We start from the raw sequence: 140258 nt of genomic DNA on the forward strand, positions 1-140258 counted from the left end.
TGCCAACTTCAGTCCTGCAATGAGTGCTTCATACTCTGCTTCATTGTTTGAGGCCTTGAACCCCAAACGAATTGACTGTTCTAGTACTTGCCCATCTAGGGATATCAATACTACTCCTGCCTCCGCTCTTTGTTGGTTTGAACTCCCATCAACAAACAGTCGAAAGGAGTCACCGATGTAAATGCTGCAGGGTTTGAGTTTGTCCTCTTTCCTTTGTTCTTTTGCCTTTGGCTGTGCTTCTCCTTGCTTGGTTGGGTATCGCTCATCTTGGCTCAACGGAGCCCGATGTTCGATGGATTCTGGTGTGAACTCAGCCACGAAGTCGGCCAGAACCTGGCCTTTGATTGTTGTCCTTGGCCTGTACTCCAGGTCATACTGGCCTAGGGTGACTGCCCACCTGGCTATTCTTCCTGTCAGGTCTCCTTGCTGCAGTAAGGACTTCAAGGGGTACTCTGTTAGCACCACAATTTTATGGGCCTGAAAGTAATGGTTCGACTTCTTTGAAGCCATTACTAAAGCTAGTGCCAATTTCTCTAAGGGAAGATACCTCGTTTCTGCATCAGCTAGGGTTTTGCTTACATAGTAAACAACCCTTTGTTCCTCTTTCTCTTCTCGGATTAGTACTGCACTTATCGCATGTTCTAAAACGGCTAAGTACAAAAACAGCTCCTCCCTAGGTTCTGGATTTGAAAGAACTGGAGCTGTGGTCAAGTACTTCTTCAGGTCGACCAAAGCGGCTTCGCATTCTTCTGTCCACAAGAAGTCTGTGGCTTTCTTCACCAAGTTAAAGAAAGGCCTGCACTTATCTGAGCTTCTACTGATGAATCTGTTTAGGGTTGCGGCCCTTCCAGTTAGCATCTACACCTATTTTGCCGACATCGGGCTCTTCAACTCTAGGATGGCCTTGATTTAATTTGGGCTGGCCTCGATGCCCCTTCTAGTCACCAAGTATCCTAAAACTTACCAGATCCAACTCCAAATGCATACTTCGATGCATTGAGTCGGAGCCGATATGTTTTAAGGATTTCAAAGACTACTTTTAGATCGGCGAGATGACCTTTGGGCTCCTTGGTCTTAACGACCATGTCGTCGATGTAGACTTCCACTGTTCGGCCGATCAGGTGTTTGAACATTTTGGTTACCAACCTTTGGTAAGTTGCTCCCACGTTTTTCAATCCGAAAGGCATTACTCTGTAACAGAGCAGGCTTTTTGGGGTGATGAATGCTGTCTTCTCTTCGTCTGGGGGGTACATAGCTATCTGGTGGTACCCCATGTAGGCATCTAGGAAGCTCATTCTTCCATGCTCTGAAATGGCATCTACTAACTGGTCAATCTTGGGTAGAGGAAAGCTGTCTTTGGGACAGGCTTTGTTGAGGCTGGTGAAGTCCACGCAGACCCTCCATTTACCATTCTTCTTCTTTACCACCACTGTATTGGATAGCCATGTTGGATAGTGTACTTCTCTAATGGCCCTAGCCTCCAAAAGTCTGTCTACTTCTTCCTCTACTGCTTCGACGTGCATCAACGTCGGTCTTCTGGCTCGTTGAATTACAGGTTTGGCCAACCTGTCAATATTCAGCTTGTGGCAAGTGACCTCGGGTTCAATGCCAGGCATTTCGTAAGGTGTCCAAGCGAACACCTCAATGTTTGCTCTCAAAAAAGTTTCCAACTCTTTTTCCTCTTCTTCGGCTAAGCCCAAGCTGAGAAGAAAGAAGCGTTCTTCATCCCCATCCTGGACAAGGATTTTCTTCAGTGCCTCTTCGCTCTTCCCGGCTGGCTCCTTGCCGATGTCTTCTAGGACTTCCACGTCCTCATCTTCAATTTCTGCCTTTTCTGGCTCTCATACGCTACAGGTAGATTTCATTGCTGCCATGGAGCAATTCTTCGCCTGTAGCTGATCGCCTCTGACTTCTTCTATCCCATGCTCTGTTGGGAATCGCAATAGTTGATGCAATGTTGAGGGAACTGCCCCCATTACATGCAACCATGGCCTTCCCAAGATGATGTTGTAAGAGGAGGGTGTGTCGATGATAGTGAATTTTGTCTTAATCTTCCTGGTGCCAGCCTGCACCTCCAAGCTTACTGTTCCCAGTGGCCATGTCGACATTCCATTGAACCCAACCATTGGGCCATTAGATTGTTCCATATCATCTGGGTGAAGGTCGAGCTCCTTGTAACATCGGACGTACATGATGTCGCAAGAGCTGCCTTGATCAATCAGGATGCGTTTCACTTGGCACTCCTCAACCTTGAGGGATACTACCAAGGCATCATTATGCAGATGTTGGACTATCTCTAGGTCGGCTTCGGTAAAGGTTATCATTGGTCCCTGGCACTCTTCTTCCCGATGTCTTTTCTCCTTGACTTGGTAAACATGTTGTAGGTGTTTTATCTTCTGGGTCTCTCCTTGGATTTCGTTTTCATTGACCTTTGAGTGGATTACGTTGATTACCCGAGGTCCTCCTGCCTGCGGCTGCTGTGCTGGGGAAGGTGGAGCTACTGGTGCCTGAGGAAACCTTGCCCGTTCTTCCCTTGTCATGGTCTCATCGACAAAGTCTCTCAGATGTCCTTGTCTCACCAGGTCTTCCAAATATGTTTTCAGGGCTCTACAACCCTAAGTCGTATGCCCATCTTTATTGTGGTAGGTGCAATGTCTGCCAATGTTTCTTTCCATGAACTCTCCTGGAGTCCTTTCTGGCATTCTGAAATAGGGTTGGTTCCGAATTTGATCCAGGACTTTGGGAATTGGGATTCGGAACACAATTGTTACTGCTTGTGTGGCTCTCAGTTCTGCCTCTTGCCTGCTCGTTCCATTATTACCTCGGCTTCGCTTCGGCGAGCCATTTCCTTTCTCTTGTTTTATCTCCTTGGTTCCCGACGTGTCTTCTTCGGCTCTAGCGTACTTCTCGATTCTCGCCATGAGCTCCTCCATACTTTTTGGCAATGTCTTTGCCAAAGACTTTCGTAATGGACAGTTGTTTTTCAAGCCGTTCTTGAAAGATACGACTGCCACCTCTTGATTACATTCGGGTATTCGATTGAACACCTCATAGTATCTTTTTGCATAGGCCCTAAGGCCTTCATCCTTGCTGATTTTTAGAGCCATCAATGCGTCCACCCTTAATGGCTGCAGCTTGTTTGTCACAAACCTGGCCACAAACATCTCAGCCAGGCCTTCCCAAGTCTTCACGCTTCCCTTCGGTAGTTTGTAGAACCAATCTGATGCAATCTCCTCGAAGGATGAGGGAAACACTTTGCAGAGCAACGGCTCGTTCCCACTATACAATGCCATTGAATTCAAATATAGTCCAACGTGGAAGTTGGGGTCTGACTTACCATCGTATATTTGAAACCTCGGCATACTGAATCGCTTTGGTGCCTCAAATCTGTCTAATTCCACCGAGAATGGTGTCTTCGGCTTATCTGGAGAGGTTACCTCGGCTTCGGCATTCTGTTGCTTCCTCTTGAGGTAATCTCTTAAGTCTTCTTTGCTCCACCCAACAGCTCGGTTATCTATCGACTTCAGTCTTTTCGGTATGCTACTCTCAGCCTCGTGGTGAGCCCTTTTTCAATCCTTCTCCATGAGTTGTGTCGAAGCACAGTGCCTACCCCTGAACATGTCGATGTCCTTTGGGGTCTGCCTCCTTTATGCGATGCGTCCTCCGTGATCCTTCTCTTCTTGATTCTCTTCGTCCGTCCTCCCTAGAAGGTCGGTGAGAGTATCTCTTGTTTCTGTTGTGCTAAGGGGCTACGGGGATTGTTTTCTGTCCTCCCTTCTGGGTATTGGCCGCTGGAATCGGCGTGTCCTACAGCGGGAATGGTGGCTGCATAACGTTATTTTGCATCATGAGATTGACGACCGACTGCAGGTCTGTCAATTTGTTTGCCATCTCGGCGTGTCCTACAGCGGGAATGGTGGCTGCATAACGTTATTTTGCATCATGAAATTGACGACCGACTGCAGGTCTGTCAATTTGTTTACCATCTCTTTTACCTCTTCATCCCTCCGTAGGCACCTATCCTTCCAAATTTGAAGGTCGTGTTCGTTGTAATACCTGTTTTGATCAGGTTTCTTTGGCGCGTCGCTGGTCTGGCCGACGTCTTTCGCTCCGTGATTCTGGTCACGAGTTTCTACATTGCATTCGTCTCCTGTGATATCAAGGTCAATAGGTCTCTCACTCTCAGCAGGAGTGTGGTTCCCAATCTTTTTCTTTCTGTCCATTATTGGCCATCTATTCTCCTTTCTTTCCCACAGACGGCGCCAAATTGTGTGAGTGATTTTCCGATCACACTGCCCAACTCAGTATTCAGCTAGAGAACACTGGCAGAATAGATGATACCTGGCTAATCTGTAACAGAAAGAGAAGATTCCGGCAGTGGTTTGACCACCCGGGGGCACTCCGACGATCAAGTCAGTATATCTCTCAAAGATAATCAATAATTCTAAACTCAATGCTCAAAGCATAAAATTGCGTACCTTAGACCCATGGGGGTGCTTCTCTTTTATAGTTACCTCAATCCTAATCTCAATAGAAGCCTGACTTCTATGGATTCCTGTTCAGTACGTACTTTGGACTCCTTCAGAGATAAAGATAAACTCCCTAAGAGCTTTATCCTTATCTTGGCTAAGTCTCCTCTTTATTCTAGGACTCTTGTCCCTTATCCGCTTTTCTCGAACTCCAATATCTTCGGAGATAGCCTCGGCTTAACTGAGATCACCTCGGCGTCATGACCCTGACACGTGGCACCTCGACTGACACGTTGGCGTCACATTGCCACGTGTCGGTACTCAAAAATATATCCCTACAATACGTAATAGGGTCGTTACAATATGTTTTGGCCCAAAATCTGATATAGGTAATGTAGGTGGGCTAAAACTAATGTATCAATCAAAAAAATATTATAGTACATTTTTTCAAATGTGACAGACCCGTAACCTACACAATCTTCATAAATCAACATTAATGTCATACCTTATGGGCAAAGATATAAATCACCACAAATTGAGACTTCTAAGATTATTAAAATGCATTTGGGACTGCAAAGATCACAAGTCATGGGATTTATAAGTCAATTCCCCAATTAATACAGGGTGTTGATTGCAATATTGATGAAAGAAAAGAATATCATATGCCCACGGAGTAGACTGCTAGCGAAAAGCTTCGAGGCCTGAACAACAATGGCGGCCCCGGCGATTCCGAGGTCCCCAATTCCTTCCTCTTCGCCTCTCCAACGCCTCTCAACCTTCAAAGACAGAACCACCACCACCGCCACCCCAACTTCAGCCGCCGGAACCATCACATCACCACCGTCCTCCATTCCATTTTCATCATCACCACTCGATTCTCTCTCCTCCGATCCAATTTTCTCCGTCTTCTTCTCCTCCGACTTCGACTCCGCCCGCTTCTCCTCCGCCGCCCTCTCCTCCGGCTCCGCCGCCTCCCGCGCCGAGAAGCTCCAAGACGGCATCCGCCTCCTCGAGAAGCAACTCCGGTCCGAAGTCCTCTCCCGCCACGACGATCTCCTCTCCCAACTCTCCTCCCTCCGCGACGCCGAATCCGCGGTCTCCGCCCTCCGATCCGCGGTCACCACTCTCCAATCCTCTGTTCGCCGCGTTCGCTCCGAGATCGCGGATCCAAACCGCCAGATCCGATCCAAAACCCTACAGCTCTCCAACCTCCACCGCACCACCGAGCTCCTCCAGTTCACTATCCGCGTCCTCCGCCAATCGAAGAAGTTTCGTGATGTTATGGCCGCTGGGGAATCCGAACCTGAGAAGCTCGATCTCGCCAAGGCCGCTCAATTGCATTGCGAGATCTTGAGCTTATGCAATGAGAATGAGCTTGCAGGGATTGCTGTGATTGATGAGGAATTGAATTGGGTATTCGAAGCTGGACAGAAATTGAGGTCCGAGGGGATGAGGGTTTTGGAGAGGGGATTGGAAGGGTTGAATCAAGCTGAGGTTGGGGCTGGTTTGCAAGTTTTTTACAATCTTGGTGATTTGAGAGCTACAGTGGATGGTTTGATAAGCAAGTATAAGAGTCAGGGTGTAAAGAGTGTGAGCGTTGCATTGGATATGAAGGCTATTTCGGCATGGTCCGGTGGAGGGTATGGACCGGGAGGGATACAGAGGAGTGGTACACCACAGATTGGAAGCGGGGGAAAGGCGAAGGAGGCGCTGTGGCAGAGAATGAGTGCCTGTATGGATCAATTGCATTCGATTGTGGTTGCGGTTTGGCATTTGCAGAGGGTTCTTTCAAAGAAGAGAGACCCGTTTACACATATGTTGCTGCTTGACGAGATCATGCAGGTGAGTGAATAGAATTGTGTCATGCATCATGTATTTGTTGCAGTCAGTGGGTTTCAATTCAATACATAACATTTCATTGTTGGTAAATAACAATTTCGTAATTCTGCTATCCATTACAACACAATAGATTACAACTACTTCAGAATGATGACTTACCTTTTCTGGTTGGTTGATAATGAACCAGAGGTTTCGTTCAGTGATTTTTTTCTTGAGGTTTTTGAATGTTTTCTATTCGTCTAGTGAAATTGAAGGTCATGTGGAGGCCTCAAGGGAAATCATTGAATGAGAGGAGTTCTCATATTCTGGTAATGTTAGGATTGATAGAGTATGTGTAGAATAAGTTGGACCAAAGCATGGGTACATAAGATTGACCTTAATATATTGCATCACATACTACTACTTTAGTATGCTCAAAACCATTTGGTGATTTTTGAAGCTTTTAAACCCATAGGTAAATGAACTGATACAATGCTTTACGTTGATTACATATTGGTGGAATTGAGGATGTTAATGTTTTGAAATAGAGCTGACTGCCGAAGTATGGATTTGACTTCAGGGTTGTATGTGATGGCACGGCCTGCCGAAACTTTAAGGAATTTTCTTTTAGGTCCTTGTATATGGCATAATGTTACACATGCCTAGTTGTCCCTGCCTTGAGGCCATATCTGCCATGACTTCCAATCCACCCCCAACTAGGAGATTGTGATTGGTCAATAGTCATTGACTACCAAACACCTGACTGTAAAAAACACAATATGTGACTTTGTACAAATAATGTGAATGGTCAAGCCTGCTTGTGCGCAATCCATCCTTCATGCCACCCTTATTAATAGGGAGTAAGACTGTTAATGTTCTTTAAATTTGAGAAGACACGAGGCATTTTAACCAAGGAAGAAGCATACTTTTAATTTTTCCATATCATGGAGCTTGTGACAATTGAAATATGACGACATTGTCTCACAATTATCTAAAATAAATAAATAAAGAGATGGATTGCGTTATGTGGAATTATTAAAAATATATTTCAATGCCTACGTGATGGAGTCAGCTGAATTCTGTTGATGTCTTATCTTCATTGTGTGCAAGTCCATTTGCTTTTAGAAATTTGTTATGAAAGGTTGAAATAATATAGTTGATCACTAGTTTAACCTCGTCAATTTGGCAGCAGCAGCATTAAAGTAAAATTAAAAGTTTACCTTGGTCACCAATATAGAGCAAGAGAATCAATTTTCAGGTTCTTTCACCTGGAGGTGAGCTCCTTTTATTGGTTAAATTTAGTGTGAGAATATCCTTTCTAAAAGTTAGGTTATTGTAGATGGTTGTAGAACCATGGTGGCTATTTTTCTCCTCATTTTGGGAGGGTATATTGGTGCCTGAAGTGGCTTCAATATAACTAATGACTGAACTTGAAAGAGTTACATGAAACCATCGGGGACTTATTTAGCTTTGAAGTTATTATTGATTCTTACTTTTCTGGAAGAACTTTCTCATTATTCTTGGCTTTGTAAAGCATCACAAGTTCATAATTGGTTGGCTATAGTTTTTTTTTTTTTTTTTTTTTTCAACTGGTTTTTCTGCTTGGAGTATCTTACATAAGACTAGATTGAGTCACTTTGTTCACAGTTGTCATTATGCATCATGCACCCCTATTTTTTTAAAATATTATACACTGTGAAGCTGTTTTTTTATTAAAAAATGAGTCTTGGGCATAGAAAGATAGAAATAGAAAGAGTGGGGATGCTTGAGATGCTATGCCCTTTTGAATTGGAGATGCTTATCCTATGATTTTTGTTAATGCCATGGATGTTGGTAGTCATCATTTCTAATTTATACTAATCTGTGTACATTGCCTTTTGGGGATAATTTCCTGCTTTTGTTTGGTTATGTGAGCTCTTGTTTTCTTAGGAAGGTGATCCAATGTTAACAGATCGTGTTTGGGAGGCTCTTGTGAAATCCTTTGCAAGCCAAATGAAGTCTGCTTTCACTGCATCAAGCTTTGTGAAAGAGATATTTACTGTTGGGTATCCAAAGCTATACTCCATGATAGAGAATCTTCTAGAAAGAATTTCACGTGACACAGATGTTAAAGGAGTTTTACCTGCTATAACCTTGGAAGGAAAAGATCAAATGGTTTCTGCCATTGAAATATTTCAGATAGCTTTCTTGGCCCTCTGCTTAAGCCGCCTGTCAGATCTTGTTAATACTGTGTTTCCAGTGTCAAGTCGTGGAAATGTACCCTCCAAAGAACATATATCTAGAATTATATCACGCATTCAGGAGGAAATTGAAGCAGTTCAGCCAAATGGGCGCTTGACTGTTCTTGTCTTGCGTGAAATCAGCAAAGTTCTGCTTTTGCTTGCTGAGAGAGCTGAATACCAGGTACTTTCCTTTTATAGTTTTATCAAACAAGATTACTACTATTTGTAGCAATTAATGTTTTAGCCTCCTTATCCTTTGCAAAGCACCAAGTTCTTGCCCCTTTAACTCAATTCTCTTAGGAAGGGTTGAACCCATGACCCCCCTTGGGACTAAGCTCTTAGGAAATTCACGTTGGCCAACTAGGCTACACCTAGTTGGTTATTTTTACCCTGGGACTTGCCTGATAAATATAGTAGGACAGTGGGATGAATCCTCTTCTTTTTTTTCTTGGCAAGAAGTTATTGTTCTCTCACTATTAGTTCTCCTTTTTCTTTTTTCTTTTTTTGAAAGAGTGTCTTTTTGGGTTGTATTTTAAATTTATCAATCCCATTTGATTATATTTCAGTGCTTGACCCAATTGGAGGAGCTCATTGTTTTTTTGGTTCTCATCCTTTGAGCCATAGCTCCTTTGAGCCATAGATGGCTTAATGGACTAGAATGCCTTCTATGACATCAAGTAAACAATCAATTAACTAATTTGATAAGTTGAGAAAATAGGGCGCTATGCATGCTTGGTTGAGCACTATTTGTCTGGAGATATTTCAGTGAGATGTTTGCATGTGTTTATAATAAATTTGTAGTTATCCATCTTCTAGTGTTTCTGTCTAATAGTCTCACCTTCAAGAATATACATCTTCCTTGGATTGGTGTGGTGTTGTTTTAGGACTCTTACACTTTTCCCAAGTTACTTTGATGTGGGAGTGGATGCACAATGTTTGTGGCGTATAGTGAAGTTCAGAAATTGTAGAGCAAGTATCAAGGTTAAACTATCAAAGGAAGGAATTCAAATGTGAAAAGGCATTTTTGGGCCTTGTTATGTAGGGAAATTGATAATACTTAGGGTTGTCGCCTATTGTAGTGGTGGAGTGTCCCACACCCCCCTTTCTCAAAAGAAAGAGAAGAATAAAACATAAAATTTTATTTAGACCCTATGCTATACCCATTATGTTTAATCTTGTTTAATCTCATGAATGAGATACTTTGGCCCCCACAAAATTCAAGTTATTCTACCTTGTCCCCCACTTCCTCCATGCCCTTTAACTCGTTCAAGATATTTCCAGCTGGCCATAAACTCCTTATAAACTTATTACTATGAGCTCACCCTAGAGGGTGCTTTTTTCTTTCCCTTCACTCTCTACATATTTCTACATTTCATTCAGTAATCAATAAGTAATGAGTCTTTATAGTGTAACAAAAGTTAAACATATTCAATTGATAGGGGTTGCCTAAAATAAACCCTCCTGCCAACAGCCACTATTGCCCTGGGGCTTGCCTAAACTAAACATCCAAAAGAATTCCCTGTAACACTCTTTTCCCTTTTGCAAGTGCAGAAGTGTACCCATCACACGTGAGAAGTGGGCTTTTGCTTCACTTTTGTGAATAGTGATAAGGACACCTTGGGTCATGAGTATTCTTATATTGTGTCCTCCTCAGAAGTTATAATGAATTGGTAAGAAAAGATTTGAAAGTTGAGAATGGTAAAGGTTCTGTTCGTAGATCATGCTTTTGTTCTTTCTTGATCAATAAAGAAAGCTTGTATGAACTCATGTAGCTTGCCATATTCTGATTAGAGAGTGTGAGTGAACTACATCAAGGCACTACTGTCCTTTTGAACTTTCTTCTTGTGATCCTTATTTCTAATTTTTTTTTTTTTTTTTTTTTTGGCATGAATTGACATAAAACATTGTGGTAGCAGATATCTACTGGGCCCGAAGCACGACAGATAACAGGTCCTGCAACTCCGGCACAACTCAAGAACTTTGCATTATGTCAACATCTTCAAGAAATTCATATGCGCATCTCATCTATGATGACCGGACTTCCCATTATCATTTCCGACATATTGTCTCCATCACTAGGTGCCATGTATGGGGTTGCTTGCGACTCAGTGACATCCTTATTCCAAGCCATGCTTGACCGTCTTGAGTCTTGCATCCTGCAGATTCATGAACAGAATTTTAGCGGGCTTGGGATGGATGCTGCAATGGACAACAATTCATCGCCTTACATGGAAGAATTACAGAAATGCATTCTTCACTTTCGTAGCGAATTCCTATCTCGGCTTTTGCCTTCTTCAACAAATACTCTCTCTGCCGGGACAGAAAACATATGCACTCGGCTTGTCACAAGCATGGCTTCACGGGTTTTGATATTCTTTATCAGGCATGCTTCGCTTGTTCGGCCCCTTTCAGAATCGGGCAAATTGAGAATGGCTAGGGACATGGCTGAGCTGGAATTGGCTGTGGGCCAGAACTTGTTCCCTGTTGAACAGCTTGGTCCACCGTACCGAGCCCTCCGAGCTTTCCGACCCATCATTTTCTTGGAAACATCTCAACTGGGTTCATCTTCTCTTTTGCAAGATTTGCCACTAAGTGTCATACTTCACCATCTTTATTCCCGTGGCCCGGAAGAATTACAGTCGCCAATGCAAAGGAACAAACTCACACCACTACAGTATTCTCTATGGCTCGATTCTCAAGGAGAGGATCAGATCTGGAAAGGCATCAAAGCAACTCTGGATGATTATGCTGCAAAGGTGAGAGTAAGAGGAGACAAGGAGTTTAGCCCTGTATATCCTCTTATGCTTCGACTTGGTTCAGCATTATCAGAAAAGACCGTGTTGCAAAAATCTTGATGAATGTTGTATCTCTAGCGAAGCTCGATAAACTAGTGTCCACCGTATCAACGCGGTAACTCGGCTGAATTATATTAAGTAGGAGTTATACTGATTTCTTTTGAGGTATATGATGGATTATTCAGTTATTGTCAATTCTTTAGGGCTTTGCTGACCCTATCTCAATCCTTATTCCTTATGTAGGCTTGATTACCATCTCTTTTTGATTATTTTTTATTTTTTGGTTCCCCTATTTTAGTAATGATATGTGTACACTTCTTTATAGTAAAGCATTCTTCATTTCCTTTAGTATCAATTTATCAATTGAATGCTTTACCACTCTATAGTGAAATAATAATTGTGAAGTTGTGAAGTTGATCCCTATCTGTGCAATATGGTAATATTCTGAAGATTTGTATGGCAGACCCAAAAAAATTGATTGATGAGAGCTGTGGTTAGTTCTTATAGTTTTTTCTCTTATGTTTATGAGCAGTTTTATTGTTTTTATTTTAATTTCTCAATTTTAAATAAATCGTACATTTAAGTCATTTAATTATAACAAATCTTACAAATTTCTCCTTCTAAAGGATTCAAATTGATGCCTATAAAAAATTGTATAAAACTTTCCCCAGGTGAAAAGGTCCAAAATGTACAGTTTTGAAGGGATCTTATAATCAATCTAACAGATGCTTACGCAATGACATTTATTTATCACGTTCAAATTGAGAGATTATATGATATTATTTTAAACAGTAGTGTTATATGTATTAATTGATATATTAATTAATGTATCAATATATGTTAATTTTAACATTATGATTTCACTCGTTATACAAACTATAAATATTTAAAAATTTTAAAATTATATCACATTATCCGATAATATATTAATTAATGCATATAATATTATTCTATTTTAAAATTATCAAATAATATTAAGTTTTATTACATAAACAAATCACGTTCAAATCGAGATGCTATATGATAATGTTTTAAGATTATTAAATAATTTTTCTACAAGGTGTATGTTATAGATGTAGCCTTGGTGGGCACTAAATTTTTTTTCATCGACTTCTGATGTAATAATTACACAGGTCTTTGATAAATTAGATTTGCTATAGATGTAGCCTTGGTGGGCACTAAATTTTTTTTCATCGACTTCTGATGTAATAATTACACAGGTCTTTGATAAATTAGATTATAATGAAAGAGGCATTTTTTTTATGAACTCGAATTTTGAATATATGATTTTTTTTTCTTATTATTTTAAGAGATAATTGTATAAATCACTAGATTAAGTGTCATGCTTTTTTACAAAATTTATTAGTAAAATTTACTTTTAAAAAACAATAATATTATTTTATAGATTTTGTTAATATGTATTTTAAAAATATTAAAGTATAGTACATCACTATAAAATGAGTACAACAAAAAAATATATATATATAAAATATTTTTAAAACCTTTTTAACATAGGCTCTAAGTACACGAAACACACCTATTCTATAGATTTTGGGTCAAATTCAATGAAGTTTATGTGTTTGTAGGGTTTGTCCTTTCCAATAATCTTTTTTTTATTTTGGCATTGTCAAAAGCACTGCCCACCAAAAAGCATAGAAATGATCAGTATTTTTGTCGTGAGTAATGCTTGGGATCTTCTTTTGGGGTCACTCTCTTATCCCTTTGTTATTTGACGGATGGTGATTGGAGGAGTAAAAAAAAAACGAAAGAGAAAAAGAAAATGTAACCAATGAGAGAGAGAGGGGGTCAAAGGAGTTAGGAGAAAAGGGGATGAATCATTGTTGTTTTGTGCTTGTGTTTGCCACCGAATCTAAAGCATAATCTCCCAATTGGCTGACCTATTAGTTAGTACCAAAAAAAACTCCTTCTCTCTCATCACACACACACACACACACCTGTACACACACAACAGTCTCTCTCTCTCTCTCTCTATATATATATACTAGCGTATGTCCGTACCTGAAGGCACGATGTAAATAAATAAATCCTAAATAAATGGAACTCACCACAACTTACCAATTACCAATATTGCTTAACTAAACAAATTAAAATCACAATTCTAACAGAGAAGCAGCAATAAATTGTAAATAACATAAAATTAACTTTTATTAATACAATAGTAAAAAATAAACAATTTCTCTAAAATTAATATTACTATATAACATTCTAATAATTTAATATAAAACTTGTTCCACACTATATAAACAACGTAAAACAACAAAACATACTCAAAAATCACTTTCCGCAGTTTCATATGCATAAATCTAAAAACAAAAACAACAAAACAAAACAAAATTTGTCCAAAATCGATTACCAAGTGTAAAGTTATGACATGTTAAAGATGTAATCCCACAAATGTTTTTTTTTTAAGTTTCAGGTATCTCTATCTGTCCAAATTGATGTACGCATTTTTCAATTTTGAAAACAAATAAGTTAAAATAATTTAAACATATAAGTAAAAATTTATTAATTAAAATAAGTGGACAGATAGGTTAAAAATATGAGAAGATATGTTAAAATAATTTGGACAAATAGGTTCAAAAAAAATGGAGTTAAACCCACATAAGGATAGAACTAATAAGAGGCTGATTAAAATCATAAAACAACCCGAATTGAATTAGTCAAGGTCTGAAGATTACATTAACAACATTTTCTACACTCACCTTAACATTGCTATCATGAACTGGGTGTTATCATCAAATAATGCTTGCAAAAATCAAATCAAGATAATAAAAAAAATACTGGATCAATTATGTTCCAAATGCATCATGTGATCTTAAATGGATTAGGCATGTTACCATTTTTGAGAACAACAATTGATGTTCCACACATAATTGTCTGGAAATTTCTTGAATAATAGATACGAATGAATGAGAGAAAAGAAAATAAGAACAAATAGAAACTTTTCCAGAATAAAAAAGCAATCCTACAACACTTTTATTTGAATTTCATAGAGAAGAGTCTGAGAAATATTGCAGAAGCAGATAAGCAATATCACAAATGTGCATACTAAAGTAAGCAGCATTGGCTTGTGCCCAAAAACTAAAACACAAACTTCCAAGGGGTACTGTACATTGCTATCTGGCAAGATGTCATTCATGTTGTAACTCTTATGCATTAGCTTCACATAGTCCATTGTCTTCCTTTCCCTCAAGAGTTTAAGGTTACAACCAAGTCTTATGTGATTCACAAAATCATTTCACAGAGTGCTGCCATTTGAATTCATTGTTCCTTTCTAGTAATTAATTGATGCAATAGATCCAATAATTGCAAAGTGCAACCGTAGGGAAAGATTTAATGAAGTAAAAGGTCTGTGCCATTTTGATTGATTTGAATGGTGAATTATTGCTACTATCTGTTAAAACATGTCAAATGTAACAAAGAGGATTGATGATAGTAAAAATAGAGTTAAACCCATATAAGGATAGAACTAATAAGAGGCAAGACCACAGAAATTAGAGAGGCTTTAGTTCAAATAGGAACTAATGCAATAAAAAAGGAAAGAACAAAGAGAACAATGGTAATACTATCTTGATCACTGAAAACAACTTCGTTGGAGGCACAGAACAGAATGAAATGGACAGCTCAAGAAAACCCAACTGTCGATTAGTCAAGGTCAGAAGACTACATTAACAACATTTTCTACACTCACCTTAACATTGCTATCATGAACTGGGTGTTATCATCAAATGATGCCTGCGAAAATCAAGTCAAGATAATAAAAAAAATACTGGATCAATTATGTTCCAAATGCATCATGTGATCTTAAATGGATTAGGCATGTTACCATTTTTTAGAACAACAATTGATGTTCCACACATAATTGTCTAGCAATTTCCTGAATAATAGGTAAGAATGAATGAGAGAAAAGAAAATAAGAACAAATAGAAACTTTTCCAGAATAAAAAAGCAATCCTACAATCCTAAAGGCATTGATAATTCTAAAGCTAATAAATTTAAGAATGTTAATCCTATCTAATTCAGCCTGCCTAAACAAAGAATAACTTAGGATTCAACTCTTTCGTCCCCTACAATATATTGAGAAAGGGTAAAATTATTGAATGGACATCCTATAACTTTTAAATGCACAATAAACTTGTAAGAGAACTGTAGTAACCTGTTTGGCTGTATTTTCATTTTCTTTGTTTTCAAAAACAAAAACAATGAAAAGTTCAAAAACATCCATCATTTTCAGATCCTGCAAAAACCAATTCCAAAAATTTGAAAACATTTATGGTTGCCTACCCATCAATATGATAACAAAGTATGGGTTTCATTCTGGCACATATTCTCTAAACCCTAAATTGATAATGAGCACAATCCCCGTATGCACACTAAAAAAAATGGAATGCGGTCCAGCAGGTTAGTGAGAGGAAGAATGGCATCCCTAGTGTTGTCCTGAACTTCCCAATTCCCATTTTGCAGCCTCCACAATCAATCATTTAATGGGAGGATTGGGAAAGGGGGCAGTCCCATTCAAAAATCATGCCTATGCATCATGTTACAACAGCTTTGAGAATTTATTCCTAAGTCTCAAAAATTATTGGCCTATTAAAAGATATAGAAAATTTAAGTCAAGAAAAATAAAAAACCAAAATTAATGTACAATATACAGACAGCGAAAGCGCCGGGGGGGGCGCGGCGGTGTTGGGGGGTGAAGTCCTTTCGGATAAGTAAGTTTACTAACTCTCTGTTTCTGCTTCAGGACATAGCATCCCTCCGTCGATGTCACCATCTTTCTTATCAGAAGCTACCTCAGTCTTCTCCTCTTCCACTATGCTCCTCTGCTGCAACTCCTGCTTCAACCTTAAGATCTCATCATCCTTCTCTTCTACACTATCTTGCAAGATAAGCATCTGCAATAGAATAGAACCCATGTTCAAATTGCACATCTCAATCAAGCAATCTCAGCTGCACACAATGTCATCAGTTCTAGTGTATTTGTAAATTAAGCTCGTCTCATTGCGTGTTCAGTGTTAGATAAAAAGACACATAATTTCTTGCCAATTTGGACCATCTAAACCATACCAGAGATTCTTTAACAAAAAGCTGTAACATTTGAAACATTTAAGACTATAGCCATAATTAAATTAAACCATCAATGGCCAATTGAAAGTTGAACATGCAGCTTTTTCATAAAACCAGCAGCAGCATAATCAAACAGAACAGAGCAAAAAAAAAAACAAAAACCAGAGCAAAAGCCCCAGCAAAACAGCACACAACATCAGCAAAAATTGAAAACAACTCCATTAAACAACTCCCAAAACAACTCTTATTACATAGACATGTATATATATTGAATTAATGGTAGTTTTTATGAATTTTGATGTTTGGTAACATAAAATTAATCTCAATCGTAAATAAATATATATATATATATATAAATATAAAAAAAAATTGCCATGTCCTTTGCCATGTCTATGTCCCCATTTTTTTAAAATCATCGTGTTCCATGCCAGTGTCTGTATCCGTGTCCGTGCTTAATAGGCTAGGGTCACTTACCTTAATTGAGAGGTCAAGGTCAATTCTTGTAAAAGTAAAGACTGATTATTTCTTTCATATTAGCTTTTTCTTTAATTGTTATTCTTCCCTTTATGGACTCTTTTCATATATTAAGAGAGGTTAGTGTCAATTTATAGTCAAAGTAGAGACTAATTATTTATTTCATATTAGGTTTTTCTTTAGATGTTATTTTTTCCCTTTAAACTCTTTCATATATTAATATAGTGGCTGTGATGTTGAGTTTGCGGGTAGGGAGTTGTGGTGCAAATTCTAAAAATGGCATACTGTATTCCCACAACAAACTTAACCACAATTTCATATATTAATATAGTGGCTGTGATGTTGAGTTTGCGGGTAGGGAGTTGTGGTGCATATTCTAAAAATGGCATACTGTATTACCACAACAAACTTAACATAACCACAATATTCCGTAACAAATACCTTAACATGTAACTTTTCTCACCAAAATGATTTGTCACTACAAATGGTTCGTAACATTTTCACCACATCGTTCATAACTAATCAACATAATCACAATGGTTTAGAACTTTCACTTTAGGTGCACACCATAAATTCCCCATTCATAACTTTTACCCAAAAAAATTCATAAATTTCTTATGATAGGAGTGTGCATATTAGCATTTTCGTTGCAGGTATATATAATTGGACTTTCTTACATAATTACTTATTCTATTTAATGTAATTTTCTAATATATTTTGTAAATATTCTCCTCCCAATTGACTAAAATAAAAATTAAAAACTTTAAAAGGAAGCAAGCTAGTAAACATGAGTGATCTCACCTGGATAGTTCTTTTCCTTAGCATAGGAAGGTCTGAGAGTATGAAAAGCTCACAAAGTCTCAAAATTGAAGTCTGAATTCTTCAAATGTATGTATCAACAAATAAATCTTTGCCAAAACCCAGAAATGCTGACCCCCAGAACTCCACAAATCAGCCAAATCACCAGATTGGTTATTGACTTCCTCTGCATTTGCTCACAAAACCCAATAAACCCTCAATTGGGTATTTCAAACAAATCACCAAATTACCATATTTATAGGTGTTGAATCAAGAAAACCTTACCAACATGGAAATAAGGGTTAATGTGTACTATTCTTGTGTAGTACTAATCTGGGTTTGTAGTACAAATCGATTGGAGCATTAATGAAGTCTAAATTTAGCACCTCTGTCTCACATCATTTTTATCGAACAGTTGGTGGGCAAGATTGCTCCTCCTTTAGATTGACTCCACTATTTTATATAATATGATAGAGAAAGAGAGAGAGAAGAGAGGTGTTTTACTTTCAGGTATGGCAAGGGTTTTGGAGAGAGAGAGCTTCTCGTCTGGGATTGGGACCAGACTTTTCTCAGATGGTGTGGCCATCGGATTAGCTTCCGATTCAACTTTCATCGGCCACTTGGGCCTCTGCTGCTGCTGCTCTCTTTTTCGCCTTTCGTTGAGGAGAAAGAGGGTGGGTGAGATCGTTCTGTTAAAGCAGAAGAACAGAGAGTGGGAGAGAGATAGAGAGGGACGGTGGGACAGTCGCGGAGTTGGATCAATGGCGACGATGATGATGAGCAACGGCGGTGGTGGTGAGCGGCGGCAGCGGATCAGTGGTGGTGTTTGGTGAAGGATGAAGAAGGGTAAAGATAATAACAGGAGATCAGGTTTTTTATTTTATTTTGAAGAGAGAAACGTATAGAGAGGGAGTTGAAGAGATATGTTTAGGCAAACGTGGGGGAGAAAGAGAAGAGAGCATTTCGGCGGGAATCAAACACATCTCCACCATTGATATTTATTAGAATGGATCTAAACCCATGATTCAAAATGTATCTCTCATACATTTTAACACATTTTCAAAAAACCTCTTGCCTTATTATATAGATACTATTTGAAATAGTTAATAGTAAATAAAATATTCATAAAACATGTACGGTCAAAGCAGATGAGATGTGCCATCAAATTTTTTCTTTGTTTTTTTCTTAAATAATTACAGAATTTATACAAAAATTTAAAAAAAAAATTAAAATAAACAATCTGAGATGTATTTTGATACTTAAAAATAAATAATAAATAAATACCATTAACAGCCTAAACGATTTGTCGGTGGAAAGAAGTGGCCACTCAGTCCTTTACGGGCTCTGTCTTCCACATATTTCGTTGCATTCCTACTGAAAAAAATAATAATATATCAAAACAATTTGAATATATAGATTTGGCCTTTGTTAGTCTGTTACTCTTTAGTTTGGTACCTCTCCCAAATAACTACACAAAATATATAATCAAAGCCACAAAATATATGATAAAACCAAATCATCAAGCCCAGCTGAGTAATTATCAAAGCCCAAACAAAAATAACACCAAATCCACTTGAGTGATGTTGCAACCTGAGCTGCTGAGCTGCCGAAATGGTTGGAGTGATGTTGCAACAGAGCTGCTGTCGGATTGAATGACAGTCGGAGTGAGCTCTAATGAAAGCAGAGAAAGAAATGGGGATAGAGAGAAATGAGAGGCAAAAGGTGAGAGAGAAATGGGTACAGAGAGGGAGTTTAAAATTTGAAATCAGTTGGGCGGGAACCATCATTTAATCTCAGCAGTTAGATGTTGGTTAGGTATCTCAGCCATCTCAAGAAGTCAAAAAATTTGAACAGATAGTCAAAAAAGTCAATAAAAAAAAGTCGAGTTTTCTCTAAATGGGCATATGCGGTCGGTCAAGGGGGCTATAGACGATGTTTGGATCCATAAAAGCAAACCTAGCGTAGGTCCGTACCTAAAGACACGGTGTAAATAATTTTAAGATTAAAATGCAGTTATAATTTATACGTATTATGTTGAAATTTATAAAATTTGTGTCATTTTTTTTTATAAAGATACTGAAAAAATATATTGAAATATTTTTATTCTTAAAGAACTTATAACAATTTTGCTTGTATTACACGCTCTACAAAACTCAAATAAAATAACTCCTCCTAATCTTAATGCAAATTAAAAAACAAACATATAAGATTTAAAGTTATATTGCATATCAAAAATATAAAAGGCAGTAAAAAAAAATTTGCATATCTAAAAGTAAATTGAACAACTTAATTCCCAATGGAAGGCATATCAAATATATAAAAGGCATATCAAAAATTTTGATCCAGATGATAAATTACATTAAACTGGATAAATTACATTTTAAGATGAAGTATTATATATCTATCTATTATTGTAGATTAATCTATTATTGCAAAACATTTACAAATGATAATATTAAATTAAAAAAAAATCATAAACTAAAAGCAAATTGAACAATTTAATTCCCAATGGAAGCCAAGCAACATATTAAAGAAGTAGGATACCTTTAATGGTTTAGCCAATTTTCTATGAACAACAGCTGATTAAAAATAAATAAATCAAATAGAGAGAGGAGCACTAAAGATTTAGCCAATTTTCTTATTTGTATAATCAATTTTACTCCCCAATATTACTATATGTGAGAGAGATTTCATATTAAAAAAATTTAAAATAAGACCTATCAAATACCATGAGCTTCTTAAGACTCAACACACAGATTGCAAAGATCTATGTGTAAAATCAAATAGAGAGGAGCACTAAAGATCTTTGCAATTTTCTTATTTGTATAATCAATTTTACTCTCCAAAATTACTATATGTGAGAGAAAGATTTCATATTTGAAAAATATAAAATAAGACCTACCAAGTACCAATGAGCTTCTTCAGACTTAGCACACAGATTGCAAAGATTTATGTGTAAATTGTCACAAATTTTAGTCAACACTATTACAATGAGCACACAACAGGTTCTAATTGCTTATTTGGAGTCTTTTGTTGTTCCAATTCTATGTGCACTAAACATATAAAGCTGATCAAGAAGGCTTATTCTTTCCAATTTTGGCTACTTGTATTTCAAGCATCTCCTTGAATATAGCTAGCTATGAGACCTAGGATGGTTTTGAGTGGATGTTTTTTTTTTCCCCTCCATTTTAGCATTGGATACTATCATGAGCTAAATTTATATTAAAGAACTGGTAGTTTTGGGTCCAAAATATAAAAATATCATCTGGAGGTAGAGTGTGATCATAGAAAGGGGAAACATTATGGAGTCATCAGCCAATTGCTTTTGTCTCTTGATTATGACTTAGCTTATGCCTAATGGGATTGGTATTTACTAATGAAATTGATCGGTTAAAGAGTTTCATTCCCTAAAGATATGTCATTTATTAGAATGTTACTTTGAACCACACACACATAATTTGTTTAACATGCATCTATTGATACAAATAGGTATTATTTTGTACATATATTAAGACTTTCATAATATGAAAAAAGGAACTTATAATTTTAATAATTTTGTAGGAAAAATGGAATCATTCACAGTATTAATCTGTCAAAGTCCAACTGCACATTTAATAATGGCGTCAGTTCTATTTTCTACGTGGGGATAACTATCACATGGAATCTCTGGTATATTTGTGGCATTTTTGAAGTGTTCATGCACATGTCCATGTGTGATGGAAATTGATCTATATATCTTGCCAGGTGATGTCTGAAATTCAGAATCCAATCCATGTGGAACTTGGTGGTGTGCTATCTAGAAAGAGAGGCATGATTTGTGAAAGTGTAGTGAATTAAATGTGAAATCGAATGCTTATCCATTGAGGCCTCGTTTGGGAAGTTACTATTTTAGTAGGCTATTTTAGTTTTTGGCTATTTTAAGTAGGCTAAAATTTTTGTGTTTGGGAAGATGATTGGATTTTTTTTGTGGTTGGATGTGATGTTTGTGAGAGAAAAAGTGAAATGATTATGGGTTTGATGTGATATTTTGTCTTATTAGCTATTTTAACCTATTTTGTCTTTTTGTGATTTTTAGCCTAAATTTGGCTATTTTTTTTTCTTCCCAAACACCCCCTGAGATTTCATTACATGACCAACGGGTGAGGCCTCAACCTTGAGGCAGAACCTTAATACAAATCTAGCAAGCTAAAATTATGGAAAAAAAAGCCTCCTAACCTAGCAACCCACCACCAAGCTAAGATATGCATATACATATATATGATCAATTACATGCCCAAGATGACTACTAAAATGAAGCATATTCAGTTGACAGAGGACTTGAAAAAGTGAAACAGGAAAAATTCCAAACTATTTAAGTCTAAGTCAGTCTAAAAACAATTGAAGTTGATAAGACAAAAAAATCCAAGACACTCATTTTATATTATTTTTTTAAGAGCACTGAATTTCATTTTAAATAACAAACATAGAAAAATCAAAATTTTAAATACTGAATTTCTACACAAACAAACAAACAAAAGCTTATTAAGTCTAAAAAGTTGCGAACATTTGTGATAGTGCAAACAAACAAACAAACCAAAATACGAACACATAATAAATTATACGAAAACATAATAAATTATAAACACACAAACACAAAAAAGGGAGTTGTTAACATAATAAATAGGAACATTGGTGATAAAAAAATTCTGATTTAGATGAGAGGAAATTTAGATGTTATTAACCTAATAAATAGGAATTTCTATATATTTATATGTGTACACTTAAAAAGCTTACAAATTTATTAGAATCTATTACTTAAGATGTTGGATTTGGAGTTTGAAATTAATTAAAAAAAAATTGTCCATATCATCATCTGGACCCCTTAAAAGAATAATCAATTATAGAGGTAAAGAACTATATAATGTTTGTGAGTTTTTGGAGCTAAAATGGAGAAAACAATTTTATTTTTCTTACTATAGCAACTCACTAACAACACTGCATGGACATAGACTTCACACCCACTTAAAAATTATTAACATGACTCTGAAAAAAGGGAGTTGCTATGACTCTGAAAAAACCAAATTAATGGCTGAATATTGGAAGTAAATAACCATAAGCACAGAGCCAACACACTGAAAATGCAGTTAATATCCGATAGCAGGAACTCAAAAAATCTATAGCATGGGCCCAACACACTGAGAGAAAGGAGGAGAGACAAAAATTGGTAAAAAACATAGCAAAGCAATAACTGATTTTGGTGATAAAAAATAGAGCAGTCGAAGTGACTATATCATGGGGGTTGCTGCCACAAAGAGAAGGCAAAAGAGGGACTATAATTGACCCTGGTAGGCGAAGATGGCAGGTTTCCTCACGCAAAAGAGGGACTATAATTGACCCTGGTAGGCGAAGATGGCAGGTTTCCTCACGCAACATTTGAGATAGTGAGAGATTCATCTAGTTCAGGAGTGGCTAGTGTGATGTTGAGTTTGAGCCAAATAAAGATTATATATTGTTTTGGTGTATGTCAGACACCAAATAAATTATATACCTAGACAAATATCTTGACAGTAAACACATTGAGCAGAATTTTTGTCTCTTATAATATATATATGCATGCTCACATATCATCATCTGGACCAACTATTCAATTAATGATAAAAATTCATGAAATGATAAAAATTGAATGTGAGCATGAAATGATAAAAATTCACTTAATTGAATATTCATCTAATGATAAAAATTGTCTTTCATAACATCTAAATTCATGCTCACATCCATATATATTATTGGAAAAACATATTGCGTAGAATTTTTGGAAAAACATAAAAATTGTCTCTCATAACAGTAAACACATTGAGCAGAATTTTTGTCTCTCATCACTAATTTAAACAGTTGACAGTAATAAAAAACAAAATTTTTAATTACAGAATAAAAAACATTGTGCAGAATTTTTGAGTAGAATTTTTGGTGATTTTGGTGATAAAAAATAGAATAAAAAACAGTAATAAAAACATTGAGCAGAATTTTTGGTGATTTTAGTGATAAAAAATTGAGCCAACTGATTTTGGTGATAAAAAATTGAGCCAACTGATTTTGGTGATAAAAAACATAGCCTTTGCAACTACTCTTTAACAAAAGAAAAAAACAGTTTTTTTCTTTTGTTATTTCTTTAACAGAGCAACAAAAGAGATAAAAAACAAAGCAGTTGGCTCAATATCAATTATTTTTTCTTTAACAAAGCAATTATTTTCTTTAACAAAGCAGCCATGATATAGTCTAAACCATAGCAACCATGGTATAGTCACTTTGTTAGCAAAGCAACTATTTTCTTTAACAAAGCAACTGTTTTCTTTAACAAAACAGAGCAGTTGGCTCAATAACAAAAGAACAAAATTCACCCGTATATATCAGTTGGCTCAATATCAAAGCAAAGCAATAACAAAAGAAATAACAAAAGCTGAGAGAGGAAAAAGAGTGATGTCGAGTAGCCAAATGTTACCAAAGCATTGAGCAGCCGAGCAGAAAAAAAAATTAAGCAAAAAAAAAATAAGAACCAAAGTAATAAACTAACCGAGCAGCCGAGCAAGATGTCGAGTAGCCGAAGTGAATAGCCGAGCAGCCGAAGTGATGTCACAGCCGGAGTGAACAACGGTGAAAGTGGTCAGAGTGATCCACAGAAGCTCTGATGAAGGCAAAAGCTGAGAGAGGAAAAAAAAAATTCAAGAAGAAGAACAATTACCCGAATCAATGAGAGAATACTAAAGCCATGTTTTCAATTAAGATAAAAATGAGAGAATACTGAAGTCATGTTTTCAACACTAAATAATAATACTGAATTGGTTAAAGTCATGTTTTCAATAACTCTATTGAACTAAGCAGTTAAAAATACTTTTCCATATATTGGTCTGTGCAAAATTTGTCTGATATAAATACTATAGATTTGTCTGATATAATCCCTATAACTAAATATATATATCATTTGAAGGTCTAAGAACAGTGATGCGCTTAGTCTCGGGAGGTGGGGAAACATGCTGCAAATCATACAGATGCTAAGAGAACAGGGAATTTGGTTCTTGCAGAAACTTAACGAATAAATCTTTGTTAGAACTTAAAACTTCCAACACATCTTGGAATTGTTTGGATTGGCGAAGTTTTTCATCTGTGGCTAGGCGTTTTTCTTCGATGAACTTCTGACGAACTAAGGCCATCTTTTTCTCATTTGTATTCTCATTATACCTTCTTTTCTGTGGTGATTTATCTCTTACATAACTTCCTTTCTGTGATTGCTGTCATATTTCATAAACATCCTTATACTCATTATGCTCTGGACACTGATGGATCTCACATTGCATTTGCATGTCCAATCCATGTTCTTGCTGCCAATAAGCCAAAGGAATACCTGAATGACTTCGTGCATAGTCTCTTGAATGACTTCTTTGCGCAGCAGAATCAGACTGTTGCCATGGAAGGGTATCAAGCCCCATCAACTTGGCGACCATACTGGGAGGATTATGCTTGGACTCAACTTCTTTCGACATTTCATGGTCTATGGGTGTTCCATTTGATCTTCTATTTGAAGCATTTCTCAGCTCAGACACTATCTGCATGCCATCCACAGACATAAAATAGATCAAAGTAATGTAATAATATTGTAGTACAGATCTCAGTACTGAACAGACATCCTGCATAGATTTTAGTCAGCTGTCGACCATCATTACAACGACTTAGTAATAAACTTAATTTATACCACTTTGTCCTCTATTGGATCACCAATAGGACTCGTCCTTGCTGAATCTGATTGGCTCCTTGAGAGTGGCAAACCTGTAAATCAATTACTACCAGGTCAATAAGGGCTATAATGGTTTACAAATGCAGAAGTCCAGCAAAGAGAAGAAGTATCATCAGGTTTAAACAAAGGAAATACATTAAATACAAAAAGGGAATAAGTGTTTTCCCAGAAGGTACTCAACATCAACTTCAATGAATTTAAACTCAAAATGGGCAGAGCAGACAAATCACCAATGCTGACCTGTAGAATTGGTTAAAGTCTGAGCAGAATTTCTTTTCCATATATCTATAACTCACCCGTATATACCAGTTGGCTCAATATCACCCGTATAACTCAAAATCCAAACCCAATACAATAAGATAAACCCAAAAACAGAGCAAGAAAGGGAGATAGAGAGGGAAGGTAGATACTGAGGGGAGAGTCAGTGCAGAGTAGGAATAGGGAGACAGACGGTAGACAGAGAGGGAGACAGAGAGGGAGATAGAGAGGGAAGGTAGAGGGTATGGGAAGACAGATGGTAGATAGAGGGTATGGGGGAGATAGAGGATAGGTATAGGCAAATCAAATGAAATGTGTTGGGCGGGAACCACCCATTGATCTAAACCATTGATCTAAACATTTTAGACATCTCAGCCGTCCAAATTAAATGTATCTCTCAGACATTTGTATAGATTTTCAAAAACCATCTTCCCTTATTATATAGATGTGCTTATTACATTCAACATGACTTAAGGCAAAAAATCAATGGCCAGTCGTCATAAGACTTTACTCAATTAAATTATGGGTTTTCATACACAACTGTCTCAAACTCTCAAAAGAAAGACAAAATCTCAAACTCATGAAAGTCACAAAAACTTGAGTTTGCAAAAAGACCCACAACAACACCAAATCGTCTCCAAACTCATTTGCTTTATTTCTCGATGCATATACGATCTTTATCTCCGATGGTGAGTCATAAATCGCCAAAATCTGAATTGGGTTTTGCTTATAAATTATTTTTTTCAAATGGGTCGTTTGATTTTTTCTGAATTTAGGCGTGTAGATGGAAGAAGAGGACCCATGATCTTCATATATGTGTATATATCTGTATCTATGTGTCTAGATTAGAGCTTTTCAATTAGGATGGTGAAAGAGAATAGAGATATCAGGCATGTGTTGTTCAAATTTGGTGTGGCTTTGGCTCTCTCTCATCAAGAACTAATAATCCGCCACTGTTGCCATCTTCTTTCAAGCAGTGGGAGAAAACCTTGGGAGTAATCCCTCAGGATGACAACTGTGATATGACAGACAGAACCTGTCGACCAAACCCAAAAATCCCATCAATTGCTTTATCTGGCATAATTAAGTCCCCAGAGTGATTGGTGCTACACCTGTTCACAAATTCCAAAACAGCCAATCAAATGTTCAAAACCCACCCAACAAAACTAAAGATGAACATTGATATGGGGACAAAACAATGACAATAGAAAAAAGAGGACAGAAGTTTTGAAATGTACACTCAACTCCTCAATCCTGATATGTTGCCAAGCCATTGCAGATATAACATATAATATAAGATACATTCTGCTAAGATCATTACTTCTCTAATCCTCCTTCAGTTGACCTTCATTCTTCTTTTTACAGTTACCATTAGAAATTTTGGTCCTCATCCCATTTATAATCCTCTTCCTCTTCCTCTTCCTCTTCTCCATTTACCAATGTAGAATCTACTAAGAGAATGAACACCACTGATTTTTTGTCGTAGAACATAAGGCCACGAAGTTTTAGACAAAAAGCCACTAAAAAAGCCAATTCCCAAATGAACCCTAAGTTAACTGATTTTTTTTCAATTAGAAGATTGGTGAAATCATGTTGAAATAACCAATGTCACATTTGATTATGGTTGTTCTGTAAACTAAAATAATAAAAAAAAAAGGCTGCTAATTATGGAAACCACATATTAGTCTATCACGAAGGCTTTTTATTTCACTCTTTTGACCATCTACTCTCTCCATCTAATAGTTATTTTATGTCCCACATTGACACAGACAACCTTCAGAAGTCATAACAGCTTACCCGAAAACAATTGGGGCGGAAGAGTTAGTGACCAAAGACGGCCCCATAATTGTGTCAAAATACAGAAAATTAGATACATAAAAACCAGACGTCATAACAGCACTGATTACTCTGAGCAGAGCATTCAGCAGGCAGGATCAAAGAAATTGAGCTTAATCTGCACACACTTGACATTTTATTAAGAGAATTGTCTCAGCCAACCCACCAACAAAACTACTCCTATTAAGTCTTAAAACTCAAAACCCAATAAAAATTATCTTTTTTCTGGCAATAACAAACACAATTGGGTACAAACAAATCAACATAATTTGAAACACATCAACTATACATAAACACAATTACAAACTAATCGAAACCCAAAATGGAATTGAACCCAAAATCGAAATGGTATTTTTCGGAGAATGATTTCTGGTGGCTGAGCGTAAATCTAGGGTTTGAGAGAGAGGGAGAGAGGAGAGGAGCAAACAGAGGAGCGAACTTGGTGAGCCAATCGAAGCACAATCGGATCAAAAACTCAAAAGTGGAAAAAAAAAAAAGGGAAACAAACACATATTACTAAACCAAATCTTACAAACTTGATTTAGAGCAATCCAAATACCTAAAATACCCTAATTAACAAATCAATTTAAGGTTTAGAAAAAACAAAAATCAAAATCAAAATGAGTACTCTGTTATATGATCAAAGCCCCAACTCTTCTGGATATATGATTAAAGCCACAAAACTATACTGAAATTGTTTTGGGTTGTAAGAGAATCTTACCTTGCGATGAAGAGGAGCGTGACGAATGAGGAAGAGGAGGAGGAGCGTCGGTAGCGAAGAGGGTGGGGGTCGATGAAGAGAATTGAAATCAAACGGTTGATGAAGAGGAGTGTGACGAAGGAGGAGCGTCGGTAGCGAAGAGGGCGGGGTTTTTTGCTTCTGTCGAAGAAGAACAGAGAGTGAAAGAGAGAGAGATAGAGAGAGGGAAGGTGGGGAGGATGTGGTTAGACGTGCGTGGGTCAGACATGCATGCGTGAATGAATCAATCATCATTCACTTGAACCAATCTGAACCATCGATATAAGCTTAAGAATCATCTCAGCCGTTAAATTGAAATTTATCTCTGATACATTTTCACACAAATTCAAAAACTCTTCTCCCTTATTATATAGATATATTGGCTTGGCGGCAAACGTTTGTCAAGCAGTAGTATCATCACTGGTAAAGTTGTGAAGGCTAGGAATCGAAGGTTTAGGGTTTTCAACTTGAGAGCACAGACCACATGGAGAAGAAGTCCAATAAGAAAGAGGTGCTTTTGTTCCACTGCGTCGAGTCCCAAGACCTCGCTCTCAAAATCGCCTCTCAATCCGACCTAATTCACCTTCAATCCATCAACTGGAGGTTCTCTCTCTCTCTCTCTCTCTCTCTCTGCCTCTCTAAATATATATATATATATATACTTTCCGATTATTTTGATTATTTGCTTGTGATCCCTGTAGATGTTGTTCTCTGGTGAAATTCGATTTCGTAGTCTGTGTATATGAACCTAATAATATTGCCCAAATTTGTATGTTCTTTGGTAAAGTTTGTAAACCAGAATGCTTGAGTTTTAAGAAATTTATTAGGTAAATGTTTCATTTTCAGATGAAAATGAAGTATGACACTGTTGTTATACCAAAAGGCACAGGAAAGAAGTTACATAGACCTTAGCATTGGATGGTTGGATAATAATTATACTTTTGTGAGGATATTTGGAGAGGAAACTCTTGTACATCTTTTGAAGTGATGTGTAATATGAGATAACTTTTGTACTAAGAAAAATCAACACTTGAAAAGATTACGAGTAATACAATAGGAAATCATAGATAAAGGTATGCATCATATGCTAATAGACATTGAATTTGGCTAGATAGATTTTTTTTCTCTCTTTCTAGGTTCTCTATGCCCAGGGCTTCACATTACATGGCCTTTTGGATTTAGCTGGAGGGTGTCATTTTAAATTCCACATAGCCTAGTCTTTCCCAAACACACATTAATGTGTAATACTTAGGCCTTTATATATATGTGTGTGTGTGTGTGTGTTTGTGTTTGTGGATTATATTTTTTGTATAAAGTAAGTTTTCACCATTGTCATGCTGATAGCAAAAATAGAATCTCAGCCATACTGAGATGCAAGCACACCTACATAGAGAAAAATCAAGATGTGTATTTCAGATTGGCTAGAAAATTTGGTCTAGAGTAGGAATAACAAAGTTTGGGAGATTCCTTCTCCCCAAGGTGTTTACCTTGTAGGCATTGGATTCAGCTTGCTGGGTTTTTGTAAGTTCTGCAAAGCCTAGGCTTTACCGTTTCCATGAAAAGGAATTTTCTCAAAACTTCAATATAATGTCACACTGTTAACCTAGAATGAGGTGAAGACAAACTTGGCAAAGAAACTTGAAAAACTTTTATATAGTGTCACATTTATACAAGAAATGGGTAACAAACAGAATTGAGAGAGAGAAAGAAATCCCATTTACCACAAAAAGTTTAATGCACCTGGGGTGGGGGTGGGGTGTTTGAATATTCTACATTGAGTTAACTCTCAGATGCGATAGAGATAAATTTATGAGGTAAGGTGCATGTGGCTGCCTCCTAGACTTACTTGAAGAATTTACCCTTCTTTCCCTTTCCTCCCCTCGATCTGTTTTTTGATGGAAAATTATACATATGCTCCAAAACTTGATTTTTTTTCTTTTTCTTTTTCTTTTTTCTCATAACATAAAATGTTCTCAGATAGACCCACCACAATGTGCGATCAATATATGATTGATGAAATGAAGACCTAGAATTGTAGTACTAACTAACAACTGTTTGCCACCAGCTGATAAAGCAATTGTTTTCTGTTTCTACAAAAAAATTAATTCCTATATTTCTATCTTTTATCTGGACTCTTTTTTATTTTTACTTCGTTTCAATGGTTATGTTTATGTCATTTTCTCTTTGTGCATATGACAGGAGTTTTGATGATGGATTTCCAAACCTTTTCATAAACAATGCGCAAGACATACGAGGGCAGCATGTTGCCTTTCTAGCTTCTTTCAGCTCCCCAGCAGTCATCTTTGAACAACTTTCTGTCATCTTTGCACTTCCACGGCTGTTTGTTGCTTCTTTCACATTGGTATTACCTTTCTTTCCAACTGGTTCATTTGAACGTATGGAAGAGGAAGGGGATGTGGCAACTGCATTTACCATGGCAAGAATTTTATCAAATATTCCCATTTCAAGGGGCGGTCCAACAAGTCTAGTCATCTATGACATACACGCATTGCAGGTTGGCTTCCATTATGTTGGTGCAATATTGCATTATATGCTTTGATATTTTATTATCGATGTAGAATAGAGATGGCGAAAAAGGGAGAGACACAAGGCCACAACTTTAAACAATCAATCTTATTAATCCAATCTGAATAACATAACTAAGAATATTATACAATATGTTTAAATGTTTGGGATGGGGCCATCTACCCTGGCCCAACTTTTGTATTCTAATGTTTTATGTAACAAAATGTTGGGAAACTAATAAACAACATATCCATATAATGAGTGCGGCCAAGACGAGAATGCTTAGATGCATGTGTGATAAGACTAGGAAAACTAGAATTAGAAATGCATATTTTCGTGAAATGGTATGAGCAGCACTAATTGAAGATAAATTAAAAGAGAATAGACAAAGATGGTATGGTCATGTACAACGCTGTCCTGTAGTAAAAACACATGGGATGTGGTAGTAAAAAAAAAAAAAAAAGAATTTATTTAATTTAACTAAGCATATAACCTTTGATAGAAGGAATGAAGAAAATTAATTTATGTAGCTGAGCCTACTTGAATGGGACACAAAGCTTAGTTTGGTTTGGTTTGTTTTAATGAGTTATTAATATGATTTTAAATCTGATGATATGTTTTTCATTGTGTTTCCTCCCTTGTCTTCTCATTTTAACTTTTTCATATTTATGAAAAAACCAGAACATTTGAAATTGTTTTCTGCCTTTGAGAAGCTATGTTACGTGGACTCGGTATGAGTGTTGGGTGTGAATGCTTATCTAGAGGTTGAAGGATACACAAACTTGGCAAATAAAGATAATATTTTTAAAAATATATATATTTTAATCTATTTTATAGGATATAATTGTATTTAGGTAAAGAAAAGGCAATTTACTTATTTTGTTGCAATTATGCCACATAAAATGACATTGTTAAATACAACTAAATATAAAAAATTGAATTGATGGGTATATTTGATAAGTACATATCTAATGGAAGTGTCAGACACATCTCATACCCTTATCTACGTGTCTAGTGTCTAACATGGATGATTTATTTTAAAGAGTCCATGTAGCATAGTTGAGATGTATGCCCCCCCTGGCTGTAGTATGTGCTAGCTCAAAGCATCTACTAGAAGTTTACATTCTCTCTAATTTTCTGTCTCTTTTTTTGGGGCAACCTAGTCTCTTATCTTTCCTTCTTTTCTTTTTTTTTGGCAGGAAAGATTTTACTTTGGGGACCATGTTTTACCTTGCTTTGAAACCGGCATTCCTCTATTGAAACAACGTCTTCACCAGCTTTCTGATTCTGACAAAGTATGTATGCCTGCATTTGCTCACAATGTTGTTATTTCTTCAAGGGTTGTCAATGATTTATGTTGTGTCCGGGAATAAATTTTCCTGCAAGGATTGTCATTTTTTTTCTTGCAAGTGTTTTTTTTTTTTTTTTAAACTTTCTATCACATCCGTTATCTCAAATCTAATAGATGTTTCCTTTCAGATAGTTGTTGCGTTTCCAGATGATGGAGCTTGGAAGCGATTCCACAAGCAATTGGATCATTTTCCCATGGTGAATATATATATATATATATATTATTGCTCACCACATTGAATGTTTTCTACTATCCTCTTTTATTGTCTTGGGTGATTAGCATCATCTGATGGCAGGTGGTTTGTGCAAAAGTTCGTGAAGGCGATAAACGAATAGTTCGGCTGAAAGAGGGTAGCCCTACTGGTTGTCATGTTGTTATTGTTGACGATTTGGTTCAATCTGGTGGTACCCTAATTGAGTGCCAGGTATTTCATTACAAGATGGAGTTAACACTAAAGTTTATCACGTACTGGTTGTAGAACTTACGATTGCTTCTCTCTCTCTCTCTCTCTCTCTCTCTCTCTTTTTTAAATCTTTCTTTCTTCTTTTGGTTTTTCATTTTCCCCTTTCTTTCACCACATTTTTGGTTCAACCAGAAAGTTTTGGCAGCTCATGGTGCAGCGAAGGTGAGTGCTTATGTAACCCACGGTGTATTTCCTAAGCGTTCATGGGAGCGGTTTGTTCACAAGAATGAAGGTAATTACCTGCATATTTAGATTTCTTTTCTTTTCTTCTTCAATTCTTTGGTTCTAATGAACATTGGTGTTTTATATTCAGCAGATTCGGAAAAAGCCTTTGCCTACTTTTGGATCACAGACTCGTGCCCTCTTACTGTGAAAGCCATTGCAAATAAGGCACCCTTTGAAGTCCTGAGCCTTGCAGGATCCATCGCTGATGCTCTCCAAATCTGAAATATTTTGAATGGGTTTCAGTCCTGTGAAAAATGAATGTGTGCAGCCTTTACTGAGGTCAACATTCCCTTTGCTGCGTTTTTTTAAATCAATTTATCATTCTAATGAAGAACTGGCATATGCACTTGCTATAAAATGTATTGTTGTTTTTGAACTTTTTGGAGTCTCCCTAAAAAGGATGTTTTGATGAGATTCACCCTCTAAGCTTGACTTAATTCTATAAAAGTATCCAAATGACATGACTTGTCACATTTCCTAATATTATGCGTAGACAGGTTCCCCACCCCCCCACACACGCACTACCGAACTTGCTGAGAGATATGTAACCAGGTAGCCAACCCTGAGTTTGGTTTAACTGATGCCTAGCTGCACTCCTCAAGGCTTCCACTCAGGTATTTCCACTATTCTTCGAATAGTATTACAACTAGCAAGATTTCTGGGTATTTGCTAGACCTTTACACCTAGTGATCTTAAAAATATTCGAAAAAGCAACCCAGCAAACAACCTTTGTTTTTAACTGCCAAAAAACGTAGCACCAAATGTGCAGTCTTTTTCTCCCAAGTAGGTAGGGATCGACTCATTTCACTTGGAAGTGAAAATTAGGAGCCCATAGGAGCTTGGGGTCGACTCATTCCTTAACGGAGTACACTTGGAAGTCTTCCAACTTTGAGTTTTCAATCTGTTAAGCATACAAAATCCATCCAATGACAATATCAATAGGTTTTCTTACTCATTGGGGATTTTTTTTGGATCATTTAGTTAGCCCTAGTATATTCACCTCTATCGAACTTGTCTAAATTAAGCTGATATTGCTTGCTGTCTCTCTGGTTTGACACTGTACTCCACCAGACGACTTCGACCTTGTTCAAGCAAATCCCTCACTGCCGATGATCATTCTGATTCCTTGAAAAAGTAACCATTCCCGAAAAAACATAGGACCATTCCTTGGCAATGATATCAATATTCTTGAACTAGCTGATTCACTTATGTCAGTCGTGTTTCCAAGCAGAGCAAGTCATAGCTGCGTGGGCTACATGTCCCGTATGGGTAGAGCCCGTGGATCGATTGAATGCAGAAAACTTTCCACTTGTAGGTGATTGTGTTTTTCCAAATATGGTATAAATTATTTTCTATGGTTGAAATGGTTAATTTGTGGTTTATCAATCAACTTTTGGCAATCCCATATATGATAGAGAAGGATAAATTGATAATTAACATTAAATTTTTTTATCCTAGTACAAAAAAAATTCATTAACGACGTGATGGAACGGTGTTGGTTATTGTTTTGATATTAAAATTTTGAAATTATGAGTAATTTACAAAGTATATATAATGTAATAGAAGTGTCACATTGAACCAAGTTAAAAGGTTATAGGATTTAATTGAAGGAAATTTTAATTTATGGGGACTAGTGGCATAATTTTATACCTATTCATTCCACAAATTTTCAATGGTAGCAAAAGTGGGATCCACACATATTTTATTTATTTTTTCTCTTTTAATTTTTCAATTATAGTGAAAAAATTTAAATGCATAAAATTCAATTACAAATTAGGAGCAAATATCTAATTGTTCAATGAAAACTCTAATGTCTTCTACCAAATTTGAAATCAGTCAGCCTCGATACCACTGTCTTTTGAATCATCCTCTTTGATTTTTAAAATTTATTTTTACAAGGCAAGTCTTTTCCAACTTTTTTGTTTTTCCTTGGGAAAGTGTTAAATAACTACACTTTCAAAATTTGTTGTTTTGAGATTTAATTTAGGGTAAAAGTTTGTTAATGGTTGAAGTATATAAATAAATTGTGGCAGATAAAAATGCATTTTATTAAAATATTTTTGGCAAAACAACAAACAAAACCTCGTTTTTCAAATTAAATTTTAAAACTAATGTGTTGATGGTAACAAACCAAGCATTCATGAAAGAATCGGACCAGTTCAGATGGCCTCTGAAATAAACACAAAAGGATATTTTTGAATTCCAAAAAAATAAAAATAAAAATAAAAATAAATAAAATAAAATAAAATCACTCCAAAAAAGAGAACCATAGAAAAATAATCAGCTTATTTGATTCCAGTTTTTAGAAAACAGTTTTCAGAAATATCCTTTTGAGTTTTATTTCTTTCATTTTTCTCACTGAATTAGTTTTTGATTTTTTTTTAGAAAACAGTCTGAAATATCAGCCCATGGGCCTCGAACCTTTGCACATGGCTGTAATGCAAACAACAAAGCTTGCAGCAACTCCGTGCCTTTACCTCTGGTTGTAGTTCAATAAACTTCAAAACTGTATTTAGAATTTGAATTTGCGAAGAAACTTATCGGAAAAAAATATAATTAATTCTTTGCACGAGCCAAGCCCCATATCTTTCTACTTTCCCACGAAAGGCATTAAAGAAAAGTGTGCTGAACTTTGGGCATTGAATGTTTGCAAAGTAGAGTTTGTTTCGGGTGGTTGAAGATCAATGTCATTTATGATATTGATTGATTATAAATGACTATAAACAAAAAAAGGTGCGTCCAAAATCTCAAATCTCACTTTATTCGGACTCACCTTCTCAGGAAAGTAGAAATGTGTGATCTTAGGTTCCATTTTTGCTGATTTAGCCAACCATAAACCAAACCAAACCAAACAAACCTTTAGCTAGACGCACCTGGGCTCTTGACAAGGCATGTAAGAAAGCCTTATAATACATAAATCAATTAATGGAATGACTGTAGCAAACACTAGTTATCACCTACAAATATCAGCACACACACAAATTAAGAGCAGACTACCAGGCTTAGCAAACATGTTCCATACTGTATTTAGCCGAATGCAAAAACTCAAATTTGAAATCCAAATCATAATTTGAAGGCTCAACAAGAGAGCAAGATGTGTGACTTTGGGGGTGAAGAAATACTTTAAAAGAAAAAAACTGATGAACCTTGAGCTAGTTTCACTAAGATTCAAGTCTACATATCATTGGTCTCAGAAAAGAGAGCCATCATCTTCAAGATTCAGAGAGAGAGAGAGAGAGAGAGAGAGAGAGATAACAAAGGATGGCTACAAGCATCCTATAGTCATAGAAATGCCAGTTGAGCCAGAAGAACATACAGGATGGTCAATACCAGAACCAGAAACCAGTATTAAAATTTTAATCAGAAGATATCTTCTACTCTGATTGGTTTCAATTAGGAAGATCTCAAACCCATGAGATGACCTCAACAATGTAGGAAAGCAAGCAAGACGTAGAGCCCTTACATTAAGAACCTATAAATGAATTTTAGTTCAGTGTGTGATATTTGATCTGAACAGTAGGCCAAAGATCTGTTAGACAAGCTCTACTCACCCAAAAAAAAAAATGTTAGGGCAACAAGTATGACAACAAACCAGGATTCTCTTTACTAATATATTCTAGGATAAATTACAAATATATCCTTTGAGGTTTAATTAAAAGACGAATCATTCCTCTGGTTTTGGAAATTACATTCCACTCCTTTAATTTTCTAATTACATAACAAATTGCCTCTTTTATCAATAAACCATGAAGTCAATTAACAGTTTTTAATGATGTTAAAAATATATTTCAATTAATAATTTAGGTAATTTTATTATTGTATCAAAAAGTGATTATGAATTTTATTTTTTTAAGTTAATTCTGTTAAATAAAAAATTCTAACAATGGAGGTATTTGTAATTTTCGAAGTCACAGGGAGCAATCTATACTTTAAGCAAACGTCAAGGAGTGTATTTGTAATTTACCCCATATTCTAAAATAATTTCCAAGTTGTTTCTGTTTTGTGGGAAATAAATCTTAGATGCACAGTGCTTTCACAAACATGATGCTTTAATTTTCTTCTAAAGAATGCCAACAATCTGTCATCCACATCTGTTTACCAAATTCATAGGCTCAAATGCGTGCAATCATAAGCAACTTCAGGAAAAAGGTAATCACCAAAAACCATTTTCATTTGCCACAACCCCAGATTTTTTTTTTTTTTTTAAAATAATCATTTCCCCCAAGATTCATATATGTGAAAAACATAGGTGCATGATGCAAGTAATTCTTGGACTATGTTGGGAAAGGCCTCAGGCTTCTCTGGCACAAGAAATTGAACAAAGAACAAAACTGTAAAACATAACATAGCCAAAAAAACACCAAAATATTTTCTTTTTAGTGGTTCCCATGCATGATCCGAAAGCTACAATGCATGTGCATTCTATGACATACCATTTTTAAGGATTTATTTACTTTTCAGTTAGCCAAACGACAATGGGACTTTAGCCCTTGAACATCAAGGTTGAGAAAGCAACCGGTAATCACTTGGCTAATGAGGAGGCCAGCCATTGTTCTACAACATTTGGTATCTAAATTCAACCAATCCAAAGGTTACACAAATTCATAAGATAATTTCCACGATTACCATCCTGAACTTGAAAACAACAAAGAGTGGACTTGGTACTTTTTTTTCCCCTCAAAAGTCACCAAGTACCCTTGCAATAGCATGAAAGGGGGAAAAGCCTCACCGTACAGATCAAATGACCTCACAAAACAAGTTCTCATAGAAAATGAAATAATATGCAATGAAGCCACGCAACAACAGCGCACGAACCGAGTGCTTACAGAAGAAACACCGAAGAATTAACAAAGAATCATATATATAAGGTGTCAGCAATTCAAAAAAGAATTGTTGGGCCATAAGCACATATAACTACAGAACATCATATCCATACAACAATCACAAATATATATTCTACCAAGCAACAGTGAGCCGAATCAAAGAACAATTAGATTGCCAGCATAAGGTTCACCTCAATACTACTAGCTAGCCCATTAGCCAACAACACAAAAACTCCCAAATCTTTAGTAATTATCGATTTAAAGGCTTAACAACATAGCCTAGCAAAATTTAAACATAAACATGCTTGGAAAACCAAAACTTTTCTAACCTGTAACTCTCTTCAGGTTCACTGATCACCTTCGCATGGCGCAACGTAGATAGTATATGACTGCTATGGCTGCAATTGTTCCTGTCGACCCTGCAACCACTGGCCAGAGCTGCTTCAAACCATTCGATCCCATCTCATCGTCTCCGATGATTGCCTTGCCATTAAGATCATTGAGAGTCTTCTCTTTCAACCCAATAATCATCTGCTCAGATGCTTCCAATTCCTTGTGAAGTTGAGCCATCTTATTTTCCATCTCCTTACCCTTCCTCTCTGATTTCTTCAGAAGACCTTCCAATTCATTCTTCACAATTTCAATCTCTTCTCTTTCTTTCTTCATCTTTTCCATCTCCAACCCATTCTTCACCACCACAGAATCCAAATCCTCAACCCATTTCTTCAATTGCCTTATTTCTCCTTCCTTCTCATCAATCTTCGCTCTCGCCTCTTGCTCCACTTTAATTCTCTCCCCCTTTTCGCTACTTTCTCTCCCCTCCAACGCCTCGATTTTCTTCTCCAGCTCGCGAACTCTGCTCTCCGTCACCGCCTTCGCTTCCTGCACTCCCTCAGCATCTTTATCCATCTTTTCCAATAGCAAATTCCTCTCTTTCTCAAGCACTTCCACTTTCAAACCCTTCTCAGAAATGCTTCGTTTCAACTCTTCAACCACTCTCTTCAACTCAGATACCTCTTTGTTCGCTTCTTCTCCTTCAGACATCGACGAGATTAGATCGTGTTGCATTCTCGAGACCTCGATTTCGAGTTGGGAAGCCCTAGCAGCGACCGATTCCAAACCCTTATTGTCTGTCTTCAACTCGGCCACAACACCTTCTAACCCTTCGATCTCTTTCTTCAGATTCTTCACCCTCTCTCTCTCCTCTTCGTTCTCTCTCACCAATTTTCGCTTCTCCACTTCGAGTGCTTCGATCCTCTGCATCAAACCCGAAGCTTTAGATTCGCTCTCGTCAAAATCCACGAAATCCTCTTCGCTCCCGACGATCTCCTCCCTCCGATCATCGCCTCCGTTGATCACAATCTCATCGGCCATTGTCAATCCTACAAAAAAACAGAAGAAGAAATTCAGTTCACGTACTGTTTGGTTGCCGAGAAATTGGATCTCAAAAAATTACGAGTTCCAGTTTTCTTCTGGTAGTCACCTTTTTCTCGAGAACCAAACAGGGTTTCGGAAACTAGTGAGTGATTTGATCGTATTGTGGCAGAGAACCGAATGCGATTTTCTTGGAAACGAAGAGGAGACAGTTTCTGGAACAGTAGGGATGAATAAAAACCAATCACAGAGATAGATAAAAGAAGAAACAACCACTTTTTATATGAATGTCCATTAGGGTTAGTTTGGATTGGGTGTGTTTGGAGAGAGGAAAAGGAAAATGTTGGGTGGTTTGGCAAATATTTAGTAAAAGTTTGATTTTATTTCCTAAAATGAAAAAAAAAATTATTCACTCAGTTTGGTTTCTATTTTCAGAATTCATTTTTTAAAAAATTTTAGTCTTAAAATGATTTATTTTTGATAAACAAATTTTGGATAAAATTTTTCAAAATTTTATTTGGTTTAGTGATTTTGAAAAGATATTTTCAAAATCACTTTCTCTTTTCTATGTATTAATTAATTATTTTTTTTCTCTCCTCTCTCTTTCTCAATCACTTTTTCTCTTATACATATCACTTAATTACATCAAATCATCTTAAACTCCCATACTCCAAAACTATTTTTAAAATATGCAATCTAACAAACCAAAAAAAAAATTTAAACTCTCTCCCCAAAATCATTTTTGAAAATTTATCTCTTAAAACCAAACCAAACACACCCTTCATTTTTTCGTTTTTCATTTTTTTTTTGTTTTCACTATTTTTTTAATATTTTAAGTAATTTTTTTAATTTTTAGACACACTTAACATAAATACACTTAAAAAATATAATGGATTTGGTTTGGCTTTGGAAAAAAGATTTTGGAGAAAATTTTGTTTGGTTTGTAATTTTTCTTAAAAAACTTCCAAAATCACTTTTTCTCTTCTACACATTAATCAATCATTTTTTCTCTCTCTCCTCTCCTTTTCAATCACTTTTTCTCTCACATACATCTACTCAATTACAACAAAATATCAAATCATCCTAAACTCTCAAACTCTAAAACTATTTTCAAAATATACAACCAAACAAATTACAAAAATTTTTAAATTCTCTTCCCAAAATATTTTTTGAAAACTTATCTCCCAAAGTCAAACCAAACAAAGCCATAATTTTTGAGAAATTGGTTCAAATTTTTTTGAAAAGTTTTTCAAAATCACTTTTTCTCTCATACATATCAATCAATCACTTTTTTTTCTCTCATCTCTCATTCTCAATTACTTTTTCTCTCACATACATTTACTCAATTATAACAAAATATCAAATCATCTAAACTCCAAAACTATTTTCAAAATATACAACCAAACAAACCAAAAAAATTTCTAAACTCTCTTCCCAATTTTTTTTTTTCAAAATTTATCTCAAAACACAAACTAAACACACTCAATATTTTTAAAAAAATTTTTAAAAAAATTAACTAAATACCAAAAATATTAAAAAAATTATGAAAATTAAATACATTTTTCGTATTCTTGAGTATTTATTAATTTTTCAAAATATTTTACTATTTAGATACATCTAAATAATATGCATCTAAAAAAGTAAAAAAAATGTTTGAAACTTTAAAAATATTCACTAAAAATAAAAATAAAAACATGAAAAATTTAAATTTAAATTTCAAAAAATTAAAACCAAATACACTGATTGATTTTATTGATTGTTTTGTTTTATAATTTTTTTAATGAAATTTGTTCGTTTTAACATTTTTTTTTAAATTTATAAAAAATGCAAAATAACGGGAGAAACAAAAATAATTGCATGGAATATGATTTTTTTAGAAAAAAAAAAAGTTACTAAAACATGGAATCTCTTTTTATGAACAATTTTTTTTAGACCAAAAAGCTCTTTTTTACTTTCCTCGTCCTCTCCCTTTACAACTCCTCCGCCCCACCACCCCAAATCACTTTCCCACTCCATCTTCTTGATTGTCCTCATTACCATTGTCATCACCGTTACTACTCTTATGCATCACCCTATACCCTTTTCCAACCATGACTACTATCACCACCACCCTCCCCAACTACTTTTGTCGCTCTTCAATCTCTTAGCCTCCCCACCCAACAAAAACCCCTTCACCCGAAAACTAGCCACCAAACACCTCTCCAAATTCACCATGTTGCGACCCAAAGCCCTCAATGCTCACTGCTATGAAACACAATTTGGTGCAAGTACAATTTGTAACATATAGGTTGCACTTGTACCCAGTACACATTGCACTTGGATTTATATATTTGCGCCAAACAAAAGTGATATTTGCACCGAATTGGGTGGTTGCTTGGGGATTGCAGCCAAAATGGGATATACATATTCTTTTAATTGATTTTATTCCAACATATATACAACCTTTAAGCAACGCAACCTTGTGGTAAACCATGTGGAACTCATTCCTCTTGCAAGAAAGCTCCGTCCAATCCAATCCAATCCAAGGCAGGCTCATCAATGTAGACCATGGTGGTCGCACATACTTTTAAAACTACCAAGTTTAAAATTATTTAGATTTAAAAAAATACATCTAAAATAACACGACATGAGTTTTATTATTATTATTTATTTAAAAAAAAAAAAAAAAAAAAAAAAACTGATTGTATAGTTTATATATATGACAATATCATTTGCTACAAATCTCCTCTACTGATAGAAACAAGAGGCAGAGAGGAGACAAATTGTCTGAGTTATATTTTGAGATGTCTAGTGTTATTGTTATTGGTGTGGCTTTTCCAATAGGGAATGCTTTGCTGTTGAAGTTGGGGGCCAAAAATGGGAATAAAAGAACGGTCAAATTGCATTGTAGGTCGAGTTTGGCAAATGGGTTGAGATCATCACCGTCATCATCAGCAGTAGCAGCAGCTGCACAAGAGGAAGTCAAGCAAAAAGTGCAGAAGCAAGCAGCTCTGGTGAAACGACGCGTTAGAGAGAGAGGTTATTATAATGGAATGATGATGAGCAGTTGGGATCTAAATGAAGCTTATGATCGCTGTGTTGAGATGGCCACCAAGGACGCTTCTTCTTTTTTACTAACCACCTCCCTGGATTCTCCCTCCACCTCTGCTCTCTCTTTCCTCATTCAAATTGGTAAGCTTAATATCTAAACGCTTCAGATCATCAAAACAGACTCACTCAAGTTTGATAGAAGTAAATCCCTTTTAAAATAAGAACTGTTTCTCTCTCTTTCTCTCATTGCAGTATCATCAATCCTATGGAAACCAGACCGGAATAAAGCTTTTGCGGCATTAGCTGGTACATTTGCTTTTATCTTTATTTGTTTTTTTATTTTTATTAAATATCATTACATGTTCTCAGTTTAAAATCATAACCATGATAATAATGCAATACATTTGTTGATTTGTGGATGAGTACTATTGAATTACATGAACAATAAATCTAGCACAGTGTGGTGTAGAAGGACAGACGAGCTTGTTGACGGAATTAATGGTTGGAGCACCACACCGGAGGTTCTTGACAAATGGGAGCAAAGGTTATTTGATCTTTTCCATGGTCGCCCTTCTGATCTCTATGATGCTGCTCTTTTTCACACCATCACTAATTACCCTATTGACATTCAGGTACACCAATTAATAGATGAATTGGGAGGAGAAATGGTAAATGAATTATTTTTCACTTAATTTCTAAATCAGTTCTTCATGACTATTATGAATTGGATCAAATTGTACCTCATGTGAAAAATTGAAGTACTGGAATGAACTAGATACAATGAGCAGCTAAAAGGGTCTAGTGTAACTTTGCCTAAATTTTCTATCTCGAGGTGTGAGAATTTTGAAACTTAATTTAATGACTAAATGTTTTTGGAAATAAAAAAAAATTGGAAACAGAGAATCCTTGACCTTCTATGTATATTTTTGTGATTGAATTATATGGTTTTGAAATAAATTATTGTGTTTTGGGGGCAGCTATTCAAGGACTTCATAGAAGGAATGAGGATGGACTTGAAGAAATCAAGATATGAGAACTTTGATGAACTATATCTCTACTCCTATCATGTTGCTGGTACTGTGGCACTAATGGGTGTTCAACTCATGGGAACTTCACCAGATTCGAAGGCCTCACCTGAGAGTGTTTATCATTCTGCTTTATCCTTTGCCATTGCTACCCAACTCACTGACATACTCCGAGACATTGGAGAAGAGTAAGTTTCTTTCATATGTTTGAACAGTTCTTTCTCACGTGTACAGAATCCGATCACAGAATCAGACACGCTTCCCTCACATAAAATGAGATTCACTTTATACGAGAATATATAATATTTTTTAAAGAGTTATAATATTTTTTAAAAATTGGTCAAATATGTTGGGATCTGGGATCCCGCCCAAGACCTTATAGAAATCATTGCAAGCAGAAAAACACACCCACACACAAGGAGACACAATATTTTACGTGGTTCGGCCCAATGCCTACGTCCACGGGAGAGTAACCGGTTATCACTATACCAATGAGGAGATTACAGAAAGATTACAATAGAGGAGGAGCTCACACTCTCCTCACTCAGCCACTCACCCGTCTCCCTCGCTCACACTCAGGGAGACGGTCTCTCCACCTCACATCTCTCGCACTCTTTGGTTCACGGTTTTCTTCCTCTCTTACTCCACATTTTGCTCTCTCCTCTCAACCTCCATTTATAGGTGAGGGAGTAGGTGGGAGAGCCTTTGGGCAGCCTCCATCCTTGACTCTTCAAGATGGTTGGTGGCCTTCCATTGTTGACCAACCAAGGTGTGTTCACAAGACAATTTCCCCTTCACATGGGGTGAATTCAACAAATCACCCCCTCAACCCATGTGACGTGATCCACTGCACACACTGCTGCTAATCTTGTCACGCCCAAATTCAACATAGTCTGCATCTCTTCACTGAGACACTGCATCCCCTGAAGCTAGAGATAAAACACCAGAGATACAAGAGGAGGAGGGAATCCGACATCCTCAACTCAACTCACACCACTCTCTGATTTGGAGAGAGCCACTGCTCCTATCTCCCACAGATCTCTTCCATGCATCCTGTCTCGGATGTCTATACCTGCTATGCTTGAACTTGCGCAACCAAGATATCCGACACCCCCTGATTGGATGTCCTGCACCCCCTGCTGGGATGCCCTTGACTATCATGCATTACCTCGCAGGACCAGTCATTGGAGCAATAGAAAACTCGTTGTTTATCTCATCAACGTCCTCTGTCTTCTTTGCTCGGAGCTTTTCCTCTGAACTCTCAGCCTTTGCCCTCTGCACTTCTGAACAACCTCCTGGCGTTTCCACATACGCTTGTTGTCTGTGCCTTTGCAATCCCTGATTTGCTGTCCAGTAGATTGATGGTTGACAGTAGCTCCATCTGTCAAAGCATCGTCAGCTATGCAATTCCTTGCATAGTGCCCGTACCCATGGCTTCTGGTCTCCTTGCGTCGAGCTCGCCTGAGAGATCCGCATCAACTCTATCCTCCGCTGCCATGGAACTAAAGAAACCACCATAGAGAAATAAGACTTGCCACTCCTTGGCACGCACTCTTGCGTTTTACCTGTCTCAATTTCTCTGTCTGGAAATTCCTGTGAACTGTCAACAACCCGCTGCTGCACACTCTTCTCGCGCCTCTGTACGACACTCTAGCGTACCCTTGCACTGTTGCACGTCTGCAATTGTACTTCTGCGCTTAGTATGCTCCTCTGCAACTATTGTTCTACATGTCCACATACCATTAGTACCTTCTCGTATACAGTAGCTCCAACAGCCACAGTATTTCCCTGAGCCTGTACTGGTTGCCAAATCATCTATCCGTCGATGAATGGTCTTCTCTTTTGATTGAACCAGATCCTCCGAATACCTCAACAACCAAGAAAGTTCCCAGGAAAGACTGGTGGGGTCACAATCGGTCCCACTTAAGAACCAGTCTCCTTAGACAGTGTCTTTTTGACAGAACTTTCCTAGACCTTTGAGATAATCATGTCTGCAATCCTCTGATCGCCCCTGACCAATCCTGATCTCCCTCGATCTGCCATTTGATCAAGCCTGATCTCCTCTGGTCTTCAATGATCTATCTCAATCTGTATCTGGTTGTCCAATCGGGTCAGAATCTGCCCATTCTAACCTCTTCAGTGAATCCGCAGCGTTCCACAATATCCGGCAACCTTCCTTCGAGTATTGAAGATGGCAAACACCCATGTTTTGACAATCTTTCCAAACCGTTCAGAATTTCACTATTCTGACCTCGCGGTTGCGTCCGGAGCGGTCCGTTTAGCTAGGACCAACCTTCGCTGCATTTCCGGGGACCTCACTGAAAAACTATCCCCGAAAACTGGGCCACACCACAATTTTCTGAAACTTCTGGGCCAAATTGCAATTTTCAGAAGTTCAGGGAATATTCCGTGTACCAACGAAATATTCTGTCCACTGTCCCTAACGCCGTCTGCCACTCTAATCTGCCTTCTTTTTACAGAAACTCCATCTCCAAAATCTGACCGTACGGATGTGTCCGGAATACTCCAAATAGTCGGAAACCACTATTGGATCACCAAAAACGGACTCCAAATGGCTTCGATCTAGCCAAAACATTTTGTACGCCTCAGATCTGCGGCTGTACCTTCGCCGCGAAACACAGGATTCTTCCTCCTGCGGATGACGTGGCAGCTGACGTGGCTGCTGACGTGGCACGCGCGTGCCACACACGCGCCTCCCCCACTCGTCTTCTTCCTTCTTCCGCGCGTGGGGCGCGTGCCTGCGACTGGGCCGACGCGCCGGCTTCCTTCACGGCGCGTGGAGGCGCGTGCCGCGACTGGTTCTCACGCGCCTTCTTCAGGCGGCGCGTGGGGGCGCGTGCCAACTCCTCTGGGTGTCTGCTTTATATGGTTGGACTCCTCTTTTCGAGTCCTTGCTCCTGGTATGCTCAAAACCTGATTTCGAGCAACTTGATTTCTGGGCAGTTTCGGACAACACGCTGTTTTTGTTCCGAAACGCCACCGACGAGGCTCTGATACCACTTGTTGGGATCTGGGATCCCGCCCAAGACCTTATAGAAATCATTGCAAGCAGAAAAACACACCCACACACAAGGAGACACAATATTTTACGTGGTTCGGCCCAATGCCTACGTCCACGGGAGAGTAACCGGTTATCACTATACCAATGAGGAGATTACAGAAAGATTACAATAGAGGAGGAGCTCACACTCTCCTCACTCAGCCACTCACCCGTCTCCCTCGCTCACACTCAGGGAGACGGTCTCTCCACCTCACATCTCTCGCACTCTTTGGTTCACGGTTTTCTTCCTCTCTTACTCCACATTTTGCTCTCTCCTCTCAACCTCCATTTATAGGTGAGGGAGTAGGTGGGAGAGCCTTTGGGCAGCCTCCATCCTTGACTCTTCAAGATGGTTGGTGGCCTTCCATTGTTGACCAACCAAGGTGTGTTCACAATAATGAATAAGAATAGTCAATTTTTGAAGAGCCAATTCATTTCTTCGAAAGGCAGTCAAAACCCATTCATTGTTTTTGAAAGGTCAATTGTAAATAATCAAAATCTATTCATTTGCTTGAAAAGCCAATTGTAAATAGTCAAAACTCATTCATTGTTTTTGAAAAGTCAATTGTGAATAGTCAAAACCCATTCATTTGTTTGAAAAACCAATTGTGAATAGTCAAAACTCATATAATATTTTTTAAAGCTACTAACAAATTCTGTAAAATCTTATTCATTCATGTTTATTATGTATTTGATTATATGTTCGATTGCTTTGAACAAGTGCAAGGATGGGAAGAATATATCTACCACAAGATGAGCTGGCACATGCCGGCCTATCAGACGACAACATATACAGGGGAGAAGTGACCGACCAGTGGCGGAATTTCATGAGGGGACAAATAAAGAGAGCAAGGATGTACTCAGATGAGGGTGAGAAACTCATTGCTGAGTTGAACTCAGATGATAGGTGGTTAATTTGGTTAGTCACATTACTAAATAGGCAAATCTTAGACAACATTGAAGCTGATGATTTTAGCTTCACAAAGAAAGCATCTGTGGGGATTGCAAAGCAACTTGTAACTGTTGTTGCAGCTCATGGGATTTCACTTGGTGGTGGTGGTTCCTCTAATTTTGTTGAGTTGGTTAAACTACTTTGTATTCTTTTTCCCTTTTAATTAATTAATGACTTGTCATTACAAAAACTCTAAAATTTGTAGAAGAAAAAAGAGAAGTATCACTCAATATTATTAAAAAATGTCAATTTTTTTCACTTTGAATTGAACTATCAATTTGTATCAATATAAAATTTTCATTATGTAAATGGATGAAAATTTGTTATATGACCTCGACATATATTGTAGAATACTTAAAATGATTGTGTTTTTTTTAATAAATTGTTTAATTTTTAGGACCATCTAGTTTGCACAAACTTAAAAGGCCAAAAAAAAAAATTTTAATAATATTTTTTAAAAAGTTGACTAAAAAAAAATAAAATGCTTGTACTAGTCTTGGGAGGAACAGGGAAGAAGATTCAAAGGCCAAGCCAAAGTACACTTTTCCAATTCTTCCACTATTCCTTGTTTGAGTCATCTCATTTTCTCATCTTTCTTGTAGTTGGAGAAAAGAAGACTTTGGGTTCTCAAAAATATATGCTTTACTTCATTTTGAGATCATCATCAACCTCTCTATTAAAACCTAGCTAACATTTCTCATACAATTCCCCATCATCATCTCACAATAATTTCTATTCATTTATCCACCAGAGAGGGAAAAAAAGGTAGACATGGGTGTCATTGGAGCAATTGCAAGGCATTTGGATGCAATCATCGGGTACCATTTAATTTTCATAAAAAAATGTATATCTATTTGCATCGATGCAATTCTTATACTTGCACATAAATTGATCAAGGAATTGAACATAACCTTGTTACATTGGTGTCGGATTCATAAAAGAGTGAGATACATTTCATGTGAAAAGATTGTGTTTAGCTCTGTGATCGGTTTTGTATTCCAAAACATTTTTGCATTCAAGCTCATGAGTTTCATATTTGACATACTTTTGGTTATAGCTCATATTTGTTGCCTCAACGTTTCAGTTCCAGAACTTTTCACATCTTGAAGCCATTTTACTAAGGTTTAATTACAATTATTTGTCCTTAAATTATCTATTTTGTATTGTTTTGGTTCTCAATATTATTTTAATTATATTAATTTCATTTTTGAAGTATTAAATCAGTCCCCATAATTGATGGCGTCAATATTTATAGAAAGCATGAAGGGTAGTTTTGAAAGAAATTTATTACACCCTAACAAAAAAATTATTAATAATTATAATTTTGATCTTTAAAATACGCAATTCATGTTATTTTGACCTAAAATTTTCAATTTTGTAACTAGTCCTTTCTTTAATCATGTAACATGTTGTAAACATTTCAATTCTAACTGCTATGATTTTTGGTTGTAAGCCAGGCCAGGAGTGATGCTTCTTTTTCCCTTGTAAGTCGAAAATCTTCCATTATTTTTACTATGAAGAAAAAGGATTATTAGGGAAAAAAGAAAATGAAAAAAAAAAAAAATTATTAAGTAAATTAATTATGGTTATATATCTAAATGAATGAATATCTAACAGATATGCATCAATGCGAGCCATAGAGAGCCCATCAACCCTAGATGATCAACAATGGCTGACCTATTGGGTCTTGTATTCCCTCATCACTCTCTTCGAGCTCTCTTTTGGGAAAGTCCTCCAATGGTAATATTTCTCTCTTCTTTTTCTTTTTGTAATCATTTTTTGAAAATAAAACAATGAAAAACTTGAAACACTATCGATTTCAAGTCATTTTATTTTTGTGTAAAATTAATGATTCAAATTGTTCATTTATTTGATCTTTTGAGTTGATCAATTGTACACACAAAAAAACAAATGTCATATTAATAGCACAATTAAATTCATAAGATCGGATCAAATTTCTCTTAAAAAATGAATAGCAAATATAATTTTGAGATTAAACTATTCATTTTTTTAAGACAATCTGATTTTTTGTATGAACGATCCACTCTAAATACTCTATAAGTGCACCTCCACCCGATACTTCAAATATGATGTGGCGCTCCAACCGCCATATTTTGGTATCAATTATCGACTCTACCCGGTGTGTCAAAAGCTGATATGGTATTTGACGTCACCCCTTCATGCCAATTTTGACATGTTCCTACTTCATATCCTTTTTTGAAATAAAAGAGATTCCATGTGAAATAAAAGAGTTCAAATTTAAAAAATAATTGAATGATAAATTTGACATATCGAGTGGATAACTTCCATATCAAATTTACATATGCTAATTTGCCACCTTAAGCCTTCAAAAAAAATTACCATATAAATTTTTGAAAGTCTAGGTGGAGATGCTCTAAGATGAATAGTTTAGATTATCAAAATGAGTCTTATGGTAGGCCCAACATCACTCTTCTATTGGAAAACTCAATTGAAGAGAAGCTCAATCCTTCTTAAAAAGTGTTAGTTATTTTGGAAAGGTTTTCCAAAAATAAAAACAAAAAAGGAAAACACCACCAAACAGTCATGAATTTCTCCATATTGTAGGTTTCCATTTTGGCCATACATGAAGCTGGTGTTCTGCATGTGGTTGGTACTTCCAATCTTCAATGGGGCAGCTTACATCTATGCCAACTTTGTGAGAAAGTACATAAAAGTTGGAGACCATGTGAGCTCTTCTATTCCAGAAGGTCAAAGGAAGGCTCTTCAGATGCTCAGCCTTGATGCTAGGAAACCTGTTGAGAGATTCATTGAAAATTATGGACCTGATGCTTTTGATCGAGTCATCAAAGCTGTAAGTATTAGTACTACTAAAATTCATTAAATAATATCTCAATTTAAGAATGCATAAATCAATTACGGAACTGGGCTTCCAATATATATAAATAGGCAATTTTTTTTTTCAGAAGTAGATTCTATCAACAAATTTTATAAAATATTGTTCGTGCAAGTGTATTTTTATGTTTCTTTTTGTATTTGATTTGTTTGCTCGTGGTAAAACTGATACGTGTGTAAACATAATGATTATCATTTGATCTGAAGACCCTTGGTCCAACCTAGACCTGCCCTCTAGGCTTTTACTTGGCCCAAGCACATACCCTTACAGGCTTGGCCTGGCCTAAATGAAGGCACGCCTTGGGACTATGGTTTGAATTCGGCTCATGAAAGGCAGCTCATCTTGCAAGCTTTACGTAAAATATGAAAAAATAAATAAAAATTGAAAGAAAAAAAATCCAAAAATTATAGGCCTAAATTTTGAACGATTGGGCTCGGCTCTCGAGTTAGCCCGTGAGAAGAGGTCTGTCGATCTAGTTTACGAGGCATCTAGGCCAAGTCTGTTGGATAAGGCTTGGGCCTGAGAGTTTGATCAACAACCAAACCTAAGCCATCAAAAAGGAGAAGCCCTCTTCATTTAAAAAGCCATGTCGAGTTCATAAAAAAAAATAATAATTAATAAAAATAATGTTACTATGGTACGCCTTTATAGTATACGTTAAGAAATTTAAAAATGTTATACACTCGACATGAAAATGTGTACAATAAATGATGTATAATTTTCTTATGATTTCGTTTTTGTTGTTGTTTGCAGGCAGAAAAGGAAGCAAAGAAAAGTAAGGAGATTAAGTAATATGTCCTCTAGACTACTTCATGTTTTTTCACTTTAACTAATTTGTATGGGCTTATATTTATACCCAAATTTAAAAATGATGTGGAGGGATTTGACACCAAATGTGTTTTCATTGTGCATAGTTTGTGCTATTGTGATGATGTAAATAAAATTAACTTTGATTTGTGAAACTGATTTATGTAAACATTTGGGACACAAGACATTTTATTTTATCTTTATTTTTTAAAATTTTCTTTTGACATCTATGCAGCTCTGTCTTACACTATGAGTTCCAAATGGTGGTATTGTGTCATATTGGTCGCATTTATGGGGTATCATTTTGGATTTGTGCATGAATCAATCTAATTTATTTGTTCATATTATTTATGATTTGTGTTTGGTTTGTATTGTATTAATGTGTATTGTCAATTATTTTTTCCTTCGCTTAAAAATGCCAAACGTATGATAATATTAAAATTTTCCTTCACAAGTTAAATTTTATAAAACTAACCTATCTCTATCTCTATCTCTATCTCTATCTCTATTATAGATGAATTCATTTATAAAAAAAATGTTTGATTTCAATTCATTTTTCCAATTTAAAATTTTACATAATGTATCAGTATATATTTTTTTATTAGATTGATTTCAAAATAGGTTACAATTTTTATAGAATAAAAAACAAAACAATAAAATTAGCCTTAAAATTATTTTTTACATATATATATATATATATATATCAACAATGATTTAGACCACTAAAAAATACATCACTAATAGCACTAATGCATTGGGAATGACAAAAAAAAAAAACAGGGCATAGAAAGTAGGCGGGGTCCACTACCACATCATTAGTGCTCCTCCTAGTATTCCAAAGCATTTTTCTATATATATATATTAAATATCAACGTAGAGTTATATACAAAAATAAAAGAAAATCCTTAATGAAAATAACATTATAATTTACATCCAAGTTTTATGTGAATGAGTTTGTAGAAGAAAAAAAAAAGGTTAATTGGTGAAAAATCTAAATTTATAGTCATATATTATTTGGTCTAATGTTTAATATTTTTTAAGTAATAAAGACACATGTTGAAAGTCGTTGGAAAAAAGTTTTAGTACTAGAAAAGTTATTGGGCGGACAAATAAGTGATATTAAACAAATAGGTGAATAAAAATATGACATGTATACAAATAAGTAACTTTGGACAAATAGCTGATATTTTGACAAATATAATATATTTGAACAAATAGACAAATAGATATACTTTCAACAAAAAAAGATTTAATCTTAGGCCTATTAGTCCAAAAAAAAAAACAAAAAAACAAAACGCATACACGTTCACTTAAAAATTAGGAAAATATTCAAATAAGTTAGAGAGTAAAAGGTGTAAGTCATATAATGTCTAGGAGTTTTTTTATAAAAAAAAATTTATTTATAATGTAACATGTTATTTCTCTATTCACCCAAAAAACATGTTATTTTCTTCTAAAATTGTATTTGGTTAGAAGATTTGAAAATAGATTTAGAAAAAAAAAATGTGTAAAACTAGGTAAAATATACATATACTTTATTCACATTTTATTATCTATCTTTTTTCTTTCTCTTTTTAAATTTCTTTCTAAATTTTCTAATCAAACACGATATAAAATTATCAATAAAGTCAAAAATATTTTGTGTCTTCCATTTTTCATAAAAAAATATAAAAAAAACCAAAAAAAATAAAAATCACATATTTATTTCATTTATAATGTAACATGTTATTTCCCTATTCACCCAAAAAAACATGTTATTTTCTTCTAACGCGGTATTTAGTTAGAAGATTTAAAAAGAAATTTAGAAAAAAAAGAAGATAAAATATGTGTAAAATTAAGTAAAATATAGATATATTTTATTAACATTTTACACAGAATAAAATTATAAATAAAGTCAAAAATGTTTTGTGTCTTCTATTGTTCATAAAAAAAAAAAAAAAAAAACTAAAAATCACATATTATTTCTCTCTTGACTCTTCTTAAGTTTTTGTTCACGAAAACCACAAAGAGCAACATACACGCACATAAACTAGAGACGTACGTACATATATAGAAGCACATACTCTCTCTGAACTAGGGTTGCCCTCCATCTCTCTCTCTCTCTCTCTCTCTCTCTCTCTCTCTCTCTCTCAGTTCTGCAAAAAGCGACGAATCACATCAAATGCAATAGTCGAATCACTAGGTACTTTCTATCTTTTACTCTCCACTTTTCTCATATCCCTGCCAAACCCACAATTCATCTGATTGTTCAGCTTTGTGGGTTGTTTGTTTTGACTTCGTTTTGGATAGGATTTACTTGTATTTTCCTCAGTTCTTCGCGTTTGAATCGCTTGGTGATCATTGTGGTTTGTTTATTTGACCGATTGCTGCTTCCTTCTTCGTTTATATGTTAGTTGTTTAATACAATTTAGTCAAATAAAGAGCCTTTCTTTTAAGATTTTTGGAATTTTGAGCAATCAATTCGGAAGAATTTAAGCTAAAAACTAGGTTTTTGTAGTTCTATGAAGTGTTTCTAGAATTGGGTTTGAGGCTGGTTGCTTTATTTTGAAGGTTTTTGTATTGTGTTCAATTCTTTAAGTTGTTTAATGTATTCTTTGAGTTGTTTAATGTATTGCTTTATTCTCATTGCTGTTATCCATGTTAGACTATCCTTCTCAAATGCAATGACTACCGATGTAGAAATGTACCTTGTAATCCTGGTTTGCTAGACCATGTACAAGCACACAAACTTGGATGGTTCGTTTGTGTTCTTATGCATTTTGAGAGTTTGAAGGTATTATTACTACATGGTTATATAAATCTTGGTTTAATTTTGGTTTAAAAGATTATAACATTGATCATGAATATAAGTTTTTTACATGAAAATATATTCCCAAAAACAATTGGGAATTTTTCCAGAAAACAATCTCACCGGTTTAGCTAAGCATGGTAAAGTGAGGGAAAACATTAACTCGTTGATGTAAATAAATTTTCATGGAATATATTTTTCAATATAAAAATTTTACGTTGAAACAAATTGAGTTTAAATGTCAATAATTCTTGTTTCAGGCATGTCTTAGTTGGACCATGTAATTTTGTTTGGCAAAGTTTTTACCTTCTATAATTAGTGCTATATTAGGTGCTTTTTGTTGTCATTATGGAATTTCTTAACTTGCTTTATGTATTAATAGAGCAACATTTGATCTTAAGTACTTGTAACATTGTGCCTAAACAGAGGCTATGTAGAATACAGGTATCTGTGATTTTTTATTTTCATTTTGGTATTGTGTACTTCTCATTTGGATCTGAATGGAGCATGTTTTGATGCTAATAAATTGATCATTTGTAGTAGAAGGCATCAATGGTTGAAATTCATGTATTTATATGTGTATTTATATTGAACTAAATGTAAATACATATTGGAAAAGAAGTGTGCGACTTACCCAAAAAAAAAAGAAGTGTGCTAAAAAATGTTCTAATATCTTTTTTAGAAAGCTCTACTTATAAAGAAATTAGAGGTTTTGGGGTTTTACAATTCTTAAAATTATAAAGTCTAAAGGAGGGAGGCACGTGTCTCTACATGATGAACACATGTTTGTCAGAAGTGTGTATCCATCTAGTTAAAAATAAAATAAAATAACAGGACACATCTGGACATATGTCCAACATAGGTTTAGCACCTTTTTAGATGTTTTTGTGCTTCTTGGGATTAATGGTCCCTATCCAAAAGAAAATACTCTTTATGGTGCAATTGTTACAGTAGAAAAGACACGTAACGTTTAAATTATATGTTCTTTTTATTTTTAAAATGATCATATTGTAAGTTGGCATCCATAGCACTGGTTTGTGTATTTGATGCAAGAGTCAATTTTGGTGGATGAATTTATATGAAATGGTCTGTAATAGACAATGGAGTTATTGGGTTTACATTGGTTGCACAAACATTCCTTTGGATAATTTCAGGATTAATTCACGTAACAACAATTGATGTTCCGATTAAATGGGGAATATGGGTAAGGGGCGATAGTCGGGCCTCACCTAAAAAAAAGTCCAGTGTTTGGTTTTTGCGGTATTAAGGAGGGGAATAAGGGATCGGGGACAGCTGGGCCCCACATTTTTTAGTATGGTGTTTGGTGCATCGGACTATTTCCCTCCGGATAACTTTAATAATGGTATAGGGGATTAAATGGGAAAAAATGATGGATTTTGTAATACCATAGGAAGTGTGTTATTTGGGGATGAGACTTCTTCGGAATATTTCTCTCCTTCATTCGACAGTTAAAAATAATTATGCTTTCTTATTTCATCCTAACCAAACAGGCTACAAGTAATCCTCACTTTCTCTATCCAATCCTTTATTTAATTCCTTTATCTAATGGTGTAACTTATCCTTCATAATTGAATTCATAATCCCATCACATATCTAATCTTTTAGCTCATCCTTTCGCTTGATAATCCTATCGATATTCCCATTCGCATCCAATTCTATAAAAAAAAAAAATCCAACAATCAAACGAGTGATAGATCTTAATTTTATGAGTCAAGTTCAACAAATTATCCTTCAACTATTAACCTTTAGTTTTTTGTGGGAGCTGTTCACTCTTATTATTTATTTGTTTTTTCCCCTCATTCCGGTCCCACTCTAAAATCTTGTCTTCTGTGCACATGTTAGGTTATGTCCATGGATAGATAGGCAGTTGATGCTAATTCACTTTTGGAGGCACTAGCTTCCATAGTGAGCCATGGGAAGTCTTCATAATCAGGGTGTGTCTTATTTAATTATTTATGTGTCCTTTTGCAATAAATGCTGAAGCTACACATGAGAAACTTATCATCTTTTGGCTTTCAAAATATAAGACTGTAGTTTCTTTGAATTTGAGACCATGTCACTAACTTCTTATCTGATCTCCCTTCATAACCTTTGATCAACCCGAGTTTGTCTATGGTTTTCTGCCTTTGAAGTTGAAAGAGGGAGTCTGTACATCTGTATCTATTTAATGTACAAGTGGAAATTGTATAGTTACTATGGAAGTGGAGTTTCATGGTAGTGATTTGGTTTGTCTCCATAAATTGGTTTCCTTGAACAGCATCACAAAATGGGAAGGTGTTGATTGTTGTGTTTGTCTCATGCCTATCATTTTTATTGATCATTTTAATTCCGTTAAAACATTCCCAAAGATAAATAAACTCAATGCATTTTTAGGTTTCTGCCACATTGGTGTCTTGCTTTCCAACCAAACAAAAAAAGAAGGAAAGATGAAAAGTAAAAATCTCCATAAATTGGTTTCCTTGTACACATTATCAAAGTGTGAGTGGGAAGGTGTTGACTTTTGCATTTGTCTCATGCCTTTCAACTTTATTGATCATTTTAATTGCATTAAAACATTCTCAGAAGGTAAATACCCTGAATGCATTTGCTAGTTTTCTGCCACATTGGTCTCTTACTTTCCTACCAAACAAAAAAAGAAGGAAAGTGGAAAAGTAAAAACCTTCTGTGGTATACTCTAGAATATTTATTGATGTCTGAATTTTCGAAAACCAATCTCTTTGTTTGCATATGCTTGCAATGTTCTTGGTACTTTTGAGTTTTATTCTTTCAATGGAGAAGGTAGAGCATTTTTTTTACAGTGGCGTGGAAGAGCAGTAATTATCTTCTGACTTATTCAGCCTGATTTCGTGTAGAAAACAACTACTATGCCCAGTATGGAAACTGAAAATTCAAATGTTTTGCGAGCTGAAGAAATCAAACTTCTTGCTAATGAAGCGTTCAAAGGTAACGATGATTAGGCTTGTCTAGTTTAATTAATTAAGTCACTTAGTATCCTTCAATCAAGCTGTTCTGCCAAAAAATGAGTCAAAGTTGTACCAAGCACTGCAGAGCAATATTCTTGATGCTGCTTTTCACTTCTTCAGCTGTCCTGACCATGTTGATTTTTCCCCTTGCAGCACATAAATATTCTCAAGCTATTGATCTGTATACTCAAGCAATTGAACTACACAGTGAAAATGCAGTGTACTGGGCAAATCGTGCAATTGCTCACACTAGACTTGAGGAGTATGGCAGTGCAATACAGGATGCATCAAGGGCTATTGAAGTTGATCCCAAATATTCGAAGGCATGCTTTGCAATCTAAAGCTTTTGTGGATCTTGTGCTTTTAAAATTCTGAGATCTACTTTTTAATTGTCATTATTAATTACAGGGTTATTATAGGCGAGGTGCAGCACATCTTGCAATGGGCAAGTTCAAAGAAGCCCTAAAGGATTTTCAGCAGGTATTCATTACCAATAAGATCTTTGATTAGGTTAAATTACAGACACCCCCTAGATTCGTTTGAAATCACATTGTCATCCTTATTTTCTGAAATACCACTGACCTCCCCTATCAATAACAGGGTTAACTGAAATAATGAAATTACTGTAATATCCTTTTTTGTTAAAAAAAAAAAACAAAAATCTTCAGTTTTGTTTACTAATTTTTCTTTTTCTTTACCCTCACTCTCTCATATCTTTCAAAGGAATCCAAGGGGTGTCAGTGTAATTTACCCCTTTGATTGTTTTGTGAAAAAATATTTGTTTAATTTATCTTGTACAAACATAGGTCATAGTAATTAAATGCCAAAAAAATTATCTAATTTTTTGGTCTGAATGTGAATTGTACTTGTCACATTTGTCAAAAAGCTCAATTAGTTGAGTCTCTTGTCTGTCTTGCAAGATAATTGTAAATCGTAGCCTCATGGTATTATTTGTAAAACTTGTTTCCAAATGAATCAAACCGCTTGCTTGTGTTGTCAGAATAGAATTTCCACTTATAATGTCTATGTTTAGGAGTATAGTGTCCTTTTATCTTAATATTTTGCCAATATCTGACTATTTTTTGTTCTCATGTTTGGACTTGTCAAAAATGATTTTGCCTTGTACATGATTCTGTGGCAATGTGAAATCATACATCTGAATGGGACCTTAGATAGGACATGTAGATTTTTTGTTCATCTTCTTCACCATCATGAATTATCGAAATTATTAAAACAACTAGGAGTAATAAGTAATAATGCAAGGAATGCAATGTTTGCAGGTGATTGTTGCATCTGATGGGATTACTTTGGACTCAAAATAGGCCGGAAACACTTGGTGTAACGGAAAAAGAAAAGGAAACATTAAATATCTTCTTATTATAGCAAGAGACCTTTTCTATGGTGATTGTGATGTTTTCAAGAATAATTGTCCTTATTCGAAACCCTTAATTCTGTCTGCATGCTGCCACAGTTCATGAAAAACCTTTCATTTAATCCAACCATTAGCCACCCTGCAATTTGAAACTAAAACAAACCTTAGTATCCTCCCTATCTTTTTCTCACTTGTTTTTTCTGCTCTTTGACAAATGGACACTTTATGTATTTGCTGATGTCCATCTTTTGTCTTTTTGGAATAAATATACGCAAGTACTCATAAATTCCTTTTGCAGTGTACTAATGGATATTTCACTCATTAACCTAGGTCAAGAAAATCTGTCCAAATGATCTTGATGCTACTAGGAAATTGAAGGAATGCGAGAAAGCTGTAATGAAGCTCAAATTTGAAGAAGCAATTGCTGTACCTGAGTCTGAAAGGCGTTCAATAGTTGATTCTATTGATTTCCATTCTATAGGTATTAATTGTCTTGTGATTTTTCCTTTACTTTTAAAAAAAAAAAAAAATTAACCCTTGTATTTTGCTTACTTTCTTTGTACATTTTGTGTACAACATGGACATTGAGTTTTTCCTTTTTCCCCCTTCAAAATCAGCAAAGCTAGAACTCCGGTAAACCAGGTAAAACAGATTTGTGTTGTTGGGCTAAACTTGTCATTGGAAAAAGTTTACATAATGTCAAAAAAAGGGAAACACCAATTGGTGTTCTCCCTTTATAGATTAGTATGGATAAACTTTTGTTGCTGATTAAAAAAGCTGCCTGTATTTTAGGAAAAAGGAAAAGGAAAAGGAAAGGAGAATATAAAACGCGATAATATAAGTAGTTACTTCTATTGCCTATAAATTAATTATGTTCCTTTTAACTATAGAGGTGGAGCCACAGTATGATGGTGCAAGAATAGAGGGAGATTTTGTAACTTTAAATTTTGTGAAGAAAATGATGGATGACTTTAGGAATCAGAAGTTTTTACACAAACGGTATGTATAAAATTCAACAGTAATGGTGTTATTGTTCTGATTATTGACTTGTTACTGTTTTGTTGTTTCTCTCTAAATATTTGTGTTCATGTTATAGATATGCCTTCCAGATTGTCTTACAAACAAGAGAAATGCTGTGCGCATTGCCGTCTCTTGTTGATATAAATATTCCCGATGGAAAGCATTTCACTGTTTGTGGTGATGTACATGGTCAGGTAATTATTTTACTCTGAAGTCCTTATTGTGTTAGATCAAGTGCAAAATATAGCTTTTCAATGTAACTTTTGTTAGCTCTTGAGCCATATGATAACTATTTTAGGTCCTCATTTATGGTTTCATTATAATTTTTCTTTGTTGTGGCTGTGTAATATCGGCTTGCCCATTTAGTTTGGGGCGTTGAAGATATGTGCTTATGATAGCAAGTTAAACATGTACATTGACAATCAAAATTGTTTTAGGCGGATGAAACCAAAGGTACATGTCTTTCATGGACATGTGAGGGCAGATTGGCTTGTTGACGCAAAACATGCACCGGGTGGGAAAGTGTGAGTTTTTGGAATTTCATATAGGGCTTACTTGAGTCCTTGGGTAATAAAGTGTTAGGTTGATTCAAGTACTGTTTTGATGTCATTTTAGGTTGACTCTGGTAATGTTTTATATCTTAGTTGTCAAAGGTATAATGGTAATTTCTGGATTCACCGGACATGGGTGGTAGCAGTGGTATATGGTTCTTATTTTAGGTATATTCATGTTATTAGGTCGTTGTATGTGTTTCTAAGTGTGAAATGGTTGAATTCTCAATGATTCTTATTTTGGAAATCTATTTCTCGTAGAAATGGGAAAAGACCAATGAATATTTATTTACTCATTTAACTCAAGAGCGCTGGCCTTCAGGAAATTTTAGATTCTGTCTTAGCCTAGGGTGAAGCATGGGAAATCTACGTAACATTTTCTTTTTTTATTTTCTTCTTCAGTTTTTTATGCATATGTAAACTGCAATAGAGTATTGAAACCTAGCAACACATACCTCAATAATAATGATAAAAGAATATGCAACTTTACTTTTCACAAGTTACTAGTTGCAGCCCCTTGACAACCTTTTTTAATTCTCAAAACATGCCATATTAAGCTTAGTCAACCCAAATGCTTTTCCTGACATTTGCCCTTCAATATAAGATCCCAAAGCCTGTAATTATTTGCTGTCAAGAATTTCAAATACAAATAACCAGTGAAATTCCACCTAATTTAAATTCCCAAAGCCTGCAACCTGCATTCACTCTTTTAAATCCTAATCCGGCCTGCGAGGTAAGTTACTTTAGGAAACAATGTTTATTGTATGATCATTGTTGCTGTTTGAATATTTCAAATGAATATCCATTCTGGTCTCCATCTGCCGTGTGGTTAGGTTGCTGATTCTTGGTCATTTCTTTTGTAATTCTTCTACTATTGTATTTATTTTTTCTCTGATTTGGTTGCAGTATTATGATCTTTTAAACATTTTTGAGCTCAATGGGCTTCCCTCAGAAGACAATCCATACCTGTTTAATGGCGACTTTGTGGATAGGGGATCTTTTTCATTAGAGGTCATACTCACACTGTTTGCATTTAAGTGCATGTCCCCGTCAGGTAAGCCTGCTTATGTTCACGCTGTTTTGATCTTCCCTGCTTTAGTTTTCTTGATGAGTTTTTAACTCCTACGACCAATAATGATGGGTGTTTTATGTGAGAACATGTTGTTCTTTATGTAATTTTGTACTTTTCCTTCTTCTTCGTCTTTTGTGTATTATGTAATTTTAATTGCTGAGCACGATTGGTTGCTTTTCCTTAATAACTGTGTATCAGTCATGGCTTTAACGAGTGTTGTTTTTTGCATTATATGTTGTCATTTGATTGTTTGTTGTGAGACTACTCAAATTTGAGGGAAAATAAAGATTTTATGAATAATATCTGTTTTGCAAGTATTCTGCTTATATGCAATTTGCTATGAATTAAGAATAACTAGCTACGATTGTCAAGAATGTGCTGATTATGTGCACTCCTATGCTGGCAACCTACAATTCAAATTTTGATTGTGCCTTGTGAACTTATTTCTAAAATTTTCAGCTATATATCTCTCCCGAGGAAACCACGAGAGTAAGAGCATGAATAAGATATATGGTTTTGAGGGTGAGGTCAGGTCCAAGTTGAGTGACACATTTGTGGAAGCCTTTGCCGAAGTGTTCTGTTGTTTACCTTTGGCTCACGTAATAAATGAGAAGGTTTTCATAGTTCATGGTGGTCTTTTCAGTGTTGATGGGGTTAAGCTCTCTGATATTAGAGCAATTGATCGGTTTTGTGAGCCGCCAGAGGAAGGTAAGCTTCACATGCTGAACTCATATATAATATATATTTTTTGAAGCTTAAATTGCTCTTGGGATAGAATCCTATATATTCCTGCCATTAATGATTCAACGAGATCTTATTGAATTCATTTTGATATAGTTCTCCTTGCCAAAATATTTGACAGTTCGCTTGAACATGGGCTAGTCAAGCTTGTTTCTGGCCAATCTTGTTCAATAGCCTATTTAATCTTATTTTTGTTGTGTGTAGTAGTTATATGCCTTCTCTATAGATATCATAGCTAGCTACATCTTTTAATACAAACCTAATTAGAAAATGAAAGAAACTTTTTATAGCACTTTGCATAACTGTTTCTACAGATTTTTGAATTCTGTTATCAGAATCTTACGATTCGCGATTCGATTCACGATTCGATTCGTAATTTTTGCAAAATCGATACGAATCTAAGAGTGAATCTATTTTAAAAGTGAATCTCTAGTGAATCGCACGATTTACAATCGATTCACGATTCGATTCACTTTTTACGATTCATGCAATTTTTAAAATTATTGTGTCCGACATATTTTTGACTCTATTTTTCCTCCATATTTTTAATAAAAATGACATAACACAACTTCTAATAGCATTTAATACTAAAATAACCAACATATATACATGATTTGTTGTTGTTTTAGTGATCATGAAGTTTTTAATAAGATCCAATTAGATTTACTCAGACCCAACATATTTTTAACCTTTCTTCTCTTTTTTTTTTCCCTTTAAAAAATCGTAATATATCTTCTAAAGATGTTTAAGATTAAAATTACACTATGAATTATCTATTGCTATTTTATTAAATTAAATATTACATGTATGAGGTCAGTTATACTTTTAAAATATTTTAGGTTTTAAAAAAAAAGATTCTAAATAATTATTTCTTATTATTTGTTCACTGTTACTTAGAAAAGTATGTATACTTATTGTCCAAATATCAATATTATTATTAATTATTGTTACTTTAGAAATTGATAGTTTGTCTATTTGGTTATTATTTTTATTAAGAATGGTTGATAAGAAATATCTTAAAAAAAAAAAAAAAAAAGATAAGATGGTGATCTTCCATAAGAACGTTTGTTAACTTCTTACTTATTAAACTAAGTAATTATCATTCAAAATAACATTTTTATTTATTTAAGTCTAAATATTTTATATTCATAAAATATATTTAACATCTAAATGTGTAAATATATGTTTTTAAATAATTTAGAAGAAGTGACCGAATCTTTACGATTCACGATTCGATTCGATTCGCGATTCGGTACGAGACCATTTCGATTCACGATACGAATCCCGATTTGACAACTATATGGAACTAATTATGTGCGTAGTGCTGTTATCCTTTAGTTAACTGACTCAAAATTTCAGTTTTTAGTGAATGGGGAATCTCAGCTGCTGTTACATTTTGATTATTTTTATATTTTGCTGTCATGCCCCTTCTAATTGACTAATAATGCTAGACTGTGGAAAATATGGGCCTTGTTTGGTTTGACTTTGGGAGACAAGTTTTCAAAAAATATTTTGTGAATGGAGTTAGAAAATTTTGTAGTTTGTTTGGTTTTATATTTCAAAAATAATTTTGGAGTTTGGGAGTTTAGGACGATTTGATATTTTGTTGTAATTGAGTAGATATGTATGTGAAAGAAAAAGTGATTGATTGATGTGTAAGTGAGAAAGTGATTTTGAAAATTTTTTGAGAAAAATTACAAACCAAACAAAATTTCCAAAAATTTTCTCCAAAATCTTTTTCCCAGAGGCAAACCAAACAAGGCCATAGTTTCTAAAATGTAGAATCTGTATAATGATGATTCATTACAGTAACTTGGATTATTGTTTTCTTTTGGTTTAATTCTGAGACGTATGGTTATAAAGTTGTGTAAAATATTTTGTATTTAGGTAGGCTCATGTATTCTTTTTCTTTTTCTTTTTCTTTTTTTTTTTTTTATAATTAGGTTTGATGTGTGAATTGTTGTGGAGTGATCCACAACCTCAGCCTGGAAGAGGTCCTAGCAAGCGGGGTGTAGGTCTTTCTTTTGGTGGAGATGTAACAAAAAGATTTTTGCAGGAAAACAAACTAGGTACTTCTCTGACAGTTATGATGCTTTTCATTTTTCATTTCTTTTGAGTCTGTTTAATTACACATTTAATTCATTTGGCAGATTTAGTTGTGCGGTCTCATGAAGTGAAGGACGAAGGTTATGAGATTGAGCATGATGGTAAACTTATTACTGTGTTTTCTGCTCCAAACTATTGTGATCAGGTAATTTAATCATGGCCTTTTCCTGAACTTGTACATGTTTCTATTCTAGGATATGTTCATATAGAACTTGTGGTGGGTTCCAAATGTTGCTCTAGGTCATATACTTGTCCTCCACAATTTTGTGACAAAACATAAATATTTGCCAAAAATGTGTACTTTTTTTTAAAAGATAAAGGTAAAAAGATATTTGCAAAATTTGAACATACATGGGAGGGAGCTAAAATGGCTTTGTTGTGTACACATGAAATATCAAGTTTATGGCTATTGAAAAATTAAATGACACAGACAAAGAAAGACATCGAGATTGACAATGAGGAGATACTTGGGCAAAAAGATGGTGCATATTATCTGTATATGTATATGGTTGACACAGACATGGGACACAATAATTTTGAAAAAAATTAAGATACAATCATGGCAGGAATATGGCAAAAATATATATTTTTATTTGTTACGTCCATGAATATAAATTTAGGGCACAGAAATATAAGAGATATCAATGTATATAAGGGTGTATTTTTATTTTGAGTTCTGTTTTCCCCTTTTTGGCCTACATATATTTGCTTTGATCCCCAATCAACTTCCTAAAATGATAAAAACAAATCCACAAAGGTGTTCTGAGGTGTGTGTAAACACAGGACACGCATACGTGAAGTGTTTCGCAAAAAATAACAATTAAAAAAATTGACACACAGCGTGTCATTATTCGATACATGTCAAACATGGACACGACAACCATTTTGAAGTGGCTGAGCCTCTAGGTTTGAGGTATTATTATTATTATTTTTTTTTTTGAATATTTTGGAATAGATGATGGCTTTTATCTTCAAAGTGGACCCTTGTTATTTGATAATTATTAGGACATGCTTCTTAGTATTTTTTCATTAAAAACCCGAGATAGCAAAAAGCTTCCACATTGTTCGTTTAATGTTATTTCAAATACTTGTGAGATATATGTTAATATCTCAGAACTTTTTCATGGAGAAAACTCTCTCCACAATCTCGTTTTTGCAGCCTCTGGGTCACATAGCCCTCAAGGCCTTTTTTTTGGCTTTTTGAGATGGGGAGGGCTTGCCTACCTTCATTGTGAGTGTTATGTCACGGGTTTGAAACATGAAAACAAAATCCCCATTCACAGGGGTATGAATGGATAAGGCTGTGTACACCTGGCCTCCCCAAACCCCATAGTGACAAGAGCCTTGTGTATGAGGCTGCCTTTGTTTTCTCCCCCTCTTTGTTGGGACAAGGGAACTGGAGCTGAAGCTGCTTAAATCTTTGGTATCAACTCTGTGTTTTGGGCTCTGGATTGGTTTGACTATTGCTTTGATATAGAGTTGATCATCTGGGAAGATTGGATTTGGTGCAAACTTTACACATTACATTTGCTTTTTATTTTGCATGCTGCAGATGGGTAATAAGGGTGCTTTTATTCGCTTCGAAGCCCCCAACCTGAAGCCAAACATTGTTACATTTTCAGCAGTGGTCAGTAGCTTCTTTGTCCCAAACATGATGTTTTCTTCCCTTATTTATTTATCTTTGGTTTCAATCATATAAATCATGTGCACACCTGTTTCCTATATCAATTTATCTATTGGTCTGATTCTATTCCTTACTCAAATCTTGCGTGGGTGAAATTGCAGCCGCATCCCGATGTCAAGCCAATGGCATATGCCAACAACTTCCTCCGAATGTTCTCTTAATTCAAATACTTAATCAGAGGATTGAACACATGTTCCCATGTACCTTGGTGTTACTGCCCCAGTGCAAAGTTATTCCAGAAGGTTGAGAAGAGGTGGTTCGTTTGACACGTGTGAATTTCCCTGTGAGATTTTTAGACTTTTTTTTCTTTCCTCCTCTCCCCGGCTTTACTACTGCCCGCTTTAAAAGTGAAAATACTAGGGCCCCCAAGTTCATGTTTTTGCTGAGTGAAAAAGAAGCATGAATGGCGGTGCATGTAAAATGTTTGCCTTATTTTTTTGTCTCCTCGTTTGGATTTATTATTTCCTGTTTCTCGGTTTGCTTTTATTAATTTATCTAATCCTCCATCAATGAGCATGCATCATGTGATTTTGCAAACCAGATTTTATTTATCTATTTTCTAGTTGGATTTATCTTCTGGAATCAAGGCATGCTCTGTTAGGAACAAAGGTTTTTGTAGGAAGAAAGGATGGTGTGTTATTTTCTACAAAGCTATTTGGCAAAATACAGAAGTTATTGAAATCGCATGCGTAAGTCATGTTTGCATCTTGACAATGAGAAATCGATTTAGAAGTTTTCAAGGAACCATAACCCAACCTCCAAACAGATTCTATTGTCAAATAAGTGGATGAAATTTTCTGCTCAAACTCCTTCATACATGAGATTCAATTTTCTTTTTCAATCATCTAGGTCAGGGATTCTCATTTGATGTCATTTCTCACTCGAAATGGCTTGTTAAGCTCTATGAAATGCAAATTTGGTGCTCGTTGCTGACAAAGGTATTCACCTTTGGATGAATATGGACAATTATAAATTAAGCAGTTATAAAGCAAGTTATTTGATGACTTATTTCTCTAATCTAAAAGAAAATTTGAGGATCATAAACAAGTCAAAATTTTCAAATAATATTTTTCACTCACTTTTTGGTTCTTTAAATTCTTTTGCCATTAGAAAATAAAGGCATTTACTAAAAAGGCGTACTAATTAGATTTATTTATTTACAGATCTAGATTGATAAATTTATTCATAAAAATAAAAGAAATTGATAAATTTATCAATAAAACTTAATAGATAATAAGTTTCAAAAGTAGAATTAACTTGTAATAAAGTCTTAGAAAATAAGAATAAACTTTTCAAAGCAATGAGGGTGTGAGGGTGTTTGGGTTTTTTTGAGCTAATTTATAATTTCTGGTTTTTAAAAAGTTATTTTGGACTGTTTGGTTAAATTTATTTCAAAAAGTTTTTTATTTTAACAACTTATTTTAAGTCAAAAAAATTGATTCTGAGAAGCTGCTTTTGATTATCACTTTTTGCTGTGGACATGTTAATTTACTGTTATACTCTTAAATTTTTTTGTTTTTAATTTTTTTTTAAAAATAGAAAAAGACTCAAATGGGTTATAGAATATGATTATTATTTTTTATAAGAAATGTAGATAAGTAGTGAATAATAAAAAAATAAAAATTAATTAAAAAAGCTACTTAACAACTTAAATTTATAATCTAACGGTTACACCAAACAGATCAATAACTTCAGATTAAAGTCATAATTTATAATTTATTAAGTTATAATTTATAATCTGTTTTTAATAGGTACACCAAACGGCACCAATGTTGAGTGATTTCCCATATTACCTACAATATTTGGAAGAAGAAATTTATGATCAATTTCAATGTAATATTTGGATGATACCAATTCCCAAAGATGCCATAGCTTCAAATGTTTGACATAAGCCAATCAAATTAATTGGTAGGAAAATTCAAGCTGGTGTTAAAAATTGATAATCAAAAAATAAAAGTATTTGCGTTTGGTAGAGCATTAGAATTATGATTTGATAATAGAGTTGTGTTTTGAGTTTGTAAGTTTTGGAATTATGATTTGAGTGTGAAAAATTTGTTTGGTTATGAGTTTTAAAAATAGTTTGAATTGAGTAATGTGACATATAATATTAAAAAATGAGTGTTTTGAAAAGTAGGTGTGAAATTAATTTTTTAAAGCTGTAACCAAACAACACATTGAAACTAAGGGGTAGAATTAAATTTCAAAAGTTCTACCAGCCTTTATTTTTTTTAATTTATTTAAATTATTTTTACATCATAAATCACAAATAAAAATTATTATCCAATACTTTGACTCAAATTTTAAAATAAAAAATAAAAAATTAATAATGTATACCAAACAACCCATAGATGAGAATTAGGTTAAACCCGGTTCGCTTATAGATGAGAGTCGGCTTAAACCGGTGCGACCCAGAGAACATTGCATTGATGTTCGATTACTCTTGATTGCTCGGAATTCTTCTCAATCCCCAGGTCTCTCTCTCTCTCTCTCTCTCTCTCTCTCTAATCATATATATATATATATATATATATATATATGTATGTATGTATGTATGTATAGGTCGTGTATTTATTTATCGGTAATTCAAATGTTGTGTAAGATAGATTTGTTTTACCGATTTGCCCTAGTTTTTCTATTATATTGGATTTGAGGGATAGTAATTTTAGGTTTTCTAGTTGGACAACATTGAAGGAGAAAGTAGTAGTTGTGGCTTAATGTGTTGATTGTTAAATGTTGAGTTGTTGTGTTTAGGTCATTTTGTGTACTGGGTTTTATGAATTCCAAACATTTTTTTTTTTATTTTTTTTCCCCATTCTGTGGACAATGATTTTTGTTTATGTGGGCTTTAAGAACAAATCTTTTGAACAATTAGATTGAACTCAAGTTTTATATAGAACATTGATAGGTATGCCAAAGGAAAATTTTATATCCACTGTTCCTTTTTATTCCATTTTCCTTAATCATCTTTTTCTGGGGGTGTTTGGTGAGGAAAAAAATAGCCTAGTTTAGGCTAAAATAGTTAATAAGACAAAATATCACATCAAACCCATAATCATTTCACTTTTTCTCTCACAAACATCACATCCAACCACAAAAAAATCCAATCATCTTCCCAAACACAAAAATTTTAGCCTACTAAAATAGCCAAAAACTAAAATAGCCTACTAAAATAGCAACTTCCCAAACGAAGCGTTTGTGAGTTTGGCGGCACAATCCAATCCATGTCTTGAATTGTAATTTGAGACCCCCTTAGTTCAAAATTTGAACTAAGATGACCAAGCATGGATTTGATCATGCGAAACACGGCTTTAGTGTACTCGAGGTTATGATGATATGATTCTGATGTCTTTCTTTTGTTTCTCGTAAAGATATGATTGCGATGGCACTGTTCAATTGCAGTTGATCCATTATCCAACATTGACCTGTAAATTTTTTGTCCATTGAACCCTCCTTAACTTTTTGTTTATGGGCTTCTTTCTAAGATTGATAGACCTCGGCATATTCAATTATTTAGTTATTGAGAATGTATTAAAATTTATGTAGGTTGTAGTTTTTGTTTCCAAATAATTTCATACGTTTCCCAATTCATTTTTTCATTTCCTTCATGTTTCTAAGCTAATCAAAACAACATACTTAAATGAAAATTTGATTCTTGACTGGAAACCGTATTTGTCTTACACTCTATTGCTTGCTTTTAATCTGTTTTGTACATTTTTTTGTCAATAATCTGTCAATTAAATGGATTATTCATCTTGTGTTCTCTATCATTGACAATTCTGGTTCTATTTTCAAGAGACCTTGTACAGATTCCCCTAGTTGATTCCACCTTAACCTGTTTAGATCCATCAGAATCTACACCCCCCTCCCCTTCCTTTTCCGGATCCCTGCCATCTTCATTCTTATTGTAAATTTTTCAGCTTATCGTTTAAACCCCACCTCGTTATTATTCAACGTAAGGTTTAGAACTTTAAACCAAGTATTTGGAAATACCATCTCTGCTGCATCAGTAGTAATTTCATGTTGTTCTCCTTAAAATTTATGTATTCTTTTGTTTATTTCCTTGTGTTTTGGGCAGTTTATTTCAGTTGGAAATGGATATTTATGCAACCAATCCTGGACCAATTGATGAGTCTGTATTGTATGATCAAGATAAACATGTTTCATCTGCAGTTTGGGAGGGGCAGGTGCAGTTTTCTTTTAGACAAGTTCTCTACTGTATTTTTTCATTGAAGTATTTTAACATGATAAATAACTCACAATAGTTTTAAATAATGTATTGACAGGAGCGTGGTGCACTTAGATGTCATGAACACACTTCAAAGCTTGATCAGTGGACACTCACATCAAAACAGGTTGAATTGGTAAAGAAGGCTGGATTTGACTACTTAAGATTGATACCAGCAATTAGTTTAGATAACCCACTCATATCTGCATTGGTTGAGAGGTGGAGGAGGGAAACTAATACTTTCCATTTCACTGTTGGGGAAATGACAATAACTCTTGAAGATGTTGCATACTTGCTTGGACTAACGATTGATGGTGAACCTGTTATAGGTGTAACATATACCACCTGTGACGCAATCTGTGTGAAGTATTTAGGGAAAGCACCGGACACTAGGCACACAAGTGGGGGGATGGTGAAGCTTAGTTGGTTGAAAGAGACCTTCTCTCAGTGTCCTGAGGATGCACCAACTGAAAATATTGAGCGCCATACACGTGCATATCTTCTTTACCTCGTTGGTAGCACAATATTTTCTACTACCACGGGTAACAAAGTCCCTGTCATGTACCTCCCGTTGTTTGAGAATTTCGACCAAGCTGGGAAGTATGCCTGGGGTGCAGCTACATTGTCATTCTTGTACAGAGCTCTTGGCAATGCTTCCCTTAGATCTCAGAGCACCATTAGTGGCTGTTTAACAATGCTACAGGTTTTTGAAAACTTCCTTTTCTTCTTCCTTCTGGAAAACTTGTTAGTCAAATGCTAGCTATGATTGTTATTGGTTATTTCTATTTTGTAGTGTTGGAGTTACTGTCACCTGAATGTTGGTCGACCAAAGTTTAATCATGACCCAATCCATGATCAATTTCCATTTGTACTTAGATGGAAAGGAAAACAGAGTGGTCCAACAACAAACCGTGATGTAGCCTTTTATCGTAAAGCATTGGATGCCTTAAAGCCATCTGATGTAAGCTTTCTGTGCAGTTAAATTACATGCACTTTCTCAACATTGATAGTAGCATTAATATTGTGTTAATGTACAGGTTGAGTGGTGTCCTTACACAAATATTAATCGTAATCTTATACCTGAAGAAATCAAACACAATCTAATTCTTGGAAGGTCAAAGACAATGTTGATTTGTTATGACAAAGCAGAGAGACACCTCCCTGATCGTTGCCTCAGACAATGTGGCATGCAACAACCAATCCCAGAAAATGTGCCACAGTGGGAGAGGAAGAGCCGTGGGGTCGATGGGGGGGTGGATTTGGCAGGAAAGATGGAATCAGAGCTTAATGAATGGTCAGATCGTCGTCTTCATATTGTGGAGGGTGATGAAGATGTTGGGGGTGATGAAGATGTGGATGACAGTGACTACATGCAGTGGTACTTGAGAATTACAAGGAAGTGGGTGGGAAGGCCATTACCTATCTCATCTGAGTTTCAGAGAATGGTAAATCTTTGCTTTAATGTGTACTATCCATTACAAAATATTTTTCACTGTTGATTACCTTTTCTTATAGTATTTTATTTTAATTTTTGCTACACATTACTGATTACTTCATTGACAGAATGCTGCGTTGAGGGACATTGCACATTTAGCAGATACACTTTCTACACACGGGATGGATGAGCAGCAGATATACTCTGTTACAAGAATCAGGGATATTGTGCATGAATGTTTGAGGGACGAGATTGAAAATTCAATAGTAGTGGCAGCCAACCCACAAAATGAACTTGGAAAAAGAGTAAGGGGAAAAGAGAGGGTAAGAAGGAAGTGTACGGAGAAGCGTAAGCAGAGGGATGATTCAGAGGAATGTGTTGTCGCATCTGTTGAACTCATTGCTATCGGGGTTGATAACTCGAGGCTATGTCATGTAGATTGCGAGTTTGATCATTCCCAGATATATCGTCCTTTTAGCATTATTGATGACTCTCAGTTTCGCCATACAGGTGATGAAGTTGATCACAACCAACTTTCCCACACAGCGAGGGGGTGTGAGGTTGTTCCACAGTCATTTGTTGAAACTGGCATGGATAGTCAGTAGAATGATTGTAGTTTCTAGTTTAGATTATGAAGACAACCGCTAGATTTTGTAGAGTTTTTTCTTTCAGGTTTATTGCAAGAGGTGTGTGCTTATATGATGTGTGTAGTCAAATTATTGATCTTGCTTCTTCTTGTTGTCTTATTTGCATTGCTTTAACTTAATATAAATTTTCTGTTGTCATGAATACAGGTTGTTGAAGATTAACGTCGTCAATGCTTGTGAAATGTGGCTGAGATTTGCAGGAGTGGCTAGAGAACCAAAGCTCTTCCACTGTGACCTTGATTGTAATTTATCTGCCAACTGACATTGAGCAAGTCGGGTTAGCTATTGTCCTTGCATATTTGATGTTGTATTGCTAGTTTTTCTTCATATAGAGACGACTTTATATAATGGGAACATTTTAAAAATCTGGATATGTATTCTGCATTATTAAATCATTCTGTAAAGTTATTTAAAGAATTTTTGTGGATGCTATGCTCTTCAACAACTCAGCTTCTCAAGCATTATTGACGTTAAAGCATTTTCTGAAGATTCTGATTGCATAGACCTTGTAGACTTATAGTATTGATTGCTGGATTTCTTGAGCATTTGAAGTAGATGTGACATCCCCATTTCCTTATTCCAAGCATTTAGTTTATGAGTAATGATGTCGCTCAATATAAATTTTTCACTTAAAATCAAGACACTCACAAAGATGACAATTATTTACCAAATTGAAATTGCCACATCATTCTTGTGATACTTTTTGTATGAATTTTATGTATGGATAGCATTTTCCTTAGTTTATTGGTGCACATGAGTCATGACCTATTGTACCTTTCCGTTTTTTATGAACCCTTCCTTTTTTTATGGTTGTTTCTTTTCTTCTTTTTATTTTTTATTTTATATATATATATATATATATATTTAATGTTATTCTCCAATGTAAACCTAAGAATGATTTCTAGGTCATTTGAAAAAGGCGATCATCTTTTTGTTTCTCAATAATTCTATAGACCTAAAAACAATCACGGAAGTGAGCACATAAAATGAAAGTGGGCTCTATGCGTAATACGTCAGGCTCCACTTATGCTATATTTTTCATGGTTGATTCTATGACTATAGGATTATTGTTTGTTTCTGCAAAGACCAAACCCCTCCTTCCCCATTCTGTCTCTTGTTAGAAGGATCCAACACTAGAGTAATGTGGTCTGCAGCAATTGAACTATATGTATGATTTCAAAGCAGCATCTAAGAGTGTTGGTTTTGCATGTCTGCTTTTCATATTTCCATTTCAACTTTTCTGCTTACTTTCTTCTCCCTTGTTTATCTATAGATTTTGGCTGCTTTTGCATCGCTGGCTTGAATGTGCATTTTCGATTTCAATTCTAGGTACATGCAGTCCTGTGTCTCACAGATACCCAGTTATTGCCCCAAGGTCACGTCTATTGATTAGTAGTATTTCCCTATAATATCATAGGAAGAGAGATTGATATAATGATGGCTCAGATTCATTTGAAGAGAATAGTTTTAACCAACTCCACTTTCCATTGATATGAATCATCGGCAAATACTTGGAAAGAGCAATCTTTGGAGGGCTGACAGTTTAAATTCTGGAAATTTCCAATGTTGAGGATCCAGGGATTAACCCATATTTTGACATCTTCACTAAGGAGACATTTTTACGTGTAACAAGTACATCAATATGGATATGTTGTTCCTATTGTCTCATGAAACTTTTACCATTCGTTTTTTTATCTTTACAAATTTCTCTTCAAATCTTTAATCTAAATACAACCAATAGAAAATGATACAATATTTTTAATATTGTAAGCTCACTTATCATTTATTACCTTTAAATAATGTATTATGAGATTTATGTAGGGAGTAAACTTTCAGAAAATTGTTCCAATTCGATTAAGAAATTACGAGGCACTTTTCTTTTTCAATTTGTTTCAAATGTTAAAGTTCTGGGATTACATGGATAGAATAAAATTTTTACCTAGTTTTAGATAAATTATGCTGATCATTTTGAAATTTAAAAAAATATAACTATAGGAGTTTAGTATAATTATACCAATTTTTTTTAGCAAGGACAATTGAAACTAATGCAAATAATGTGTAGATAAGAGAATAAATAAAAGTGAAATATAAATTTTAGTACAAAGGAGGTAATATTATTTTTTTCCATTCAATCGCTGACGAGTTATTGATAAAAAGGTTATTACGTGTTATGATAATTAAAATTTTAAAAAATTCAATATATTTATGCCAAATAGTGTTTTTTTTTTCTTCCAAATTTTAGGAAAGATTAATGTGATGTATTTATGGGTTAAATTACACCAAGACCATTCAATTATTAAAGAATATGATTGTACCCATCTCATTGATGAATCCATACATATTGACTTCCTCAATTATTTGAAATCATATGAAAAATTCTATTCATACAAAAAAATTATATAAAAATCTTTGACAAGAATAATGTAACAATGTCATTATTTTGAATAAACTCATCTCAATAATGTTTTGTTTTGAAGCGAAAGGTCCACGATGAACCACATTATTATGTACAAAAATTATAGGATAAATTACAAATGCATGCCCTGAGATTTGTTTAAAGTACAGATTACCCCATGTAGTTTGAAAAAGTACAAATACCCCCTTATTAAAAAAAATTATTTAACAGAATTAACTAAAAAAAAGAAATTCATAATTATTCTCCTATACAATAATAAAATTATTTAAATTATTAATTGAAACATATTTATAACATTATTAAAAACTGTTAATTAACTTGATGATTTATTAATAAAATGAGCGATTTGTTATGAAATTAGAAACCTCAGGAGGTGGAATGTAATTTCCAGAACCACAGGGTACGATTTGTATTTTAATCAAACCTCAGGAAGTATATTTGTCTCAGGAAATATATTTGTAATTTATCCAAAATTATATGTGAATTTGTTGTTTGTATAACATTACTCACCCTTTCGAAGGTAGTCAAGAAAGGGTCAGTGTAATAAAATTTTAAAATTAAAAGAGTTAAAATGAACGTGTTTATGAATGATGGGGATAGAATGGTATTAAGGTCTCATTTGGGATCATATTATTTTAGTAATTTTTTAATTTTTTGACTAAAATATGAGGTAAAAAAAATAGTATGTTTTGTTTAGAATACTTTTTAATTTTTTACGAAAAGATATGTAAAAAAAAAAAAGAGAAAAAAAAGAATATTTGACTTTTTAGTATAAGTTATAGACTTTTTAATTTTTTTAATAATTTTTTAACTTTTAAGCTAAAACAAACATATGTCAACCGAGGCCTAACTAATAATTAAAGGGTTTGATCTAATTAATCCTTCATCTTCATTTTGAGCATGATAGGGCCCTTTATAGTAGGGTCCATGCTGTTACCATGCACACTAGCACTTGAGATCATTATTAGTAGAGAGAGATCTAAATTTACATCTCCAAAACCATTATTAACGGTTGGCAATGGAGATCCTACCTATAGATAACCATGAAGATCTAATTCAAATATATGAATTTTTTTCACTTTTTTTACCCATTGGGTTAAATAAATGGTTTTTTTAAAATATCCATAGGATATGGGTCGGGAATGGACACCCGCCCATTTGCCCATGTCTGTGTTTAGGGTTCTCATTCTCAATCTCAATCTTCTCATTCTCATTCTCACATATACCATTCGATTCTCTGTCTACCAAGTCCTTTTCGCTCTCTACGATCTCGATCTCTTTGTAAGAATCATTGCCTATGCCTTCATGATTCTTCTTTCGTCACCAATTTTCTTGGAGAACAAATCCAGGAATTGAATTTGTTCAAGGGTTCATTCTTGTCAGCGAGGGCAACGATCTCCTTCGGATTTGCGAAAGCAACGATCTAGCGACGGCGATCTCTATCGGTGTTACCACGGTGGTTCTCTGGTGTGGTGAGTTTCTCTATCTCGTTCTCTCGTTCTCTCTTTCTCTCTCGTTCTCTCGTTGTCTGTTGTATCAGAAGTGCTCACCAGTTCAAAATGTTCTATAGTATACATATAACATTTTGTATACAACTCAATTATGTACTGCAATTATAACAGTATGATAGAGAAATCAACCTAAGATTAAACAGCAGAACACAATACAACTCAATTATGTACTGCAATTATAACAGTATGATAGAGAAATCAACCTAAGATTAAACAGCAGAACACAACAAAATTTGAAAATGAATTTGGTTACGCTACTATATATGTAATTGTAGACATCTATATAGTATATATTTATATGAAATATAATTTTTTTTTTTCTAATTAATGATTGTTTTTCTTATATGGATTTGATTTGAAGACGATGATGATTAGCTTCTTTTTAAAATTTTTGCTTCTCTGTTAAAGGAACTGTATAATTGAGTTGTTTGATGATGGGCAGGCTTGCTTGTTTGGTTGTGATGAATATGATGATGGCCTCTAATTCAAGTTGTTTGCTTCTCCCGAGATATTACTTTAATTGTAAATGATATGGAGTATTTACCTATCTGATGTGTATTTGATTTTGTTGTTAAGCCAAAAAAATTAAATTAAATGTATATTTAAGAAAAAAAAAAAAGAAGATCAAGTTGGGTTGGGGAAAATCTAAACTCATTAGGGGATGGGGAGGGTAGTCATGGAGGATGGGGAATGGGGAAAAATAATTATGGGGGAATGGGGATGGGGAATTAATAACCACCCCATTGCCTTCCATTGCCATCCACTATCGTTAAAATTGTTAAAATCACATGGAATCACATCGAATCGTGCATTTTTTCGACTCTGATGGGTGGATTGGGCTGGTGGGAGTTCTAGGAGTGACGGATCGGCACGAGTGACGGTTTGAAAATGTCAAACCGCCTAATAAATCGACCGGATCCGTTTAATTGGTCAGATTTTCCAAATGTACACAAAAAAAAAGTAATTTCTCAAATTAAACTTAATTGAATCCAAACATCTCCGCCTTGTTTGGTTTGCTTTTAAGAAATAAATTTTGAAAAAAAAATTTATAAATTTTATTTGGTTTAATGATTTTGAAAAAAAAATAAATTAAATCACTTTCTATCTCTTACACATCAATTAATTACTTTTTCCCTCTCATTCCGTATTCTCAATTATTCTTTCTCTCACACACATCTACTCAACTACAACAAAAAAAAAAAATCATCTCAAACTCTCATACTCTAAAATTATTTTCAAAATATATAACCAAACAAACAAATTTTTTTTTTTTCTAAATCTCAAGTTTTTTTTTTTTGAAAATTTATCTCCTCAAACCAAAACAAACACACCCCCCATCTCATTCGTCATCGCCATTCGCCGCTGCTCTCTATTATTGTTCCTCTTCGTAACCTTGCTGTCACCGCCATTCAAGATTGTGAATCGAGAAAGTTTCTGTGATAGCAATGCGTCGGAGCCTATCTGAGCCATCATCGTAAGGTTTTAGTCTTACTGTTACTATTTGGGGTTTCTGTGATTAGGCTTTTAGAATCAATCTGCTATGCAATTGGCTTAGATTGTTTGATTTCATGTTTAATATCTATTCATTCAAGGTCTTTTCTGTAGACAGCTTCCGGATTTTAACATTTTATTATATTTTCGTTTCTCTCTCTCTCTCTCTCTCTCTATATATATATATATATATATATATATAACTACTCATTGTATCATACAAATTCAGTTTCATTCCTATAATTAAATCAATTGAATGAAAAACCATAGCCTTGTTAATTGTTAGAGTCTAACAGTAACTGAGAATGAATGAATCAAATTATTTGTAAAACCATAGCCTTGTTAATTATTCATTCATTCATTCTCTCTCTCTATATATATAAGTATATAACTACTTGCTGTATCATACAAATTCATTTTTATTCCTATAATTAAATCAATTATTTGTTCATTTTTGTCCATTATCTATTTTAATTTTGACTATTTTAGTTAATTTATAAATTAGATCTTTTCTCATTGATTGAAGTTCTATAATTTGAATTATTTTTTTTATAAACCGCAATCCTCCCAAACCAGCAAGTTAAAACCGCCATTATTTGTCAACCGAACTGTCGGTTTTTGATAAGAAAAATGGCAATTTCTAATGACACTTTTATCAATCCGCCACCCGCCGTTTGTTTTCTATTTTTCTTCTAATCCGCACCGACCCGCACCGCGCACACCCCTAATTGATGGTGTCTTTTGAACTGTGATCTCCTTCTTCTTCTTCTTCTTCTTCTTCTTCTTCTTCTTCTTCTCTTACAAAGCTCCTCCTCCTCCTCCGGCGGCGACACCTCCGTTCCAGCAACCACTGACTAGGTTTGAATCCTTCTCAATCTGGAACTTGTCTTCGATTCGCCATGCTCTTTATTTTTCTTCAATCGTCAATTTTGTGTTTAGAAGAAAGATCGGTACAGAGACAAAGTCCGTTTGTATTGAAAGGAATGTTGAGGGAAGAAAAGAAATCAAGAGAAAGAGATCTCTCAGTATTTGGGCTCTATTTTTCAATACGATGTAGATCACTGGGTTGTGTGCGTTTTGATTAGTTTTGTTTCAATAAGAAAGCAGGTAACATTATGTGTTGATGATTAGTTTGCAACCTTAAAAAAAAAAAAAAAAAAAAAAAAAAAAAGGTCTGTAGACATCAATGGAGCAAATTAGCAAAGTTAAACAAGGAAAATAGTGGATGTGGATGTGGATGAGGCATAAGCTTTGCAATTTTCTAGTTTATGTTTGGGTGATAGATTTCAAATTAAGAGTTTTGAGGTTGAAATTTTATTAAATTATAGGAGATTAAGCTATTTTAATAAGCGGATTGAAAACTAAGAGAAAGATAAATTAAAGAGAGAAAGAGAATTTTTTTTATTTGGATTGTTGTAGAACTACAACCCTTAGTGTGAAGGATTTCAAATAACCCTTTGTACCTTGTTATTTCAAATCTATTGTGACAAAGCTAGCAAATTCAATCTTGAAATCCATATCTAAAACTATGAAATCAAAATAGGATCTATTTAATTGTGTTAGGGGCTACATTGTCTAGAGGTGAGTCTTGAAGCAAAATGCTAAAATTATGTAGTTTCTCTTTTGAGACGTGTAAAGTATTCATTCCTTTTTTCTAGTTTAATGTGGGCCTGAGGATTATCTTGAATGGAAAAGTCAACATGGTGGTTCTCTGAGAAAACCAGGGAAATTGATGAAAAAAGAAAGTGACATTGATGAGACAAACTATGACGAGGGGTCATTGTGTTAGATTGGTTCTTATGGAAAATATACACATGTTGCTTTGAAGCCCATTTAGTGGCTTTGACGTGGTTGCTAGAGATATTTTAGAATCCATTTAGTTATCTTGATTGGTTTTGTTGTTAATGCTAGTTGGCAAAATGTTACTGTAATACACTCTCGCTCTTAGTTGCACGAAGTGGAAGCGGGGGCGAGAGCGGGGAATCGTGAGCCGATAGAAGTTTCTTAGATTGGGAGCGTCTCGGGAAGCGATAATATATATATATATATATATTTTAATGCACATTAGAAGTTTTTTTATAAATATTTTTATTTTAATATACATTAATTATTTTATTTATTTATTATATTTTTTAAATAATGTATTATTGTTAATTTATTTTTTTATTTTTAATTGATATATATTATAAATAAAAAATTATAATAAATAAGGAATAATAAATTATGTTAAAATAAATAAAAAGAAAAATTAGATATTTTATTTTATAATTTTTTTTATTATATATGGTTTAATTAGATTTCTTTTAAATAATTGGATGATTTATTTTATTTATTATATGTTAAAAAGTTAAGAAATAATAATTTACAAAAATTATTATTATATATGATATTTTAAGAAATAATAATTAAATATTTTTTTATTACATATATAATATATGATAAATTATATATATATTATAATCAGAAGAGGCCCTTAAATTATATATATTATCTATTATACATGATATGATCCAGATGAAGAGAGAGAGTGAGGAGAAGAACGAACAGAGATGAAGAGGGAGAGAAGCGGAGACGAAGAGAGAGAGAGAGAGAGAGAGAGAGAGAAGCACAGAGAGTGATGAAGACGAAGACGATCGAGAAAGTTACGAAGACGATCGCGAGAGTGACGAAGATGATCGAAGCCCTTTCTACTCTCATGTCGACGTCGAAGGTTAGGGTTTCTCTCTCTCTCTCTCTCTCTCTCTCTCTGCCCTTTACGATCCGATCTTGGATTGAATCGCGTTTCTCTCTCCACAAAAACGCGATTCTTACACGTTTCTTTCTAGGAATCGCGGAATCGCGATTCTTACTGAGAATCGCCACCTAGTTGCACGATTCCTGCAACTAAGCTCTCGCTAGTTGGTTTTATTGTTGGAAAATTATACACTTTGACTTTCTTTCTTTTTTTAGATTAGAATGTGTTACGTTGCTTTAGACCATTGAATGTGAAAGGATAATTCATTCTCAAACAAAATTGGGAGGCTTTTTACTGTATTGGAATGTCTGGCAAGAGTAATTGAAGTAACCAAGAAGAAACAAAGAGGTTATGGAAAATTTAATATTAATATTAATGTTATCGCTGCCCAGACTACACATGGGGAATTATTAACAAAGTGATAAAAAAGAGACCTGTTGAGCCAGTGGAAGAGGGAAGATTGTAATTTGATGTGGCTTTTGGATTCTGCTTCTAGATTTTTTTTTCCATTCCTTTGATTTGTATTGCACTACTGCAAAATTGGTTAAGCATCCTTGCCAAAAAAAAAAAAAAAAAAAAAAGAAGAAGAAGAAGAAGAAGAAGAAGAAGAAGAAGAAGAAAGAAAAGTGGTAAACACAGGTTAGCAATCACTTTTAACTGTATTACGAGAACCACTCTCTTAGAACACCCATCATTTTCTGGTTAGATTAAAGTATATAGATTGTGAAATCTTGTGGAAGATCCAAGGGTTTTGATTGTCTGTAGATTTTTCCCCAATCTTGTGCAATTGTTGCTACCATAGTTGTTAAATCGGGATTTATATCGTGAATCGAAATGACCTTGTACCGAATCGCGAATCGAATCGTGAATCGTAAAAATTCAATCACTTTTTCTAAATTACTTTAAAACATATATCTACACATTTAGATGTTAAATATATCTTATGAATATAAAATATTTAGACTTAAATCTATGAAAATGTTATTTTGAATGATGATCACGTAGTTTAATAGGTAAGAAGTTATCAAAGGTTCCTATGTAAAATCACCATCTTACATTCTTTCTTTTTTTTTCAAATATTTCTTATCAACCATTCTTAATAAAGATAATAACCAAATAGACAAATTATCAATTTTCAAAGTAATAATAATTAACAATGATATTGATATTTAGACAATAAGCCTACATACTTTTCTAAGTAACAGTGAGCAAATAATAAGAAAGAATTATTTAGAATGTTTTATTTTAAAGCATAAAACATTTTAAAAGGTATAACTGATTAAACATCTTTAAAAGATATCTTATTATTTTTTCAAGGGAAAAAAAAATGAGAAAAAAAGGTTAAAAATATGTTTGGTCTGACTGAATCTAATTGGATCCTATTAAAAGCTCCATGATCACTAAATTAACAACAAATCAGGTATACATGTTGGTTATTTTGGTATTAAACGCTACTACTAGTTGTATTATGTCATTTTCACTAAAAAGATGGAGAAAAAAAGAGTCGAAAATATGTCGGACATAATAATTTTAAAAATTGCATGAATCGTAAAAAGTGAATTAAATCGTGAATCGTGCGATTCACTAAAAATTTACTTCCAAAATAGATTCATCCATAGATTTGTATTGATTTTGTAAAAATTACGAATTGAATCGCAAATCGTAAGATTCTGATAATAGAGGGTGTTACTATCCTTAAAGAATATTGGAGAAGATAAATGATTAGAGAATTGGTTTTCTTCATGTTGTGGTGGTTGATAACGAACTGGGGCTAGCTCAATTCGCCAGAATCCTTGCACCTGATTAAGAGGTCAAGGGTTTGAGTCTTGTCACATGCAAGACTCCCCCCTATCCCAGCCCTCCGATGTTAAAAAAGAAAAGAAAAAAAAAAGGAGATGATTGTGTATAATTTTCCTTCGTAATTAAAATTTTGTTGATATTGTAAATAATCTTTTTGTCTATAGATCTTGATGCATTACTTATATCTTTTCAGCTTTTCGATCTTTGACAAGATGTCCGGCCAAAGCCAGCGATTGAATGTCGTCCCAACGGTCACAATGCTGGGCGTTGTGAAAGCTCGCCTTGTCGGTGCCACAAGAGGCCATGCTCTTCTCAAAAAGAAGAGTGATGCTTTGACTGTGCAGTTCCGTCAGATTCTCAAGAAGATAGTCTCAACAAAAGAATCGATGGGAGAGGTCATGAAAACGTCCTCGTTTGCCCTAACAGAAGCCAAATATGTTGCTGGCGAGAACATCAAGCACATTGTCCTTGAGAATGTCCAAAACGCATCCATCAAAGTTCGATCTCGCCAAGAGAATATTGCGGGTGTGAAGCTCCCAAAGTTTGAGTATTTCACTGAAGGCGAGACAAAGAATGACCTAACTGGATTGGCAAGAGGTGGCCAACAAGTGCAAGCTTGTCGTGCTGCGTATGTGAAATCCATTGAGGTTCTTGTCGAGCTTGCATCTCTTCAGACATCGTTCTTGACACTTGATGTGGCAATCAAGACCACAAATCGTAGGGTCAATGCTTTGGAAAATGTTGTGAAACCGAGGCTAGAGAACACGATAACTTACATTAAGGGTGAGCTTGATGAGCTTGAAAGAGAGGATTTCTTCAGGCTGAAGAAGATACAAGGTTACAAGAAGAGAGAGATTGAGAGACAGCTCGCTTCTGCTAAGCAGTTTTCAGAGGACCAGTTTGCGGAGAAAGTTTCTTTGCAGAGGGGGATTTCAGTTAATTCAGCACACAACTTCTTGTCTGGTGGTATGCAGAAAGATGAGGACATAATTTTTTGATGTGGAGGTTAGTTTTGTTTATTTATTTTTATGTTAGTGTGTGTGGCTTTGTCTATGGTGCTTGTTTAATGTTTGAAGAATTCCTATGATTTGTTAGATGGAGAAGATATTGTTCCTGGAATAAAAGTTTTATGTATTTTACTATTTATTGAATTAATTAATGACTGAACTTATCTTCGTGCGGCTCTTAGATTTTTTATTTTATTTTGGGTCTGTTTTTTGTTAACTATATTACAAGTTATTTTGTTTATGATATCTGATATTGTAATGCATAATTAATATGCATTGGTGGAAATTGGTGAACTTAAGCAGATAGAAACGTATTCATGGACTTGGCCATTTTTCATGGCAATGGAGTTTCCGCTTTATTATTACCTAATCTCTTGTATGGATGACACTTGTCATCCTGCAATGCACTAGGTGTCGCATTACCTGCAACTAGTCTCTAGGACTTGACATGTGGCAAGAAGGCACGAGGTGTTGCATTACTTGCAATTAAGTCTCTAGGACTTGACACGCAAGCACGAGATAGCGAGTCGTACTAGGTATCAAGCACGAGATGACAAGCAAAGGCATGAGGTGTTGCATTGCCAGCAACTAGTCTCCGGGACTATGTGTTGAGAAGGTACACGGTGTTGCATTACCTATAACTAGTCTCTAGGACTTGACACTTGTCAAGAAAGCACGAGATGACAAGCAGAAACGAGATGTCAAGCACAAAATGAGTGTAATTGAGCTAATCATCACAAATTAGAAGAAACTGAATGAAAATGGCAAATACTTTCAAACCCATGAGAGATTTTATTTATCTCCTCTCTCATTCATCCAAATCTGTACATTTCTAAGAGTATTATCTTTAAACAACACATAATTATGCAGTTTAGGGAGTTTTCGTGACTATGATCTACATGCTGAGAAAAAAAAAATCATACAAGTTTCACAACCGAACAAGCCTCACAAAACCAAAAAATGAGATGAACAAAACTAAATCAATCTCCCCCCCCCCCCCCCCCCCCCCCCCTCTCTCTATATATATAGTAATGAGGGTATCCTATCTAACTAGTCCCCAGGTACATGCAGTCTCTGTCTTTCTCTTTCACAAGTGATGTAATTTTTTTTTTAATGCTCCGATCATCATATACTTGCACAAGACGAGGTTCCAAATGACAAGGTTGAATTCTCCACATTGTCCGAGCTATACAAGGCACAATTGTCAGATGTGTTGTTTGTATCAACCTTAGTTTTCAGGTTGCTTTTAATTTTGAGGTCCATAAAATCGGAGATTAGGGCTGGCTTTGTCATCTCATTCTCATTAATGTCAACCTTGCCAATCAACATGTTGACTACGGTTGACATGGAGGGCCGGAGCTTTGGAGCGTCTTGGGTGCATAGAAGACCAATCTTTAAGTATCTGCAAGCTTCTTCAGCATCAAAATAACCATTTAGTGACGTGTCAACCAACCCCACCAGTTCCCTTCTCTCATGAAGCTCCCAGGTCTGCAACAACAAAATCCTCATTTCATCATCAACCTTGTCTGAAAATTAAGTTGCATTTGGATTAATTGATTTGAAATGAAAGGATTTGGGAACATTTCATTGGGGGAGAGAGATTATACATATATATATTTAAAATAAAGGACTTTTGTAAACCATTGAAGTGAAATTCATAAGTCCCATAAACTATGTTCCTCAAGGGAGCACTTGGACATTAGTCTGTATGTTTCACATCATGTGCACAGTAAAAGCACTTTGATGTTTTCAAAAATGACACTTTCCACTATCATAGGCATTGAAGACTCCAATGTCTTATAGGAACCCTATTTTCTATTTTAGTTGTGCCTTCGAATGTGATGGAAAACAATAAAGTATGATTTTCACCAAGAAAAAGAAAAAGAAGGCATGGTTTAAAACATGATAAATAAAAGAAACTTGGCCATTGCTTGATTTTTCATCAAAACTTACACTTTGTCTCATTTACTTACAAATGAGAATTATCTCAAGTTTTTGAACTGATGGGTCATGGATTACTGTTTGTCAATTTATTAATATCACTGACACATGTAATCATGGCTTAATGCAAAAGCAATGACTATGTTTGCGGAAACAATTAAAAACGTCATACCCTTTCAAGAAGATACTGTTCTCCAATGGGTAATCGTGTATTTCTGTTGCATCTCCCGCTAACTATCTCGACGAGGAGAACGCCAAAACTGTATACATCTGCTTTACGCGTCAACTGTCCTCTTGTTGCGTACTCTGGTGCCAAATAACCCCTGAAACAACAAATGTGAATGTAAATTGAAGACGAAATATAAAAGAAGAATTGAATCTAAATTCCACAATGAGTGTTCTGAAGAGCTTTTTGTGTTTTCTGATCATGGATTCCCATGATCATCTGCTTTTCATGTGGTCTCCAGCCATACCCCTTTGGCAACTAACTTGGGAGAGAGATTTTGAAGTGTTGGATAAACATTAATTGCAAAAATGTTTTGCAACAAAAAAAAAAAAAAAAATTGTGTGGTTTGATTGATGGGAAACATTTCACTATAATCCAAAGCCTAGGACCAAATGAATATCTTCATGTTCATTCCCTTGTTCCATAGAGGGATGGAATCAGCAAAGTTCAAGCATATTTAAGAACTAAGAGGTTCCACAACTTTTTTTGAAATCATATCAACATAAGAAACGCAAGAATCCCACTAATGATAGTAGCCACATATAAAGGGAGGCAAATAAACAGAAAGTAACTATATGAAATTTTAGGCATTCGAAGAATGACAAATCATTAGTGATCTAGAAAAGGGCAAAACTAGCATGATTCAGATGACCGATTAAGTTTCGTTGCTTTCTAGACACCATATACAGTGTTGGGGATCGGTTAATACCAAAAGCCATCTCACGTAAGTCACTATCCCAAGTACTAATGCAATGGTAACGTCTCTAAGAACATAATCAAGATGAATTCTTATGGTTAGATTAAATAGAAAATTGATGCATCACCTAAAACAAACCTAACAAGATTGTTAGAACTTACATTGTTCCTGCCACGCGGGTACTGACATGAGTCAAGTTGGCAGGGATAAGTTTCGCAAGACCAAAATCTGAAATTTTGGGATTCAAGTCTTTGTCGAGGAGAATATTGCTATCTTTGATATCTCGATGGATGATATGTGGTCGTACTTCCTCATGAAGAAAAGCAAGTCCTTGTGCAATCCCAATGCAAATTTTAGTTCGTATTCTCCAACTAAACTGGATGCTACTGTGACCTCCCCCTGAAGGCCAAAGAGTTTAAAGCATTAGGGTCCATTTCACCAAACTTCAACAGCTTTAAAATCACAAGAATATTTGTGTCAGCGGATGAGAACACTGTTAATGCTTTAATACTCAAGTTTGGCTCCTTAAAACCTCATTAGAGATTGGGCTGTTATGCAAACAAGCCAAGCTTGAACACATTTTAAAGCTCATTAAATTTTCAAGCCATACTTGAATAACCTACTACTCGACTTGATGAGCCAATATGCACTATAAAAAAACGAAATTACTTGAGCTTGACTCATGTTCAGTTCGTTAAAAACTTGTTCAAGATTGGCACGTTGTGTAAACAAGCCAAGCTTGAATTTACAGCCCTATTCAAAGCTGAAGTTCGAAAAAGCAAATGCCAGAATTGTGCTTTATGACAATTCAGTGATCTAAGATCAAGTCCACAAATTATAAATAAAGAAAAAGTCAATTTAGTAATCCTATAAACAAAGAACAAGTCCACATATTATAAATAAACTTCCCACCATTATTTGAATCAATTTCAAACTTCATATGCCTCTTAAGCACCAGTTCTATAATATAACCATTACTGCATGGTACCGAACTCACGGCTTCCATAATATTCTAATATTGATTGCATGGACTTGAAACCAAAAAAAAATAAAAATTGATTGACTTACCAAGTAGTGTTTGCGCGAGGCAGTTATTCTCAAGGTAGTTGTAAACCAGAATTCGATGTTCTCCTTCCACACAACAGCCATAGAGTTCAACTAAGTTTTTGTGCTTTATATCAGAAATCACTTTAATCTCTGTCAAGAACTCTCTTGCTCCTTGTTTTGATTTGGCTGAAAGAACCTTTATAGCAGCAATCTTCCCATTTTTAAGCCTTCCCTAAACATCGACAAGTTATTTTCATTTGAAAACAAGAAGTTAGATTACCAATTTATTATCTGATGTAAAGTAAGAACATTTATGGAAATACGTAAAAAGAGTACAAGTTTAATTACCTTATAGACAGAACCAAAACCGCCCTCCCCAATTTTATTGGAGGGCCTAAAATCATCGGTGGCAATTCTTAGCTCTTTATACGTGTAGATATTAACATTGTGGACACCTGAAAGCTCTGTTCATGATACAATGTCAGAACCTTTTAGATATTCATTGGAATTAGACTAAAAGCTGAATATTATCTAGATAGATCATTTAACAAGAAAATTATCTGATAAAGAGACACAAATCCTTTCTGTTATAGTTCAAATAATATGTTCAAAAAGTTGTGTCCGTCTGTAACAGCTCGGAGTTTACCTTCATCAAATTCAGGAGACCATTTTGGTGGTGAGCCCACCCTCTTACCGAATGGAAAAGAGAAACAAATCATAACTGTGCGATACACCAATTACCCGCTTTTTCTAAAGAACTTTATGACAAATGCTTTAGATTAAACCAAAACCTGCCAAACTGAAACATACAGAGCCATATGTTAATCCCAAATACAAAATCCTATATAATAGAAGTTAGGAAGGTTAATAGCGTACCTGGGTTTTTATTTATCCAAAAAAAAAAAAACCGTATCTGGGTTTTGAACATATTGGGTTGTCCAAAAGCATGACTAATTTCCATAAATTAATGGAAGTTGAAAAAAAACAAAGCACGACTACCACTAACAAGAAGAAAGATTCCTTGGGAGAATGAAACATTTACAGAATTGAAGGTATTTACTATTTGGGGTCAATCTGTTGCTACATTTCTGAGTTAGAGCATTAGCATGTGTACTTTATTTGGTTAGGGAATTTGAAATGAGTAAAAAAAAAATAAGTAAAATGTGAATAAAATATATTTATATTTCACTTAATTTTACACATTTTTCTCTTTTCTTTTTCAAATCGCTTCAAAATTCTCCCAACCAATCGCAGCGATATTGTTTTATAACAAATTAATTTAATTAAGCATTAAAACCCAACAAGAACAAAGCAAAGATAGAAAGCTGGACAGCTCAGATTACATTTTCTACTGAAAATGAAGAAGAGATTATTGAAAGATAAGCAAAGGAGGAGGAAATTAAAAGATACCCAGGTGTGAAAAATAAAATTACCTCTAGAAATCCAGAGAAAGAAGCAGCAGGAAGAGGCGTTTGATCGAGCAGATGGTGGGCAGAGCACAGTATGAGAGAGACACAGAGAGAGAGAGAGAGAGAGAGAGTATGGCTATTGAATCTTGGAAAATATTCTCTTAAGTATGCGCACACCAATGTTGATTCAGACCCCCACGATCTTCTCACCCCACCGCCCCCACACACACACGTGGGATATTGAAGGAAAAAAGAAAAAAAGAAAAATGGGCCAATCAGCTCCCCCGTGTCTGGAGGTTCCCCAGTGGAGTACAAACCATTTTCCATATATCTGTACTGCCCGGTTTGGAAAGGGTCATTCGGGTTAAAATAGTTGATAAAGGTAAAATAAATTAAAATAATAAATAAGATAAAATATAATATTTAATCCTTTTTTTTTTACTATCATTAAATTAATTATAAAAAAATTAATTATCTTCTCAAATATAATTTTTTTTACAATCATTAGGTTAATTACAAAAAAAAAAAAAGTCAATTATTTTTTAAAATATAATTTTTTTAATCAAATTAAAAAATAAAAAATTACAAGAGAGATTTATTAGAAAATCTTTTCTCAAGTGTTTCTATCTCAATTAGTTCATAAAATATTTTTATTTGAACATTTGATCTATCAAATTCTAATTCTCATATTTAAGGTATTTTATGAATATTTCTATCCTTACAAATATTTTTTGAACGGTTAATAATTTGGTGATGTGAACATTCATATTTTACAATGTGAATATTCATATTGACGTGTGAATGCTCACGTTGTCAATATGAATAGTCACGTATTAACATTCATATTGATGGTGTGAACATTCACATTGACGATGCAAACATTCAAATTACAAAATATTCACACTGTAAATATGAATATTATTAAGAATATTTTGATAACTATGTCATTAATAAGACTTATTGAAATATAAAAAAAATAATATAAATTAAATGAAATATAATAATTAAGTAAAAAGAATTTACGAAAAAATGCCGCAAAATAAAGGAACAGAGGTCCCTGTTATGCTCAAAGCACAGCAGTGACTGTGGTGTCTCCGTTTGAGGTGTATTATGATCTTATTTTTATGATCTAAATCATTTATATTGTAGGATTTGTTGAGTACTTCATGCCTACCAAAAATCATATTAATCGGATATCAATAACTATATGATCGAATCATATATTGTTTATGTAATTTTTCAAAAGGAAAACTTATTATTTATTTTTTTGGTTATCAATCATATAGTTGTTGATATTCGATTAATATGATTTTTGATAGGCATGAAGTACTCAACAAACTCTACAAAATAAACGGTTTAGATCATAAAAATAAGAGGATAATATACTTAAACGGAGACACCACAATTACTATTATACTTTAAGCAAAGCAGTGACTCCATTTCCCAAAATAAAAAGCCAATCATAGTCAGCTTTCCAAAGCGAGCTCCTATGAGAGAGAGAGGCTATTGACTTGAATATAGGCTGGTAGACGTTGAAGGGATGCGCGCGCTCATTCCATTTTCTCTCTCCTCCTAATGTATATATATAAGATTGACCCATTCTTAGCATTTTAGAAAAATACAATAAATTTTATAAATGTAATATAATTATACTGATTTTATTTTTGATAAAGTTAAAATGATTATAATTAATTAATACAAATAATGTGAAGATATGTGAATAAATTAAATAAAAATATATATTTTAGTAAATAAAAATATATATTTACTAAAAAAAATTATAAAAATTATTATTTTTTATCAGTAAGACTAATAAAATTATTGATAAAAATGAATTAATTGTAATGTGAATTAAAATTTGAAGGAATCCAATTTATGCTGTGTTTGGTTGGGGGATTTGGGGAGGGATTTGGAAAGGAAAAGAGAAAAGGTGTGTGAAACTATGTGAAATGTAGGTATATTTTTTTCACATTTCACCTACCTTTTCCATTTCCCTTTCCAAATCCCTGCTCAATTCCCTCAACAAAACACAGCATTAAAGTATGTTAAATTTAGGGATATTTAGTCAAATATCTCTTTCTAACTTTTAGTAATGGGGGAGATTCACAATATTTTTTTAGTGGTATCAGCACCCTATGAATTATTTTAGACTCTCATTTCTTTATGCTCCCACTTATAAATTTTGAAACCCTCAAAATTTCTTTCCCCCTCCCAAATAATACTAAAATTATCTTGGTAAAAATATTTTACCCATTGAATGTGCACCACCACACCCCAAAAAAGGCCTCTTCCAAAAAATCCTAACAAAACCCACCAAGAAGAAGAAGAGCCAATGTGATTACTATTTCTGCTGCCTCATCCACCATTGTCATAGTTGATATGCTCTCTCTCTCTCTTTCTCTCTTTCTCTCTCTCTAAATATATATATACATATACATATACATATACATATACATATACATAATTTCTTAATTTTCTCGTAATAATTTCTTCTCTCGCAAGAAAAAAAATTATAATAATTGGTTTGGTTGATTTTGTTGGTAGATATTATAAAATTGTGAGTTCAGTAGAGAACTACGCAACAATATTATTAAAGCTATGCGGTGAAGGAATAACTTTTGAACTTGATAATGGATTTAGGTTACTTCCAATAACTTCTGTGCAAGTGTTAAAAATTTTGATCATTCAATGTGTTAATAAATGTCCATGTTCGAGCCTCTATTCCTGAACTTAAAAAAATAAAAATTTCTGCAAGCGTTAACAATTTTGACCGTTTAATGTGTTAAGAAATTTCCATATTCGGAGCTGCGTTCCTGAACATTACTTATTTGTTCAAGAATGCCTTCCTGAACAAATAAGTAATGTTTGGGTCTGTATTCCCGAACTTAAAAAAATGAAAACTTCTGCAAGCGTTAACAATTTTGACTGTTCAATGTGTTAAGAAATTTTAATGTTCGGACCTGCATTCCCGAACATTACTTATTTATTTGGGAATGCCTTTGAGAACAAATAACAATGTTCGGGCCCGTGTCCTCAAATTTTGGTCATATGCTCAGGAGTTCAGTCCCAAAAAAATAATGAACAGATTTTATTATTTTTGCCATTTTTTTCAATAAACTTATCCTTACAAGAGCAATCTCATTTGAATTAAGAATAACATCAAAGTTATGAACCTCCTCTAAACTTTTGTTATTGTACTCATCTCGTCTTATAGAGTTGTGGTTACTAGAAAAACTTCCACTCATTGTCATTGCCAAAGAAGTGTATGTAGTCAAATGGTTGTCATTGTTACTGCCGGAATATTGTCGTCAAAGGGTTTTCAAGATTTTGAGGGTGGGTAGGTTTTGAAGGTGGGATTTGGAGAAGATGGATATGTGATAATGGAGGTGAGTGCTCTCATAAATCGTAATTCATGATGTAGTGGGTGTGTAGGTTTAATTGTGAGATGGAGTGTCCCAAAATTAATGATATCATTTATAGTAATTTTATTTGAGGTTATTATTGTAATAAAAAAAATTAAAAATTAGGGGGGTCCAAAATAATTCATGAGGTGCACTCTATTTTTTTTAGTAGCATTTTATTTGTTTAGTAGCCTAAAGTCCTTTACTTGTTTATGAGTTTGTATCCCACCTATACCCATATATAACACCTACTCTCTCTCTCTCTCTCTCTCTCTCTCTCTCTCTCTCTCTTTCTTCCATCATAGCTTCCTCCCACGCCAACGCCTTCTCCACCACCATGATTGCCACAATCATCACTGCCGTCGCCACTATCTCTATTATTTATCCGAGTTTTGATCTCAGATATTCAAGGCTGGTTTGGCATAGTCTAATAAAGTCAAAAAGCCAAAAAGTTATTAAAAAAGTCAAAAAGTTATCACTATTCACAAAAAAAAATTTAAAAAATAAATTTATATAGAAAAAGTACAAGTCAACTTTTGTAATGAAGTGATGGTGTTGTTTGCAGTGATGGTACAAACAATCAAGCGAATGCACTTATCATGATACACAAGACAATGTTGTTGGGTCCATGGGGCCCAGTACAGGTTCTGTTTTGATAATTAATTTGAACCGTTCAATATGTAGAACGCGCCAAATAGTATATCCTTGTAAAAAATTCACGTTGATCGGATATCGATAACTATATGATCATATCAGTTTTGTATATAAAAAAAAATGAACGGCGAACAAATTAACGATTGACAAAAAATTAATCCGATCAGGTAGCTATCGATATTCGATCAACGTGATTTTTTCCAAGCATATAGTACTAGATGAGTTCTACACATTAAAATGGTTCATATTATCAAAACGGGACCCATAGTGTGCCTCCATAAGCCCAACAGTACTCGTGAAGCCTCATCTTATATACATATATGTTTTGAAGTTATCACCATTTTGAAAGCAATCCATACTGTCCTTCAATTAGCACTGTCAGCGCGCATAGGACAAATGGGTAATAATGTAATTTTGCTATTTTATACAATATTTTAATACACATTTTTTCGTAAAAAGTCAAAAAGTTATCCAAACAACCATATTTTATTCCTTTATTTTTTTATTCAAAAAGTCAAAAAATACACTTATTTAGAACACCCCAAACAACCCCTCAATCTCATAACCATAGTAACCACTAATGCTCCGATCAGTGTGAAAGAGACCCTAATCATCCAACATAACTCCAGAATTCCAAACCCAACCTTCGATCGAAGCTGAACCAGACCAAGAACAGATCGAAGAATACCAACAACAGCTACAACAACTTCAAGGATAGATCATCTTCCTTGTCACCAACCTCACCCGCCGCTGCGACCCCCGCCTCCTTGCTTTTGCTGCCCAACCGATGAAGATTTTCACGTCGCGAGTTCAAACTAGTACGATGGCGACCATTATCGGAGTTTATCAGATCCATAGGAGGCAAGTTGTCTATATACTCCATTTTCTATCAACCAAAGAGTGTTGTGGTTTCTTCTAATAGGGTATTCATTTGTTGTTGGTTATGTTCATATATATATATATATATATATATATCAACTTGGTTGTTTTTTAGATTTGTATATGTCAACTTGTGAAGGTAATTGACAATGAGATTATGCAATGAAGGTGTTTGTTATTATACTTGTGAGAAACGGTCAGTAAAATTTCTCTAATCATATTTGAAGAAAAATTTTATAAACACATAGAAAATTGATCAAAACACAGAGAAAATTACAAGCAAATCAAAAAAATTTGTTAGCAAATCAAAAAAATTTCAAAACACAGAAAAAATTCCAAAACACGAAGAAAATCAGAAAAATTGAGCAAACTAGAGAAATTTCAAAATACAGAAAATTTTGTTTGAAATTTCTCTAGAACAAAATTTTTCTGAATCAAAATTTTTCTGAATCGAAATTTCTCTGAAAAAATATTAAGGGATCCCAACTATTATAAAAATATTACATGTCTTTCATCCTATAAAATCTTAATACATCCTTAAAAAAAAAATTAAATTTATTAAAAAAATTATAAAAATATTTAATATACTTTACCTATATAAATAAATAAATACATATTATATAATTGTTTTTGGCTTTTCGTAGTCTTGGACCTCGGCAACATAACAATTCAGAAACAATCCAATCAACATAAAAAAAAATTGCATTCAGACTTTGTTTTTAGATTATAAATAACCTTTATAATTTTGTGTTCACTCCTACCAAACCCAACAACAACAAAGCTCGTCAAGCATGGTTGAATCATACATATATAAATAATGATATATTATTGTTATTAATTGATTGAAATAATATAATATTTGCTTTGATCAGTCATTAATCAATGATGGAAAGATTATTCTTTATCCCCGCCAGTCGAGCTGGTTCTATTTGTTTAACTTCAAAACACAACTAATATTTGGAGTGGGTTTAATTTAGAAATATCAGGCTTGTTTGGTTTGTTTTTCGAAAAAAATTTTAAAAATTATTTTGAAAAATAGGAACAAATTTGATAAAAATAAATATTAAAAAATATTTTTTAATTTTTAAAATTTATTTCTAGGCTCCCAAAAGATAAAATTATATAAAAATAATAAATTTTTTAAATTTTTTTGTTTCTTTCACCAAATTAATTTTTAATTTTTTTTAAAAAAATTCTAAAAATTAAACCAAACATGACAGTCTTCTTTATTCCCATTCCAATCTCTTAAATTTTTAATTGATCAAAGCTTGAGTAATTTTAAATTTTTATAATATATATATATATATATATTTAAAAATAAGACATTCTTTTTTTTTTCTTTTTTTCTTTTTTATAGAAGGAAACAGCCACATAATATTATTATGAAGCTATTTGGAGATAGTTACATAATTTGTCAATTCATGTGCTAGTTGAACTATATTTCTTCGCACTTTAGGTTTTTTTTTTTTTTTTTTTTTGAGGACGTTCCCACTTTGGTAATACAAACATAATTCAAGCTCTTAGCATAATTTGCAATATCATTTAAAATAGTTGCAATCTTCCAATCGGCTTCCTGCCCTTTCTTTTGGAGCATTCTCACCACGACCCGACAATCTGTTTGCACTGTTATACACATCATTCTCTGTTGCACCGCCCATCTAATCACATCTAGGCATGCATTCGCTTCTACCATCAACGGATTGTGTAATGATGTTTTCACAATAGCTTATTGTTTGATCTGTTGCATGTTGTGATCCAAACAAATCCATGCTATTCCCACATTTCCTTTAGCTGATTTCCATGATCTGTCAATGATGAACGTCCACGACTCTGTGTCGTCACTATGGCTCCTTTTATTCTACAAAATGCACACATTAGATATATTATTCGATGTAGGACTTATATAATCGGAACATGTACCAGATCCCCATATAGAGTTACTGGAAACCATATCAGATAGCTTCCTTGCTTCCATAATTATGCTTTCAATAGTTGAAAAACTGTGATTGAAAACCATTTTGTTCATATGCAACCATAAAGTCTATAGAATTGCTCCTGATTGAACTATAATGTGTTTATTTTTTACTTGCTCTATCCATCCTATAAACCATTGAAAGAAGGATAGTGGCACTCCTATACTGAAATTCAAACCCAATGTTGATCCTCGCTGCACACTTTGCGTCCATTCACATTCAAAGAACACATGTTTTAAGGTTTCATCACTATTATTTCAACACTAACAGACACACTACATCTTTTCAATTCCCATTGGACTGGAAGAATTCAATGAAGGCATTTTCAAATGAACATAGCCCATTTAGAAGGTAAACCTAAGGTCCATAACTTTTTCCATACCCCTTGTGTAGAGGTAGTTCTGTGAAACATCGGAATAGTTTAAATCAAGGCTTGTTTATAACCAGATTTTACTGAATATACTCCATTTTTAACAGGACTCCAGACTAGTTTATCTTCACACGAATGATTTGGAATGTGAACCCCTATAATAGCTCTCATGCATTATGTGCCTGTTTGGTGCAGCTTAAAAGCTGCTTATTTCAGCTTTCAGCTTAATTTAAGCTATTTTGATGTGCTTGGTTTAGCTTAACAATACAGCTTATAGCTTTTTGTAAGTCAGAAATCAGCTTATTCTTTGAGTGGGGTAGGAGATGCTTAATTTATAAGTCAGAAATCAACTTATGTTCATAGTTATAAGCTATAAGCTGTTAAGGCATAAGCTATAAGCACTTTCCCATAGCTTTACCAAACAGGGCCTATGTCAGGAAAACAATCTAATCAGATCCTCTCGCCAGCAATCCTACTCTCTATTAATGAAATATTCTACCCACATACTTGGAAGAAGACTAATAATGTCCCTTCCTTGTAATGGGCTAGGCATAGACGGTATCCATTGATCCTCAAAAAGCATGATTTACTCACCATTCCTCCACTATCCAATGAAAACCTGACTTCAATAGTTCCCTACCCTAAGAAGCATTAGAACCCCTTTTAACACGTTAGGAACGGTTGCTTATTACAATACTTGCTCATTAGAACCCTTGTCAACAAATCATCAGGATTAGTGATCAACCTCCATGCTTGTTTTGCTCATCTGAACAGTTCTTAATTTTTTTCTTTCCTTTTAGCAATAAGGCAGGCCCCACCCGTTATTTTTCTATGATTTTTTTGTGTAAATTTCTAGATACAGATAATTATTTATTTAAAAAAATTATAATAAAGAATCAATCACTGCATAAACTTACTTGTGGGGCCCCACTTTTTCTGTTGGTGTAGAGTTCACATTTTTTTGTAAATCAACGAAACAAAAAACCAATTCACTATTGTTGTTATTATTTTTTCCGTCTGATTCAATTTATCTGTAGTAGTCTTCTTCTTTCTTTTTTTTTCCCCTTTATTTATTTATTTAATAAGGATCCATTTATAACAAACAGCATTCATGTCAACTAAGAGAAATTTTAAAAATGTAGTATACTTGATGTTAAAAGTCAAAATTTAATAATGGCAAACTGTCGGGCCAAAAGTTTTTCTCTCTCATTATGAGACTCAAAATGACACTTCGAAAAAAATATATATATAACCATTTGCATTATTAATAATGTCAAATTATGATATTTTGAAAGTATAGCATGTCAAAACTCAAATTTGACAATGCCGTTTCCCCTACAACAATATTATTTTGGCCGAGGGATTGAATTCTCTATAGTTGGGCTTCTAATCTGAGAGATTATATTGGGCCTCAATGGGTCTATCTTGAGGGTGCCTCTATTTACACACCGTAATTTATCTCAAGGCAAACCACTTCTAAGAACACACCTTTAATAATTTGGTAAATATATATTTTGCTCATTACATACCACAAATTTACATATTTATCCTTACTCACACACCCATCCACAACAATATACACACAAACTTCCATATTTACCCTCACTCACTCACACACCCTCACAAACCTGCCTTCTTCCATCTCCCCACCTTCCATCCTCAGTTTCAACCGGTGAACACTGTCTTGGTGCTCAACACAGAGTTAAGCAGTGGTGAAGACGTCGTGCTCAAGTAAAGCAGTAGATGAGTTCTCATTCCACGGATGCATAGTTCTGAAAAAAGGAAAAAAAAAATTATAACTGTTCAGCAGTACAGAGTCGAACAAATGTAAGTTGTTCGATTGTAGTTTGTTGAACAGATGTAAGTTGTTCGATTGTAGTTTGTCGAACAGATGCAAGTTGTTCGATTGTAGATTGTCGATCAATGACATATTTTTCACCTCTGGTTAACCGAACAACGATTTACCACTCATAAACGAAAACGAAGACAGAAACAACAAAAAATAACCTTTTCATTGCTCCATTGTTCTGAATGAGAATTGTCAGATGCATCCTTCATAGAATCCAATCAAAATCTTCAATAATACTATATTTTTTATTATTTGTTGAAGGGTTTTTTTTTCTTTGGTTTTAGGATTTTTGGATTCTTGACAGAGAATATACGTAAGAAATAAGTTTGAAATTGATGATTTATAATATATTCATTCTTGTCCTTTATGGTAAATACACAAATGGTGTGTATCATAACTTGTCCTCTATAGTCATTTCAATTATGGTTAAAATTGTAATAAAAAATAAATTAATTAATGGTTTGCCTTGAGAGAGAATGTGGTGTGTAAATAGAGGCTCACTTCGATGATTTAAATCATTTAACTTGTAAGATCAATGAAGCAAAGTATTATACAAAAAATTAACATATTCAAAAATTATTAGTGATTTAATCAAATCAAATTTACTATTTTTTATTTTAATTTTTATAACAAATGTAATTCGACCATATGTACCGATCAAATTTATTTTTTGTATGTATGACCTGGTCAGTGAACAATTTAGCTCAGCAAAATGGATCCACAAAACCCACCAATACCTTTTGATAACGTTGGAATATCAAATTCAGAATGCAGCCACAGAGGAAGCGCCACGTGTAACTTGGGCAATCACCAATGGTTGGTTAGTTTTATTAGCATTATCAAGGAATTTGGGTGGCCAGAGACATTACACACAGGGAGCTTTGAAGGCAGGCCAAGAAATTAAGAGAGAGTTTTCATACAAAAGGCACACAAAGATCCGAAGAAGATAGAGCATTGAAAAAAAAAGGAAAAATAAAAAAGGAAGAGAAGAAAGGTAGGGGTAATGGCAGCCTCAGTAGTGATGAGTTCATTGAGCCTAAAACCTTCTCCATTCACTGTTGAGAAGACAGCTGTGAGAGGCCTCCCCTCACTAGCAAGAACTTCCTCTTTGAGGATTCAGGCCAGTGGCAAGAAGATCAAGACTAACAAGCCTTTTGGTAATTCATATCTCTCTCTCTCTCTCTCTCTCTCTCTATATATATATATATATATATATGAATTAATAATGCTACGCTTATTACATTTCTATATCATATTATACTTGTCATCTTATCTGTCAACACAATATTGGGTCTTATCATTAATGCACATCTCCAATGCAGTGCTAACAACTGACTAATACATCAATGATAAGATAAGATGGTAGAAATAAATAGTTATTGTAACATTACTCTATATCAATATTCAATACATGCACCTATATGATGAACATGGTGTTGAAATTAATTTTCAAAGGTTGAGTTTAATAGAGTTTTGAAGTTTGAAGAGTCACATGATTATATTCAAAGTGTCTTGATGTGTGCATGTGTGAAAGTACATATAAACTATTTGAAAGTTCAGATGTATTCAAAGACCATTATATAAAGTGACGTGGTCATTTGAGAATATACAAGAACAAGAAATTTAGAAGTAAAAACCATAGAGCTAAGAGAAATTTGTGTTTCTCAGGAGCTCTGTACGACTTTCGAGTTGTACAACGCCACAAAGTTTTTAATTTTTCTTATTCACACACACGTCACATTGAGTTTTTCTATTGTTGACCTTCGAGATAAACCTTTAATTTATCTTATTTTCACACAACATATTGAGTTTTCTTACTGTTTGTTAGTACCCATCATGCTCTGTTAGCATCCTAAACAGAATAAATTATTATTTTTCAACATGGTATTAGATTCCAACACATGGATATATAATCATGAATATATATATATATATATATATATTGTATTTGTGTGTATATTCTTCTCATTTGTTTTTGTTCTCTATAATAAACCAGCCTGGATTTCAATAGATTACCCATAATTCTATTATGCACCTGTTTTGGTTCAAAGCCGAATATTGTTTTTCAATTTAAAGATTGACATAAGAAGAACAAGAAGAATCAAAACCCAATAATTTTTACCTCGAAAAGTATCCCAAAAGTGAAGGAGTATAATGTAAATTTAAATTTGCGTAACATGAACTACATCTAAAATGATGTACTCCGCACATTTTCTAAGTAATTTTCCGAATAATTTTTCTAGGTACGTATTGTTGTTGTTGAATTTGAAATGTGTTGGATCTATCTCTCAGGAATTAATGGAGGCATGGACTTGACGGATGGACTCGATGCATCTGGCAGGAAGGGCAAGGTTGGTGTCTTTCTCATATTCTCTTAAAATTTTTGTTCTGCTACCCTAATGCACTTCTAATCATATATACTTTTTTACGTATGTAACATTGTTGCTCTTTAAATTTCATTGCTTGCTCTTATTACAGCTGTTTTCTTAATTGTTAATGATATTTTGCTGTGTTAATCTTCCCATAAAAATGTATTCACCTTCCATTGTGGATTCAGGGAAAGGGTGTTTACCAATTTGTAGACAAATACGGTGCTAATGTCGATGGATACAGGTATATATATATACACACCCATGTACAAATAATATTAAAAGTTCAAAATTTTAGCACATCAATCAATATACCTTACATTCTTATAATACGTTTTTCTGTTATATAGCGATGATATTAATACAATGTAGCTAAATATCTAATTAATTATTGCTTCCTGTATTTACAGTCCCATCTATAACACTGATGATTGGTCTCCAAGTGGTGATGTCTATGTTGGAGGTAAGATAAATTTTATAATATTAAAATATCATATGGTGCTTGACACGAGACTGATTAGATGATTTCATGACAATCAAACTCTACTAACACATACATTTTTTACTCATAATTGTAGTAAACAAGACATAAAGAGGCAAGTAAACTAGTTAGTAAAAGTGTTCTAAACTTTTCATGGTTACTCTAACTAAACAAATATTGAGTACAAACATCATCTTACGAGATGTCACTCGACCAAATGGGCAGGGTTGGGATCAATTTTCTCTCCCACTTTTTAAAAGGCTTTCTTGAGGCTCGCTTTGATGCTCGCCTCACCTTGAGGCTAAGGCAAAACGCATCAAGACTCTGATTTTTAGGCATTATTCTCCAAAGGCTTGCGCATCATAGTTTGAAACATGCGCCTTAAGTGCGCTTTTTACGCTTTTTGCGCATAAGCATGTGAGGAGTATGCACATGCAGAAGTTGCCCTGGGCATTTGTTAAAGTCTATTAGATTGTTTAAACATAAAAAATTAAAAAAATCCATTTTTACAACTATATTCTACAGGAAAAATTAAGTAAATGATCAATCAAGAAAAACACAGTTAATGATCAAGTGAGAAACTCAATCACTGAAGTTAAGAATATCGATTTCTCTTTCAATGAAGGAAAACTTCCTTCTATGCAGTAAAATGTTCAACGCATTAAAGCGAAAAGTATTTACACATTATATTTAATTTTGTTTTTATTTTTTTAACTATTTAAAAATATTTAATTTATTCAGTTAATATTAAAATTTAAAATTTGAAATTTGAAATGCTTGCGCCTCAACGTCCTGAGGCTTACGCCCCGCCTCATGAGGGGTAAAACGCCTCAAGGTACGCATTCGCCTTTAAAAACTTTGCACTTAAGTGGTTCTCACAGGGCCCGAGTTCATTTAAAGTTAATCATTAGTCGATGATAGAGCATATAGCACATGACAATGCTAGTGGTAAGGTATCATCTTTGATTACTATTGATATGTTTAGCCCAACTTTTTACAAACTGAAAGTCAATAATCTAAAAGCAAAAGTTAGAGGCACCCTTCAACAGTTTCTAGATTATCAGCTAATTTAAATTATTTCTACCTCATAAGCACTGCACAAAACACTTCGTATGTTTGGATGAACTGATAAGAGTGAGTATTGGAAATGCAGGTACCACAGGATTGTTGATATGGGCAGTAACCCTGGCTGGCATTCTTGCAGGGGGTGCCCTCCTTGTTTACAGTACAAGTGCTTTGGCACAGTAGAAGACTCATGACTCAAGACCTCCCCTTTTGATAATTCAAGTCTTGTATTAATTGAAGTCTTTTCAAAAAGTACTGTGCAAAACAATACCATTATGCATGCATGAACAATATACTTCTTATGCTTTTGAAACTTGATCTGTAATCTCTGTAATATTGTTTTGGTATGGAATTGTTTTCATGCTCGTAATATGTTTGATGTGAATTAATCTTATATCTGCCTTTTTTTCCCATGTAAACTGCAGGACATAGTTTATTAAAACAAACCTACCATACTTACAAAAATAAATAAAATAAAATAAAATAAAAACAAGCACCTAAATCCATCTAGAACTTGGATCAGTCTTTGCAATGATTTTGTTGTCTTTTTACCACAATTTGGCACATCACTGAGAACCCAAATCCAACAACTCAGATTTACTTTTAGAGTACAAACCCCAAAACTACAACGTTTGGGGTGAAAATTAAAACAAAAACAAAAATCTGAAACATATCAGCTATGGGGTCAAGATTCAGGAACCCTCCAATGGCTGTGTGTTCTAAGATCAGCAGCTGTGGTGTTATATCCTATGAATTTCACTTCGCACTGCAACCTATTCTGGGAGAAGTTCAAATCCGTTCCATTTGGATATTGATAGGTCTTGGTTTGACATAGTTACGCGTTATTGGTTCGACATGGTTTACGCGTTATTGGTTCTGGAAGAGTTAATATCTCCATTAGGTAAACCATTTCTTACCCTACTTTGGACTCGTATTTTGTTTGTATACAATCAATGAAGGCCTCCCCAACAGATGTTGCAACGTCTTCAATTGCATGCTCTTACTTCGTCTTTCCCTTAGTAAGTCATCAAATTTGGTGTTTTTTCATCCCCAGTTGCTATGGGGAACAAAGGAATACTTTCCCAAATTTCATCATCCTATCCTCAGCTCCCTCTAGAAGCAATTTTCCACAGCCACCTCCCACCTACTTCCTTCTCTTTTCGCCCTCACTACACTACACCATATCTCTAATCAATGGTTGGCCAGAAGCCTGGCTCCCAAACCATTGTAAAGTACCAGGCTGGGTTTTTTGTAATTGAGCAAATCCAAGAAAGTCCCTTGATATATAGAGTGTTTTTTCACCTCACTTGGCCTTATTTTCATCATCTTTGAAGAGACAAACAGATCTTATGATCCATAACTTCCTGCCCATGTCATTCTTGTAACACTAAGCATAATCCAGCTGCAACTTGTAAAAACTGTTTACTGTAACTCCATAGCTTTTTCTGTTTGGCCACTACAACCATCTATAGAAATGTCTCCAGTCATTTTGGGTCTTGAACCCGTATGGGGTGATGGGCGTCTTCAGATCTGAAATGAGGTGAACACAAGACCAAACCCTAGCTCTTTGGAATCACCATAGAGAGACTTTACCAAGTCGACTATGTAGCTCCTTCGATGTTTAGAATAATATAGTGCCATATTCCTCGTGAGATTGTAAAACAAAACATGTATTTTGTCAAAAATAATTGTATGTGTTACCCACTAATTACAATCCACAAGAACCAGACTAGGACAGATCACATCCATATCCTTTTTTTCACTTTAGGATAACCTACTCAAAGGTTAGTTCAGAAATCACTGCTTTCGCCACCAAAATATAAACTAAACAAAACTGTATAGCTTATCATACAAACAAATGCCTCAGATCACTGGTTATGCCTGAAATTAGTTCCCTTCCAACTTATTGGCACAAAAAATCTGTTAGCTTTATATTTGGTTCTCTGTACCCTTGAAGGCTTAAGTGTTCGCTTTAAGAAACATTGATAAGACCCTGCAAGATGAACATTGGCTTAAAAGTCAAATAAGCATCTATAGCTTTGGGCCTGTCCTCTTGTATACCAATTTCGTTTGCCAATAACTTAGATTCCGTTTGATGCTATTGCACCTAAATAAAGAGCTTGAAGGATTTCCTTCCATGTAGCATCAATGCACCAACCAATAATTAGATACTTTGGACAACCGAGCATTTCATGACCTTTTTTTCTTTTTTTTCCCATGCCATGGTGGTCATCTTGTTGACCTATTGATGACCCTTTTTCATACCAAACAAAACCATTCTAAAATCTTAAAACAGATAGAAAAATTCAAATATTTGTTTCAATTAACAAACAAAAAGTTATTGGTACATAAAAAAAATTGAGCATCACTTGCGTTAACAAGGGGATGTAAATATTCAAGAAAAGAAGTACCTCTAATACATGGCTCATGCTAATGTTGTCTGGCACTTTCTGTGTCTGCTTTTTCTGCAAGGCACATTTAAGTCGGTAAGTTACCACCACCAAAGAAGAAACAAGTTAAGCATGCAACGAATTAAAGTATGAATCATCTATGTGGAGAGAGAGAGAGAGACTTTAGCAATTAACACTGCAAAACATGAAGCATTTGCGATAGCTGCCTGCTAGGTTTACATAATGAAGTTCTAGTTTCTTATTCTTTGAACTAGGCTGCAGTAACTTGGGAACAGGCAATTATTCTTCCCTCCACCCCCAATTCACTTCTTTCTTTATCTTTTAGAAAGCAGTATCAGCAATACATATATTGGTACAATCACGATTAACACCACAATGAAAACTTAGATCCCCAACAATTGTAATTAACTACAGTGGTTAAGTACATACAGCACCAACACACATTATAATAACTAATCATATCAAAGAAAAGACTGGAAAATAAAACATGTAGGCGGTAGAGAGATAAATACCATGTAGCAAGCCCACAGACAGCATTTGATCAACATTATCAAGACGCCGTTGTATAGATTTCAAAAGTGTATTTAACGATGTAACTCTTTTTCTAACTCCAGAAATCTTGACAGCATGCTGCATAATGAATGGCACCGGTGCATCTTCTAACAGTTGGTCAAGCTCTGCCAAAGTTGAAAACGACGGTAGAAATCAGTAAATTAACTGAATTTTGGAAAGAATGAAAACAAGGCTAATAAGGCAAACAAAATAATAAGTCTGTATAAACTTGACTAAATGGAACGTGATATGATATAAGCTAGCCCTTCTCAATTTTACAAATTGAGGTTAACTGGTGCAGTAACATATCATTGCATTGTTCATTGGTAGCAGCACTTATTGGCATAATGGTCCAATGTGAACCAAATCACAAAGTAATAGTTTCTCTCTCTCTTTCTCTCTCACTCTCTCTCTCTCTCTCTATACACACACATACTTGTACATGTATATGTATATATTAAATCATTTTGAGAGGGGGGGGGGGGGAGGGGGCTGATTAACATTGTAGCAAATCAATTCTCATCCAGAAAGCTTATGCTGCAGTTCTTCAAAATCATTTTGGGTTTCTATCCCAGATTAACCCATCAAACAAACCTTATTGAATGATACCATTATTATGCGGTTGACCTAAAAATTCAGTTGTAAATCTTAATTTTGCACATTGGGGGAAAAAATATTCCATCGTAAAAGCTGCAGCAGGAATGACATTGTTGAGTTGTATTCTGGATTGTCAAAATAATTATGATATGCCAATAAAAATATATATATATAAAAACCAAACAAATTGGTTGGTTAGCACAAATGGTATCTCTCTCTGGTTTCCCCTTCTTTCTTTCCCTTTCTTTCATAGTTCGTTTTTGGGGAGGGAGGTTGAAATGGAATTGAGTTCTAATTTGAGTAGATTAGGCTGACAAGCATTCTAATATTAGGGCATCTCCAGCAGCCGCTTACCCACTATGCATATCAAATTCAAATTTGAGTATAACAATAAAAAATATAAAAAAAAAACTCTCAATACCCTCTCCAATCTTTTACTTAATCTTGTATCAAAATGAGTTTTACTCAAAATTTTGAAAGCTATTTTGTGGTGTGAAGCTTTTACTCAAAATTTAAACTTCAATGTGAATTTGTCCATTGGAGTGCTTCTTCATATCAAATAAAACTTTTACTCAATTGAATAAAAATTTGAGTAAAGGAACATCTGCAGCATTTTCAGTCCTCTCCTACCTAATCCAACCATTCTTTTCTCATCTCTCCTAGTTTCCCAATCAGATTCTGTTCATACCCAAATGAATTAAAACTGCAATATACACAAGCTTCTATGTAGCTCCACATTAAGCTCAATAAGGCAAACAAAGTTGAAAAATAAACTATTTGACAGTATTAACAAAAAAAAAAAAGAAAAGAAAAAGAAAGGAAGATGAAAGAACCTCGGGTAAGACGATCGATGGCGAAAGAGAGCTGGTCCTGGCTACGAACGGTGTCCTCAGCTCTGGAATCGAAATCCGTAATTACAGAAGAGAGCACAGAAGAGAGGCCCTTGGCCACCGAAGAAGAAGATGAAGAATAATTGTGACCATTGATGGCAGCGTCGGTTGTGTTGGGCTGAGGCACGTTATCTTCCGCCGCAAAGTTTGAATCGTCGGCGCCGGAGAGATCGAAAACACAGGCCTCCACGCCGGAATCGTCGTGGTGGTTGTCTGGGGTTCCGGCAGACATCAGTGATCGAGAATTTGGAGTGAAAGTATAATCTTTTGCTTGAAATTATTCCATTGGAGAAATTTTAGAGATGTGAGACTCAAATTTGGAGGATGATTTTTGTTGGTAGAAGATGATGAAGTGGACGAGATGCAAGCAACTCAAAGTGGTACAAGTATTTTGGGAAAATTACAAATGTGTGGAAAGTTCTTAGTTATTTACAAACAAACAAAAATTACAACACATGTAATTTACAAATACATGCAATTTTTAAATTTTGAAAAAGTAAAATACCGGACTTGTTTGGTTTGACTTTAGAAGATAAATTTTTTTAAAAAAAAATTACAAAGAGAGTTTAAAATTTTTTGTAATTTGTTTAGTTGTATATTTTGAAAATAATTTTAGAGTTTGGGAATTTGTGATGATTTAATATTTTGTTATAATTGAGTAGATATAAGTGAGAGAAAAAGTTATTGAAAATGAGAGAGAAGAGAGAAAAAATGATTGATTGATGTACAGGAAAGAGAAAGTGATTTTGAATTTTTTTAAAAAAAAATTACAAACCAAACAAAATTTCCAAAAATTTTCTCCAAAATCTTTTTTCCAAAGCCAAACCAAACAAGGCCACCGTGTCTCTCCTAGCTCTTTTTAGAGAAATGTTTGAGGGCCCAAAATCAGTTGGCTCGAATTGGCTCGAAACCCAAAACGACGCCGTTTTGGGTTTCATTTTTTTTTTCTTCTTCTTTTTCTTGCATTCGAATGTAGAGAGAGAGAGAGAGAGAAGGAGATCTGTGTAGGAAGATTAATGAAGAAAAGAAGAGGGAGGAGGAGGAGGAAGATATGGAAGATCTGTGTGTGTATACACAGATCTGTGTATACACACACAGCAGACGGTGGGTCTCTCCCTTCTACTCTCTCTATTTTTTTTTTTCTTTCTTTTCTAGTGGATTTGGATTGATGATTTGTTGATGAACAGATTTGTGGATCTGGATTTGTGGATCTAGATTCGACAATTTTAATTTTTTTTTTTTTTTTTGTGATTGCTGTTGTTGATGAATGTATGATGTTGTAGTTGAAATTTTTTATTTTTAGATTCAAAAAAAAAATGTGTTGTTGATGTCTTGACTTTCCCCTCTCTGTGTGAAATCAATGAATTGATTATCTGGATTTGGGTTTGATTTTGGATTTTGGTTTGATCTCTCTCTCTCTATGGTGTTGTTGGGTTTGTTTTTGTTTTGGGTTTCAAATTTCGATTTTGCTGCAGGGTTTCTTCCTCTTCTCTTTTCTTCTTCTTCTTCTGGTTCTACTCTTCTTCTTCTTCTCTTTTCTTCTTCTTCTTCTTCTAGTTCTGCTTTTTTTCTTCTTCTCTTCTTCTTCTTCTTCTTCTTCTTGAAGCGAGAAAGAAAAAAAAAATTGAAACCCAAAACGACGTCGTTTTGGGCTTTGAGCCAATTCGAGCATGAATAATTCGGGCTCTGTACCGGGACTGCTCTTTTTATAAATTCTCAATATTATATCTTCTTGAACCTTCACGCTCTTTAGTAAGAGATTTTGAGTCTTATGCTATAAACGTCCCCGAACGTCCCAGGAGGAAATCCCCCGTTCTGTTCGTTTGGGCTCACTACAGTTCAGGGCTCAATGTCACGGTCCTGTATCTAATCTCGTAGAGTGCAATGCAAGACCGATGATGTGACGCCCTAAATTTTTTTGAAACGTCATAAGATTTAAATAACGATAACTTGCTAGATAAAGTTTTAACTACTAATTATGAACTTTTAAGTTCTTACATAGTCAAAGTCCAACGACAAAATAAAACAACAAGTTCACACACAACGTCACAACATAGTTAAATCCTAATACAAGGGATAACATGATTTTATTTTGATAAAATCTTGACTCTAAGTCAGCCAAGGTTCGATATTGGTAACAGCTCCAATTTCAGCCTCAGTCCCTTCCTCGACATAATCTGGCATGAAACGTCAGGGCAACAAAATATATGCCATGAGTTTTGCAACACAGTAAGAAAACGTAACCAACCTACCATTCTTTTTAAGAGAAAAATAATAATATTCTAAACATGAGATAACAATATAATTATACAGAATTTACAACCATTAGAATAATTTCAGTAATTTTTATAAATTAGGTGACACTCGAAATCTCACCAAAGAGATTTAACTTACCAACCACTAAGCATGGCAACGGTTAATTTGAAACCCTCCCTTGGTCAAATATTTAAGTGTTACCAACCGTAACTACCAGGGATGCCCACGTCCGGAGTTATATACCCAAGTAGTGGCATCCGTGGTCTGCCTCAAGGAAACGGTCTGCCAGGGAAGTAACCTCCCTGTGTGCCACCTGCACATCCACCCTTATTCCAAAATCGAATACCGAAAAGGGTTCAAATAAGTCCCGTGCCATCTTAGAGTTTCGCAACACAATTTACGTGAGAATTCTCAAAATCAGGGCTCACCCTGAACAACCGGTGTTAACCGTCAACCCTTAATTCCGTACAGTCTTTAAACCAAGACTCACACTGAACAACTGGTATTAACCGTCAATTGTTAGCTTTGTATATGCCGTTAATCATTTCAGTTAATTTTGATATTAATCACAAATAATTCCAAATTTTTAATCACAAGTAATGTTATACCAACTCATTAAAATTCTCAATCATAAAATATTGCATGTGTCACACAATACTAAATAAAAGTACAGAATTTAAATAAACAATTTATTTAAACCATGGTATGAAATAATAACTTAGATACAAGAATTAAACCATAAATACACACATGCACAAATTTTTGATTTACAAAATTAGACTAGCATAATATTAAGGTGGTGATTTTATCCTGTCTAGAAAAATTTTCAGAATATATATCTTGCAAATAAAATTATAAATACATTACTTATACAACTCTAAAATTCATATCAATCCACAGGATACTCAATAAATATGTTATGGTTATTTTTCAAAAAGTATTTTCCAAAAATAACTTATAAATAATTCTAAACAAATTCCAAGGGTGTTTATGACACATATTTGTCACATTTCCTTACATTAATTCCATGCTTAAATTTATAGATCAAACCCATAATCTAAAAATTTATCATGAAACTAGACTTCTCAAATTTCATATTTTAGTTAGAAATTACCAGATTTGGCTTAGTATAGAATTTTAAATAAATTTTCAAATACATGGTAAAATCTGTCTCATAGTTTCGGATTTAGTTAGAAATTTGTATAAATTCGTAGAAAGCTCAAATATTGTTACCAAAATTTCTGGACGAACTAGACATCATTATCAACAACTTTGTAGAAGAAATCATCTCGAAATTTTGAGTATAAAATTGTCTAAAAATTCGAGTGACATTCTTACAGATTCAAAATAGATTATTTTCATCACAATTTCAGATTTAGTTAAAATTTTGTATAAATTCGTAGAAAGCTCAAAAATTGTTACCAAAATTTTTTGGATAAACTAGACATCATTATCAACAACTTTGTAGAAGAAATCATCTCAAAATTTTGAATATAAAATTATCTAAAAATTCGGGTAACATGCTGGCAGATTCAAAACAGATTATCCTCAACACAGTTTAGACAATGTATCATATGTATACAATCTGAAATTTTCAATTATGTAAAAAAAATGAGAGGATTGAGAGGGTCTTCTTACCTAGTAGTAGGATTGAAATGGGTGATGAAATGATAGAAGAATTTGCTTCCTAAACCTTCTTCTCTTCTTCTCCTTCTGCTGAATTCTTCTTCCCTATTTCTTCCTCACCCGTCAAAAGGAATACATGCATGCAAACACTGAAACCTACCCTTCTATGCATGACTATTATGTGCATTATATAGACCTCCGAGGCTAGCTCTCTCTCTCTCTCTCTCTCTCTCTCTCTCCCTTTCTCTCTCTCTCTCTCTGCCATTACCTTTCTCCAAGTTCTAAGAATAAGCTTTCCCTAAATTTTATGGTTTCCAATTTTCTAAGAGATGGTGGGTTTGGTAGGAACTGTGGGTTGTTTGCCCACGGTTTGTCTGTTTGTATATATATATATATTTTATTTTATTATTTATTTATTTATTTATTTATTTATTTATTTATTTTAACAATAATTATTGAACATCCACAACATTTTTATTCTTAATAGGGTCTTTGTTAGCGATAGAATTGGGTTAATTTAAAAAAACTAATAATTTAATTTATTTATTTATTTTCTTTCAAGAATAATTTAAATATGGATTTTCACAATCTACCCTCCTAAAAAGAATTTCGTCCTCGAAATTAATTCGTACCTTTAGACTCGAAAAGTTGAGGGTAATTGACACGTATCATATCTTCTCGCTCCCACGTTGACTCTTCCGTCCCACGATGTCTCTAGAGAACTTGAACCAATGGTATAGTTTTGCCTCGTAATTTCTTCTCGCGACGATCTAAAATCTTGACAGGCTTTTCTTCAAATGTCACGTCTTCATCAAGATTAATTTCCTCCAAATTGATGATGTGAGAAGGGTGTGGCTCGTATTTCCGTAGCATAGAGACGTGGAAAACATTATGTACTCCAACCAGTTGAGGCGGTAGAGCCAAACGGTACGCCACTTCTCCTATTTTGTCCAAAATTTCGAAAGGCCCTATGAAGCGAGGTGACAACTTTTCCTTCTTTCCGAAACGAACAACTCCTCGGCGAGGCTGTATTTTCAGAAACACATGATCTCCAACTTTAAATGCTAAAGGTCTTCTCCTTTAATCTGCATAGCTTTTCTGCCTACTCTGAGCGATCTCAAGCCTTTGCCTAATTAGTTTCACCTTCTCGGTAGTTTCTTGAACTAACTCTGGCCCTAAAATAGGTGCTTCTCTGACTTCTGTCCAACATATTGGTGATCGGCAAGGCCGTCCGTACAAAGCTTCATACGGTGCCATACCAATACTTGCTTGAAAACTGTTATTGTAAGAGAATTCGACTAGTGGTAAATATTTCTCCCAACTACCTTTAAAGTCCATCACACAAGCTTGAAGCATGTCTTCTAAAGTCTGAATTGTTCTTTCTGATTGACCGTCAGTTTGAGGGTGAAAAGCTGTACTAAAACACAACTCTGTACCCAAGGCCTTTTGCAGACTTTGCCAGAACTGTGACGTAAAACGAGAATCACGATCTGACACTATCGAGACTGGTACTCCATACAATCTAATGATTTCTCGAATAAATAATCGGCTTAAAGATTCGAGTGTGCCCGCTGGTCCTATTGGTAGGAAATGTGCCGTCTTAGTTAATCGATCAACCACCACCAAAATGGCATCATGGCCTTGCGGCGACCGGGGTAATCCCGTTACAAAATCCATTGTTATGTGTTCCCATTTTCACTTAGGTATTGGTAAAGGTTGGAGTTTCCCTGCCGGTCTTTGATGTTCTGTCTTCACTTGCTGACACGTCAAACACTTAGATACGAATTGAGCAACATCCTTCTTCATTCCACTCCACCAATACTATCGCTTAAGATCCTGGTACATCTTATTTCCTCCCGGATGAACCGCAAAAATCGAATGGTGAAATTCTTTAAGTACTTCCTCTCTTAATTGTTCGATGTTTGGCACAAAAATTCTACCTAAATACCTTAAACTACCATCTTGATGGAGTGTCCAATCCGGTGAAGATTCCTTGGTCACTAATCGGGCCTTGATGAAGTCGGTCTCCTGATCAAATCTTTGGGCTTCCAACACTTTGGTAAGAAGTTGGGGTGTTGTAACTATTGTAAACAACTTACCCTTCCCATTCTGAGTCTCTGGTTGTAACTTAAACCCATTCACAGTGCTTACCATTTCCCATTCTTTAATTGATATGTTGGCTACAATCTCCCCTGTCTTTCGACTTAGTGCATCTGCTACAACATTAGCCTTTCCGGGATGATAAGACAAGGTAAATTGGTAATCTTCAAGGTACTTCATCCAGCGTCTCTGCCTCATGTTCAAATCTCTTTGTGTGAACAAGTACTTCAAGCTTTTGTGATCGGTAAATATCTCAAATTTTTTGCCATAAAGGTAATGCCGCCAAGTCTTAAGTGCATAGACCACAGCTGCCAACTCCAGATCGTGAGTAGGATAATTTTTCTCATGATTCTTCAATTGTCTTGATCCGTAAGCCACTACCTTCCCGTTTTGCATTAACACACTACCTAACCCTTCTTTAGAGGCATCACAGTAAACAGTGTACCCAACGTCGCGTTCGGGTATGATTAATATTGGAGCGCTTGTCAGTCTCTTCTTGAGTTCTTGAAATGACTGCTCACACGCTTCGTTCCATTCAAACTTTACTCCTTTTTGCGTTAGGCGTGTCATTGGCTTGGCTAATTTGGAGAAATCCTGAATGAATCTCCTATAATAACCTGCTAATCCCAAGAAACTACGAATCTCAAACGTATTTTTAGGTTGTTTCCACCCCATTACTGTTTCTACTTTAGCAGGATCCACTGATATCCCTGATTCAGACACAACATGACCTAAGAACTTTACTTCCTTCAACCAAAATTCACATTTGCTAACTTTAGCATACAATTGGTTTTCTCTTAGAATTTGTAAAACGGTTCTCAGATGTTGCTCGTGGCCTTCCTCCGATCGTGAGTATATCAAAATATCATCAATGAATACTACCACAAATTGGTCTAAATAGGGGGTAAAAATTTTGTTCATTAAACTCATGAATACCCCAGGAGCATTTGTCAAACCAAATAGCATTACCACAAACTCATAGTGGCCATAACGGGTTCGAAACGCAGTTTTGGGTATATCTTCTCCTCTGACACGAAGTTGGTGATATCCCGACCTAAGGTCAATTTTGGAAAAACATTTTGAACCTCTTAATTGATCGAACAAGTCATCAATTCTGGGTAAAGGATATCGATTTTTAATGGTGGCTCGATTTAGTTGTCGATAATCGATGCACAATCTTAAGGTTTTATCCTTCTTCTTCGCGAATAATGCTGGAGCTCCCCAAGGAGACGTACTTGGTCTGATGAACTTTTTATTCAATAGTTCTTGCAACTGCTCCTTCAATTCTCGAAGTTCAGCTGGCGCCATACGATGTGGTGCTATTGAAATCGGCGAAGTCCCAGGTTGAAGCTCAATCGTGAAATCTACGTCTCGTTTTGGGGGTAATCCCGACAATTCATCAGGGAAAACGTCAACGTACTCGCACACCACATGGGGTAATCCTGGATCCTCTCGATTTTCGTCTTCCAAAATTAGGCTCGCTAACCATCCGGTTAGTTGATCATGCCATAGCGACTTGCGACACGTTGGAGTTAGAGAATCTTGTCTATCCCCTTTAAATTGAACTTTTGTGCCGTTAAGGGAGGATGTTGTCACTGTCTTACAGTAACAATCAATAATGGCTCGATGAACTGACAACCAGTCCATTCCTAGGATGACGTCAAAATCAGACATATCCATAACTCTTAGATCACAGATCAAATGTGAACCGGAGATTTCTAGCTCACAAGATTTACATACTAGATTTACTCGGGTTTGACCTCCTAAGGGTGAAGCGACACTCATAGCTATCTCTAACGCTTCTAGTTCTAAACCCAAACTTGTCACATATGCAGTGGATATAAAAGAATGCGAAGCTCCAGAATCAAACAATACTTTAACCCAAGAATTCATAAGGATTAACATACCTTGAATTACTGATGGGTTATCAACATCTTCTTCTTCTTGGAAAGCATACATTCTCCCTACTGCCTGTTGGTTAGTCTCTCCTGGTTTCTTTCCATTTCCAGCTCCTTGTGGTTGTGTTCTTGGTCGGCCTGCATTCTTAGAGGCTTGTGGCTGCCCCTTGTTGGTCTGAGTAGTTTGAGTAGGCTTAGAACCTTGCCCAGGTTGGCATCTGTTGTATTGTTGTGCCCCTCGCTGATCCATAAAATACTCCCACCTTGAGGACACTCACTTCGACGATGCCCCTATTGACCACATATGAAATATCTTCCTTTTCACTCATTTACAAAGTTTCCTCCTTGTTGGTTTCCTCGATTCTGCCTTTGTTGCTGTTGCATTCCTCCGGCACAGGGTGCTGGCACAGGATGGTTTCTGGTGTTGCGGACTGGGCCTCCTCCGCGTGGTTGGTTGTTGTTCTTTGATCGCTGATTTCGAATGCGTTCGGAATCTGCTAACTCTCGTTCCACAATTAAAGCTCGATCCACCATCTGGGCATAGGTGGAGAGTTGTACTGTGATCAATCTTCCTCTAATGTCTGTGTCCAAGCCCCATTCAAATCGCCTAACCTTATCCTCTTCATTTGCTACTATGGCTGAAGCGTACCGTGAAAGAGCTTCAAAACGGTTCGCATATTGAGCGACTGACATTTTTTCTTGTTTCAGTTGGAGGAACTCTTGAATCATTTCTTGTTTTAGCGAGTTAGAAAAATACTTTTCCATGAACAGGTCTTCGAACTGTCTCCAAGTTAATGTCTCTACTTGTCGAGTACTTTTGATCATTTCCCACCAATGATCTGCTTCCCCTTCCATTTGAAATGCCGCCATGGTCACTCTATCTTGTTCATTTCGGATGTCAGAAGTATCTAGCAACTTCTTAATTTGTCTTAACCAAGCTTCAGCTTCATGGGGGTTTGATCCACCAAGGAATTTGTGGGGACGTAGCTTTTCAAATTTTGCTATCATCTCCGATTTGTTTTAATCTTGGTTTCGGGGTGGTATATTGCCTACCCTATCAACAATCGCACGTATAATTCGAGCAACATCGCCATCAGGCACTCCATCACCATTACCGTTGTTATTATTTCTTGTTCGTCCAGCCATTCTGCATGATGGGATTTTCTTGTGATTTATTCATTTATTTATTATCATTATTATTATTATTATTATATTTATGTGCAAGGATAGTTTAAAAAAAAAAAAAAGACTTCATTAATTAGATTAGATAAGCTACAATTAGCAAAATACAATTAAAACAAAGGAAAAGATTAAATAACATACTACGGGCAAGAGATAGCCCCTACAATCCAAGTTAACTCCTACACTCACAATTCTAAACTAGGCAATTTCTTTTACATGTGAGCATACAAAACAATCAGTTAGCCTAGTTTATAGTTCCCTTAAGATCCCTTAAAATAGCCAAGGAAAGTCTCTCCACACCAGGGTTTCTGGCTCCCATGTGGCTTGGAAAAGTCCCATGAATCGCCACAGCACCCTTACGAAGATAGCAGTTTCGCACACACGATGCCCTAGCAACAGCACTGGCTCCTCTCGATAAGTCCTCCAGTCCCTAAAGTTCACTGACCCATCTCTCCTCACAATTCTGCTTGGGTCGGGCATGATACACTGAAGGCTCCAAAAGTCAAAAAGGTCGCCCACCCTATCAGTGAAACCATCCGGGAAAGGGCCTAATTCATATACCCAGGGAGTCTTTTGTCCTAGAATCTGGACAAGTCCGATATAGGTACCCACCCAACTCTCAACTTTCCAAGCACAACCTCCTAGGGGAAAAACTTTGACATATACAAAAGAGCCAATCTGCAACCCGTTTCGCACATCCCAACCCTCAAACGTGGCTCCTATATCTCCAGTGTTCTCCTCGGTATTGCCTTCCATAGACTCATCTTCAGTGTCTGACTCAATCACAATAACCTCTGGGGGGTTGTATATTGGTACAACTTCTTCAACTTCATCAGACTCAGACTCAGGCTCAAGTCCAGGATCAGGTTCAGGGTCAAGCTCAAGCTCAAGCTCAAATTCATAGTCTTCTATAAGCATCTCCACTTCTTCACTTGGGTCAGATTCTATGTCATAGTTTTCAACCGAATTTTCTTCGTTAGAGTTAATGTCTGATGACCCTGGCATCCTACAAATAAAAAGGTTCTAACTTAGTCAAGTCACCGCAAAATACAAATTAACGTAAGGTTTTCTTAAAAACAAACTTCTACCCATGGCCCAAAGGTTCAAACCTAGGCTCTGATACCAAGCTATGACGCCGCAAATTTTTTTGAAACGTCATAAGATTTAAATAACGATAACTTGCTAGATAAAGTTTTAACTACTAATTAGGAACTTTTAAGTTCTTACATAGTGAAAGTCCAACGACAAAATAAAACTACAAGTTCACACACAACGTCACAACATAGTTAAATCCTAATACAAGGGATAACAGGATTTTATTTTGATAAAATCTTGACTCTAAGTCAGCAAAGGTTCGATATTGGCAGCAGTTCCAATTTCAGCCTCAGTCCCTTCCTCGACATAATCTGGCATAAAACGCCAGGGCAACAAAATATATGCCATGAGTTTTGCAACACAGTAAGAAAACGTAACCAACCTACCATTATTTTTAAGAGAAAAATAATAATATTCTAAACATGAGATAACAATATAATTATACACAGAATTTACAACCATTAGAATAATTTCAGTAATTTTTATAAATTAGGTGACACTCGAAATCTCACCAAAGAAATTTAACTTACCAACCACTAAGGATGGTAATGGTTAATTTGAAACCCTCTTTTGGTCAAATATTTAAGTGTTACCAACCGTAACTACCAGGGATGCCCACGTCCAGAGTTATATACCCAAGTAGTGGCATCCGTGGTCTGCCTCAAGGAAACGGTCTGCCAGGGAAGTAACCTCCCTGTGTGCCACCTCCACATCCACCCTTATTCCAAAATTGAATACCGAAAAGGGTTCAAATAAGTCCCGTGCCATCTTAGAGTTTCGCAACACAATTTACGTGAGAATTCTCAAAACCAGGGCTCACCCTGAACAACCGGTGTTAACCGTTAACCCTTAATTCCGTACCGTCTTTAAACCATGACTCACCCTGAACAACTGATATTAACCGTCAATTGTTAACTTTGTATATGCCGTTAATCATTTCAGTTAATTTTGATATTAATCACAAATAATTCTAAATTTTTAATCACAAGTAATGTTATACCAACTCATTAAAATTCCCAATTATAAAATATTGCATGTGTCACACAATACTAAATAAAAGTACAGAATTTAAATAAACAATTTATTTAAACCATGGTATGAAATAATAACTTAGATACAAGAATTAAACCATAAATACACACATGCACAAATTTTTGATTTACAAAATTAGACTAACATAATATTAGGGTGGTGATTTTATCCTGTCTAGAAAAATTTTCAGAGTATATATCTTGCAAATAAAATTATAAATACATTACTTATACAACTCTAAAATTCATATCAATCTACAGGATACTCAATAAACATGTTATGGTTATTTTTCAGAAAGTATTTTCCAAAAATAACTTATAGATAATTCTAAACAAATTCCAAGGGTGTTTATGACACAGATTTGTCACATTTCCTTACATTAATTCCATGCTTAAATTTATAGATCAAACCCATAATCTAAAAATTTATCATGAAATTAGACTTCTCAAATTTCATATTTTAGTTAGAAATTACCAGATTTGGCTTAGTATAGAATTTTAAATAAATTTTCAAATACATGGTAAAATCTGTCTCATAGTTTCGGATTTAGTTAGAAATTTGTATAAATTCGTAGAAAGCTCAAAAATTGTTACCAAAATTTCTGGACGAACTAGACATCATTATCAACAACTTTGTAGAAGAAATCATCTCTTAATTTTGAGTATAAAATTGTCTAAAAATTTGAGTGACATTCTGGAAGATTCAAAATAAATTATTTTCATCACAGTTTCAGATTTAGTTAAAATTTTGTATAAATTCGTAGAAAGCTCAAAAATTGTTACCAAAATTTTCTGGATAAACTAGACATCATTATCAACAACTTTGTAGAATAAAGCATCTCGAAATTTTGAGTATAAAATTATCTGAAAATTCGGGTAACATACTGACAGATTCAAAACAGATTATCCTCAGCACAGTTTAGACAATGTATCATATGTATATAATCTGAAAATTTCAATTATGTAAAAAAAATAAGAGGATTGAGAGGGTCTTCTTACCTAGTAGTAGGATTGAAATGGGTGATGAAATGATAGAAGAATTTGCTTCCTAAACCTTCTTCTCTTCTTCTCCTTCTGCTGAATTCTTCTTCCCTATTTCTTCTTCACCCGTCAAACGGTATACATGCATGCAAACACTGAAACCTACCCTTCTACGCATGACTATTATGTGCATTATATAGACCTTCGAGGCTAGCTCTCTCTCTCTCTCCCTTTCTCTCTCTCTCTCTGCCATTACTTTTCTCCAAGTTCTAAGAATAAGCTTTCCCTAAATTTTATGGTTTCCAAATTTCTAAGAGATGGTGGGTTTGGTAGGAACTATGGGTTGTTTGCCCACGGTTTGTCTGTTTGTATATATATATATATATTTTTTATTTTATTATTTTTATTTATTTATTTTTTTTAACAATAATTATTGAACATCCACAACATTTTTATTCTTAATAGGGTCTTTTTTTTTTAGGGTCTTTTTATTATTGAACATCTTTTTTTTTTTTTTTTTCTTAATAGGGTCTTTGTTAGCGATAGAATTTTAAAAAACTAATAATTTAATTAATTTATTTATTTTCTTTCAAGAATAATTTAAATATGGGTTTTCACAGATGAAATCATCAAAGAGTCCAAATCCAGCAAATCGTTTTTGAAAATAGATTTTTTTAAAGAAGTGCCAACATGGACTACTTTGCCAGATACAGAGTCGCCAATTAAATATTTATTTTGGGGGAATTTAGGAAATCCTGACTCGTTGCCTAAGGCCACGTATTCGTCATCACCAAAGTTACCTCGGCTCGGGAATTTGGGTACGATTGGGGAAGGTCACTTCGTGAGCACCTCCGCTCGCCCGATCAAAGATCGGCCTCTACTAACCATGATATCTAGTTTTGAAAACATTATGCGTTCTTATTCCAGTTATTATCCTAGATTTGCTATGTGATATGCACAACATACAAGTATAGACTGGATCGCCTAAATTGGAACAAAACATCTCATGTTTGTTTAATTGAAAATGGTTTGATGGTGCTACTCGTAAGTAAGCTAAGACGTAAATTTGCCACCCTCGGGTGGGCTTAGAAAAAATGATTTTGCCATTCTCAAGTGGGCTTAAAACTCGCATTTAATGAATTGTTCCAATCTAAATAACCCAACCTTCACCCACAGGCATTCAGGTAGTTATATCACATAAGCAATTAGCCTCATGGTAAGCATGCTATCATGGCAGTCACTCACACACATGCAAGGATGCTAAAGCATAAACACTTACCGAGTACTCCAAGCCAAAACAGAAGCTATGTTAGAAATCCATGCATGATCCTAACTATACAGAAATACCTAATGCAACACATGCAAAAATGCAACTATAATAGGCTCGGCTATTCTAAACATGGCATATGATGATGCTACATCTAACACGTATTCAATTTGGAATTGAAATACAAATGCAGTTAGTATGATACGCCGAGCTCGGTGCATGCAATACAGATAAATGAATGCAAACATGCGAGCATAAGTATGCTAATTGAAACATGCCCTAATCTAACCATCATAAGCTGATAAATAAAAGGGAGAAAGACGTGGGGTTGGAAGACATACATCACACACACGCACACTTATTACAACATTGCCCTCGCTCGGAGGGTCCGAATAAATAATATACAGTCCGAAAGTAATACAGTTCGAATGAATAACGAATTACAATTAATTATTACATAACCACTAACTAATTAACAAATTAGCTAAGTAAGCAAAAAAATTAAATGAATGGGACTGCCTTGGCTCTGTTTTGGATGATAATGGATGCGTGCATGCTCGATGCGCTTTATCGGTAAATTCCATCACGGTGCCTCGTCTCGCCTTTGTTTGCAACTGATTTCAGAAACTTACACAAAGCTCCAGAAGGCTGAAACTCCACATTGGGAAAGCCACCGACCAGGTATTGGCTTGGAAAACCCTTGCCGGCCACCCCTTATGATGGAAACCAAAAAAGGTGGTCGGCCTACCAAGAAACCTGGTCGACCGACCACTTTCTGCCCCTAGACTCTGGTTTTTCTACAACAAAGGCAAGAAGGAGAGAAAGCAAGGTATTTTCAACATATGTGTGCGCGACCACTCCTCCCCGTCCTTGCACAAGCTCTAGGGAGTATGGCCCTCGGTCCTCGGGCCATCAACCACGCAATTCAATGCATGATGGCCGAAGAGTCGAATTGCACGTTTTAATGTGACATGAATGCACAAATACACACTTAAGGCCTAAACTCCATCATGGGAAATCCGGAATGTTGGCGACCGAGAATCAAGGCACGTTTCGTCACTTGGAGTACGAAACGTCCCTCGTTTCCCATGCTTGGACTAAACCGTACTCCAAGCACAATGCAACAAGCAATGCATGGCACGTGCAAATGCGACTAGCATGCAATCCTAAGTGCAATGCAACCAAGTGATGCAAGCATGCAAGGGATAAAATGCAAACATGCATCTAGCATATACAATGCTAACACTACATGGCATGCGCAATGCTCGTGAACTAAGGCATACTCAATACGACTATCAACCTAGCATACACAATGCGAGGAATGACATATCATGGCATGCACAATGCTCCTAACAACCTAGCATACGCAATGCAAAGGCTAAACATGCAACAACATGAACTACATGGCATGCTCGATGCAAGATGGACTTATACCAATGTGAGTGGACCTCAGCCACACTCACATCAGTGGCCATATGATGAAAATGAGAGAATCGAAATGCATGCACACATGCACGAATGCCAAAGACCGAACTTAAGGCATGAAATACCACTCTACCAAAGCATGGCAAGGGATGAAAGATGGCATACAAACATACAATTTACAGCGCTGAAATATGATGCTCAATGGTCCCGAATCATGCAAACATGGCACACAATGCAAGCTAGGGGGCCCGGGTACCGAAACTAGTGAAGTGCGTTACACTAGAGGTACCCAAAGCAATGCACTAAAGGAAAAACCAACCCCAAACAGACCCTAGGCTAGTCTGAAACAGTGGAAAATTAGCCTAAAATGATGGCTCAACAAGCATGAAAATGAAGCTCATTCAATGGTCGGTAAACAAGGCATTCAAGCCCGACTCTCAAGCACACTTAAAGAGATGAAAACATGGAAATATGACATTCATATAGGCTCTAAAATGTGATGTAAAATGGCCTCAAAACATGAACACACCTCAGCACATGCATGCAATGGACCTCAAATCTCAAAGTTAAGCATGGGTATTGAACTACAAGCATGCAAAAAAAACATCATTCAATTATGAGACCCAAAAACAGAGCTAGGGCAGTCCAAAATAAGCACAATATCAGTTTATGACATGGCCAAAAAGTGCTAAAATTAAGGGCCCACAAAGCATGCAAAGAAAGCTAGTGAACCATGAGTTGTTCTACAACTATATGAAGCATATGAAAGCTCATTAAACCAGCCAAAAATAGATGTATTTCACGCCAAAATATGCCCAAATAACCATTGAAACTCAGTCAATGCATGCAAAAATGATGAGCTCCTTTGAAAGGCCATGCAAGGGGTTACTCTACACCTATATGATGGACACATAAAAGGTCAAAACCACCTCTGAAAATGAGTTATGAAAACCTTAAAACTCACCAAATAGGCCCTGGAATTGGTCTAGGAAGCATGCAATGAAAGGTCCTTTTGAAAGGCCTTGAATAGGATTGCTCTACACATGCATCATAGACATAAAATATGGCAAAATGGGCTCCGGACAGAGCTAATGTAGACCATAAAACTTACAAAATAAGTCCTGGAATGTGACTTCACAATATGCAAAATGGAGCGCCTTTGGAAGGCCAACAAAGCTAGTAAAGAGAATGAGGGGTGAGAGGGTCACCCCTCTATGATTTTGGAGCTCAAAGACACATCAAAGTCATTGAAAATCCACTGGATTTCAGTGGCTAAGAGGCCAAAATATGGCCAATGCAAATGCTCAAATGCATGGCTCAAAGCATGAGGAAATGAAGCATGCAAGGAAGAAGATGACTTTAAACAGAAAAGTGACCTCAATCAAACTTAAAGAGGAGGTCAAAACAAAACTTTCTTCAGTTTGGGTCAAAGTCCAAAAATGCTCACAAATAGGGCCAAGATTTGAAGCAAAATAAGCCTTAAAAGAGAGATAGAGCAAACAAGGAGGTAGATGGCCTCAAACAGAAAAGTGTCCTTAAACAAAGTTCAAGAGGGGCTCAAAATAAGACACTTTTCAGTTCATGCCAAAGCTCGAAAATGCTTAGAGAAAAATAGTGCAAAAAGGGGGTAAATGAAGACTTACCGTTGTAGCACAGCAATGCAACAACTTCTGGACCAAGAATGTGAGCTCTCAACCTCTGCAAATGACCTCCAAGGTGCTGGAATGGATGGTAGAGGTGGTAGGATATGAGGTGTAGTGTAAAATGGCCAAGAATATTAGGGTTTGGAGGCTTGAAGTATAGAGATAGAGGGAGTTGTATGTATACTCCAGCCAAAACTTTCTAACCTTGCAAAATGGAGTTGAGAGCTTATCTTATAGAAGACAAAGGGCCATGGCTTCTCTAGGAAGCCTCAAGTAAAGGGTGCAAGCTTCTAAAGGAAGCTAATTAAAAGGGTCAAGCTTCTTGAGGAAGCTAGACCAAAAGGGTCAAGCTTCCTTAAGAAGCTTGGCCAAAGGGTCCAGCTTCTCTTAGAAGCTAAGCAAAGGGACCAAAGCTTGCTTAAGAAGAGAAACAAAGGGCTCAAATCTCGGACAGTGGGTCAATTGCTTCACAGCTGGCACAGCTGGAACACACTCAGAGAGACAAAACAGAGGGTAGCTGGCCGACCAGTTCAAGTGGTCGGCCAACCAGGGTTCAAAAGGTTCAAGGCCTAAAGCTAGTAAGCCATGAAGCCCTTGAAGTTAGCTTTCCAATGCCGCAAACCTTGCATTAAAATTCCTCCTGTGGAAAAAGTTATGCCTGTTTTGGTGAAGCCGCGCAGATTTGGTCCAACTGGACTTCAACCAACCATATCTCCCCCACCCGGACTTGGCTTTAGGAGATTTTTGAGTGAAAAATGAAGCCCCAGAAGTCTTATTTCCAATGGAAATGGCCTCACATATAAATTCCTCTTGTGCAAAGAGTTATGCCCGTTTCGGTGAAACCGCGCAGTTTTGGTCCTCCCGGATTCATGCCGAACCACTTTTGACCACCTAATTTTTTTGGTCTGCCATCAGATTTTGTGGTCGGCCATGTGGCCACATTGAAGCCCCAGAAGTTAGATTTCCAATGGCACCAACCTTCATCAAAATTCCCCCTGTGTAAAGAGTTATGCCTGTTTCGGTGGAGTCGTGCAGTTTCGGTCCTACCCGGATTTATGCCGAACTTCTCCCAAACTAGTTTTCCTCTCTCTTCTTCTCTTTTCTTCAACTCCAAACCCCTAGACAAGGTGTTTTCAAAGTTTTTTCAAAGATTTCATCTCTCTTTTATTCATTTTCATTTTGTCCTTGCTCGGTTTACCGAAAAGTGCAACATTTGACAAAATGTGAGCCTCGGAATATCGTAAAAACTTTATTTTAGAAACGTTTTGAAAGAGAGGGTTTTAAGGTCTAAAATCTTTTGATCAAGAGTGTTTTGGTCCAAAAAGAGGTTTGAAGTTGAGATTTGACTCTCTCTGTGCCGAAGAAACTGAACCTTTCCCCTGCACAACTTCCAAAACTATCAGTTGCGTCCAAGTCTTAAAGACAGTAAAAAATGGAGTATCTACATATGCTCAGACATTTTTCTACTATCATCTATCTTTTATGGCTAACTTTATTATTTTTGCACATTTTTTGTCAATCTCAATCTCATTTTTTTATCTTTGTTATAGCCAATCATTTGTTGTTCTACACAACAATTTAGTCCATCAAAATCCTAGTCATTACAACTAACAAAAAGCATTTATTACTTCTCCAATCACGAGTCCACGTCCCTTTTTCCTTTACTATTGCAAAACATATTTGATGCAATTGTCATTTGTGCGGGGTGTCGTAAATAAGTGTATTTTTTATCTTTTTAAATTAAAAAATTAAGAAAAAAAATTTAAATGTTTGGGTTAACTTTTTAATTTTTTATAAAAAAAATGTGTATTAAAAAATTATATAAATTAGTGTGTGGGAGAAAATTAGAATTGAGAGTTGTGCAATCGTAATTTTTAATTTTTGGTGAATGGTGATTAAGAAATCATGTATATTGATTCGAAAACAATCTAAAATATATGACGTCTAGTAGATAGTTGAATAATTTTACAATCAATATATATTTTTTATATATATAAATGCTACACACCCAAAAAAAAAAAAATTCTTTTGGGAGCTGTATGTAAGGCACGGCTTCTAAGGGAAAAAAGTTATATAAAGTTTGTGTTTGATTTCTTTAATAGGAGAATTACTGAAAAATATAAATTGTGACAAGAAATAGCCTTAACATTTCAATATGCATTTTAAAATAATTCTCAAGAATATTACTTACACAAAATAATTTTTTTTTGTTTTTTTTATGCCTTAATATTTTTTGTTTTTTGTTTTTTGTTTTCGTATAAAAAAAAAAAAAACAAATTGATTACTTGGACGGCCCATCAAATTTCACAGGCTGAACTCGGATCCAAGGCCCACTTTGATTAGGGCATAAACTATGGAAACCCTAGTAGTATATATACCAAACAAGAGCCTTTCTTTTCGTCCTCGCACTTGCTGGTTTCATCTGGTGAGTTCTGAGAACAGAGGAATCAAACCAGGCTCTGAGTCGCGATGAGGGCTAAGGTTATTGTTCTTTCATTGATTCTATGGTTCATTTTCGCTTTATCATTGTTTGGTTGCTGAGAAATTCAAGAAAAAGAAAAGAAAAGAAACTTGGAATCAACGCTTGCTTGTTTATTAGTATTTTTTATTCTTTATTGCTTGATGTAATATGTATTTTATGCTCTGAGATTCTTATATTACGAAGAAAACTACTGGGTTTGTGGTATTGCCCTGATTTGAATTTCTTTTTTTTGTTTTTTTTTTTTTGTGTGTGGGGTATATTTAGCTTCTGTATTTGGATGATGTTTCTGATTCAATTTTAGCTAAATGGATGAAATACTGTATTGATTATGTCACGGCTCAATCTTTTAGTCCATTGGCATCTTTTGATTGTAAAAAAGCTCTAGCTGCTGTATTAGGTAATGTATAGAAAATTGGTTTGATGGTTATCTAGGTATTTATAAAAATCATAATCATAATCACAATCATCACATTATTTTTGTGTTTCTGAATAGATTGTATAGAGAAAATGAATGCAATTATTAAATTGATGTGTAACTTTGTATTCTTTTGTAGTCTCTATAGTGACAATGTGTTTATAGTAAAGCCATTTGAATTGAAATAGCAAAGATCAACATAACAACAATAATATAAGGTTGTCTAAAGTATTTTTTGTAAATGGTAGTGTTAGTGTGAGGCCTCTCTATGTACTTGCCAATTTTGTATCCACCAATCCTCGTTCCTCTGATTCCCTGCAATCTCAGAGTTCATTGTTAGGGATTTTGTGGCTCCGTTGCTCCATTGTGTGAGTGATTTGAAACGGGTTTCTGAGGTTTGAACTATACATGTCTTTATATATTGTTTGAATTGGAGGTCCGATCCCACGTTGCCGGTAGCCACCAAAAGCATTGACCGGCAATGCTATGATTGGACCAAATCAATATTTTTGTTTTGCATTTCGATAGGAATCTGTGGACTGATTAAATACTCTTTGTCCATGAAGCCGGTTTTGTGCGATTACATTTTCTATACCCTTCTATTCTAGTTGCATTTATTGGAAGCTTAACAATTTGTTCACTTGCTCCTTCTAGTGGAAGAAGAAGCGCATGAGGAGGTTGAAGAGGAAGCGCCGAAAGATGAGACAAAGATCCAAGTAGACAATGCATTTCGACAAGAAGACGGCTTCTCCTGATATGCTTTCATCTTCTTCATCACTTGCTCGTGGGAGTTGGAGAGGATTTTGAAGGGGGAGCTTGCATTGTCTATTTCAGTTCTTACTTCTAGTTTCAGGATTTGTCGCACCTTTAAGAAGTTTAGGGTTAATTTGTTTTTGAGTTTACTTCTGTTTTGTTTTTGATATCTCTTATCTGCAACTGAATGACTTATGGAAACTTTTTGTTAGAAATATTACCTACCTTAAATCAAGTGGATTGCTATGGTCCTTGTGGTGGTTAATGTGAGTGGTAACTTTTTTAAACATGCTTTTGTTCAAGTGTGCCATTGCCTTGGTCAAATGGCTTATGCAGATGTTTCTTGATATCGATTGGTTTGTTAGTGCCGAAAAAGGCCCAGATCTGTGGAGTACCGAAGGCAATAAACCAATGTGCTAAGTACATTGAAGGTGCTGATTATTATCTTTCTTACTTCCCCAGTTTCCTATTGAGGCTGAGGCCTCGTTGGAAACAGGGTTTTTTAGTAATTTTTTTGTTAAAATGTGATGTGAAAAAAATTAGTATGGTTAGGATGACTTTTTTTGCTTTTTGATTAAAATGTGATGTAAAAAAAATAATATATTTAGGATGACTGTTTTGGCTTTCTACGAAAAGTTGTACAAAAAGTAGAGAGAATTTTGATTTTTTGGTATGAATTGTTGGTTTTTTAATTTTTTTAATAATTTTTGACTTTTTGTCAAACGAGGCCTGAATCACTGTCAGCGTTAGAGACAGCATGGCAGGGTTTGAATTTTGGGGCTTTGGTCCCAAAGCTTGATGGGTAGTAAATTATAGTTTATGTGCTGTTTTCCTTTAGCAACTCTAGTAGCCATGATTGAGCAGCAAATTGTTTGGTTTATGGTCCTATTGGAAAATGGCTTAATTGCATGGATCTCAGCATGGATTTTATGGACCTTGCTGTTCTTCTCACTGTATGGTTTGATAAACAAACTGAATTTTAATACAGAAATTGCATGTTGACATTTTTATAATTCCTTTTCCCCAATAGCCACCTCAATGCTGTGAACTCCTTCACCAAGAGTATGGTCTTTTCTTGAAAAACTCATCTTTGGAAATCTAAGATCTACAAGTCTCTCCTAGAAAATCGCTCTCAGAACCCAGTTTTGGATTTAACTCGTACTCCTTGAATCATGGACACAACTACTTCTGAAGCATGGGCATGTGAAAAGACATTATATGGAAAATCTCGGAAAGTAAACCATGTATGTGACCCAGTTGACTCTTAAGCACCTCAATTGGGGTCATACTAATTTTCCATCAAAGGAAGATAGTACCAACAGGATTTCTGCAGTAATCTGACTTCTAGACTTGCTTTTCAAATTTCTAGTAGAAGTTCATGCATGTGTATTAAGAATAAAACCAATAACAATTTCTACATGGGTGTTTGGAAAGTGAGTTTTTTTTTATAATTTTTTTTAATTGTAGAATATTATTGGAGAAATTTTTTTTTGTATTTGAGAATATAGTTAGGTTTTTTTGTGGTTGGATGTGATATTTGTAAGAAAAAAAGTGAAATAATTATAGAGTTTGATGGGATATTTTGTTTGGATTTATTTTTTTTTGGTTTTGTAACCAATTTGTCTTTTAGTGAAAGAAAACCAAAAAACTTCATTCCCAAACACCGCCTATGTGTACCTCACGATAACCATAGAAGTAGGTCAAAAAACAGACCCTAATTATTTTGGAGAAGAGCATGAAACACAAACAATATCAATTTGCAAAGAGAGAACCTGTTCAATTAAATATACAAAAACATGATATAAAAGTATGAAAGAAGAAGAAAGATGCAAGTTATTTATATTAGTTAACAGACTTCAACAAAGATCAGGATTGGAAAGCTATAATCATCAATATTGAACTTGTTCCTATGCCACCTTCAAAATGTTTTTGAATACAATGTCAAATTCTATATTGGCTTTCATTTCCTTTGTACAGTTTTATACCCATAGTTGAACCAAGCTCTCCTCTTCATCTGGTTTGTGTTGATCACAAATCCTGGGCCTTGTTTGCTCCCCTCTCTCTATTCAAATTTTCTTTCAGATTTCTTTAAACGGTCTATACTGGTAACCCCTCAAGGTCATATTGCATGACAAGTCTCTCTACTGTATTCCGACTCATGACTTGCCACGAATGCAACTCTTTCAAAACAACCGCTGCGAGCTCCTTCTCATCTTCATGCACAATACCTTCCACTATAATGGAATAAGTTGTCTCATTAGGCATGTGCCCCTTCTCAATCATCTTCTCAAAAATCTCGAATGACAAATCAGTTCTTCGTGATTTGCATAACCCAAGGATAAGTGCATTAAAATTGTCAATATCAGGCCTGCACCCGTTTTCTTGGATGATCTTGAAAATTTCCATGGCCTCATCTAGCATTCCTTCCATGCACAATCCTCTTATCAAAGAGGAATAGGTAAACGAATCAGGAGTAAATCCACACATTGTCATTTCATATAGAAGCAGAAACGCAGGATATGTGTTTCTTTTCTTACACAAGCTCGAGATCACGCCTCTGTAAAAGTCATGAATCGAGGAGTTCTGCTTGTTTCCCAAGCTTTGAATTATCGAGAAAGCCTCTCGCACCTTCCCTTCCTCACAAAGCACAGCAATGGCGTTATACGTTCCATCATTGGGATAGCAATGACAGTAAATCATTTGGTCAAGACACTTGACTACATCATCTGCTTTCCCTTCTTTGCATAAACGAGCAATGATTGGGTTGTAGGTTGCAGCAGTGGGTTTGAATGGTCCCTTAAACATTTCATCTAACACCTCAAGGGCATGATCAGTCCGACCATGATAAGCAAGTGAACCAATTAGTATATTGTAGGTTACCACCGATGGTGAACGATCTTCGCCTACCATCTCTTCAAGAATCCCATTGGCCTCTTCCCACCGCCCTTCGTAGCACAAGCTCCTCAACAAAATATTATGGCTCACTACATTTGGAGTAAAACCCCTGGATGGTAAATCCCTAAAAAACCTCATTGCTTCCTCAATTCTGCCTTCCTTACACAACCCAGTTAACAAAACATTGTAGCTAACCAAATTAGGCTTCCCACCCTTATCAATGATCTCATCCAAGAGTTTCATCGCTTCGTCGACCCCTCTCTCCTTATAAGCAGCCTCTAGCAAGAATGAAAAAGTGAATGCATTTGGAACAAGCCCTTTGTGCATCAACCTTTTCAAAAATTGCAAACTTTGATTCAAGTTTCCTTGCATACAAAGCCCTTTAATTAGAGAATTGTACGTAACAGTATTGGTTGGAAACCCATGTTCTTCCATTTTTTCGACTAATTGCATTGCGTGCCCAACATTCCCTCTCTTACACAAATGATCCACCAAGAAAGTGTAAGTAGACGGATCCGGGTGAGCTCCTGAACTCACCATCATTTCCATAACCCTAGTCGCCTTTCGGAGTTTGCTCGATTTGCAAAGATCATACAAGAGCTGAGTGGCATGAGCCACATCAGGCTTGTGACCCTTCCCAACCATGTATTCCAAATAGAGAAAAGCATCATTGAGTCTAAGATCTTTGGTTCTTGGGTCATTCTTGGAAGACCTCCAATTGGGGAGAGTGAATGCAGTGTCCTTTGGAGATATGGTCATCTGGGTAGAGGCTAAAACTTTAGAGAAACCTTTGTTGAGTGAAAATGAATGGATGTTTGGGATCTGGGAGAAGAACCCACAAGATTTTCTTGGATTTTCTGAAGATGGGTTTGTTATAGGGGACACTGAATTTAGCAGGGCTGCCATGAATTTGAAGAAATTTAATGGTGGAATGTTCTTGAAGAAATGTTTTACTTGATAGTACTACTATAAGCGTATTGAACTACTTTGTTTGGCATGAAAGAAAAAAAAAGAAAAGAAAAATCAAGATCTTGGGTGTGTATTTGCTGCTAAATGATTGAATAAGAAGTAGATGTGAACTAAGAGAGAGATATAATGGTAGATAGAAGAAACAATACACTGAAAGTTGAACATGAAAAAAGAAGTTGAACCAAAAGGAATTAAAAGAAGAAGGATAAGAAAGGAGTAAGTGGAAAGGAAAGAGAGATGTGGGAATAATCGATTCTTACACTGGGTGGTGTTGTTTTCAATTCTTGGTTCTTCTCAAGCAAAGAGATATGGACAAGATCAATTTTGTTTGCCTCTCTTCCTTATTATTTTGTTAGGTTTTACTTCCCAAAAAAAAAAAAAAAAATCTTATTTATTTATTTGGTTTTAATTTGTGAAGTCCATGACTCCATCCCTCGTTATCCGAATGTTTAAGTGGATTTATGAACCTCACGCGCGACGTAGGCGCGTGGTCACCTGTGATTCTCTCAGCCTCTCCCTCACTCTCTCAGGAAATTATTGGATAAAGTCGAGGTGCTGCTTAAGATTTACAATTGGTTAATCTGTATTTGAATTATGAATTTAAATAAAAATTTAAAAAAAAAATAAAAAAATATATGAAATCTGAATGATATACAGCTATACTTCAGCCACTTGTTTACTTCTCAAATTCATAATCCAAAAATTATATGATAAATGGTATGAAATATTACTCCAAAATCACCAAACTTGTAGGGCTTTCCAAATTTCAATTTCACAATTTTTTTTAATCTATTTAAAATAATGAATTTTTTATTTTTTATTTTTATTTAATCAATATAATTGAAAATTTCTTACCAAGAAAAATTGTACAATTAAGATTGGTAGCTCGAAATGTGAGGCACGAATTTGGCCCGACTTTTATACCCACCCACATATCTATCTTTGTACACCCTTTTTGTTTTGTTATTCATCTCAGGTTTTACGTTTCATTTCAAATAAAAAAAAAAACAAAAAAGATAAACAGAGTAGAGAAGAAGGAGACCCAAATCGCGGAGAGAGAGAGAGAGAGGAGAGAAGAGAAGAGGAAGAGAGAAGAGGAGAAGGAAGATCTGCGTTGATGGCGGTTGGTGATCGACGGTGATGGCGGTGATCGATCAGTGATGGCGGTCCCCTTTCCAGTAGATCTGAATTTGAGGATGAAAGGAAATTTTTTGTTAATGTTGATCAACAATTTTTTTTTTTATGTTGACCCAGATCTTGTTGATGTTGATAAACAAAAAAAAAATTGTTCAGAAAAAAATTTGTTGATGTTGATCAACAAATTATTATTATTTTTTTGTTGATGTTGATGAACCTAGTAGTGCAGAAAAAAAATTTTCTGAAAAAAATTGGTTGTAACTATTGTGATAATAATATTATAATAATAATAATAGCGACATTGTGTTGAAAGTTAGTAAAAATATTTTAAATTTTAGTGTACAAAAATTATTTTATACGCATGTTAAAATATAGTTAGAACCTCCAAAATTAATTTCATAATTTTCAGAGCAAGTTGATCTTTTATTATTTATTTGATTTTTATATTTAAAATTATCACACATTTACACCATCTCCAAAGATGAACCACACTTGGCATCATATTTAAATTTTGGTAAACAAGTTATTTTTTTGTGCTCTAACGGTTTCGCCAAATTAGTATCAAAATGAGAATTCAACAAAAAAATCGTCAAACTGAGAACAAGTTACAGATTTGATCAAATAACTGTGCGTGACCGTTGGAGGAGGTAAACCGATCAACCAGCCGGTTGCCCCGCCGATTGACCAGCCGGTTGATCGGTTTCCTTTCAAATAGATAAGTTCAATCTGGTCAAAAAAAGTTCAAACAAGTTAAAAAAAAAAAAAAAAAAAATTATCCTTACCGGTAGACCAACCGGTCGACCACTTCCTCAATTCTACTTTGATACTCACCATTGGAAGAAGTATCAAATTGAAAAAATAACCTAATTTTTACTTAAATTTGATGAAAAAAGAAGTACACGGTTGGAGATGGTCTTAGGTAACAAATTTTAAGAGAGACTTTCATCAATTGAAAGGATTTTAAAAGGAATAACACAGCCATAACCCATGCATTGAGCAAAAAGCCAAACCACACTAACAGTTGCAGTGGTAACAAATTTAGGCCACTGATGACAAAATTTGACACAAAACATGGGACAACAAAAACAATTATAACACTAATAACATCATTTTGTGGTAGTGATCAACCAAATTTGACAAAACAAAACTACTAATTATGAACATTTTGCACAATCCAGACTCTATTCCACCACCAGAACAACAATATAACATAACCTATCCAACAGATGGAAAAACAAAATATGTTTTTTTCTTCTTTTTTTTTCCTACCTCCCAAACACTAACAAGGAAACCCTCCAAATGGATCCTGTACATTCTAACCCCTACTTCCTCACCACTAATGTTGAATTCCACAACAGAGCAATTAAAACAAGCTCAAAGGATATAAAGAAACAGGCATCACAATACATAGAATACTTTCAAAATCTTCCAAAGCAGCAGGCATGACTGTAACACCAACTAAACGCGTAAATGTAAAAAAACTAAACCCGACTGCTATTGTTTGTAGTGTCATTCCTCGTACTTTAATTCCTTGTCGTGCACAAACTTATTCCAATGAAAACAGGTGTGGATCGGTACTCCACAATATCACCAGCCATCACATGTCCTATCCAAATTCTTCATGAATCAGTTTCTCCGTGGCTTGAACCGACAAAGCATCACTCAAAACTCATGTGCCACCATTCCCTCCCGCATGACCGTTAAAGCCCAACACAGGCATGGAGCGTTGTGCAAAATCCAATAGGAGCTTCCTCTGGTGCTCATCGGTATGAGGAAGACTTGCACGTAAGAGCTCAACTGGCATCTCCTTACTGATAGCTCTTGCTGCATCTGCCCCAATAACAGCCATGTCAGGCGAGGCCTGCATGAGTAACGACTGCATAATAGTATCGTACTTAGTAAAACAATACTTGGTCAAAAGGCCAAAAAATGCATCAAAAGAGGCTTGCCAAAAGGCCCGATTAGGCACGCTACAGTTCCCAGCAGCATGAGGATCGGTTAGGAGTTCAGTTGCCCTATCAAGAATGGATTTAAGGATAACAGAAGCCCCATCTCCAGCAGAGCTTCCAATGGGGCGGAGTGGAGGATGCTCCGAGGAACAAACCACAGATGCAAGACAAGAACCTAGTGCTTTAAGATCCATGCCACAAACACAAGATGAAACAATCCTTGAAAGATTGATGGTTGCTTCAGATGCTCCTGGATCGGTCGGGAGGCCGCCAAATAAGAACCTCAAATGACGGGAAATGGCCATGCAGACTACTCGGATTAGCTCACCACTGGGATTGAGCAGTTGAAGGTACCTTGAGAGTAACTTCCGGCCCTTGGGAAGAGAGACTAACCGCAAGAATACAAGGTCATCCTCGGGAGCTAAATCAACAGTGTGGCCATTTTTGCCAAGTGGGTCAACCAGGTGAAGCGAAGCCGCCAGCCCTTCTAGCAGGACCTGCCTCCTCCTTTTCAGCTGATTTCCACCATCTTGGAACTGATTGAATTGCAGAAATCGGTCAATATCATCCACATCAAGAAGAAGACAAAGGCCATCCTCAATAGTTACTCTAGCTGCAAGCATAGGCTCCTGTTCCAATGGTTTCTCAGATGCTTTTTGTTCAGTGGTGCCAGCATTGGATGAATTTGGAGGGTCAACCTCGAGAAGTGGTCGTGGCCTACGAATAGAAGGAAATGCAACCCTCCCTAGAGCATCGACCTGGAGATAAGCATGTGGTTCGGTATTAGCACGAGCTCGGGAAGAAAGATCCCTCGGGTGAGTAGGGCAGAAGTGATGTCTCAACTTTGTAGCAGTAGATTTTTTTGATAGACAAGCTTGGTGGTAATAATCATCTACATATGGATCGTTACTATGTGTTGCCGCAAGCTGCATTCTGAGAATATTCTCAATTTCATCAGATGACATATACTTCGATCTGAATTGTGGCCACCCACTATCAAAGCCCTGTTGAGAATAACGCAAGCTCTGTCTACCTTTTGGAATTGATTTAGGTCTTTGATCTCTCAAATCAGAGAACCCGAGAACTGCTTCGAGCTTGTTCATTATTGGTGGAGATGGAGAAAGATGGGGATTAAATAGTTGGGACTGCAGTGCTGACATTTGACCGTATGATGGCTGAAATGGATGATGATGCAGTCTATGTTGTTGTGATTGCTGTTGTGGCATTAACTGCTGGGACATTAAACCATTTTGATGAGGCAATTGCTGTTGCAACAAATTACTCACGAGACTGGAACGATCTCCAGGAAATACGTTTGTTGGGTTGACCCATTGGTTCTGTGGTCGGCCATTAGCAGAAAGACGAGGAGAATACTGAGGCATATTGTCACCAAATTGTGACCCATCTGGCAACTGGAACTGAGGGTTAGAGAAGGGGGAGAGATTGGATGTAGACAATGGCCTCTGGTGGCCACTAGGATGATATGGCATGTTAGAATGGTGTGAACGGTAGGTTGATGAGGCTTGCAGAGATCCACCACTGGGAAGAGGATATGAAGTAAATGAAGATTTTGGTACAAGAATTGGTTCGCTGGAAAAATGTTGGTGTTGGTGCTGGTGTTGCTGCATGGGGTATGAAGCCGCTCTGTACAAAGGTTTTGATTCCGGAATACGAGCAGAAGAAGAATGTGGCTGTGATGACCATCTTTTATCTTCCTGAGTGATATCTGCCTCAAATATTTGTTGATCTAACCAGTTGGGAAGATCTGCCTCTTGTGCCCATTCAGCAGCAGATGAACCTACAAGGAATATTTTGCAGTTAAAACAAAAGCAACTAAAGATTGATTATATAAATACATCCTGCTTTTGATTAAACAATTTATTTAATCAAATCAAAGCTTCATAATGAAATCCCACAATTTAAAAAAAAAAAAAAAAAATTGGGCAGATTTTTGTGCCTCGCAGATCCCTATCAAAGTCTATGCAAGTCATGACAAGTGCCTAGTATAGTGACACCATTGCCAATTTTCCTACATGTGGCTAAAATCTTAACCTAGCATTCTACATTTATCACGAGGCTTATGACAACAAAGGTAATAAAAAGGTTGGGATGAAGGCCCAACAACCCTTTAATGCATACATTCTCTAAGAATTGACATAGTAACAATAAGTTTTCTTTTTGATAAGTGAACTAATAATAATAATTGTCTCATGACATGCTTAAATCTGTGATAGTTTTACTCACTTTCTCTGGATCCCTTATCACCAATGACTCCTGCACTTCTTGGTCCACTAACAACCTTGTTTAGCTGTGAAAAGAAACAAAAGGAAAAAAAATCAAGGAGCATGAAAACAATTATACAGTAAACAACTATCAAGAATCATACTTAGTAGTGGAGAAAAGATATCATCAGCACCATCCCACCACAGAAGACAGACAATATATACATGTGTCGAGCACCACTGTATTTCTTTTCTATTTTTTAATGAGGACCCATTTGGTGGAATCAAATAATTTTGGACTTTTCTATGGTTTTTTTCCCTCTGTAGTCTTTAAAGAAGTAAGTTTGGGGTCAATCACCAATATTCAGAAGTGGTTGGCAGATCTCAGAAAATACCAAATTTAGCTCTCAAAGACTCTGTTTTGGACAAGTTACCAGCTTCAGAACTGCATTTCCTAAACTATGTAAAGGAAAAGAAGATAAAGAACAAAGCACAAGAAAAGGAGGGGAAGGACATGGCTTACTCTTTTCTCACTTAAACGAAATAAATAACTTCCAAAATTAGCTCAATATCTAATCAAAGCTTTGGCAATACAAATATTATCCTAATCAACAAGCAAATTAAAAGTATTTAAATTCAAATAAACCAACTGATAACACAACCCAAAACCAAAGATAAGCCAAAATTACAACCGCATTTCCTAAAAACGAATTCAAACATGACATTCATGCAAATAATTCAAACATTCATGGAAACCAACCTTTGAAAACGTGCTAGCAAGATCATCAGTTTCAGATGGAGAACCTAAAACTTCACCCTACAAAGAGGGGGGAAACACAGTTAGCTGAACAAATTGATAGTAGACAACATTAGCAAGATACACATAACAAATATCAAATGACAATTGAACCCAAAGAACAACAAAATTTTACAACACTCTAAACTATTATAACAAAAATGTAAGTTTGAAGAATTTTCTAGATGAAACGGCAGACACTTGGTGAAAACTCCCAAAAGCCTTCCAAAATTTAAAGATATGGATACTAGACAATATTACACATGCATAGAATCAGTTAAAGACCAAAACCAAAAAGAAGAAAGTAACCTCTTCTCGATCCAACAGAAACTCTTCCTCATCGTACCCAACTGGAGGAAAATCATCTTCCTCGTCTTCTAGTCCCCCCAACTCAACTTCTTCACCAACTTGGTTACCGAAAAATGCATATTGTGATGCATCAAATAATGTATCTTCTGCATTTCAAATGAAAAAATTAGAAAACAAAACACATTCATCGGAAAGAACAAGCCATGCTTTAAAGCAATAGTGGGAAATCATGCAGGCATATGAAGGCAAACAATGCCATAAAATTAAAGTTGACAATATGAATACATAACGCACTGAAATCAGTTACAATTCGAACATAAAGCTCATGAAATCAAGAGTCTTAAGGTTAATTATCTAATAACCCAAATTTTGGAATCTAAGTGAACATTGGGTGGTGGGTTGTCCGTGTGATACCCCCGTTCCATAATATGCTAAATTGGTCCTTAATTTGAATATGATTATGTGTTCAGCGTGACTTTATGTGCCATTATGTGATTTTGCAATCCTATCTGTTCACTGTAAGAATATCTGTTTGAGTAAACTACTTTGGGAATTAAATTGAGGGCCCTATCGGCCACAGAACCCGAAATTGATTGCGCCATTGTGATTAGCGTAATTTTTAGAGCTTACGGTGGAATTTAATTAGAAATTGATTCGGATCAGATTAAATCGATTCAATTATTGAATTAGTGCCCAATTACTTTATTATTATTATATTGGAATTAGTGGGGCTTTATATAAGGGCCATTACACCTCATTTCCTCTCCTTTTTACACTTTGGCTGATTTTGAACACACTCAAGAAAATTGGGGTTTTGATCCTAAAGCTTGAGTCATTTGAAGCCACACTCAAGAAATTGCCATATATTGGAAGAATTGAGCCTCTAGGTAAGTAATTGACCTTGAATTCAAACGTTTGAATTTGTAATCTTGTGTGTTCAAGGTTTGTTTGTAATCAAGAGCATGATTGAGTTAGTTTTGTTGAAATTGAGGGTTGATATGTGCATGCATGTAAAGAACACCTATGGAATCACAAAATCTAGCATGTGAATTGTAAATTATGAAAGATTAAAAGTGTAATCCCACATGCAAGCATGTTTTTGTTGAGTTTCATGGGAATGAGCACTAATTGCATCATTAGAAGTGGAAATGAAATCAAGATTAGCATGCATGTTTGAATAATTAAGAGATGAGCTTTGAATGTATGATTTTGGTTTATATTAGAATGAGTTGATGGGAAATTGGGGCATGCATGTGAATTAATTGTGAATTGGGCTCCATTGTAATGTGTTTTGGTGTTTATGGCATGTTCGCATAACTATATTTGAGATTTGAGCCATAACATGCATGTTTTGTTGGTTGAAAATCGAATTGGAGCTCAAGAACACAGTTCTGGGTTTTCCAGAATTTTGAGGTCCGCTCGAGCGGGGAACCTGCCGCTCGAGCGAGAAATGCGTGCTCCCAGTACTTTTTGCAGACTTGATGTCCGCTCGAGCGGGGCAATTCACGCTTGAGCGGGGGAGCTATTTTGACAGGCCTTCCGCTCGAGCGTCCTATTTCACGCTTGAGCGTATTTTTGATGTAACCAGCACTTTTGCAAGCTTAAGGGTCCGCTCGAGCGGGGACCCTGTTTTCTGAAACTTTGAAAATGCATTCTGTGTTATATTTTTTCGTTCTCTTTCACTTGTAAGCACTCTTAGGCATGCATTGAGCATTGTAAATGAGTTAATGAGTTAAGAATAAAGCCTAAAGAGGAATTTGTGAATTAGAGAACGGATTGAATTGTTAGTGACCCTTTTGTGTTCATGAAATATGTAGGGTCAAGCTCCAGGGCAAATCCACCAGCCGATCACTGTGAGTAATATCGATATTTGAATGGTTGTGAATGTCCAATTATTATTCCCTTTTAAGCTTTATAAGTTGCTAATTGGGATTGTGGACAAAAGTCTGACAGGAATAAACATAAATGGACCAAAGGTCGTTTCGATAAACATAAATGGACCAAAAGTCGTTTTGATAAACATAAATGGACCAAAAGTCGTTTTGATAAACATAAATGGACCGAAGGTCGTTTTGATAACAAAGGAACGGACCGAAGGTCGTTTGGACCTATATGAATGGACCGAAGGTCGTTTTGACATATATGAACGGACCGAAGGTCGTTTTGATAGGAATGAGTGGACCGAAGGTTGTTTTGACATATATAAAGGGACCTAAGGTCGTTTTGACATATATGAATGGACCTAAGGTCGTTTTGACATGAATGAACGGGCCGAAGGCCGTTTTGACACGAATGTATGGGCCGGAGGCCGTTTTGACGTAAACGAATGGACCGAAGGTCGTTTCGATATGAATAAATGGACTGAAGGTCGTTTTGATAGGAATAAATGGACCTAAGGTCGTTTTGTCATGAATGAGTGGGCCGAAGGCCGTTTTGACACGGATGTATGGGCCGAAGGCCGTTTTGACGTAAACGAATGGGCCGAAGGCCATTTTGACATAAATGAATGGGCCGAAGGCCGTTTTGACATGAATGGAAATCTGAATGGGCCAAAGGCCAGAATGTTAGAACTACAGTCACTTGATTTGAATTTCGTATAATTATATATCTGTTAAATGCAAATATGAATTGGGCCTAAGGCCGTTTGGAACATGTTGTTCTACGTTGTTATGTAACTTCTGTATTTGATTTGATATTATTCACTGGGCTTTTGTTTGCAGGTGAGTCAAGAGAAGTCCAGACCCAGCCTCTGTGAAGTCTGTATGGAACAACTAAGGTTTTGAGAGAGTCAGCCCGTGTGTCTCACGCACGAGACCCGTCTTCGCCCTTTTGTTATGCATTTACATTTTGTCAGGTTGGCGAAGTTTTATATATGTCTGCTTATAGTTTTTATGGGTTGACTTAGTTTTGGATGATCCTGTCTGTACAGAACCTATGTCACCATGTTTCTGTTGTGAGTTATTAACGTACATATGTGTGGTTTGTTTTAAAGTGCATATAAGACAGAACCTATGTCACCATGTTTCTGTTGTGAGTTATTAACGTACATATGTGTGGTTTGTTTTAAAGTGCATATAAGCACGGCTCTATGCACAAAGTTTTAAATTGTTTCCGTTTGGCCCCCATTAACTCTGTTAAAATACATTTGGTTTGGTTTGAGGCCGTAGGTAATCTCATGATTACTGGCCGATTACGTCCTTAACCCATGGGGGCGGGTTCGGGTCGTGACAGTCCGTCTAAAGTTACTATCTTTGTGTGGACAACTGCATTAGGCCGTATTCTGACGATTGATAATTTGAGTCGGCGTGGGCATATTTTGGTCTATTGGTGTTGCATGTGTTGTGGAGCTGCGGAGTCAGTGGATCATTTGCTTATTTGTTGTTTGGTTGCTTCACGTCTTTGGATGTCTATAGTAGCTCTCTTTGGTTTGGATTGGGTTCAGCCAGGAACTGTAAGGGCTGTGTTACAAAGTTGGGTTGGGGGGAGGGTTGGAAAGAGAAGGTGGAGAGCTTGGAACGTAATGGGTAGGTATTTTTGGGAGAGATGCGTTCAGTGGTTTGGTTGGAGAGGCGTTTGCTCCTCGTGGTGCATAGTTGGTTAACGCTGACTGTGGACCCGGCTGTTTTGTCTTTTGTTGAATTTATAGAGGACTTGTCTTCATAGTTCTTTTGTTTGCTTTATTCATGTTTTGTGTAGTTCCTCGTGGTGCATAGTTGGTTTAGTTTTTGTATTCTTTGCATCGCCTTGATGCCTTTTAATAAAGTTGGTTTATTTATCAAAAAAAAAATAGAAATCCATGCCAAACAATTAATGCATTGTGAGAATAATCTAGTTGACAATCAAAGAAAGCACACAAAACCTATGACCAAAGAACCCCAAACCTTGTATTACAATTAATATACTCTAGGAGAATAGTGACAAACCACCAATCTGCATTGGCCAAAATAAGCCATGAACATTTCAGGGACTATCAGCAACTCAAGAGTTCAGAATAAAGTATTAAGCAGTGCAATTGAAGCAGCCAATATTTAGAAGGTAGTCTAGTTCATTGAGGAGAAGGAGATAGTATAAGATAGAAAAAAGAAGATATATAAAGGAACATTCAAAATTTAGGAAAATGCTATACAGACTAACAAATCCAACAAACTTTTCTTACTAACTGTGCAATAATGAAACTTTAGGAAGTGAAACTCACTTCAATGATATGATATTTGTAGAAATTTTTTGTTTGTATGACATCCCTCAAAAAGTTATTTAGTTTTCAGGTCTTCAACTTAGTTGCCTTTTAATCTTGCTGAATCCAAAACCCAACAAAAACATTAAAAAAATGAACCTTCAGGTCCAATTTTCCATTTTTTCTCTTATTTTCTCTTCTACTTTTCCAAAAATAACAGTTCAAATTGAAAATCAACAAAACATATGAATAAAGTAAACAAACAAAACAAAACAAACTCGAACCCAGATCTAGAAACACGACATCTAGCTAAAATTCAAGCTCAGCAGTAAAGAGAAAGCTGAAAATCAGAACGAACCTTTTGAACTAGCACCGAATTGCTCGACATCGTGAGGATTGGGACTCTCTTGAATACTACTACCCTCACCTTCAAATCGATCCATATCTACAATATCTGCTTCTACTAACAATAATCAAAACC

The 140258-nt window shown here is 35.3% G+C and overlaps 15 protein-coding genes, 3 long non-coding RNA genes, 1 other non-coding gene and 1 pseudogene across 32 annotated transcripts in view; 11 read left to right on the top strand and 9 right to left on the bottom strand.

Annotated features, from left to right (window-relative positions):
* The first annotated feature begins 4970 nt into the window (after positions 1-4970).
* On the top strand, positions 4971-11652 carry LOC114309578 (Golgi transport complex protein-like protein). The gene is made up of 3 exons (XM_028255348.2): positions 4971-6311; positions 8217-8690; positions 10426-11652. The coding sequence occupies exons 1-3, from the start codon at positions 5181-5183 to the stop codon at positions 11362-11364; spliced, it is 2544 nt and encodes an 847-aa protein (XP_028111149.2). The 5' UTR covers positions 4971-5180; the 3' UTR covers positions 11365-11652.
* Positions 11653-15594: 3942 nt separating this feature from the next.
* On the bottom strand, positions 15595-28411 carry LOC145796476 (uncharacterized). 3 transcript variants are annotated; one of them, XR_014336941.1, is made up of 6 exons: positions 28248-28384; positions 25391-25464; positions 25043-25244; positions 24215-24341; positions 17668-17851; positions 15595-16220 (listed from the first exon to the last, which is right to left on the bottom strand). It is a non-coding gene; the product is annotated as an uncharacterized LOC145796476 (long non-coding RNA). The 3 variants fall into 3 exon arrangements; XR_014336942.1 differs by lacking the exon at positions 17668-17851 and having other exon boundaries at positions 15734-16220; positions 28248-28411; XR_014336943.1 differs by lacking the exons at positions 15595-16220; positions 17668-17851 and adding an exon at positions 18905-19038.
* A 133-nt stretch (positions 28412-28544) lies between these two features.
* Positions 28545-33277, top strand: LOC114309584 (Phosphoribosyltransferase family protein). Of its 2 annotated transcripts, none has more exons than XM_082881726.1 (7): positions 28545-28868; positions 30465-30780; positions 31991-32086; positions 32271-32339; positions 32438-32566; positions 32738-32837; positions 32922-33277. In XM_082881726.1, the coding sequence occupies exons 1-7, from the start codon at positions 28750-28752 to the stop codon at positions 33050-33052; spliced, it is 960 nt and encodes a 319-aa protein (XP_082737852.1). In that variant the 5' UTR covers positions 28545-28749; the 3' UTR covers positions 33053-33277. The 2 variants fall into 2 exon arrangements, with proteins under 2 accessions (XP_082737852.1, XP_082737851.1); XM_082881725.1 differs by having other exon boundaries at positions 28604-28868; positions 32919-33277.
* A 4397-nt stretch (positions 33278-37674) lies between these two features.
* Positions 37675-39386, bottom strand: LOC114309582 (peroxisomal and mitochondrial division factor 2). The gene is made up of 2 exons (XM_028255353.2): positions 39137-39386; positions 37675-39035 (listed from the first exon to the last, which is right to left on the bottom strand). Exon 2 carries the CDS (start codon positions 39025-39027, stop codon positions 38008-38010), a length of 1020 nt encoding a protein of 339 aa, XP_028111154.1. The 5' UTR covers positions 39028-39035; positions 39137-39386; the 3' UTR covers positions 37675-38007.
* Positions 39387-41810: 2424 nt separating this feature from the next.
* LOC114309580 (phytoene synthase, chloroplastic) lies at positions 41811-43274 on the top strand. Its single transcript, XM_082881549.1, has 4 exons — positions 41811-42198; positions 42310-42363; positions 42517-42725; positions 43035-43274. The coding sequence occupies exons 1-4, from the start codon at positions 41811-41813 to the stop codon at positions 43272-43274; spliced, it is 891 nt and encodes a 296-aa protein (XP_082737675.1).
* Positions 43275-46871: 3597 nt separating this feature from the next.
* LOC145796438 (phytoene synthase, chloroplastic pseudogene) lies at positions 46872-47258 on the top strand (annotated as a pseudogene).
* A 505-nt stretch (positions 47259-47763) lies between these two features.
* Positions 47764-50989, top strand: HVA22F (HVA22-like protein F). Of its 2 annotated transcripts, XM_028255355.2 has the most exons (5): positions 47764-47913; positions 48553-48579; positions 48713-48835; positions 49682-49928; positions 50724-50989. In XM_028255355.2, the coding sequence occupies exons 1-5, from the start codon at positions 47867-47869 to the stop codon at positions 50760-50762; spliced, it is 483 nt and encodes a 160-aa protein (XP_028111156.1). In that variant the 5' UTR covers positions 47764-47866; the 3' UTR covers positions 50763-50989. The 2 variants fall into 2 exon arrangements, with proteins under 2 accessions (XP_028111156.1, XP_028111157.1); XM_028255356.2 differs by lacking the exon at positions 48553-48579 and having other exon boundaries at positions 47777-47913.
* Positions 50990-52760: 1771 nt separating this feature from the next.
* On the top strand, positions 52761-65636 carry LOC114309579 (serine/threonine-protein phosphatase 5). 6 transcript variants are annotated; one of them, XM_082881729.1, is made up of 14 exons: positions 52771-52959; positions 55429-55520; positions 56424-56529; positions 56703-56872; positions 56958-57029; positions 58252-58402; positions 58812-58920; positions 59018-59135; positions 60399-60546; positions 61024-61272; positions 63249-63374; positions 63456-63556; positions 64964-65038; positions 65197-65636. In XM_082881729.1, exons 3-14 carry the CDS (start codon positions 56451-56453, stop codon positions 65254-65256), a joined length of 1458 nt encoding a protein of 485 aa, XP_082737855.1. In that variant the 5' UTR covers positions 52771-52959; positions 55429-55520; positions 56424-56450; the 3' UTR covers positions 65257-65636. The 6 variants fall into 6 exon arrangements, with proteins under 6 accessions (XP_028111150.1, XP_028111152.1, XP_082737855.1 ...); XM_082881728.1 differs by having other exon boundaries at positions 56439-56529; XM_082881727.1 differs by lacking the exon at positions 55429-55520 and adding an exon at positions 53422-53550 and having other exon boundaries at positions 52812-52959; positions 56439-56529.
* Positions 65637-66895: 1259 nt separating this feature from the next.
* Positions 66896-71890, top strand: LOC114309585 (protein MAIN-LIKE 2). 2 transcript variants are annotated; one of them, XM_082881731.1, is made up of 7 exons: positions 66896-69047; positions 69171-69279; positions 69379-70023; positions 70114-70281; positions 70358-70765; positions 70884-71441; positions 71550-71890. In XM_082881731.1, exons 2-6 carry the CDS (start codon positions 69187-69189, stop codon positions 71358-71360), a joined length of 1791 nt encoding a protein of 596 aa, XP_082737857.1. In that variant the 5' UTR covers positions 66896-69047; positions 69171-69186; the 3' UTR covers positions 71361-71441; positions 71550-71890. The 2 variants fall into 2 exon arrangements, with proteins under 2 accessions (XP_082737857.1, XP_028111160.2); XM_028255359.2 differs by having other exon boundaries at positions 67433-67566.
* Positions 71891-72675: 785 nt separating this feature from the next.
* LOC114309587 (V-type proton ATPase subunit D) lies at positions 72676-82529 on the top strand. 2 transcript variants are annotated; one of them, XM_028255361.2, is made up of 2 exons: positions 72676-75290; positions 81548-82529. In XM_028255361.2, exon 2 carries the CDS (start codon positions 81567-81569, stop codon positions 82350-82352), a length of 786 nt encoding a protein of 261 aa, XP_028111162.1. In that variant the 5' UTR covers positions 72676-75290; positions 81548-81566; the 3' UTR covers positions 82353-82529. The 2 variants fall into 2 exon arrangements, with proteins under 2 accessions (XP_028111162.1, XP_028111164.1); XM_028255363.2 differs by lacking the exon at positions 72676-75290 and adding an exon at positions 76859-79530.
* LOC145796477 (uncharacterized) lies at positions 75080-77220 on the bottom strand. The gene is made up of 2 exons (XR_014336945.1): positions 75533-77220; positions 75080-75458 (listed from the first exon to the last, which is right to left on the bottom strand). It is a non-coding gene; the product is annotated as an uncharacterized LOC145796477 (long non-coding RNA).
* Positions 82530-83130: 601 nt separating the features above from the next.
* LOC114309586 (cold-responsive protein kinase 1) lies at positions 83131-87971 on the bottom strand. The gene is made up of 7 exons (XM_028255360.2): positions 87706-87971; positions 86919-87071; positions 86621-86736; positions 86294-86504; positions 85387-85624; positions 84475-84625; positions 83131-83849 (listed from the first exon to the last, which is right to left on the bottom strand). Exons 2-7 carry the CDS (start codon positions 86989-86991, stop codon positions 83487-83489), a joined length of 1152 nt encoding a protein of 383 aa, XP_028111161.2. The 5' UTR covers positions 86992-87071; positions 87706-87971; the 3' UTR covers positions 83131-83486.
* An 8476-nt stretch (positions 87972-96447) lies between these two features.
* On the bottom strand, positions 96448-105609 carry LOC114309588 (SNARE-associated protein-like protein). 3 transcript variants are annotated; one of them, XM_028255365.2, is made up of 4 exons: positions 105116-105609; positions 103646-103810; positions 103134-103187; positions 96448-96730 (listed from the first exon to the last, which is right to left on the bottom strand). In XM_028255365.2, exons 1-3 carry the CDS (start codon positions 105402-105404, stop codon positions 103153-103155), a joined length of 489 nt encoding a protein of 162 aa, XP_028111166.2. In that variant the 5' UTR covers positions 105405-105609; the 3' UTR covers positions 96448-96730; positions 103134-103152. The 3 variants fall into 3 exon arrangements, with proteins under 3 accessions (XP_028111166.2, XP_028111167.2, XP_028111165.2); XM_028255366.2 differs by lacking the exon at positions 96448-96730 and adding an exon at positions 101074-102715; XM_028255364.2 differs by lacking the exon at positions 96448-96730 and having other exon boundaries at positions 103022-103187.
* On the top strand, positions 97559-101092 carry LOC114309590 (photosystem II 10 kDa polypeptide, chloroplastic). The gene is made up of 5 exons (XM_028255367.2): positions 97559-97964; positions 99100-99158; positions 99365-99420; positions 99587-99639; positions 100811-101092. The coding sequence occupies exons 1-5, from the start codon at positions 97811-97813 to the stop codon at positions 100903-100905; spliced, it is 417 nt and encodes a 138-aa protein (XP_028111168.2). The 5' UTR covers positions 97559-97810; the 3' UTR covers positions 100906-101092.
* Positions 105610-110875: 5266 nt separating the features above from the next.
* LOC145796439 (uncharacterized) lies at positions 110876-113302 on the bottom strand. The gene is made up of 4 exons (XM_082881550.1): positions 112390-113302; positions 111833-112047; positions 111458-111748; positions 110876-111343 (listed from the first exon to the last, which is right to left on the bottom strand). The coding sequence occupies exons 1-4, from the start codon at positions 113300-113302 to the stop codon at positions 110876-110878; spliced, it is 1887 nt and encodes a 628-aa protein (XP_082737676.1).
* A 71-nt stretch (positions 113303-113373) lies between these two features.
* Positions 113374-114060, bottom strand: LOC145796440 (uncharacterized). The gene has a single exon (XM_082881551.1). It carries the CDS (start codon positions 114058-114060, stop codon positions 113374-113376), a length of 687 nt encoding a protein of 228 aa, XP_082737677.1.
* A 9924-nt stretch (positions 114061-123984) lies between these two features.
* LOC114309591 (uncharacterized) lies at positions 123985-125577 on the top strand. Its single transcript, XR_003645792.2, has 2 exons — positions 123985-124157; positions 125228-125577. It is a non-coding gene; the product is annotated as an uncharacterized LOC114309591 (long non-coding RNA).
* On the top strand, positions 125009-125161 carry LOC114309619 (small nucleolar RNA snoR2/U65). The gene has a single exon (XR_003645797.2). It is a non-coding gene; the product is annotated as a small nucleolar RNA snoR2/U65 (small nucleolar RNA).
* Positions 125578-127141: 1564 nt separating the features above from the next.
* On the bottom strand, positions 127142-129569 carry LOC114309593 (Pentatricopeptide repeat (PPR) superfamily protein). Its single transcript, XM_028255370.2, has one exon. The coding sequence runs from the start codon at positions 129125-129127 to the stop codon at positions 127424-127426; it is 1704 nt and encodes a 567-aa protein (XP_028111171.2). The 5' UTR covers positions 129128-129569; the 3' UTR covers positions 127142-127423.
* Positions 129570-131399: 1830 nt separating this feature from the next.
* The window catches only part of LOC114309594 (protein PAT1 homolog), a 9241-nt gene continuing 382 nt past the window's right edge, over positions 131400-140258 (bottom strand). Inside the window, exons 1-5 of the mRNA XM_028255371.2 lie at positions 140136-140258; positions 135604-135749; positions 135259-135315; positions 134521-134584; positions 131400-134074 (exon numbers count right to left, since the gene is read on the bottom strand). The exon at positions 140136-140258 is cut by the window's right edge and continues 382 nt beyond it. Coding sequence (XP_028111172.2) covers positions 131997-134074; positions 134521-134584; positions 135259-135315; positions 135604-135749; positions 140136-140220 — 2430 coding nt within the window. The 5' untranslated portion in view covers positions 140221-140258 and the 3' untranslated portion in view covers positions 131400-131996. The remainder of the gene's footprint in view (positions 134075-134520; positions 134585-135258; positions 135316-135603; positions 135750-140135) is intronic.

The sequence above is a fragment of the Camellia sinensis genome, chromosome 7 (assembly GCF_055761805.1).
Source record: "Camellia sinensis isolate YWXY chromosome 7, ASM5576180v1, whole genome shotgun sequence".
NCBI classification, from domain to species: domain Eukaryota; kingdom Viridiplantae; phylum Streptophyta; class Magnoliopsida; order Ericales; family Theaceae; genus Camellia; species Camellia sinensis.

What these genes read in the sequence shown, in the direction of transcription:
- LOC114309580 (XM_082881549.1), top strand. Translation starts at nt 41,811, where the DNA reads ATGTCTAGTGTTATTGTTATTGGTGTGGCTTTTCCAATAGGGAATGCT. An exon ending in AGCTTTTGCGGCATTAGCTG is followed by an intron (nt 42,364 to 42,516) that starts GTACATTTGCTT and finishes AATCTAGCACAG; the next exon opens with TGTGGTGTAGAAGGACAGAC. An exon ending in ATGAATTGGGAGGAGAAATG is followed by an intron (nt 42,726 to 43,034) that starts GTAAATGAATTA and finishes TTTTGGGGGCAG; the next exon opens with CTATTCAAGGACTTCATAGA.
- LOC114309587 (XM_028255361.2), top strand. Translation starts at nt 81,567, where the DNA reads ATGTCCGGCCAAAGCCAGCGATTGAATGTCGTCCCAACGGTCACAATG.
- LOC114309586 (XM_028255360.2), bottom strand. Translation starts at nt 86,991, where the DNA reads ATGATTTGTTTCTCTTTTCCATTCGGTAAGAGGGTGGGCTCACCACCA. An exon ending in GTTTTGGTTCTGTCTATAAG is followed by an intron (nt 86,505 to 86,620) that starts GTAATTAAACTT and finishes GTCGATGTTTAG; the next exon opens with GGAAGGCTTAAAAATGGGAA. An exon ending in AACAGTATCTTCTTGAAAGG is followed by an intron (nt 83,850 to 84,474) that starts GTATGACGTTTT and finishes TTGTTGTTGCAG; the next exon opens with ACCTGGGAGCTTCATGAGAG.
- LOC145796439 (XM_082881550.1), bottom strand. Translation starts at nt 113,302, where the DNA reads ATGGATCAGCGAGGGGCACAACAATACAACAGATGCCAACCTGGGCAA. An exon ending in TAAAAAGTTCATCAGACCAA is followed by an intron (nt 112,048 to 112,389) that starts GTACGTCTCCTT and finishes CCCCCTATTTAG; the next exon opens with ACCAATTTGTGGTAGTATTC. An exon ending in ATCCTGCTAAAGTAGAAACA is followed by an intron (nt 111,749 to 111,832) that starts GTAATGGGGTGG and finishes AGATTCATTCAG; the next exon opens with GATTTCTCCAAATTAGCCAA.
- LOC114309588 (XM_028255365.2), bottom strand. Translation starts at nt 105,404, where the DNA reads ATGTCTGCCGGAACCCCAGACAACCACCACGACGATTCCGGCGTGGAG. An exon ending in CATCGATCGTCTTACCCGAG is followed by an intron (nt 103,811 to 105,115) that starts GTTCTTTCATCT and finishes CAACTTTGGCAG; the next exon opens with AGCTTGACCAACTGTTAGAA. An exon ending in GTCTGTGGGCTTGCTACATG is followed by an intron (nt 103,188 to 103,645) that starts GTATTTATCTCT and finishes TGTGCCTTGCAG; the next exon opens with AAAAAGCAGACACAGAAAGT.
- LOC145796440 (XM_082881551.1), bottom strand. Translation starts at nt 114,060, where the DNA reads ATGATAGCAAAATTTGAAAAGCTACGTCCCCACAAATTCCTTGGTGGA.
- LOC114309582 (XM_028255353.2), bottom strand. Translation starts at nt 39,027, where the DNA reads ATGGCCGATGAGATTGTGATCAACGGAGGCGATGATCGGAGGGAGGAG.
- HVA22F (XM_028255355.2), top strand. Translation starts at nt 47,867, where the DNA reads ATGGGTGTCATTGGAGCAATTGCAAGGCATTTGGATGCAATCATCGG. An exon ending in CATTTGGATGCAATCATCGG is followed by an intron (nt 47,914 to 48,552) that starts GTACCATTTAAT and finishes GTTGTAAGCCAG; the next exon opens with GCCAGGAGTGATGCTTCTTT. An exon ending in GTGATGCTTCTTTTTCCCTT is followed by an intron (nt 48,580 to 48,712) that starts GTAAGTCGAAAA and finishes AATATCTAACAG; the next exon opens with ATATGCATCAATGCGAGCCA.
- LOC114309593 (XM_028255370.2), bottom strand. Translation starts at nt 129,127, where the DNA reads ATGGCAGCCCTGCTAAATTCAGTGTCCCCTATAACAAACCCATCTTCA.
- LOC114309590 (XM_028255367.2), top strand. Translation starts at nt 97,811, where the DNA reads ATGGCAGCCTCAGTAGTGATGAGTTCATTGAGCCTAAAACCTTCTCCA. An exon ending in CAAGACTAACAAGCCTTTTG is followed by an intron (nt 97,965 to 99,099) that starts GTAATTCATATC and finishes TCTATCTCTCAG; the next exon opens with GAATTAATGGAGGCATGGAC. An exon ending in CATCTGGCAGGAAGGGCAAG is followed by an intron (nt 99,159 to 99,364) that starts GTTGGTGTCTTT and finishes TTGTGGATTCAG; the next exon opens with GGAAAGGGTGTTTACCAATT.
- LOC114309578 (XM_028255348.2), top strand. Translation starts at nt 5,181, where the DNA reads ATGGCGGCCCCGGCGATTCCGAGGTCCCCAATTCCTTCCTCTTCGCCT. An exon ending in TGCTTGACGAGATCATGCAG is followed by an intron (nt 6,312 to 8,216) that starts GTGAGTGAATAG and finishes TTGTTTTCTTAG; the next exon opens with GAAGGTGATCCAATGTTAAC. An exon ending in CTGAGAGAGCTGAATACCAG is followed by an intron (nt 8,691 to 10,425) that starts GTACTTTCCTTT and finishes TTGTGGTAGCAG; the next exon opens with ATATCTACTGGGCCCGAAGC.
- LOC114309579 (XM_082881727.1), top strand. Translation starts at nt 53,530, where the DNA reads ATGCATTTTGAGAGTTTGAAG. An exon ending in TATTGATTTCCATTCTATAG is followed by an intron (nt 58,403 to 58,811) that starts GTATTAATTGTC and finishes TTTTAACTATAG; the next exon opens with AGGTGGAGCCACAGTATGAT. An exon ending in TTGTGAGCCGCCAGAGGAAG is followed by an intron (nt 61,273 to 63,248) that starts GTAAGCTTCACA and finishes TTTTATAATTAG; the next exon opens with GTTTGATGTGTGAATTGTTG.
- LOC114309585 (XM_082881731.1), top strand. Translation starts at nt 69,187, where the DNA reads ATGGATATTTATGCAACCAATCCTGGACCAATTGATGAGTCTGTATTG. An exon ending in CTGCAGTTTGGGAGGGGCAG is followed by an intron (nt 69,280 to 69,378) that starts GTGCAGTTTTCT and finishes ATGTATTGACAG; the next exon opens with GAGCGTGGTGCACTTAGATG. An exon ending in ATGCCTTAAAGCCATCTGAT is followed by an intron (nt 70,282 to 70,357) that starts GTAAGCTTTCTG and finishes GTTAATGTACAG; the next exon opens with GTTGAGTGGTGTCCTTACAC.
- LOC114309584 (XM_082881725.1), top strand. Translation starts at nt 28,750, where the DNA reads ATGGAGAAGAAGTCCAATAAGAAAGAGGTGCTTTTGTTCCACTGCGTC. An exon ending in ATGACATACACGCATTGCAG is followed by an intron (nt 30,781 to 31,990) that starts GTTGGCTTCCAT and finishes TTTTTTTGGCAG; the next exon opens with GAAAGATTTTACTTTGGGGA. An exon ending in GTACCCTAATTGAGTGCCAG is followed by an intron (nt 32,567 to 32,737) that starts GTATTTCATTAC and finishes TGGTTCAACCAG; the next exon opens with AAAGTTTTGGCAGCTCATGG.